General features: G+C 32.0%; 2 protein-coding genes across 2 annotated transcripts; both read left to right on the forward strand.

Moving 5' to 3' along the window:
• The first annotated feature begins 15050 nt into the window (after positions 1-15050).
• On the forward strand, positions 15051-49420 carry LOC133332862 (all trans-polyprenyl-diphosphate synthase PDSS2-like). The gene is made up of 5 exons (XM_061541232.1): positions 15051-15156; positions 45973-46141; positions 48559-48742; positions 48818-49343; positions 49416-49420. The coding sequence occupies exons 1-5, from the start codon at positions 15051-15053 to the stop codon at positions 49418-49420; spliced, it is 990 nt and encodes a 329-aa protein (XP_061397216.1).
• A 9688-nt stretch (positions 49421-59108) lies between these two features.
• On the forward strand, positions 59109-81087 carry LOC133332852 (protein spinster). The gene is made up of 7 exons (XM_061541221.1): positions 59109-59511; positions 73027-73384; positions 74397-74723; positions 75362-75623; positions 78626-78766; positions 79289-79430; positions 80830-81087. The coding sequence occupies exons 1-7, from the start codon at positions 59175-59177 to the stop codon at positions 80883-80885; spliced, it is 1623 nt and encodes a 540-aa protein (XP_061397205.1). The 5' UTR covers positions 59109-59174; the 3' UTR covers positions 80886-81087.
• The last annotated feature ends 33824 nt before the right edge of the window (positions 81088-114911 follow it).

Raw genomic sequence — 114911 nt, forward strand, 5'->3', positions numbered from 1 at the left:
ATTTTTAAATATATCTGAGTATTCCTTACTGGAACTGATACACAATTTTAAACTTTTTGGAGAAGAAAATTTTGAAGTTTGATATGAATTTGAGCAAAGCATAAGTAATTTCCAAATTGTTTAATGGAAATAGCTATTTTTTTAAAAACCTAATGCTGTTGGGTGGGTTGCCGACGTTTCTGACGTATGCATTATACGTCGGAAATGTATGTCATTTACATCACTGTTTCTAACGGACCATCTCTGATTTAAACTAATTATTTGAATTACGGAAAATTTCTATGGAGACAACACCAACACGCAAAAACAAAATAATGAATTATTTTAATAAAAAATGGGGCTACACCAAAAAGTGGTCGAATATTTTTCGATAGGAAAATTTTATTATCACATAATTACCTTGTGTGTTCAAAATCCTCAAAATATCGACATTTTGGGGATGTCGATATATATGAATTGGACCAATGTTTATAATTTTTGGCAGAAGATTTGATTCCCAATAAGGACCCGAAATACCTCATTGCAGCTATTTTGGTTGAAAACCATACTAAAAATTCCCCAAAATACCGAAAATTGTTGTGTATCGTAATATGGGGGATATTCCTAAATGTGGACCGACAAGTACTCACTGTGAATATCAAATGCCAGTCAAAATACCAAAAATTAGGGATATCGAGAAATAAAATCAATATTCATAGTTGTTGATTGGAAGATTTGGGGCTTAATGAATGCCCAGCTAATTCGGTGTAAAAAATTGACAAAAATCCTTAAAATATCGCAAATTTGGAGGTACAGTGAGGGTAACCGCAAATTTTTACCGATATAGCCCATCTTTAAACTTGACCTGACTGCAAACCAAAAACAACCCTATGCAAAATTTTAGCACCCTCTATATCTATTCATTCAGAAGATGTCTTAGAATTTTACCCGAATCAATAATATATGTACTTTATAGAGTCGCAAATGTTTATATCGATTAGTTAATGTTTAGAAATATATATTTCCGATCACTCGGTTTCAAAAATCACGATAGAGATCGAAATATTTTAGATAGATACATTTAACGAAACTGGCCCCAGATATTTTGATTTTTTGCCACATTTTATTTATTTTAATGACCCAGAGCACATTTCCTGTAATTTGGCTTTTCGGATTCTTGGTTCGATCCTATACAGATCCATGTTTTGGTATCAAAAAAAGGTCCCATCCCATGTTTGGAAGGTTCTAGCCCGATTTCCAATCTAAGTGTCTGCAATTTGGTTTCTCATTTTTACGGAGGAAAAACAATAATTTCTGGTAGGCAATTTGACAAAGGACCGTAGGCATTTCGAATGAATGGAGATTGTAAAAAGTTCGTTCTGACGTTTTTTACTCCACTCTACTACTTTCGATAACTATGTGACATTCGAAATTAATATGAAAACTATTATTTATGATATACATACACAAATAATTATGGGATGCATCCTTCTTAAACGAAGTAACAAACAATTTTTAAGGGTCAAGTCGTTGTTGTGCTGTCATTTATAAACTACATTGTATACAACATACGTTTATACATTGCAGTCATCAGCATATAAGCTACAGCTTGACATAATGCATTGCCGCTTTGGGGGACGACAACCATGACAGACACTCGAACTTTAACCGATTTGTTTGTTGTTAGTAAAACAAAGCTCATGAATGTCCGCCACATCAATTGTCATAATTCATTATTCAATAAAAATTTATAAAAGATAAAATCCAAAACGAAAATAACGAGTTTATTGACCACCTTTATTTGTGTTTTGTCTATTTGTCTCCCATGAATAGTGCGGAACACAATGTGAATCTCTTGAAGACATACATACTTACAAATAATACTTTTTTGCTCAACAACTTGTTTTAAATCTCCGTGTGAAGTCATATGTATGTATGTGCATATGTATTTCAAATTTCAGTTATTCCCTTCAATAATTTGTCAACGTCATTCATCATTACTCTCTGTCATCATCATCACCTGTCATTCACGATGACAATAGCGGGAATTTATATAACATAATACCAACGTCTGTCAATATTTATGTTAACAATTAATTCCATACATAAATAATAAAAATGTTTGGAAATGTTAGTAATTGGAGGTAATGCCTAATTTTTAAGCCAACTTCGAAGAAACTTTTTGTTCATCAAATCAATTTTTTGAGAGAAATAAAATATATAATGTCATGCTTAGGGCATCTGAATTGGCCCAACATATTTTTAAGAAGTCTATGTCAAGACCGAATCTGGAGCCTTTAGGACCATTTCTACTTCTATAACATTAAAAATAAAATCTCACATTAATCTATTGGAGTATTCGTTTCGATTCAAACTTTTCACGTTGTAACTTTTTAATCGAAACTAGACGAAGTTCAAAGGTTATTAAAATTTTAAAAATTATTCTTATATTATATTATTCTTATAAAGATGGACATTACTAAATCGATATAGAATTTTATTCTAATCAGGGATTTATATAAATTATTCTGATTGCAACAAATATCTCGATGGAAAATTTAATTTGTTTCAGACAACAGCAACTCCCTTAATATAATTTCAAGGGAAAATCAAATTAAATCCTGTTGCATATCCCCAAGGGAAACATTTTCTTCTATATATACAAAACCATAAAAAATCAGTGCACTACATAGTATAGATGTTTTTCTTCTCTAATGTTTTGGTTCCGTTTACTATTCCACACATTCACAATAATTTCGCTAATTTAAAATAACGGCAAAAAAATCTAAACCACAATGACTCCTCTATTACCGCATCTAATTTTTTGTTATGTGTTTTATTTTTTTCTCTCTTTTTTGGAGGCAGATTTGACCTTCGACGCAATGGGGCCAAGAAATTGCATTAATTTACTTACCCACTGTCCGAGTGTAGAATGTTAAGTAATTTATAACGCTTTGCTTTAATGTTTAATGGGTAAGACTTTGTCGTTCGTTTTGTTTTCCTATGGCCATCGTCAACTTAATTAACTTCATTTTAGACAAGGTCCACAACAAAAAAAATAAAATAATTAAAATTGGCCAGCAGTTTGTCATAGCCAAAATACAGACAGACATAACAAAAATAAATAACAAAAGTCGTAAAACAACAAGCTACAGAGCTATTTCATATAGCTTGCTCCCTTCAAAGACACCTTCGTTGCCTTCTAACGGCAAAGTAATGGTCCAAATGGCGATCATAAAACACCTGAAATGTGCACGTGTTTTTTGTATTTTGCTTTTTTTGCCACAATGTATTCAGCACTCAAATGTGGAAACAATGGAGCAATGCATTTGTATCCAAACTGCATACATGGATCTCTGAATATCAATTCCCTTCGATTGTAACGATAAACTGGTTTGCAAACGATCATTCAGGAGAAAATGGCAGCTATTAAAATAAGAAACGGAAATCTCAAATATTTGAAATAGTTTCGAAGCCCACAGTAAAGTAAATGACACAATGTTGCGATAGCAAATTATTGTGATTTCAGTTCAATTAAATATTTTTCTCAAAAGGCAATATTTTATATGAAAACAGATACCGGTCAAATTGTTGATCCCAAATATGTAGCTCAGTCGTGTGTGTATTTGTGAATTACACATTATTTCGACAATGTCGTGGCACTGACCTGGTGAAATGCACCCTTGTACCTCCATATATCAATCGTACTTCTAATTTCACTAAATTTATTACCACCTAGAACCACAAACCCTTTGGTACTTTATTTTTACTATGTGGGTCACATTCCAAATTTTAGATTTTCAGCTCTTTCCGTTACCCAAATCCAAATTGTTCCAGATTTAGTGTATTTAGTACTTATTGTACACATAAATTCGAATTTCTAAAGTTGTCTCTATACCTCAATCGTACACTTCAACAGCATTCTAAATAGGATAGGGTTGGAATCCCAAATTTGGAATTTAGATTACTGTTGAAATTTATGATTGAGGTATGGAGACAATTTTGGAAATTTGAATTTATGTGTAAAATTAGTACTAAATACACTAAATTTGGAACAATTTGGATTTGCAATGTGTACCAAATTCGGGCTTTAGTCGTTTCGATTTGGCAACAACGCTCTAGCTTTTATATATAGTACATAATCTCAATCTGAGCCGATGAATGTAAAGAACAAGATACAATAAAAGAGGCCTTTTAAACGTGAAGATGACAATTTTGTTCTTTTAATAAAAATTCTACAAATTTTACAAAAAAATGTAAGACACGATATCCTATCAACATTGTAATAATAACACCTATAAATTTGACTTTTGCAAGCGTTACAAAATTAAAGAAACGAAAACAAAGAGCTTAAAAACAACAATAAACCATAATAAATCCAGCAACAACAACAACATACTACACTACGATATTATAAAGTTAGACAATAGTCCACCATGAATGGGCTTAGGCGCTTTTCGACAACTTTAAGGTGGAAAAAAAATATTTCTTCAAAACGCAACGAAAACAACAACACCAACAAATAATACAAACAAATAAAAATCCCAAAACCAGTTGAACGGCATTCTTTTCAAAGACTCGTAGTGTACCCGAGTGCGCTGAAGTGAAGTTTAAATGGTTATGTTTTTCAAAATGAAAAAAAAACAACCGTTCGAAGTATGAGTCCGACCGTAGCATTGGAAGGTTGTTTGGTATGACAGTGAGTGTGGATATTTGGTGGTGTGGTGTAGTGTCTCTCCCTGCCTTCTCATTTGACAATTACAATTTTTTTAATGTCTCCTCACAACTTTATTTTACGACAACGCCAAAGAAACAGGTGTAGGTCCCTCCTCACACCTCGGAAATGATCGTATCGCATTACCGATACGAGAAAGTAAATGTTCTTAGCCACAAACGAAATCGTTCGCCACCATCGCAATTAATCTCTTGGCCACAAACGAAAACAAGCTGCAGCTATTTTAATTGGTGATAGGTCAGTTTACATGCCATGGAATGCCTGTTTTATTGGCTGGTCTAAGTTAGGTTTTTTTACTATTATTGTGCGCGAAAGTTGTTCTGGCCATTTGCGTATTAATTCGTGCTTAGAGGAGGAGAGGCAGGCACAAAAGCAGGAATACACAAAACTGTCGTTGTTGTTTTGTGAAGTCATACATTGTTGCATTTCTGGTAATAGTTTTGTTTTTCAATTAAATGTAAATGGGGTACTTCTTTTTGGCCAACCTTGTATGATAAATCTTCATGAATGCAAACAATTTATTTAGACACAATTCTGGTTTACAATTTATTTTCGAATTAACAAATTGTATACATAAATAGTTTAGCGAAAGGAACGAATTTAAATGATGAAATTAATGTAAAAAGGTACCAAAAATTTTGCCGTCATTTTATAGTAATTCTATAATAACTGTAACTTTAAAAAATAAACCAAAAATACTCTAGTAGACTAGAAGTGCTAAACGTACTCAGTACGATTTGACGTACTACCATGTGTTGTGTTGTTTACATTATCTTGAAAATCAGATAAAAAAAAAACGATTGGAGTTACATCGCATGTATATAAATATCATATGGTGTATACAGTCGCCCACACTTGTAGTACTTAGTTCATCAAATTTGTAAAACAAATTTTGAAATTAGTGGAGCAGAAAAAAAAAGTTTAAAAAAGGTTAGCTCTAATTGTTTTTATATTTGAGTGGTGAAATTGTGTTATTTAAGGAATAAAAAAAATTAGCTGCGGAGTCCTGCGGTCCTATGAGTTATTTAACTTTTTTGGTGACCATCTTATGAAAAAATATGGCATATTCACGAAATGGTTAGAAGCGAATAGTCCAATATGTTATGTATACAATTAAATGAGTTGTTGAGGGTCAAATAGGAAGGAGAAGATGGATTCAGAACATAGTAATAATACAATATTTTACATAAAATATGCAATTGAGTGGTAAACACGTTATTCGAAGCGGAGATATGGGAGAATTGGTTTTAAAATATAGCTTATAAATAAATTATTAGTCAGTTTGAAGATTATACTTATTTAGCAGATTATTTGAGACATAATCTTATAATCTAAATTTAGAGGTCACACATGAATTACCTTTGTGAAAAGTTCATACAGAAAAATATTTGTTCATGGCATGGGATATGCAAAGTGCAGTACAATACCTTTAGAGCGACTTTCACAAGATGCTAACAAGTCATGCGAACAAATAATTAGTAGCAGCCCGAACTTTTGTTAAAGCCGAGTTAAATAAGGATTTTATTTAGTATTTTATATTACAATCCGACCTTGTAATATCCTTAAACAGCCATAAAGTAAAGGCCCGAGATTATAATGTGGATGATACTAAATCGTACATTTGGGAAGACAATATATATATATATATCTGATGTGTGTTTTCAAAATGTTGTGAATGATAAAAAAGTAATTTATTAGTTATTAAAGGATATCAAATATTTGTTATATTATAATAAAAATAACAAAAATAAAACTACTATACTTAATTTAGCTGCATATAACGATTTTATAGTACAGAAAGTTAAATTTGTAGGGACTTTTGGTATGGTAGGTACCTGTAACAACTAAATTACAACACCTATTACTGTCTTCGCCTAAATTAGATGTAATTTGGACGAAGACATGAAAATTTTCCTGGAATTTGGATGAATATAAACTATATAGGTCCAAAAATCGGATTTTTCAAGACCCTTTGTATGGGAGGTATATCAAATCTTGGTCCAATCTACCCAGTTTTTGGTCCGTTGCTTTATAGGCATAAGTAAATGAAAATTGTCAATTTTCATTGAATTTGGTTGAATATTAAAGATTTTATAGCCCAAAATAGTAAAATTATCAAGACCCTTTGTATGGGAGGTATATCAAATCTTGGTCCGATCTACCCAGTTTTTGGTCAGTTGCTTTATAGGCCTGATTAAATGTAAATTGCCAATTTTCATTGAATTTGTTTGAATATTAAAGATTTTATAGCCCAAAAAGGGTGACATTCTCAAGACCCATTATATGGGAGGTATACCAAATCTTGGTCCGACCTATCCAATTTTTTGTCAGTTGCTCTTTAGGCCAATAATAAGCACATGTACCAAATTTCATTAACTTTCGATAACTCCTTCTATTTTTATTATTTGGCGTGAACATTTTTGCTATGTTTGTTTATATAAACTCGCGACATGAAATGAAACATTTGTGTGACGACAAAGCCAACGCTAGCTTAATGATGAAGGTCATCCAAAAAACCATTGGGCGTCAAAATATTGATGTCGTGCAAGGACTGATAAAGCGCCATGTAACATTTCGTGAAATATAAATGGACATATCTTCCACCGCCATACATTCTACATTGCAGGAACCCCTGTACATAAAAACACTTGTTTCATTGGAACACAAACTATTTAAGTCGCTAAACAGGCTCGTATCGAATTGTTCGAAAGACGTTTAAAAAAGGTGACGAATCAAGAACCATGTGTATATACTTCAAAACAAATGGAATTCATGGGCCATCCTTCGTAGAACCCTGAATCGCAACAGAACACTTCCTTCACCCTTCAGAATATTTATATTGCTGTAAAACTGTCAGGGGGTATCTCGTATCACAAGTAACCAATGCCGATCACAGTACGACGTCACTTATAGAAAAGTTTTACAGGGCATGCTATTCTGAATTGGCATATTTTTAGGGTGTTAGCGTATTTTTTCTGCACAATTGAAAAAAAACGCTTTTCCTCATCATGATATTAAAGTTATTACCAAACAAAACAATCGATTAGAAAGTTTGAATATTTTTGGACGAAACGTTAAAATGTGGTAGGGGGACTCGACGTGACAAGACATTAATATCAATTAAGATTTTTATCGTATGCGTATCAAATTAGCGCCTTGGCTATTGTGTAAATTATGGGCAAATAAATGAGACAAAAACAACAAGAAAAAACAATCATGCCAAAATAATCAACATTTCATTCATAAAAATTAACAAAACAAACACATACACATACAACACTGCTAATTTTAATGGCAACATGGTGGTCATCGTCGTACTGATGTAATATTTCGCTTTATTTATGTTTTGTATTTTTATTTTCATCATAGGCTAAATTTTCGAATAATTTTTGAAGCGACTACCGCCGACATTTGACGTTTCATTGCTTTTTGCATTCTTCTTTTGTCCATATACATATTCAAACACCAATATTGTTGTTAGATATGGGTGGGGTACACGAAACTGTAAAGGGGTGTCAAAGTGCTGAAACACCTATGCGGTCATTACATGCAGCATGAGTCGCGTTGATGAAAACGTTGACCACTGAAACAAAGACACCACCAAAAGCAAAATGCCAAAGAGGCGAACTCGACACAAACACCCAGCAAAGGCGCAATTACTGTCGAGTTCACATTTTGCAAGCAATGGCCATAACAAGTTGTTAACTCGAATGAAAATATGAGGTTTGCTACAATAAATTGGTTCTTCGCAATTATTTTAAGTACAAATAATATAACTTCGGGTAATGTGGACTATGGTCTAATGTGGACCACCCCCATATATAAGAAAATGCTTGAAATATGTCAATGTCGCCTTGATATATGTTTTCCTAATTAGTAAAATCAAACTTCTAACATGTTTTTAGTTAAGAGTCAAACAATTGGGTTTTCTCAATTATAAAGAAGTTATATAGAACTTTATTTTTTTTTAATAAAAATGTACGTTAAGCTGTAATTAAAATCGCTTATTTTTAATTTTTATTTATTCTTTAAGCCAACAATTTTTTTAAATAAGAAAAATGCAAAGTCGGGTAATGAGGTCCACTAAAAAAACGGGACATTTTCGTGGGGACAAGTTCCAAGCATGGCCCCATATTTAAAACACTTCTATGCGGAGGTATTCCATCCACTGAAAACTCGAAATGCGAAATTACAGCTGCTTCGGTTGGATATTGAAGCTAGGACCTTCTAAATACCGCAAATGGGGCGGTACCCTTAAATGGGGGCTATTCCAAAAAATATATGGGTTCATACCCCTATATTTTTGCATATAAGATTGCAATAAATTGAAATTTATCACAACCAATCCACAACCTACCTTTTTAACTTACTGGTCCACATACCCGGAAATATGTATTACATATACCAAATTTAGTATAGAGGTAGAATTCTGTAACGGTTTGAATTGGTCTATAGTGTTGCGATATGGAGGTACTATAACAGAACATAGGTACTAAATGGTACTAAAATTTTTATTATGCTCGGTATCGTTTTTACATAATTCCCACATTCGCTAACAAAGTGGCAGGCATATACTAGTATTTAGAATAAAATACGAATTTTTACAGCCTATTTTGGGTACTCGACGATAATCTGTATAATATCCAGTGAGGCTATATCAAAACTTGGGCCTATTTAGACAATGTGTTTTTTGCGCCAATATCACAGAAATTCCAAACTACTGCCACTAAATTGAAAAAAAACGATTAAAGCCTTCAAAATATTGACCAATGGGCGCTAACCCTAAATAAGGGTTATGCCAAAACATGGGCCTATACTGATCATTTAGTCTTTAAGAACCCTTTATAAAAATCGAAGAGAAAAAGCTGTTATAGCCTTCAAAATGCCAAATATTTGGGCGTACTGTTATATGGGGACTACCCCGAAACGTGGCCAAATGTTTATGTTTTGATAGTGAGATAATTTTCTTAAAGGGAATCCCTAATATCAAATTCGAAATTCAAAGCCCTCCATGAGAGCCATCCTAAAAAGTGTTTGTAAGAAGATTTTCAAATGACAGCTGATTAGCTTTAGAAACGTGTAAAATTCCAAAGCTCTATCTACAACGTTGCGAACTTCATACTCATTTCAATAGACGGAGGCCGATAGCCATGATATAGAATTTTTTTCTGATCAGGTGAATATTTCGAAGTGTTGCTAACTAAATGGCAAATTTTATTAAGGTGTAAATAACATCTGACTGACGAATTTTACTTACGATTTTGAACAGCGTAATTTCAACTTCTGGACTTACCTATAAAGAAATAAAAATACAAAATATATGATAGTCATCTTAGTATACCCTTATGTATTCTACAATTCAAAATCATTTGTGCACAAAATTAATATCCTAACCTCGTATATAATGAATGGTATGGTTTTGAAAACAAATCCACTTGCATAAGAATAACAAAACACTGAAAACTATTTATTGTGAACCAAAAAGAGTATTTTGTTTCAAGAATTTGCAACCATTTAAATTCTGGCTTGTTGTTGTTCTTTGCCGTCAAACCAGTTTTTAAGTTCCAAGAATTGCACCAAAGAGCCTGGTAATTTTTTTTCTTTCATATTGATATGTAGAAATTGTATAGACAATAATTTATATATTTTGTTATTAAATTTATATATGGCAATAAATTTAAAACAATAAAGAATTCAGAACAAGTTTATCGTAGAAGAATAACAAAAGACCAATATAAAAGAAAATAAATATTTGAGATCAGGTAAATCAAGCAAGGAATTAAGGAGAGGCGTAGAAAAGAAATCGATTAGCAAGAGTGAAATATTTACATTCGTTTCGAATGCATTTTTAATTAGAGACAATTTGCAAAATTGAAATATTTACCGTATGATACTAAGCTTATTACAAATTGGAGGATGTAAAAAGTATAAATTATCGAATGTCATACCATTTAAAGCTGAATGAAGCTTCCCGACATATATTTCCTATCCATACATTTTGTCGATGAAATAAAACCTATGACTGTGTCTGTCATACTTGTTTCTCTTGAAATCAAAAAAAAATCTCTCATTGCCGAAAAAATTCCATTCATAATTCCATTAGATTCATTATATTATAGCCAAACAAATGTCGAGCTAACTCAAACAAAAAATTAAAAATTGATTTTCAAAATATCATCAACAACAAAAACAAAACTATTTTGTGGGCTATTGCTAATATTTTACGCTTTCGTAATAAATAAACAATAAAATTATTTACGAATATTTTGTTGCGGTATGGTAGGGTATGATACGGTGCGGTTTGTTTTCAGGCAATTGCAGCAATAAAACGTGATACCACTAAAAGAAGGCAAACACTTTGGCTATTTTGTGATAATACGACCAGCAAATATTCGTGCGCCTGACGATTGAGCAAATAGACAGATTTGGAAACGCCAAGACCTCTTGACGCTTATGGAGTTTTAATTGTAAGCTTACGGATTCGATACTCTTCGTGTGTGTGTGTGTGTGTGTGTGAGAGCGTATGAGTGTGTGCATATTTTTCATTTATAGATTTTCACACTTCCACTTTCAACAGATTTCAAATGAAAAAAATAAAAAAAGATGAAAAGTATTTTTCATAATAAAAAATTCCTAAACATTGTGGCTTTCATCAATGATGTTGGTCATCATCATCATCAGCCTCATCATTGGTTGGATTTGTTTGTTAATTATTTATAAACAACAACGTTAAACAGCATCGATACAACAAAAACGAAAAGTGGATAGATCGTCTTATTGGAAAACAATAACAAATCGACAACTATAATTTCAAGAGGCATGGAATCGAATTCCACAAAGCTATCCACAGTGTGTGTAGAGTCTACGACAGGTTGCTGGTGTTGTTGTTGGCAATACTTCCATATAAATAAGAACACCGTTGCCACATTACAACAATGGTATGTTCAACATTATCAACCACCCATACCACCAACCAACCAGACAACCAACTATCAACGACCTATAATTAGTAATTTATTAAATCGAAAAATGAAGGAGAAGAAAAAACAAATATTTGGATTGATAGGCACACACACACAACACATGAATGTGTGTATCAACAGTAATATGTTTTTGGCCTAATACTATCTTTAATAGCCTGCCCGCCTGCTTTTAGTAACTAAGTGAAGAAGCGGCCAACAAAAGCCACATTCAAAAATACCGCCCGACCAACCTATCCATGTTTTTGGTATCAAGTGAAAGTCATTGCCTTTACTTGGCATAGATTTTCAGTTGATTCGTTCGATTTCGTTAAATTACCACCTTTTTGGAGTCCACATTTGATACGGCTGTGATGATAGCAGCGGCTCCAACCAAATATCGTGCGTGAATTTATTCAACGAATTTCTTCACAGCCGCCATACGAATGAATGAATGGGTGCGTGTCCGTTGATTATGTTAATGCGTCTATTGACTTGACTTTACTGTTAAAACGTTTAAAAATTTGTGTTAATCGTTGCCAAAAAATGGGGTGTCATTTTTTTGGCAACAATTAATTATTGACAGCAGCATAATGTTTTAAATGAAAGCATTTTATGGTTGATTGATAGATTGATGTGTGCATGTATTTTCAATTGGACGAAATTATGGAGGAGGTTTTGATAAGGAAAAAATGTTTCTCTATCAGCTGGGTTTTAGTGGAACAAAAGGGTTTCATATGGCAACCAGACGCATTCCTAGGTTTTGGCAAAAAACGATTGATAATTGTTTATCGAAATCTAGGGGAACTTGTTCAAGACCTTTTTATAACAGATTAATCTTCTATTACGAACATTGTATTCCCTTGGAACAAAATTAGTTATAGAATTGTTCTCTCAAACCAAAACAAAAAAACCCAATGAAGAAATGTTTACCGCACTCATATGAGCCGAGCACCTCCCTTTAAGAATCACGCAAATGAGATTTATCTTGAATCCTTTGGCTAAAAGAGGCAAAATGAATTCGAACATGGGAAAGATAAGCAAAGAAAGGAATCATTCAGTCCACCGTCCAAACAAATATTTTAATTATACCCTCCACTAAAAGATGGAGTGTATATTAAATATGTCATTCCGTTTGCAATCCCTTGAAATATACAAATATTCACCTAAGAAAGTATTATTTTGTGGAAAAAGAAATCCATTAGGCCGGTTGTCGAAAATGTCGTTAAAATCGGAGAAATGATAGAAGTTGACCGGCATGTAAGCAGTCGTAACGTCACTCAGAAGCTAAAAATCAATCATAAAACTGATTTAAACCATTTACACAAACCTGGATTCAAAACGAAACTCGATGTTTGGGTGCCACACCAATTAACAGAAAAAATAGAATGGATTGAATTTCCATCTGCGAAGCCTTGGCCAAAGGGAATGAGATAGACCCATTCCTGGTAACTGGAGATGTGAAATGAATCACAATGAATAACTCTATGCGAAAACGATCGTGGTCAAAGAGCGGTGAAGCACCTCAAACGACCAAACCAGGACTAACGGCCAGGAAGGTTCTTCTATGCATTTGGTGAGACTGGAAGGGGATTATTTATTATGAGTTGCTTCCATATGGCCAAACGCTGAATTCTGATCTCTACTGTCAACAACTGGGCCGTTTGAAGATGGCAATTGACCAGAAACGGCCAGAATTGGCCAACAGGAGATGTGTCGTGTTCCACAAAGACAACGATAGGGAGCTAAGACAACGATATCGGGAGCTTGGTTGGGAAGTTTCTTGCATTGCAAAAGGATTGTGAAAATAGAATATTAGAGTTTTTTTGCAATAGAGAGTAGGACTTCAATGAGAGAAGCATTATGAATCAAATCATACAACAAACGGTCCCAAAACGGACGGATCCGAAGCATGTTAAATAAATTCCTATAGTTCATATAAAAATAATGGATTTCTTTTTCCCCAACCTAATATATATTCTTGATCAGAATGAAATTCTTTGTCGATCGCAGTATTTAATATAGAGATTTTGCTACGATGTTTAGTATTATATCGGTCAACGTTTTGGTGTAGGCCCATATAACGGTAACCCACAATATTCGTAATTTTCTATTTTGAATTGATTGTAATATTCGGTATTTTGGGAATATAAGACTCGTTTTAAACCGAATTGGCTGTAATTATTATTTTGGGCTATACTTGTATAGTTCTTGTCCGTACCAAAAATTATTAATATTGGCATAAGTTACCGGTTAGCCCCCATTTAACGGTAGTCCCAATATTCGGTATTTTGTAAACGTTTTTCAACCGAATTGACAGTAGCTTAGTATTTCTGGTTCTAATTGTATAGCACATCCTGTGCTAATAATTATGTCACTACAAAAAAGAATCAATATTGATACCTGTTTTGGTATAAGTAATAAACTTTTTCTCACGTTTTTGTGGTATATCCAAGGTCCTATCACAACATCAGTTTTCTCCTAGAATAATATTCTGAAGAAAAAGGTTTGTCATTTCTCAATTAAAATAAAAAAACTAACCTAATTTGTAAAAAGTCGCAGTTAAGAAATTAAAAAAAAAAATAATTAAAATTAAAAATGTAGAAATAATGCCAAAACGAAGACAAAAAAGATTTGAGTCAAATTGTGTGGATACATGGGGTGCATCTAATCGGACAGTAGCATAACATATTTTTAATATCAATATGTAGGTATTTGTAATCATTAATTTAAAAAAGATAAAATAATTCTCAGCAGTAACCCTTGGAAGAGTAATTCAGTGTGACGTTCGTGTCTTAAGTCTTTAGTTTAAAATTCTTACACAATATATGTCGATGCTACAAATTGTGAGGAAATCTAATTTGCTCATCACTTCAAAACATAAATGCTAGAAGGAATCATTTTCAATTGTATTACATTTACTTCTATCTATATTACTCTATTTTTAGAACTATTTATACTTTAGATACCATTATCTACAATTATAATGTTTTATTTATTTTTCTCTTTCAAACCTTTCAACGCATTTTTCTGTAATAATAAAAAAACCTAATTAAATATTACAACATCTTTGCTATTATTTTCAAATCAAAACCATTGTATTCATAATTTTATTCCCTCGCATTAACACTTGCACACACACACACTCACACCTGCACGCACACCTAAAGCAGCGCGCTACAGCAGACAGTTGATATTGCCTGTCAGTAAATCATCCATGTAGCTGACTAGCTACGTAGTCAGCATTTATATTAACCGACATACGAACGTACCTTTATGCATACATAAATATGTATATTTAAATTAATCTGTAAATATATAATTTCAAAATAGTTTGCCATCATTCATGCGTATGTACAAAATGTATGTATATCCACATGACTGTCGGCCTTATACCGCTACACATTCACAATCGCCATCGCATCAGTGTCTTGGCCATTTTACACAGTCACAGCTACAGTGACCAGCCTGATTATGGTTACGGTCTTGTGAATCTGATTGAAACTTAAAGGAAGGTAGTCAAGTCAAAATCAAACTCTCAAATGACTTTGATCAAGTTATGGAAATACAAAAACAACAATTACAACAACAAATATTCAATGATAGCATTAGATGATGTTGTTGCTAGTGTTTTTTTTAACGTCTATGTTTGTGTGTGTGTATGCTAATACACAATATTTACATATATTGATTTATATGGGAGTCTCTGGATGTGTGTGTGTGTGTGCGTGTGTAAGTGTTTCTGTTGGGTATGTAAATAAACTTGAAATACTATTTGATAAGCCTCCAAGCAGATGCTGTCAAGCGTTTCTTAATTTTCTATTTAACTTTTTAAAACGAATTGAATGACCTTAGATCGCTCTTTGAATTATTTATTCAAACATGAAATATTAATTCCCTATCGATAGACGTCTAAAAAAAAAAGAACATGTGTAGGCAGTTGGGCATGTCTGTGCCGTTGTGGTTTGTTCACAACTAGTTGTGGCGAAAATAAAAATACCAAACATAAATGGATATGTTTTCCGAACAGCCTAATAACTATTTATCCGAAACTAATTATGAATCAATACGTTAATGTTGTTATGCCGATAAAAAATGTGTAATTGATAATTAATAGGGGTCCATAGCAGTCTTTAAGAGGCAAGTGTTTGAATAAAGTAAAATAAATGATAAAAAATATCGTGATTGAAGGTATCATCAATACATGTGGTATGAGTGTTGTGTTGTTACCAACACTATGATTTAGCAGAGCTAAATGATAATACTTATCACATTTTTATTTATATAAATACTTAACTATATATATTTATGCGAACCGTTTCATCCAACCAACGTTGTTATTCATTCCTTTAGATTTTTTATTCACGTGTTAAATAATTGTTTATTTGCTGATTGTTAAAATTTTGTTATTAAATTTGGGCGTGTTAACAAGTCAGATATTTTTTTGCAAAATTAATATATATTTTTTATAGTTGATGAGCTATGAATTATTATTATTATTTTTAACACCAACTGAATATTTAATATTTTCCATTTAAAAGGTAACTTTATTCTTCCACCCTATCAAGGAATTTCAAAGAATTTTCAATATTAGGTTTCTACGGCCCAACAGAACTCCATGGTCCTTTTTTTATTAGGGGATAATTAAATTTGTATATATACTTTGGAAGCTTACATTTTAACACAATGGGGTTAGGACGGACCCGACGGAAAAAACATGTCTTTCCTTTGAGAAACTGAAGCACTTGCGCATTAGTTGAATTAAAAAATGTGAAATTATATTTTTGTAAGATTTTTAGATTTAGGTAATATTTTTCTATGTTGAATACATTTTTATATAGAGTTGTTCACCATAACCCAAATGTATTTGCCAGAGCAAACCGATCCTGATTTAACCTAATAAATTCAAGTCCTAACGGATGTTCAACCCCACAGAAAATATATATAGGTTCACTTTCAATTTCGTCCCTTCAGAACTCTTGGTCAATTTCATTAAGGTATTTTAAAGACATAACAGATATCCTTCTATACACAAGAAACAAGTTATACCTTCTCAAGTTACACCCTCCACCAAGAGGATGACATTCAAAAAATGTGAAATTAATGGGGGCTCCCTGTTGTGATAGGACTTTGAATACACTGAAAAAGGCGTGAGAAAAATATGAAAAATATACAATGAGAACCCAAAATACTACAAAATATTGCCAATTCGGTTGAAAAACGCGTCACAAATCCCCATAATACCGAATATTGGAGGTTACCTTTATATGGGTGCTAATTGAGTAAATATTAATATCATTTTTGGTACGGGTATGTGCTATACCATGATGACTCAAAATACAAAATCTAAAATTTCCAAAATCCCCAGAATACCTAATATGGGGGTATCGTTATACGGTGGATACCCCGAAACTTGGGGTCAATATTAATAATAACCAAATTTTAGCACGGAGTGTAATGTACACAACATAAGTTAGTTGTAGATGCAAATTTTTCTATAAAAGTTCAAGGCATCTAGGAACCTGAAGCATCTGCTGTACAATAAGAACCCATAAAACCAAATTATAGTCCAAATTCCCCAAAATACAAAATACTGGGGGGGAGGGGTGGTTGAATGTGGTCTACACCTAAATGTGGATCGATATATCCCTTTGCAATACAAAATACCAAAATTTAGGAGCTCTGTCTTTACTATTGCGATATCTATCATGATTTTAACAGACGTACAGATACACGGACAAGCATAAAACGACATAGAATTTTATTCCGATCAAGAATATACATACATACATTATTGGGTTTCCGGTAAATATTTCGATATGTTACAAATGGAATGACAAATTTAATATACACTCCACCTTATGGTGGAGGGTATAAAAAGTGTTGGTTTCCACTAACATCTCTGAATAGCAACTTCTCTTATAGCTAGTCCATAATCTTAAGCGTGTTATCAAAACATGTGTTATAAACCGAACTAAACCTGATTATAGACCTACTAATCATAAATGAATCGAATAATTTAAATTGTTATTATTTCAATAAAAAAAGTTTTACGACATTTGCGATTTCTTGTTTGTTTTCGATAAAGTTTTTGTCTTGAATTGAAAACATTTTAAATGATTAAAATCTACGTAGCGTAAAATATCGAAACACACACACACATTTGGCTCTAAAAATAGATAATGCATTGACTAAAAATAAAATGCAAATCGATTTTATGTAAATGATATGTATTTTGTTAGTTTTTTTTTTCAAATAACTGGCCATCATCTATCTGTCATTGACTGTGATGATGTTGTTTGTATACATGTTTGTTTCTTAAGTCTTTTGTTTTCTTATGAATTTCATCATGAAACAAACATTTACATTGGTTAGATTAATAACATGCAGTATATGTTAAATATTATTAATTTAAAAGTTAAACATTTTTCACACCAGAAAATATTATGTCAATATTAAACAAATATATATATATATATATAAAGAAAATTATAAATACATGAGTATTATTTCTTGTTTGTCAAACATCAAAACTCTTTTGATTCGTTTAACCTTGAGCAGCATCTGCTAAGATATTTGAAATTATTCATATTAGTCCCACATGTGAGCGTTTATTTCTATTTATTATGTACATTGGAGTGGTCTTCACGTTTAGAAATATTTCAAAAATGCAGCTGCTTTGCAACTTTAAAAGCAATAAAATTTTGTTTTGATTTATTGATTTTCTATGCAAGCTAAACGAAATCACTTGCCATCAAGTTAAACAGCCAACATCACTGCACAGCTCAAGATTAAATGATGCCAGCAGAAAACTTTGCTACATACTCACTTTGAGAGAGTGAGTGTGTATCGCTGTGTAGCATTTCAATATCATTCACAAGTTTGTTTTTATTTTGTTATCTGTTTATTTGTCTTCTTTATTTTTTATTCGACAGAATTTATTGGCAATCAAAACAAATCGTTAGGCCCCTCTTCTACCTTCAAGAGTGTAGAAGGCCAACACACCAATACCCAATGTATAGTTTTAATTTTTGGTTTTTTGCATTTTTGTCACGAAGCAGTTGTGGTTGAGACACGGCTACAGTAGAAAACAAAAGTTTATTTCAAAACAACGTTTAGCTATTAGTAATTGAACAATTATTTTGTGTTATTTCAAACACGTATGTAGTTCTTCTTTTATTATTCAACTGACCTTGAAGAGTAACGATCTGATGTGCATCAATTAAAAAGACACAACTTGTGAAATATATTATCGAAATAGTGCGATGTATTCCAAAGATGACAAACAAGGATAAATTTCAAAATTATATGAACATTTATTTTCATTTAAAAACAAGAGTCTTACATTTGTCATATTCCAGAATTTAAAACGGATAGCCCTTTTAAAGAATTGCTATTTATTTAATGTTTTACACTGATGTCTACTTATTTTGCTCAGCACTGTAACTATACGCTCACATTGTCTGTCCCCTGTCAGCTTACACCCTATCATTGCCGCTAATAACTTGAGCACTTACAAAAAACAAAATACAAATTCTCAAAAAGTCAATAGCCCCACAATAACAATAGAAACATCAACTGATATGTCAAAATTGTCTTTGTTGTTGTTGCTGTTACTTCCATTTTTGAACGTACGAGTATACCACGCATTAAAATCTCTCATATTGGCTGAACAAAAACAATATTTGAGGGCAGGTATTTTAAGGGGGGATAGACATATTGTTGCTGTTGATGTTGGTCCATAAGCTAACAAATAAACGAGAAAAAAACAAATCTGAAAAAAAGCCTTGAGGCACATCTTGACTCTTTTATTATTGAAAAAAAAAAAAAAACACAAACAAAATGTGTCTTACACATCCCATGTCAATGTAATAATAAAACAGCATTGCAAAGGTAGTTCTATTCATATGGGGCATGAAACTCATTTGGGCAACAAAAAGTGAGATGACCCTAGACTCTGTAACTTGGATTCATGGATTTGTTAAAAAAAAAGTTTAATACAGTTCCATGTTTAGTCATATCCTCCATATAAGGGTCCGGATCAAATTTTGATATGTTGAATGCACACGGTGCCACGATCGCGGCCAAAAATGGTCAAAATCAAGTACTTCGGAGGAATACTTCGATGCGAATCCAATGAGAATAAATATGAAAAAATGATATTGCGATAACCCGTTTGCACAAAATCAAAAAGTCGCTGTTGTAAACATAAATTTACTGTGAAAAAATTTCACTCCGGGGGGCCGAGCCGAGACCGAGGTTGAAAACATTACATTTGGAGAGATATTTTCTCAAGATTCTATCAAGTCATGTCACAAAATAATTAGGAGCAACCCGAACTTTTGGTAAAGCCGAGCCAGTATTTTATATTACACACCGGCTTTATTATGTTGCCAATAAAAATTTCCAATTTTCATTGAATTTGAATGAATATTAAAGATTATATAGACCAAAAGTGTGAAATTTTTATGACCCATTATATGGAAGGTATATCAAATCTTTGTCCGATCTATATGTAGATGTAAATTGCTAAATTTCATTGAATTTGATTGATTATTAACGATTTTATAGGCGATAGGTGTGAAATTTTCAAGACCCATTATATAGGAGATATACCAAATCTAGGCCATTTTTTGTCAGTTGCTTTATAGACCTATGTAGATGTAAATTGTTAAATTGCATTGAATTTTCTTGAATATTAACGATTTTATAGGCCAAAAAGTGCGACATTCTCAAGGATGTATACCAAATTTTGGTCCGCTCCATCCAATTTTTTGTCACTAGCTCTCTAGGCCAATAATAAGCACTTGTATCAAATTTCATCCACGATAACTCCTTCCAATTTTGGCCGCTGTTAATATGACATGTCATGGCGAGTAAACAAAGTTCGTCCCGGCTGAGCCTAACGACGTCTGTTACCGGAAGAAATAGTGAGAGGAAGTCACCGCTACAGGCAAAAAGCTATTAGAAGAGTGTAGTTTTAGAACCAACGGAGTGGGATAATCTCGAACCCACCTTCGAACACAAACTCCGTACCGGATAATAAAAAACGTACAGTGGGGGTATGATAACAAGGATAATCCTGACTTTCCTTTCTCGAGAGACGATTAGTTCTCCGGAAGACCAGACAAATGCTAGCAAATGTTTATCATCGTCTGATACGACCAGAAAGTAATTCAGAGGAGAATGACAAAATAATCCTCTGACAGAGGGCGACAAAGCTGGTTCCAGTGTCAAGAAAACGCAGCCTCTGAATAGGACCAGTCAAAAATAAGATCTTGCGGAAGCTAACATTGGTTTGCCAAATGAGCAAATTAAACTCAAATTGGCGGGGAAGAAGATATTCCTCGAAACAGAACTTATGCTAGAGATCTTCGGTCAGAAAAATAACGCACTATTATTGAAAACAGGGAAGTCTTCCACGACTGCCTGTACATATCCTAACGCAGCTTACGATAATTCGGCATTTTGAAATATATGTTAGATCGTTTTATGCAAATATTCTCAAAATATTTCTATACTGTCATTTGGAATCGCATTTATTGCTTTTACGACTTTAAAAGTCAATTCTTTACATTCCACGAATCATATTTGCCATAATATTGGATTTGTGTAAAAATGACTCACGTATGCAGAGTATTCTTTAACAGGGCATTTCTTAATGGCTAACACACACATTTTAACGATTAATCAAGATAATGCATATTTTGTTTTCGAAACCCAACTTCTATTTGTCAATATTTCAATCAGAATCATAATTATAAAAATCTACATGCATTCATTTCAAAAAAAAAAAAAAATAAATAAATAAATAAATAACAAAAACTAGTTTCTTGTCATTAATAATTTGAAAGGAATTCACTTGTCGTAGCATTTATTGCTAACAGCAAAATAAAAAAAAACGCAACAAAAATATTTCTGCTAGTTTTGTAGAGATCCAAAACTTGAAACGACGTAATCCGATCTATTCATATACTGTATACTGGTCGCTCAATGTGTGGGTATTTTTTGTGTTTAATTGTTTCGATCAGCTGCAACGTTTCCTGACACATTACGATGGCGATTCATAACAAGGTTTAAGGTGTTTTTTTATTGTCGACCACGTCTCTTTGTCCGCATCTTGTATGTGTGTGTGTGTTGGCGTGGACAAATGTCAATTACTGTTTGCTTGTTTGTTTTGTTTTTTGTTCTTCGATTCTGATGTTTGCAATTATTTTCTAATAAAATTTCTGATTTCTAATGAGATTTTTTGTTCTGCGAATGTCTACTCCCGATGACCGACCGATTACCAAGTGGCATTTATTTATTATATTGCAATTTATTTTGGTATTCACACAAAGACTTTTTGTTGTTGTTGTTTTTTCTTTTGTGATTTTAAATTCATAAATAATTACCTTGTTTATTTTTATTTACTTGAATATTTATTTTGTGAGATTTTTTTTTGTTGTGGTGGTAAATATGACGTTTGAGTAGAGAATATTATAAGCGGAAATATTAACATTTTTTATTTTTTAATTTCATCACATTCGTATTTCAGTAATTTTTAGTCGAAATACCAGCTGTGAGACCCATTAAATTTAGGGGTACCTTAAGGGAACCGATCCGAAAATTCCAACGGTGTTAGAAAGTGTACATGTCTGGTTCTCGTATGAACTATTCGCACAAAAATTAACAAAATGGCGGAGCTTCGATTTTTTTTTTTTTTTTTTTTTTTTTTTTGAAAATCGCCTATTTTTGACCACAAACTAATTTAAAAAATAAGGAAGATCTTCACCGATTGGCTTTATCCCAGTTCATACGAGAGCTATACACTCCCAGAGAATCGTGTCAAAATTTGGAACCGATTGGATTATTAGTTTTCGGGTTATCGTGGCCGCCATTCGTAAAACACTGCTTCGAGAAAAATGTGTTTAAAGTTTGAGAGTTACTCTTCATAATGCTGACACAATAAACTGTCTATATATTCAAGAGTTCTTGAGATTTTCACTTGAAATTTTGTAGGGACATTCTATTACTAGAGTAGACTCGAATTAAATCAAAAAAAATTTGACACCGAGAATGGGGGGTCCCCTTAATTCCGGATTTTATTTTTAATTTTCCAAGTACCCTGCGACTTTTATTATAAAATCCACTATAGGGTGCAGGGTCATTCCTTTTGCAACACCTCTAAATATTCACCTGAGACCCCATTCTATGTCGATTTAGGCATGTCTATTCTTCCGTCGGTTGAAATTACGATACAGATCGCAAATTTTCCTATGGGGCATTCCATTTCTATATTTTAAATCTTTTCCAACACAATTGATTCTAAATTGATATTAGGGATTCTCATTGATCTGAAAATCTCCCTATCAAAAATAATGTAATAACATTGTCTTCAATGGTGGAGGATATAAAAAGTTAGGCCCGGTCGAACTTAACGACGTTTTTGCTTGTTTCAATGTGAAAACACTTTCTAACAATTCTTTTATTACCAATCAAACCTGTGTTGACTCAATATAAATGGACTTCCTGAATTACAGACGTCGCATGCCATTCGAACAATGTCATTATTTTGCGATCTAAAATATGAAAAATAATTTTCTACTGATCAAAGAAGAACAGAAAAAAAACTCACCACTTTGTTATCGGTTCTAATCAAAGGCGAACAAAAGCATAACAGAAATGGCGAAAATGAAAAGAAAGAAAGTCATCAACTTCGGCATGTCTGAAAGCGCAGGGGCATTCACACAGGTTGCTGTCTTAAGTCTTTTGTTTGAGTATTGACCCCAATCTGTGAAAGTATCGATTTGGGTTAATATTCATGTCAGATAGGAAAGTCTATAACAAAACTATTTTAGGTGTTTGTTGTTCTTTGTTCAGTTTGGGGCGTAAAATTATAACAGCTTTGCCAAAAACTAATTAATTTATTTAAAAAAGAAAATGATAAATGGCCCGTGGCTGGTAGCTAGGCATATTATGGCCATTTATTGGGAATTTATGTTTGTTTCGCCACTGATTGTGAATGAATGTAAATCAATCAAAAGTGTGTTTAAACAGCCACAATGTTATGACATAAACTTTCATCATTCATAATTTATTTCGGACATAAACGTCTTGATTTGTTTCGAATTCATTTTTAGTATTTTTATCTATTTTTTTTTCTTGGACAATTGCAAGCACGAACAATTGAACATTTCAATGAATGGCCACGTCAAAGCAAAAATCAATGTCAAATGCATAAAACTTTTGTTTTCTAGGCTAATCTAAACATTTAAATGCAGTTTGAATCGTCGAATGTTACATAAACTCACCAATTTTAATATGAAATAGACGAATGTGGATGCCATTTCGAAACTAGTCGCACAGCCGAATATCTTTGAATTGTTTGTAATACCAATGTCAACGGCATGTTTACAATATTGAATATGTGTGTGTGTGGAATAGGGGGTTCAGGAGCGGTTGGAATATGTACAGTGAGTGTAATAAGTATTTTGCCTCAATACAAATTAGACAAAATTCCAATATATACGTCTTAAGCCAGCATACTAATGACGTAAAATGAATTATGTGTGATGGAATATGTTTGTGTACATATTTAGATCGTATGTCTGCAAGAATCATTGCGATAGACCTATTGGCCTCGAAGATATCGGCCGAAATCTATAACAACCCAAAAATGTTTATCACAAAAAAGTATTTTGCTTTTTATTATTATTTTAGAAAAAATGTTACATAAAACACGTTTGGTATTTTTATAGTTACAATTGCGGTTAACCACATACTATAAGCGATTTGTCGACGATGCCTATACATCACGGCATTTTTTCGTGGGTATTTTCTCACATTTACATTCAATACATTACCCATCAGTATTTCATTTAATATTTTGTATTTTCTCGTCCTAATCTTAAGATAAGAGTATTAAACATAGTCATTGCGGCTTCAAAACATCCCAAATATGTTTAGAATAATAAAAAGGAGTTTTTTCACGATATAACGCGAGGACAGAACCTTAAAAACTATTAAAACCAAAATTCGACAAACAAGTTACTTAAAAAAAATCGCGAAACCCAATTTTTCTGACTTCGAAATTTGTATGGTCCAGTAATATTGATCTAGTAACCAATATATGCAATGGAAATACCAATAAGGGGGTCAGATTCAAAGATATGAACAGTTCTAAAGCAATAGTAATAAAAAACATTACATGAAGTTTGGAGAAAACATCATTATTCGTTAAATCCTATTGTCTTTTGAAAAACTGTGGTTGCTGGTGGCGAATACGCATTCTATATTTTATCTCCGATTAACACCATCAGTTGCGAATAAAATGCAGTAGGGAATAAACGGGTCGATCAATTTATTTTCGAAGTATGATGTATTTCTATTGCCAGAAAACCGTCCACATCTTTGAATCTGACCTCCTTATTGCTATTTTCATAGTATATTTTGGTTCCTAGATCAGTAATAATGAACCATAAAGTTTTCGAAGTTAAAAAAATGGGGTTTCGCGATATTTTTTAAAATAATTTGTTTGTCGGATATATTTTGTAAAACCTCTTTTTTATTATTTTTAACATATTTGGGATGTTCTGAAGCCGCGACGACTATATTTAATACTCTGATTTTGAAATTCGGACGAGAAATTACCAAATATTAAATGAAATATTGCTGGAGAATGTATTGAACGTAGATGTGAGAAAATACTCGCGAAAAAAATGCCGTGGTTTATTGGAATCGTTGCCAAATCACTTATAGTATGTCGTTACCCCCAATGGTAACTATAAGAAGACCAAACGTGTTCTATGTAATAATTTTTTTCTAAAATAATAATAAAAATCAAAATACTTTTTTGTGATAAAAATGTTTGGGTTGTTATAGATTTCGGCCGATATCTTCGAGACCAATAATTCTATCGCAATGATTCTTGCAGAAATACGATCTAAATATGTCCACAAACATATTCCATCACACATAATTCATTTTACGTCTTTAGTATGCTGGCTTTAGGCGTATATATTGGAATTTTTTCAATTTTTTATTGAGGCAAAATACTTATAACACTCACTGTATTTCCATTATGCTGTTAAAGGTTTACAACAATTTTTTTATTATGTTGTAATAAATAAATCGCAAGTGAAATATATATAGGAGGACTGCTATATATATTTCTGGTCTAATAATTAAAATGTGAATATTTATCATATACAAGAATATTTATCATAAAATTGCCAAATCACCAGGCTCGTCGAAGACAGGTGACCATCTGATTCGAAGTACTTCCTACCCCAATAAGTTTCTTGGATTCGACTCATCTTCGAATACCCACATGGTCGATGGCTGTTTTTCGGGCTTATATCGCATCTGTTCCCATTGTCACTATTAACTGCTGCATATTCCACAAACCTGATCTCATGCGGATGATTGGTTTCAAAAATTGAATGATGGCATATTTTTATACGCTTTATATTTTATTATTTTCTACTTTTCAATTTAACTATTCTCTCTCTCACTTGTTATTATTCATTTTATTTGCCAAACAACAATTTCATCTAACCAGCAACGTAATCAATGCCAACAGCAGTTATTCATTTAGTAGAGAACAAAAACAAAAAAACCATCATCTAGCCATAATCACCTGCTGGGTTGTCATATATTTATCACCCCTTACTTTAACAGTAATTTACTATGCAAAACATTTTACTTGATAATCATCAGCATCACATTTTTTTTCATTTCAATAAATAAATTATTTGAAATAATGTTTGTTGTTGGTGTTTTGTTCGTAAATGCCAAATATAACTGCATGACATCATTTATTTATTTACTAATTCTAGCTATTCGTTGGTGCCCGGGGTGTAGGAGCATCCCTCTGACCATTAAATATCGTATTCAGGTATGTGCGGAACTTGGAGAATGCTTCAAGTCAGCAAAACAATCTTCTACTGATGTAACCAGAAACCCATCATCATCATCGCCACAACAACAATTACAAATCACCTACCAACCAACATTGTATTTTCAATCATTAATGAAGCGATTCGCATTTCATTCGGTTCTTAAAGATTTCTACTATTGTTGGTGTGTCAGAATATTTGTATGGCGGCCAACGTTATTTATACAGTTGTATATTTTATTTTTGTTTTTTTCCCAAAAGCTCTAAATCTTAGTTTTGTTGGCATTATTCTTCTTCATTGTTTTTTGTTCTTTTTTCAATTTCGGCTGAATCACAGGCTTGGTTCAGATTCTTCTTTTTTAGCAAAACACATGGAATAAATTCTTGTTTTGTTTTCTTTTTCCGTTCCGTTGGCGGTGTAACCCAATACGTTACTGACTCATTTCTTGACATTTGACAAAAGGAATACCACATTGTGGACTATGGCGATTTTATTTAAAACAAACATACATATGTATATTGTGAAGATTTATAACCTTGATAATTAAGATATTTTTGTTTAATCATTTCTTTAAAAACTTTCAAATTGGTTATTTTATAAGAATAGAAATCGAAAATTCCGCACAGCACACTTTAGATAAACATTTGAACCAAACTTTGCCCTGTAATAATAATAATATTTCAAGCAACCCTGTATAATATTGGAGGATGGAACTTATCGGTCTTCTGCCTGTAGCACCTCCCCCACAAAGGATCAATATTTTGGAAACATCTAAATCTCGTATGTAATGAACGCAATATCAAATTTCATGCATACTTTGCACATTACAATATTTTTAACAAACCAATATCAAATCCAGAGATGGGACTCATTGGTCCACTCCATATGATAACCCTCAACAAATTGTTGGCATTTTTTAATCCAATATCAAGGGAATGAAACGTGCGATTTAATCCAAACTTTTTCAAATCGTAATACTTTTACCAAACCTAGAAAAAATCCGAAGATGGAACCCATCTCTTTTTGGTACCTTCTCACAGAGGGCCTACATCTTTTACTCATGTTATTCAAAACATATCAAATGTAATTGGAGAATATTGGAATTTGCAATTGGATAATTCAGTTTGCAATTCATAACATTTGAGTTGTTATTCGAGAATTTCATTTGTAATTCATAGAATACCCCTCGAAATTCATAGAATTCCATTTGTTATTCAAAAGATTGCATCTGAAATTCATAACATTTAATTTAAAATACATAATATTTCATTCGTTATTCATAACATTTAATTTTAAATTCGAAAACTATTTTTTTATCCAATTAAATTTTTAAATATCAAATGTATTCTCTTTAATTTAACATATGAAAAGTTTAAAACTATCAGTTTTATTGAGTTTTCGAATTACAAATGAAATTTCACTAATTGCAATTGAAATATTTTGAATAACATTTGAAAAAGCTGTAGATATATCTATAGTAATTCCGCAGATCTTTGCAAACGTTGAGTGTATACATACGCGGAAACTCCAACTGACATTTTTTAATTTATTCATTTGTAATTCAAAACATTTCAGTTGTAATTTCAATAATTTCATTTATAATTCGAAAATTCCATTTGTAATTCACAACATTTCAGTTTAAATTCGAGAATTACATTTGTAACTTATAAAATTTAATTTGAAATTGAAATTCTTAACATTTATTTTACAAAATATTTTATTATGTTTTGAATCACAGTTGAAATGATATGAATTTCAAATGAAATTTATGAATTTGAAATGGAATTCCCAAACCACTTTGGGTACCAAATTTCACTCAATTCGGATCACAAAAGCGGACAGAGGGAGAGAGTGATTCTGTGGATATTCTCAAAAGTAACTGTAGATCTATATCCTCATATTCAAAACCAACAATATAAAAGTTCTTCGCTTCCGGAAGCATAATTCGAATGTTCCTTTATCGATCGGATCCCAATCGGATTCGGATACAGCTTTGGCATGAACTAGAAACTTTGAGCTGGAAACACCATGAAATGAGTCGTTTATTTTGAAAGTTGTTTAAGTAATTCTTTTCATAAATTGAAATATTTAAAGGTTTGGGTTTGATTTGTTTCAGAGATATTGTTAAGTGGTATTAATTTTGTTTCTGGCTTTGTGTCCTTAAACATAATAGAATATATAAAATAATATGTTTTGTAAACTTTTTAGAAAACCAAGATTTGTATCAGAAACTAAAATGGACATAAACCATTTTCAAAATAAACGACTCGAATATTGATCCAACACGCATCGTTTAGATCTAGCTATGTATGTCCGTTCGTCAGCATCGCCATTATAAAAAAATTATTTCAAAATTTTTTTCTGCCATATTAAAACTACATACATTAAGGATTATTTGTTGTTGAATTGGTGCAGTGTTACATGTCTACATTATATGGCCAGTGTTAAATTCAGATGCAAGTTCAAGGTCATAATTCAAAATAGCTGCCCCTCATTTGCAACGTAATCTAATTCCGACTAATTACTTTGCGTTTATTATACGCAATTATATCTTTTTAAATATATTATTTTGCTATTTTTAATTAGTTCATATTCAAGCCCACGTTGAATATTCTCTATAATGGCACTGCAATTACTCTCGGTCTAACTCAGTGATTTAACAAATGATTTAATTTCGCAATAATAAATGTTACAAAATGAAACATTTTTATCTTTAGTATAGGTAGTTTTGGAATAGTTGCAAAGTTAAGGCTATGAACTTGGGCGTTAGAAACCCTAAAGAAGGTAATGCATTGATAAAAACAGAGATGATCATTAGATTCTGTTTTTATGAGGGAAAATGTCTACACAAAATCTCCCGAAATTGTAATTACGCGATTATATGCGAAAACAGACTCAAACATAATTACTTCATACTAAAAAAAACATAATGGACATGTGTATTTTCACTTTTCATACAAATAAAGCATCGAACATAATTGTCAAAATACCAGCGGATATATTGCAACAAACTTAACTATGAATTCCTGGAGAATTTCCAAAAACAAATAGGCAAATAATTAATTATAAATTCCAAACACACACTGCGATGTAGGCATTCTTTAGCGATTACTTTGTTGATGGTGACTGATTGACGAGTTTTTTTTTAATTTACTGTGTTTTGTTTTTGTATTTTTATTGCCAAAAATAGTCGTTACTGTCAAACCGCCAATATTTGGCAAGTTGTTTGTATACGCCAAATACAGGTTTGGTATTTGGTGTCTAAACCTTTTGGTTTGTGAAAATATCAACACGTGTGGCTGTGTGTATAAAGGTACATATATGTATGAAGGAATGGAAAGAAGCAGGGAAAAGTGGTTAAAAACGAACTAGGTGCTGTCCAAAAGCTTATAATCTATATCCGGCAGTATAAATAAAATGTCATTACAATTTCTATCAAGTATCCGCAATAAGCGTGCCCAACTGTTATTCAAAAAACAAGCGTGTTTGGTAATATGTACAGCAACAACAACAAAGCCAAAGTTATTAAATATTAAAGTCCTAATCATAATTTTATGACAGACAAAAAGAAAAACACCCTTGTATAAAATATCTTTTTTTTTGTCTTTGGGTAACATTGGGTTTATAATTTATTTATTTTATCGTTGTATCTTTTATGTAACGCGTTATATAAATTATAATTTATATATGTTTGTTTGATTTTTCATGTATTTATGTACGAAGAATCTTTTGTGCGTGCCTGTTTCATACCACACCTCATGCAAAGGAAGACGGTAATTGTGAATGTGTGTGGGCAGACATTTAAATACTTCATTGTAGAATTGAAAGCATTGTCCCATTAATATTAGGTGTGTTCGAACATTTTGCAGTAATGTGACACGTTGAGTTATCAATAGGTATAATCTTTATTTAATATCATCGTACAACTATTTTGAATTAGCTAAAATATATTAAATATATAACCTAAAATATACATAACAACTGCATTTGAAATTCATAAAATTCCATTTGAAATTACTAAAATTCTATTTGAAATTCATAGAATTCAAATTGAAATTCATAATATTCCATTTGAAATACGTAAAACATCATTTGTTATTCATAACATTTAATTTTAAATTCGAAAAATATTATTGGTAACACAAGTATAAGTATGAATTTAAAATGAATTGTTACGGATTACGAATTACAACTGAAATATTATGAATTACAAGTGAAATGTTATGAATATTTGAATTATTTCAATTTTGAACAAAGTTCTTTTTAAATGAAACTTTTTGGAATTACACATGAAAAGTTTAAAATAACAAATGAAATGTTCTAAATTACCAATTACATTCTCAAATTACAAATGAAATGTTATGAATTGATAATGGAGTTTTCGAATTACAAATAAAATTCTTGAATTACAATTGAAATGTTTTGAAGAACTCATAAACGAGGTGTACACCTTTTTCAAATGTAATTCAAAACATTTTAATTGCAATTCGAGAATTTCATTTGTAATTCGAGAACTCAATTTGCAATTCATAACATTTCACTTCTATTTCGAGTATGTAATTGGTAATTCACAACATTTTATTTGCAATTTTAAACTTTTCATATGAAATTCAACAAATTAAAAAAATTCATTTGTAATTGGTATATTTCCATTTCAAATTTGTAGAGTTTCATTTGAAAATGAAAGAAATTCGTTTAAAATTCAAAGTATTCAACTTAAAATTTATAACATATCACTTGTAATTCAAAATATTTCAGTTGTAAGTCGTAACAATTCATATCAAATTAATACATATTCCTTGTGTGTTACCATTAATATTTTTCAAATTTAAATGTTATAAAAAACAAATGAAATGTTATGTATTTCAAATCAAATGTTAAGAATTTCATATGGAATTATTTAAATTTCAAATGGAATTTTATGAATTTCAAATGCAATATTGGAATTTCAAATGGAAGTTTATGAATTTCAAATGGAATTTTATGAATTTCGAAATGTATTCTATTAATTACTAATGAAATTCTCGAATTGCAAATTGTTTGTTGTGAACTACAAATGAAATTTTCGAATTACAATTTAAATGTTTTGAAGAACTCCTAAAAAAGGTGTAGTCTAAAATGTTAGGATTTTAGCAAATAAGCCGAGATAAAAAACTTACAATGTGAGACGGTGTTGTCGACGGTCATTGCCCTCGGCCTATGGCTTGAAAAAGTATACGAAATTACTATTTAGTATCGAGGTGGAGGATTTTTAACTTCTTATTTTTTCATAATTGTGACAGTTTGTGGAACCACAGAAGATGAACCCATAAAATTTGTTTAAATATTAAGGACTTCCATTTTTTTCCTTTATGGAACATATGTGGAATGGTAACAGAAAGGGTGGACCGATGGCTCCCATTGTCCGACTTAATCTGGGTTTGTTAGAAAGATTACAATGTGTAACGTTTGAATAAAATTCGATGTTAGCTTCGCTTTAAATGAGATTTACATGTTTTTAAAATATTGGCCCTTTATGTGGAGAGGTACTAGAAGGAGTGGACCGATAAGATAAAACTTTATACAGGTTGGGTTAAAATATTTGGTTGTGCAAAGTTCAAATCGGATAGCCCTTTCGCGTGATATTACAACATTTATTTTCAGCAGAAATTGTACCCATTTTGTGGTGGATGAACTGGAAAGGGTGTACTGATATTCCCAAATTTCACGATGTGCAAAATTTGTATGAAATTTGTTACTCCCTTAGAGAGTTATCGTGGCCACAAGCCACGGACGGACGGACCTTTATATATCGGATGTAAATAGTCTGAAACGGATTTGGTCCAAAGAAACTTGGGAGTCTAAAACCATAAAGCTGAGATTATAAAAATGCAAACATTTAGCTCATTCCTTAAATTTCGAATTTGTTATAGAGATTTTTGAAAGGGAAGGGTTTCCTTACTCCGAAAATTAGCAAAAGTTGTAACCAAACTTAAGAGGGTGGAAATGCAAATGAGTTTCTCTTCTCCGATTATCTGCTAATTCTTAATTTTAACATATCTAAACATAAAACCAAAAGAAGAATCCTCCGCAATAATAAAACGAAAAAACACAGACTTTTGTAATACAGTGTTATTTATTTGTACTTGCGCACCTAGAACATTAACATGCCGGCAATTGCAGATCGATGGCAGAAAATGAATGGATGACACAACATGCGACAAGACAATCTATAATTGTAGGAGAACCTAACAACAGAACAGCTACATAATGTCTTTCCATATATTCCGGTGTGTGTGTGTGTCTGTTTGCATCTACGTATGTACGTGCGGATGACAGTACGTACCAATGTGCCGTCGTTGGCGTCGTCACCACTGCATGTTAACGTAATAACCATTGCTGTCGACGACGTCTTTGTCGTCCGTCGATCGTAACATCGTAGCAATTCTTGAAAGCTGTTTGAAATTTCAAACACGCAAACGGATGCATATATTTCAAGGTATTTGAGAGGCTCCGCTCGTATGAGTGTGTATGTAAGATTGTTTGGTTTAATGTTGTTGTTTTCTAATTCGAAATTCTAAAAATGCACTCTGAACTGACTAACTCGCTAAATCCACATGCATGGATACGGAATGTGTTACATGCGTATGTGTGCAACGAAGTGTATGTGTGTGAGTGTTGGCGTAGGTGTGAGTATCGGGGGTGGGGGGAATTTCCAACACAATTGCATGCATATCTGTGAATGATGTTGGTTAAATGGATGCATGGATGGATACTTGTTATGTATGAAAAAGGTAAACAACAACAATAACAGCAACAAAAAAATGCATTTCAAATGAATACCTTGCTGTGCTAAGACAGACGGAGGGTGGGGGCTGATGTCGGCTCTGTACTTACATTACAATTCACTTTTTGTTGTTTGTTGAGATGATTGCAAAATATTCTTGCGCGAATTGTTTCTCTCTCCTTTTGCTTTCGGTTGTTATTTGCTGGTCTGTTGTTGTTGTTTTTGTTGCATTCCTAATGATCGTGAGCGCGAGCTAATTATCTCACTTTGTTTTTTATTTGGCTCGCTTTGCAATGATTCGATGTTATTTTCTGTTAATTTTTGGTTTTTGTTATTTGATTGCTAAATCATTGATGTGTTTTGGTTTTTTGTTTTCATTAATCACTTTTTTTTTTCGTATTCAAAGTATTTTTTGGAACACGTTTTTCATTATTCACAGGAATTCACTTTGTAAATGGCAAAACAGCTTATGTTGAATTTTTTCGATTTCAAGACAAATTCCACGCCACTCGAAAATCAATAACACGGTCTTAATCGGTCTTTCTATTGAATACGATCGATCGTCGTATATTCAGAAATTATTGTTATTGTTGTTTTTAATAATATCCACCTGAGTACACAGATTCAGTTGTCGCAAATAAAGAAAAAAACAGAAGTAGAAGAGAATGAAAAAACGAAACACAAAACTTCAAAACAGCTTCGACTTGCACCAAACAAAAAAAAAAAACAAAAAAACTCTCGTTGGCACAAGTTTTATTAATTCTTTATTTCTTCTTTTCCGTTCCTTCTCCTACGTCTTTTTACTTTCTATTGGTCTCGCTGCTTACGACACTTAGCGGTCATTCGAAAAGACACAACTTAACAGTCTAACATCTCAAACCCGACTGAACGGTTGGCTCGATTGGTAATTCTCTCTGTGGCTAAAACGTGTCGATATATGGTGATGTGTTTTTCTGTCGCTCTCAAGCTTTACTCCGTTCAAGTCACTGTGTGAGAGTTTTAGCCATGGCTTGTTTGGCAAACAAAAATCAATGTCATATTACTGAAGCTTTCGGTTAGTTGCATTGGTAAGGTACTCTCCCTCCATGCAGTAGGTTCGATATCAAACCATTCATCGCTACTCTTGACAGACTATGTTACAGTCAACCATTCTCCGCATGTTGATGTTGAAATGGACATTGAATCAAGTAGAATTTAAATTGGCAATGTGGAGAGAGACATTTGAATTCTGATCCTGTTAGAATATATTTTATAGATGATTTAATATACCTCGCGTGAATCGTGTTATTTACTTATTACTTATTTTTCAAAATATTTGATGCAATGTCCTTGCATTTGTACACATTTGTTTTTCAAATGAAAAAATTGTTTTACAAAAAATTCAGATGACAGCTGGCCTTACTGGATAATGTAATGGCCCCACACACTATACTGCCGTATTGCTACAAAAATTACAAAAATTGTTTTTAATATCACAAAAAAATCTATTTTGAATAAAATTTTTGTTTATAATATTTTATTTTATACACTTTTAATTTTAAATATTTTTTTGTATATAATTTTGAAAATTAACAAATTTCATTGAATTGAAAGGGATTCATTTTCAAAATCAAAACTATTTTGATTTTCATACTGCATGTGACTGCATTCTCAAAGTGTCTCTAATGCCATGTACAGACGAGCGTTGTTCGCTCTCTCATTCGTTGTTCGACCCTTAATTATGAAGTAATAATACAAAATCTGAGCGATCACCGACTTTTGTACATTGTTCAATTCGAATCACTCTCTGAATAACCATGGTACAATAATACAAGGTAGGGCAGCTTGAGGTGAATAACAAAAAAGGAACTATGCACGTGTGGCTTCTTCTGCCAAAAATAAAATAAATATACGCAACAAGTGTTTGTGTTTATTTGAAATTTTTTCAATACAAAACTAAAAACGCGAAAAATGAATGAAAGGTTATGATTTCTTCCCAAAATCCAGCAGGGAATACCATCAAATGTTTGTTTCATCCATAACAAAGTAATTACTTCCAGACGAACATGTTAAAAACATAATTTTCATTTCAATTAAACTTTAATATATTTCAATTTATTTTGAATTTATTTGACATAGTATTCAAAACATTACACACACATACACAAAATATGTATTTTGATTTGATTAAACAAGCCACCTTGAAAAAAAATTGTAATCAGTTGGTAGCTGTGCCCTACCATGTAATAATTATACCATGTGAATAACCAAGAAATTTGTCCCATCCCTAACAATTTAGAACATTTATCAAAAATAAATTAATTTTGACAACTTGAAAATATTTATAAAATTTTCAAACTCTTTTCGAAAAATTGAAAATGATGAATGAAAAGTAAAAAAATTTTCCAGTTTTTATATATGCAGCAGAATGTAAATTTTGTTATCTACATAATGCAATATGAATTTCTTTTCCCTTTGTTCTAATTAGCGTACAAAACAAGAAACACATTTTAAGGAAACTCAAACAAAAAATTCTCCAAATTTTTATATGTGACATTTGAATTTAGAAAATATCAAGGTGTATTTAATAAGGTGTATGCATCAGCTACAAAAACAACATTCTTGTTATAGTACTACCCGAAAATCGGCTTCGATAGCTGCCCTTCCAAATATAAAATTGAGGTAATTGCCGGCTCTTGGGGACAACTTCACTTGGAACCTACCCATATAAATATAAAATTGAGGTGGTTGGCCGGATCTCGGCAAATAATTTCACCATCGACAGATTTTAATGCAAGATATGCAACGGAATTTCTTATACAATCAAAATTACTTCCACATAAATCTTTCTAAACCTGAAGAAATAGAAGTAGGTGGCAAACATTCGCTGCAATTTAAGATTTTCGCCTACGCAACCAATGTGCCTTGAGCTAAATATCCCAAATTCATGCTATAGCCAATGAACAAAATATATATCCTTTTGTAAGTGTTTGAAATGATCCGCGACAGGGTTTTAAATTTGGTTCTTTGGTAAGCTAAGAAATGATCCCTTTGTTCCAAAAACTATTTATCTTCGCATTTGTTTATAAAGTTTTAAAATTAAAAAAAAAAAAATATTTTAAAAATGTGTTTGACAATTAGATTCAAAAACAAAAAAGAAAAAAACTTTGAAACCATGTGATTGTCACTCACACCTTATTTAATACATCTTGGAAAATATAAAAATGTATGATATGAAAGGGTTAATTCATGTACGTAATTCTTAGAGCGAACTACGTTGTTCGAATGGTCGTCAGAACATGACATAAAAATAGGTATTTCCAAATTATCTGAAAGAAATTTTGTCCACCATTTACAAAAAAGGGGACTAAAGTATATATGGGAGCTATATCTATATCAATCTATATCATATATCAATCTAAACCTACTTCAGTACTCTGTGCAAAAATTTGTCTCAATCGGAACTATATATGGGAGCTTTATCTAAATCTGAACCGATTCTCAATAGGGTTCGCCCTTGGTCCAAATTATAGGCTCCGTAAGTATTTTGGTAAGAGCTTATATTTTAAAATATATTCCGACCAATTTATAACATTATTTGTTTCCTCTTTCAGAATAGGCGAACACAAATAGGAGGACAAACAAGAAGTACAATGCCTTGTAACTCCAAAGGCTTATGAAAGATGGCGGATCCTAAACCTAGCTTGAGCTCAACCTAAGTTCAAAACGGATTCTAAGGTAACCACTAATAATATTTGTTGGTTTAATAAACACCCTTGTTCACGCTTCTGTTTAAATTTCTTTTCTTGTTTCCTCTTCGGCGGAATTTATTAAAGTATGTCCGACCGGGTATTCAGTGACACATGTCGCTTTGGCAAGATACCTGGGCATGCCGGTACGGTCATGCCATAAAGTGCTGATTCTCCCTCGTTGGATTGGATGCGCGATACTGTGGCTGCTGATGTGTTTAATTTTAAGCAAAATGGTTTTACAAATGTTTAAGATGTTCATGCCCCTTCAGTTCGTATTTGTGTATTTAGTATTGTTGTTTTGTGTTGTCATTCAAATCCAAAATCCATATTTCAAAATAAAAAGGGATAAGATTTGAAATTTGAAAAAAATGTATTTTCTTCACTCTAATCAGAGCCACACAACCAATCTTCATCGAACTCGAATTAAAAAAGAAGGATTTTCTTCATTTCCCCTCGCAGGAAAACTTTTTATTTCTATTTTGTCCTGTTTATCTTCATTTCTCCCCACTTCCAATTGACAATATTGGTATACTGGCTACGTAACACAATCTTCATTATTTTGTGGTCTTTGAGCGGCGATTTATGGCACAAAACTTTTCCACTGAGAAGGGCTGATTTGGAAGCCACAATTAAATATATTTATATAGGAGCCACGGGCAGGATGTAGTAAATTTTCAACAAAAAAAGATTTCAATTCCTTATAGATTATTTGTTGACAAAAAATGAAAACAAACAAATATTTGTTTTTGTTCATTTTTGACAAAAACTAATTGTCAGCATGACAATTTAATTTCTATAACTACAATGTTAGTTCCGTTCCAGAACCTAAAAGAATCTACTCTTTTTACATGTTTTGCAACTTTTTACTCGAAAGCCGTTCCTCAACCCACAAAACTGATAAAACACTGACTCAAATTTAAGAGAGCACAAAACAAAATGGCGTTCTCTTTGAAAACTTTTACTCGAGAAATTTGGTCGAGTAAAAATGGTAAACAGGAATGCCTACTTCTGATTGGCTGTCATGTTGATTTTGAAGTATTGCCATCTAATTTTGGCACATTTACTAGATTTGCGTTCCCGAACTTTTCAAATTATTTTGTACTCTAAGAGCAATTTTGAAATGTTTCCCTTTCACTAGATTTACTATTAAAAAAGTACTGGAACAAACCAGTTGTTTTTGTAAAATATTTGTTGTTGTATCTGATGCATACACCTTATTAAATACACCTTGATTTCACTGTTATACCAAAATTACATTAGGCAATTTTACTTGCGGCAATTATTAGTTTGTGGGCGAGAGGTGAAACGTTGTCGTTTCCACCAACTCTCTCACCTACAAAATACTAAAATGAGACAATTAAAATTGCCTAATGTAAATACGAACATATGGAATATACATGATATAACAAATAAGCAACCTCATGCTCATATGACTATTTTTTTTATTTTTACAACCCTTCATAGTCAAAATTGTATTGACAAACCTTATAATGCCATGTACAGACGAGTGTTGTTCGCTCTCTCATTCGTTGTTCGACCCTTAATAATGAAGTAATTACTTAGTTCCCCATACAAAATTTTCTGAGCGAACACCGATTTTTGTACGTAGTTCAATTTGAATCACTCTCTGAATAACAAAGAAATTTGTCCCATCCCTAACAATTGAGAGCATTTATCGAAAATAAATTAATTTTGAAAGCTTGAAAATATTTATAAAATTTTCAAACTTTTTTAGTAAAATTGAAAATGATGAATGAAAAGTAAAAAATTGTCTAGTTTTTATATATGCAGCAGGATGTAAATTTTGTTATCTACAATGCAATATGAATTTCTTTCCTCTTGGTTCTAATTAGCGTACAAAACAAGAAACAAATTTGGAGAAACTCAAACAAAAAATTCTCCAAATTTTTATATGCGACATTTGAATTTAGAAAAGATAAAAAATTTTTGAAAACAACAATATTTTCAGAAAAAATGGAAATTATGAATTAAAAGTAAATAGATATGGGTTCATACTATAGTCAGGAGAAAGAGAATTAATTTTTCTATTTAGATCCATATGTGATTAGGTTCATACTATAGTCAGGAGAAAGAGAATTAATTTTTCTATTTAGATCCATATGTGATTGGGTTCATACTATAGTCAGGGGAAAGAGAATTAATTTTTCTATTTAGATCCATATGTGATTCATGCAAATATGTTAGAATTTTGGTATAAAATAAGAAACAAAAAGTTTGAAATAAAAAACTCTGATGACATGAATTAAGAATAGTGTTGTATGAACGGGTTAATTCATGTACGTAATTCTGAGAGCGAACTACATTGTTCGAATGCCCGTCAGAAAATGGCATAAGTGTGAATAATACACACGTACAAACCTATGTCAATTACAGAAAAAAAACACATATTGATTACTTGAAAACCAAATTGTAAACAAATTTTTAATATTTAAATATTGAACTAATTACGTGCCTGAAAAATAACTGTTGAAAGAAAAGAAGGAATCCTTAAAATTAGGTATAGGAAAGAATGGGCGTTTTAAAACATGCAACAAAATTTTGTTTTAAAAAAGATACTCTCGGGAATTAATAGTAGTTTTCTTGACTATAGAGCAGCTGACGGCTGACAGCTAATAGATAAATGCGTCGCAGAAATTTTCATACTAGAAGAGATTAAAGCCATTTTTGAGAATTTGGCAATAAAATAGAAAAATAGAGGAGCTAAAGGTTTTCTCATAGATAAACTTTAGGCCTTCTTATAGATGAGCTGAAGGACTTCTTCTAAACTATCCTATTCTTCTAGAAGAGATGAAGCTCTTCTTCTTCTAGAAGAGATGAGGGGATTACTATGTTAACCCTACGGTCAATAACCAAAAAAGTATACGTAGATCAATAACCGTGGTACATTTGTACCCATCCAAATTGGACTATCGTGAGGTTTTTTTGTTTTAAATTAGTCTATACGGGTCTGATCTAAATGTAGGAACTCAAAATTATATATACATTAAAATAATATATATTTAAATCCATGCTTAAATGATAATCTATGTAAAACAATCATAGTAAATTCGTTATAGCTTTCGAATGGGTTAAGCTTTTTTAGTTATTTTTTTTAATGGGATCTTATTTAGGTGTTCCTCAACCCCTCTGCAAATTTTTGTGGCCCTAGACAACATGGGGTCATCAGGTCGACTCGTGGAAATCAGAAACTACCTTGATTTTCCTTAGGTATACAGGGACTAACTAAAAAAGCTTAACCCATTCGAAAGCTATAACGAATTTACTATGATTGTTTTACATAGATTATCATTTAAGCATGGATTTAAATATATATTATTTTAATGTATTTATAATTTTGAGTTCCTGCATTTAGATCAGATCCGTATAGACTAATTTAAAACAAAAACCTCACGATAGTCCAATTTTTTAATGAGTTCCAGAGCTATCTTTGGATGGGTACAAATGTACCACGGTTATTGATCTACGTAGGTAATAACTTTAAAAAATTGTAAAAATTATATATATGGAAAATATTTATAATTTTTTTCTTCGATTATGTGTGAAAATACCTCAAGAATGATTCCTCAAAATTTGATCCAAATATCTCCATTATTAAAAGTTTTACAGCATTTGTATTCGAAAAAAGGTACAAATGTACCCGGTTATTGACCGTAGGGTTAAAATAGCTGAGGGTTTTCCTTTTGGATTTACACTCCTGACCATCAATTTCAATTTCAGATAATCATTTTAAATTGTGTACCATATGTATTCTTATTCTGAATACAACGTTATTTTTTTGCGGATGTCAATACTTGTGCCTCCAAAGTTCCATTGGGACCATGTGTTTTCATGGTTTTAAACACATAAATTTGATGGGCTTTAGATCCAGATTACGTCAATATATATCACTTTGGATCTCCTTATAAAAAAAGTGTTACACACTTTGAAATCTATGACATATACCACAAAACCGCTTCAAAACGAAAAGAAAATATATTGGCCCATGGGAACTTTGGATGCCAATATATCAGATACCACGGATTCCGTCAGAAAAGCATGTGTCGTTGAACCAGGGGCTCCAGCTATTGTGAATTTTAAATTATTCGATCGGTCCTTAAACTTGAATTCGTGATATTCAAAATTAAATGAAAAGAGGCAATATTGCGGCCGACTGTTCCTGAAGCAAGGGAACTACATGACGTCAGGCAATTGAATTTGGATATTAGTCTTCGATGATATGAAGGTTGTGGAAACGTAACGAGATCCTACGGAATTATGTGCAAGTCGTAATGGCCAGTAGGGTAAAGGAATCATGTTAAAATGACAAGACATTTTTTAATTAACTAATTTCCAATGCAGCATTAAGGGATATTATATATCTTGTATAAAGTTTTCGTTCGTTTTTCATTACATCGGAATTTTTAACCACACTTTACAAAATCATTTCGAGATATGTCCATAGTTAACTTTGAAGATACGCATAGAATCACTTTCTGTGTCGATTTTTTGCGTCTTTGTATTATGTACGACTGTAAACAAAGTACGGGTTGCATTTATGATTTGGTTAAAGAAAACCCGCGTTGAAAATGGTGCAAATCGTTTCAGATTTAGATATAGCTTCATATATAGTTTCGTCCGATTTTATATAAAAGGTTCACAAACGTCATATGAATCTAGAATGACGTGTATTGAGTTTTATATATATATATATATATATATATATGCAGAATAACGAATTGTGAGTGTCAAGTTTGCTTTAAATCGTCGGGTTATAATACGGTTAATATCAAAATATTTTGCACACACAATCACAATTATTATACATGACACCTGCTTGTTATGCTTGATGTATATAAATGTCAGTGTAGATTACAATAAAACTTTTATATGTATAAGCGACCTCTACCTTCGGCCAATAAACTATCATAGGCTTAGTGTGGTTACATGGTATGTAGATGGCGCTAATGAATCCACATTGATTTTAGTACAAGTGTTGACATATTTTGTATATAAACATTTATTCATGTTGCTAGATAGATTACAAATGGAAACATTTTTCTGAACCAATGCTGTGTACCAGAAATTTTTACTCGTCAACATAGGCGTTGGTCTCTGTTCGTTCTGTTGTGACTGATATATTTTTTGATTAAATATATTCTGCACTACTCGAACAATCGATTTGTCATTTATTATGACTATATCAATCGATATTTCATCACATACTGCAAAAATATTCCGGCCTTCTTCAATAAAGGATATTGAAATTGAATCGTTCCTTCAAATATTTATTTATTGTAGCAACATCTGGTGTATTCGGACCTTTATTTTCTATAATAAGGATGATTTTCTGAATGTTGGGTGTACTGCACAAATTTTTGGCAAGTTTGATCAATTTTACATATTTTTTTCAAAAAACAAAATATTTGTAAATGATTTTATCGATGATTAGTTTACATAATTTAACTAATTTAAAGAGGGCTGATCAAAAAATGTTTACAACATTAAATGTTTTAATTGCGCGACCATCACTGTATATATACACAATTGTATTTAATTACAAAATAATGCATTTTTAGTTCTGCACCACATGCCACAGATCTAGCCTTCTCTGCGAGGATATAAAAAACATCGAAGAAATTAACAGTTATTATAGAAGTGTTTATTTTGGTTACTGTGGATGTTACAAACTAGTATTCGACGTTGTTTGTATGTATATAGAGATCATATGGTATATACAGTTGTTCACACCTGTAGGACTTAGTTCATCTAATTTGTAAAACAAATAATTTAAATTAGTGGAGTAGAAAAAATAGTTTCAAAAAATGTCGCTCTATTTTTTATTTGAGTGGTGAAAAGTTTGTTCTTTAACGTATAAAAAATCAGCTGCGGAGGTTTGCGGTCCCAAGAGTTATTTAACTTGTTTGGTGACCATCTTAAAAAAAAAACTATCACATATCCATGAAATAGTTACATACCAATATGGTATGTATACGAATAAAGAGGTTATTGAGGGCGAAATAGTAATCATAAAATATTTTACATAAAATTTGCAATTATTTGGTTAAAACGTTATCCGAAGCGGAGATATGGGAGAATTGGTTTTAAAATCTTGTTTTTAATACATTTTTGTCAATTTGAAGATTATACTTATTTATCACATGATTTTTTGAGACATCTTTAGGAATGTTATTATCTAAATTTAGAGGACGCACGCGGATTACCTTTGTGGAAAGTTCTTACAGAAAAATTTTAATTCATGGCATGGGGCCAGGGGGACCCTAAGTATAGTTTTGAAAAATTTTAATTCTAATAGTACGTTTACTTTTAACCGGATTTTGTTAACCCAGTGGGTTTCAATTGTCAATTCCTTTGCATATATGTCACATAAATCCTCAAAAAGTTGGTTAACCCGGTAAAAAGTTCTAATGTATATGCCGTTCAATAGAATTACCCAAATTTTTACATACACAAGAGGAATATAAAAAAAAAATTTTAGACAAAACAAATTTAATGTTAAAGACGAGTATAAATAGTGGATAAAATATTAATAATGGATATTGAAAGAACAAAAGTATAATGTTAAATTGACCATTGAGACAATTTTATTGTGTGAAAGGGAAGACATCGCCTTGAGGGAAATTAAAGCCTCCTGAATACTGTCGTTAGACGTAAACTTAGAAAAGGAGTTCCAGAATACTGAACAAGTAAATATAACTAAATGATAAATACAAGCAGAAGACTATTGTTGTTAAAGAAGTGAAAACTGTTATACATATACTATACATATATAGTCTTATACGCTTTTTGACAAGGTATCTAAACAAGTAAAGGAATGTTTCCTTTGATACGTGAAATTTGAAGGATAAACTGAAAAAAAAATTTTACCGTCATAATAAACACAGTAATCAGTTTGGGTTTGGATAAAAAAATTAAGAGGTCAATTTTGGACATTTACACATTATTTAGGAAATCCAAAAGGGTCTGCTACATTATGTAGAATATTTTGAGAAGCAAGTAAATCTTTCAAACGACTACATTCATATTATGAAACACGATGGGTTGAGCAGCATGATTGTGTACAAATATTTAAGGAATCTATAGAAGAAATAGGGGAAAATGGTAAGATTTAATTTGGATTTATTTCTAAGAAGTTGAAGTTTCAGTGCCAAGAAGGGTTGGTACGCAAAAGTAGAGGTCAAATGTAATGAGTAGGAACTCCGAGTATTTTTATATAACTACGTAATTTGGACAAACTAATTGTAAATATGACAAGCAGATTTCTGCAAAATGAAAACAATAGTTAAGCCATTATCAAGAATTATAATATTTTTATGTAAAGAATTTTTTAAATTTTATGAAAAATATCTGAAAGTGGATCTGTGTATCACTAAGTGGAAAGCGAAAGAAAGGTTTTCTACCCCATGTCGAGTAAAACAGTAGCTGAAAATCAAATACAAAGCCCATGTTATTCTATCTGTGAATAAATCTGTAGTAAATACTGATCACATAACTAGAGAAGTTAAAGTGCTGCAAGTCTTCTAAAAATATACATTATTTTATTTTTAAAATGCAACAAATTTAATCATATACTCATCTCATATTTAAGGAAGGCAAAAATTGACTTTTTTCATTTCGCTCCCTCGGGCCAACTGAAAAAGCTATCCAAAGTTGCTTACGTTACTAGAGATAAGTATTGCCAAAAAAATTGGCTGAGGATCGGAAAATGTTAAACCGAAATTTTATGAGCGCTGTTCAAAGATACCGCCCTTGAAAGGAACCCCTCTCCCCTACATAAAATGTAGGATATATTTGCCATTGAGTTGTTTTTTTTTCTGATTGTCCTACACTAAGTCAATTCTTTTCACAATATAGCAAGAATTCTTTTAATTACAACTGAATTTGAAAATATTTCAATTTTGTTTATATTTTTATTAAGACATTACAAACACTTTAACAAATTTAGTAATTGTTTTGACAGAACAGGGGCACACAACAACGTTACCTATATTCCGACGAGGCGTATAAAAATATTCCACTTATCCACTATGGCACAATGCTTTGTACGGCGTTATTACCTAAATACGTCGAATCCATATCTCTTAGCGAACTGAAAAAACGTCGAAGGACTTGGTCGAAATTTAGGTAGTGCTCCAAAATAAAAAAATGTAATAAGAGGTATATTAACCTACCTTTTGCTTTGTCTATAAATATACATGATAACTAACGATGGCGATCCCCACAAAAGTTTATTTTTTACACTACGTCCCGAACATCACCGACTATCTCGGTCCGACTATAATTATATACACACTTTGTAAATCACTGACAGTCACTTTAATATTTGCCTCAATAAACCTAATCAATAAAAAAAGATAACTAATTATCTCATTATTAGTTAAACATCTGTAATTATAGAATATTTTCATTAATGCAGTAAAATCGAATGTTATTAGATCTAATTCATATTCTTTAGTTAACTATCAATTCTAGACCAGTGAAGATCGACGTTCTCCGTAGAGAAACTTGAATATAGCAATAAAAAAATAACATAAATAAAATATAAATGACAAGACAATTGTACAACAGCCTTTGATTCGTGAATCGTGTTATCCTAATCCTACTAAATCGTGTTATCCTAATCCTACTAAATTTTGTTATGATATGACAATTGTTAAAAAATAAGTGTCAAAGTGTCAAGTCTGTGATAACTGATAACTTTTGTTTAGAAACAAAAGTAAAACTCTGCATTTACATAACAATATATACTGCATTTTTAAAAACAACTAATTCGATAAAATGTTGAATGCAACGAAGAGAAACTTTGTTTCTAAATATAGAATTTATCAAAAGTCCCTAATAGGGCACAAGGATCTACAACAAATAAAATCGTTTAAACGATCTGCACATTCTCAACAATGGTTAGAACCTCTGATGAATGAAAATAATGAATGGAACCAAGCCATAAATGAAGGAAAGCGAGTTGTGGGTTATTCAACAACCGACTTGAGTTTGAAATGGATTCGTGACGATGACGCCGTAACGCTGATGAATAAAATCCCGAAAAGTCAGCACCCTATGTTAAAAAATATGAAGTGAGTAAAATTTCAAGTTAATTTGTATTAATGCCCTGAAGGGACAAATATAGATGGTGAAAATGTTCGAAAGAACAATATTCCACATTCGTTTCATTCGATTATTTTAACTCGACATTTATTTGTATGAATAACTTCTCACAATTAGGCGTAGAGCTACTTAGATGTTTCGCCATTAAAGTTAAATTCGTCATCGAACATGCAGCATCTGTAATAGTATTTGTGCATTTTTTCCAGAATAAAATTCAAAATGCAAATCATATGTGTACATATATGTAACGAAATAAATTAAATTTAAAAAAATCAATTCAAAATTAAATTTTTGTAAAGGAAAAAACAACTTTTGTAAATTTGATTTGCACGACTGACGTGATCCGACTGTGGTACCCAACGTTTTTTATTGTCTGTTCCCGTACTGCCATAGCACAATTATGGAAGGTAGTCTCATTTGAGAAATTAATAATGGCAATTTTTTTAATTTGAAATTTATATATCAATTTCAAATAAAATGAAAAATAAATTCCATAAAATTAAGTGTATGTTGATTGACATATTTTTAATAAATTAAAAATTTATATTTTATTAACTTGCACATTGTTCTCAAGATGTGAATATGGATGTTACAATTTATATCGCAAGGGTTTTAAGGCAGGGAACATAGAAATATTAATAAATATAAATAATAGTTCCGTTCCAGAACCTAAAAGAATCTACTAATTGTACAAGTTTTGCAACTTTTTACGCGAAACCCGTTCCTGAACTCACAAAACTGGTAAGACGAAATGGCGCTCTCTTTGTAAACTTTTTACTCGAAAAATTTGTCCGAGTAAAAATGGTAAAAATTGATTATCAACTTCTGATTAACTGTTATGTTGATTTTGAAGTATGTATTGCCATATTTCATTCATTCCGTAATGTCACCACTCACCAGCAATCCGTAATGTCAAAACACTTCAGGGTTCAAAATAACGAAAATGGAAGAGTCCTCCTTTAAATGGGGGCAATGATTATTTCATCGTTTATTGGTTGAAATTCGTTCTGAAATTCTCTCACGAATGAAAACAAACATTCCTAAATTCTCGCGAATGTTCAAAACGCAACAACAATAACAACAAACGTTCGTGAACTCAATAGTTGTTGGACATGTGTTTTGTTATTCCACACACTTTCTGCTACATATACATTCTTTCATTGTTTGTGTTTTTACTTTTTTATGATATTTTTGTTTGTTGTTGTTTTTAACAGTGCTCGCGAGCATTCGCGAATATTTCTTTTTTGAGCTTTTCAAAAGAATGAATCGACGACGCTTGCAGCGAAATTTTATCGTTCGTGAATATTTCCCTCAATGCGAACATTCGCGAGAGATTGCAAATGCTCGTTCATTCATTGTAACTTTATCATTCGCGATAAATTGAAAACATTCGAATTCTCGCCTGTGAGCATTCGTGAGAAAGAGCGTATTTTAATCATCCTTTGCACCCTGGTATTGAATACACAAATATTTGTACAAATTATCCAGTAAAAGAGAATGAATTGAGAGAGAGAGCAGATGTGACAGTTGGGTTACTGAGTAAAAATTTTCCAGTAACATCAGTTGTTTTATGATCAAATTTTAAAATTACAAGAATTGGTTGTAGATTTTCAATAGTACACACCACATTGCAAATTGAATTAACTAACAACAATTATAGTCCAAACCGCTTAACTGCATGTTAGTAATACTATTTTAGAGAATTTAAACACTGTATTTATGCCAGCAAACACTGTATTTCAGCCAATAGATCTGGATTTCATTCGATCTTTAAAAAATCACAACAACTTCTACTTTTAGAATGTAGTTTTCTTTGTTGAAAAAAGATTTGCTGAGGGAGCCGAAATTTGTGAATGGGATAACATGGAGGCAGAAACAATTCCCAAAATTTTCAAAAAAGCTGAATTTACTTATTCCTGGTATTACAATACATACCAGATTTATTGAACTTCGAACATGAGTTAAATGACACATATATCATATTATTAAACATATGTTTTTAATGGTCTGTTACCGAAATCAAAAAATGTTAAAATTTCCAAATTTAAAAAGAAAATATCAAAAACAATTTTCATTAATTAAAGATTCCTGAAATTTTTGGAGCAGAGGAAAGGTTATACTAAGGCATTTTCATATCCGTTTCTTCTTGTAGAAACACATTCATATATGGCCAATTTTGATAATTGAAGATTTTTTCATATATTTACTCCTACAAATATTTACATAAAAATGAACACATTATTATAGTTTTTAAATTTGTTTTAAGCACGAATTTTCGTGAAATATATTGGTCAATTTTATTAATTGGGCAATTATATATTTGATATATATTTTAGGTAGCTCAAAATTAAAAATACCAACTTAACGATTGTCTTTAATGTTGCAGATATTTATTGAAAAATGACGAAAGCGCTGTTCATATCTGGGGTTTGATCATACTGTTATTATCAAAAGCAGCTGCAGCTGGTCAAAGATGTATCTTCACAAAATGCAGTGGTGACATCTTGCCCACCCAAAGGGATTTGGCCGAAATCACACAACTTATTCATAAATCACAAATAATACACTGCGTAAGTTTAGCTATATCGGTAATATTATAAGCCCAATTTAAAAGATTTTTTCTATAGAATTTAGTTAATCTGCAGAAAACGACAAGGGCAGGCCAAGATGTGGAAAATTTTAAGGATATGCTAGTAGGCAATAAAATAGCCTTATTGTTTGGAGATTTGTTATTGGGTGGATCTATACTTGAAATTTCCAAATTAAGAAATCAGGAAATTCTGAGTTTAATTATGGCCGGCATTAGAAATATGGCGGATGGTGAATTTTTTGGAATCAGAGATGAACAAAATTGTCCTTTGCCATGGAAGAAGCAATCGCCGGAAATATTGAAAAGTAATTCAAGCGCCATCAAAACCTTTGTTGATAACGGAGACACTGTTGCTCCGCATAATATCGCTGAAGTCAAAGGTAACACAGAGATGGAATGGGAACTTCGAAATATTTTTAATGGCGGTAGTTTATTGGGAAATGCCTGTAAATCGGCTATGATATTGGCTAAGCACTCTGGCGAGATTCAAAAATATGCCTATTTATTTGGCAAACACTTTCATCTGGCTTGGCAATCATCGCGGGAGCTCAAGGCGTTTCTACTACCCATAAACGAAAAAGGTACGAAGCCTATTTCCCTCCCTTGATTTGGTCCTATAACGCTATTAATAATTGTTTAGATGTTCCTTTCAGCTTAGTTTCTGCTCCAGTTTTATATCATTTGGAAAATGATCCGACATTGTATGATGAAATTGAAAATGGCAAAGAAAATGTGAAAAATGTGAACTACCAGAAAATACGTAAACTAATTTTAAAGGGTCCTGGTTTATATCAAACGGAACAATTACATCGGAAACATCAAGAAGCTGCATTATATCATCTTTCCAATTTTAAAAATAATGATGCCCGAAATGCAATTAAAAATATCCTTCAATGTTTAAATGTTAAAACGGCGTTTTAAGGTGTAATATTTTAGTTAAAAAAAAGTCCAAAGTAATACTCGTATCAATATGAATATTACAAATTGTATTTTTAAAAATGACCCAACAGAAAAATTGGTTACGCATATAGTTTATTGGAGTTATTGATGAATTAAAACACAGCGGTTATAATAACAACCATTAATAACTATTTTATTTAATATTAGTTCAAAAGACAATAAATAGGAGTTCAATTTCAATGATGTCGATTTGCCACAACTGTGGTGTTGAAGATTTCGCGAGCAACTAACTTCTGCTTTCTTCTTTGTTGTCTCTTGTCAGAGTTGCCATCTCTCGCATTGTTTGTTAACGGCGGTAACGGAGATGCCACAACCACTCCCCCTCCAGTGACACAGTCACGATCATCCTGGAAAGATATGTACCTAGCTGATGGAGTAGGTGCGGTTGAATTTTCAGAAGGAGATTGCGGCGTATTTTGACTGTCATTTGATGAAGTGTTTTGAGTAGATGTCGCAGTCTGGTTATGATTTGATGTGATGTTTGGATTCGAATCGTCGAAGTCGAAAACTGGTTTGAGACGATCGACTGTAAATGTAGATTGGAGTCCAAGTAAAACTGTTGGTAAAATATCAACCCAGGAAACTGTCGGATGACACATTAATGCTGCTTTGAAAGTACGATGCCACCTCTCAACCATGCCGTTGGATTGAGGATGGTACGCTGTTGTACGGGCTCGTTGTGCTCCGGTTAGTGCTGCTAAGGATTTAAAAAGACTTGATTCAAATTGAGTGCCTTGGTCAGTTGTTATTGTTTTTGGGCAACCAAATCTAGAAATCCATGTTGACCAAAATGCACTAGCGACAGTTTGAGCGGACATGTTTTTGAGTGGAACAGCTTCAGGCCATCTGGAGAATCGATCAATCGTTGTGAGACAGTATCTGAAGTCCTGAACATGTGGCATAACAACGATGTCTAAATGCACATAATCAAATCGATTATCTGGAACATCGATTTTATTCGGAGTTAAACGAGAATGTCTGGTAATCTTCGCTTTTTGACAATGAAGACAGCGACGACAATAATTGATGATATGTTTTTTCATTCCGGGCCAGATGTACCTTGTTCGAATTTGCTGTAGAGTTGAACGACCACTAGGGTTTTAAAGTCCGTGTACAGCGTTGAAAATTTCTTTCCGCAATGCTTCTGGAATGTATGGACGGACATGTCCCATTGAGATGTCACAATATATTGATGTATTTCCGAAGTGAATTATTTGCAGCTTCAAAGAATTGTTACCTTCAATTATAGTTTTTAACTCTTCGTCGGATTCTTGAGATTTTTTAATGTCTTCGTGTGAGACGCTTGACGGCATTGAGATTTCGTTGAGTCTTGAAAAAGCATCTGCAACTGTATTACTAGGTTCAGAAAGATATACTATATCTGTAGTGAACTGAGATATAAAATCTAAATTTCGGAGTTGTCTGGGCGATGCTTTCTCAGGTCGTTGAGAAAATGCATATATGAGCGGTTTATGATCGGTTTTGATGACGAAATGTCGTGCTTCCAGCATGTGTCGAAAATATTCCACTGCTTTGTAAATGGCGAGCAATTCTCGATCGTATGTGCTGTACGCTCTTTCGGATTTTAGTAACTTACTCGAGTAAAATCCCAGAGGTCTCCATATACCGTTGAAGTTTTGTTCTAAAACAGCACCGACGGCAGTGTCTGATGCATCCGTTACCAATGCTAGTTCTAGGTCTGGAGCTGGATGTGCAAGCATTGTGGCTTCACAAAGACTTTTGCAGGTCTCAAAAGCGGTTTCTAATTCCGGTGTCCGTTTGTTTGTCGTTTTTCTTGGAATTCCCAACGAGTTCGTTTAAGGGTGCTTGTTGATGTGCTGCGTGGGGTATAAAACGTCTGTAGTAGTTTATGACGCCAATAAAACGACGAAGTTCGCAGATAGTTTCTGGCTTCTTGTAATTTTTGATAGCCTCAATACGATCTGTAGGCGGAGAACAACCATTTGCGTTAATTACGTAGCCAAGAAATCTCACCTCAGGTACACCAAAATGACGTTTGTTCGGATTAATGGTGAGTCCATATCGGCGTAAAATTTCGAAGACTGTACGAAGATGTTCTCGATGTTGTTGTGGAGATTCTGACATAATGATGATGTCATCAATATAACAAAAAACGAAGTCAATCCCTCTAAACACGTTGTCTATGAAACGTTGGAAAGTTTGTGTGGCGTTCCTTAAACCAAAAGGCATGTACAAAAATTCTAGAAGTCCGAACGGTGTACATACTGCTGTTTTTGCGATGTCTTCTTCAGCCATTGGTATTTGGTAATAGGCCCGGGTAAGGTGAAGGGTAGTAAAAATTGACTTACCATAAAGGTTTTCAGAAAAATCGTGTATGTGTGCCACGGGGTATCGGTCTGGGACTGTTTGTGAGTTGAGTTTACGATAGTCACCGCAGACGCGCCAACCACCAGTTTTCTTCGCGACCATATGTATAGGACTACTCCAAGCACTTTTTGACGGACGACAAATACCTTGTTCGACTAGATAATCCATTTCGGCTTTAGCTGCTTTTAATTTATCACCTGAAAGACGGCGTGGACGATCAGCAACTGGAGTTCCTGTTGTTTCGATGTGATGAACGACGACCAATTCATCTGTTGGCTTCCGAAGCGTTGTCGTTTTTGTAATGTCTTCAAACTCCTTTAGCAGGTCTGTGAAGGGTGATGCGGAATTCAATGTCGAAATTCCAAACTCTTTGGTTTGTAAAATGTTACCACGAGTGGATAATTTGGTTTTGTTGTCAATGAGACGTTTTTGTTTGAGATCAATAAGTAAATCAAAATTGACTAGAAAATCGGCACCTATTATTGGGGTGTGTACTTCAGTTATCACAAACAACCATTTGAATTCTCGTCGAAGTCCGAGGTCAAGTTTCAATACACAATCACCAAAAGTTTTGATTTCGCTTTGGTTAGCAGCCAAAAGCGCAAGTTTGGATGGCTTGAGTTTCTGCTTTATCATAGAAGGAGGTATAACTGATACCGCCGATCCAGAATCTATGAGAAATCGGGTATTTGTTGATATGTCGTAAAGATGTAGACGTCTTTCACATGTGTTGTTGCTGCTGTCGCCAACCGATTTGACTGACGACAGCCGATATAGTTTTCCGGCTGGAATTTTGCACAATCAGGTTTACATTTTCTTGCGTTGTCGCCAAATTTTTGATGGAAGTAGCATAAATTCCGTTGGTTTGAATTATGTCCACTTGTTGAACGATTTCGGGATTTGGAACGATGTCGTGTGTTCTTACCAATTTGTTGTTGAATTTTGTCGACATTCTCCGAAAGTTCCCTTATTCTTTGGCACATATCGGTGAAAGACATTCGTTGGTTAATGGCATCAACAACTGGTTGTTGCAATGTAGAAAGAGAATTAACACAATTGTTGTTGTTGGCTTCAAACATTTTATCAGCGGTCTTCGCCAATTTTTCGAGGTCTTCTTCCTCCCAGGCGGTAAGAAAAGGTCTCATGTTTTCAGGCATTTGTTCAAGAAACAGTGTTCGGATTATTGCCTCATTTCCTTTCCCTGGTGCAAGTCGTTTCATATGTGCCAAAATTGACGTTGGCTTCATGCCGTTTGTTTCACCACCTTGTATTAAACGTCGCAGTTTTGATTCGGGAGATTCGGCAAATTTGTAAATAATTCTGTCCTTAATTGCAGAATATTTGCTTGAGTTCGGTGAATTTGTAATAAGGTCTTCAACTGCCAGCAATACTTCGTCTTCAAGACGGACACTCACTAGGTCGAATTTGTCGTTATCCGATGTTATGCTGCACAAAGCAAATGAACGTTCAACTTGTGCAAATTCCTCGAATGTTGCCGCAATTAGTTTGTTGCAAATTTTGTTTTTGTTTGGTCACCACTATAGTGGTCACCACTATAGTGGTGACCTCGTCTATTGGAGTTGTTGATGAATTAAAACACAGCGGTTATAATAACAACCATTAATAACTATTTTATTTAATATTAGTTCAAAAGACAATAAATAGGAGTTCAATTTCAATGATGTCGATTTGCCACAACTGTGGTGTTGAAGATTTCGCGAGCAACTAACTTTTGCTTTCTTCTTTGTTGTCTCTTGTCAGAGTTGCCATCTCTCGTATTGTTTGTTAACGGCGGTAACGGAGATGCCACACGCATATAATTTGAAAATGTCCTTTATTAAATGCCCTACCGTATTCAATTAACGCAATCCGCCTGCTGGGAACGTTTGAGAAAGCAAATATTTCTTCATAGAATAACTCGCAATTGACAGTGGCTCAATTAGAGGAAAGATGTGGAAGCGATAGAAATATAAATTTGATAGATTTTCATTCGTGTTTTTTAATTTTATTTTAAGGATTTATTTCTAAAACAAATGACTTTGACACTAGTATTACGTACAACAACAAATTTGCATCGTTTGTTGTACAACAACACTTTCTGTTACCTTATATCATTATTATATCATCCATCCATGACTTGAAATTTAAAAGGTACATTCTTGAATTAGTACAGGTTCGAATTAAATAAAAAAACAAAGCTTAAATTATTTTTAAAAACTGAGAATGCGGTGTCACTTTACTTTGAATGTAATAATTGATCTAATTCGTTGCTTTGTTGCATTTTTTAAAAATAATTTGTCATATCGAATATGACACTTATATTACATTGGAATCGAGTTAACTGGGTTTTGCAATTACCTTGGATAATTGTACCATGGATACAGTGAAAGAATATACAATTCTACGTCATTGCCGAATATATCAAAGTCATATGTTATTTACTTTTCCATTTACCATGTGGTGAAGTTTTCGAGAACAGGTGTAAAAATTTTAATTTTGTTGATTTTAAAGCTTAATAAGTACCTATATTATTTTTTTATTACTAATCCAAAGTGATAATTATATTACGGAACATTTGGGGTCGAGTAGTTGTCAGTATTTAAAAAATCAATAAAATTGTATATTTTCGAATATACAATTGATCAGAAACAATCATGGTACAATGATATGAGGTAAAATAAAACCGAATGTTTTTGAGAATTTATTTGGCATATGTAGGGTAAATGTACCAATCGTTTTCCGCCATTCTGCGTGCATTTTTTCCATTATAATGTATTAGGGCTCATTTGTTTCGAAATTTTGTTTACTTCCCGATGGCCTAAACAAATTTTTAATTACTTCGTATGAAAGTTGAGCAAATTGACAATAGTCGGCACGAGTTTCCAATTGTCGGCATGTCATTTTCCAATATTCGGCATGTCGTATTGTAATTGAAGAAAAATTTTATATTTGACTGATTTTCTTATTATTTTCTTAAATAAATGGTTATTAAAATACTTTACTTTCTTTATTGCGCAAAACAATTAAATTATTGATTTATTTTCTAAAAATATTACAATTATAAATTCAATACTCGGCATTGCTTATACACTTACTTTATAGGTTAAAATTGTTTGAGACTAAGACCTTGCTAATTTTGTGTAAACCCACTCAAAATTGATTCTTTTATAAATGAATCGGCTTTTAGAATATTTCAGTAGTGTTGGCGGGTTATTTGGGATACCATTTGTATTTTGTTTTTGCAAAATAGTCAGGCTTAATCCCAGTTTGTTGTTTTTATAAAAAACAACTATTTATTAGTGGGGAATGTATGGCAAAAATGAAGCTATAGTTTTCTCGCCACTGATCCTCATCAGTTCCCTTAGTTTTTTGTTGGGATATTCTCCCCAGAAGCTATTAATAGCTTCTTTACAAAAAACCTTTCAAACCCAAATGTCTCTTGTGACAAATCGAAGTTCTTACGTTACCAGCGATACGACCCCAATGAGAAATGGTATCCCAAATAACCCGCCAACACTACTGAAGTTGTAGACGAGGCACGGTCATACTGTTTGGTTTATTGCTTTAACTAGCAATACCATCAACAACGTTATGTTTTCACAAAGTGACGACACATAGCAGTGGGAAATGTATTGTAATTGTCTGTAAATGTGTTGACCACGAAGTCAGGCGCCAACGAAACGAACTTCTCATTGGGGTCGTATCGCTGGTAACAATTCGATTTGTCACAAGAGACATATATAAGGTTTTTTGTAATAAAGCTATTAATAGCTTCTGGGGAGAATATCCCAACAAAAAACTAAGGGAACTGATGAGGATCAGTGGCGAGATCCGAAACTTACCCCTCGGCGGACAATGCCATACATTCCCCACTAATAAATAGTTGTTTTTTATAAAAACAACAAACTGGGATTAAGCCTGGCTTTTAGAATATTTATTTAACATTTTTCCCAATATTGAGCCAAAACGATCAAAAATGTGCTTATTTTTCACCCATATGCCGACTATAGGAAAATCGTAAATTTTTTTGTTCCTAAGGGCGGCATCCATAAAAATATAATAATTACAAATGCTTCTTAATAATTTTAAATTCTAAAGTGTTCCTCTGAATGTTCCTTACAATTATGAAAGATATATAATTTTAATAAAGTTACGAGTCTTGTAAAATCGGCATGCTCACTATTTTTTTCTTAAGAAACATACACTGTCCCTAGTGGTGAAACAACCACATTGAGAACAACCTTAATTACTGCCTAATAAAAGAAATTAGATTGATGATGGAACATAGATAGATTTTACACAAAGACTTTACATGTCGACTTTAGGAGCACTTACCCTATATGTAATGAAATTGACAATTAAAAACCACTGTAAATCAGTACAAAAATCGTAAATTTTAACGCTACAACCCGAATACCATTTTATTTTCACTTATGGTATCCCATTCCTGTCGAAACAATAACTGAATTTGTATGTGAGTATATGTCTTGAATATACGTTTATTTTTTCACTTTTCAAATTTAGCTTTAATCAAAATTCAACATTACACAACTCTTGAGTAAAATCTTTCGGCGTTTGATGGAAGAAGATTTATGTTAATCACAAGTGTAACCAGATATTGTGAAAAATCAAAACACTTCATTAATTTCTTGGTAATTAATCTTATATAAAAAAAATTGTAAAAAAAGTTATAAGGTATATGACATATATCCCATTTCTTATATAACGAAACCACTCTATTTTTGTTTAGCTAAAGGACGGCTATCTAAAAAAATTACCTAATTCTTAAATTGATCGTAAAAAGAAATCGGACTGCGTAACCATACATGCTGCTGTCTACAAGTAAAAATCTCAAGAACTCCATCAACTTAAAATAATCGTACGGGGAATCCTATTTTGCATTTAAAATTAATCTGTAAAGGGCCCCATACACTATAAATCATGCCGTCATGCCGATGAACCCCTTTTTGTATATGTGAGATTGACTTGTATGTGTCAAACTCTTCAATCATTAGCTCTGTCTGTTTACTCGATATTTGGTAACAATTGTTACCAAATGTTGTCTGTTTACCCAAAAATCCAGTAAAAGAGAGTCAAGTGAGAGAGCAAGTTTGACTGTTCAACAATAACAAACCAACTGGAGTTTACTGAAAGAATTTTATGCAGTAAGATTTTGCAAACTCAGCCATTTTTGGATCAGCTGTTTTATGGCCAAACACAAAACTTATTCAAAACATTTTTTTAATTTGCAAAGCTCAATTTGAAGTTAAGTTGTATAAAAACTACAGAAAATGGAAGAAAATTCGTAAGTAATGCAAAGTTTCATTAAATTAGAAACTAATTCCTTATATATTTTTAGGCAAATTCCAGATAGAGGGCAATGTATTGATGCAGTGAGCTCAAATGTTCCCGCGGAACATACCAGATCAATTTTTCTTTTATTATTCATTTTATTTTTAATATTAAATGCAATACAAATAATTGTGTTCGTCCTTTTTTAGTTGTTTATTTTGGCGCAAATAAAATGTTTTCTTCAATCAGCTGTTTATTTGCTAAATCTTACTAAATGTGGTCTGTTTACTTTTCTCAGTATTATCCCAAAAGAGAGTAAAAAAAGCTTACTCTCTGAACTAGAACTTACTGAATAAATGTTACTGGAAAAGTAACCAGACACACCTATTATTGCAAAAAAAAATTATTTTTGCCAAAAAAAAAAAAATCACATTTTGAGTCGTAATGTATGTATACTCAAAATTATTTACTGTCAACTTTGAAAATGAATAAAATTCACAAGATTGAAAGGGTTTCATTTTCAAAATCAAAACTATATTGATTTTCTTCTTGCATTGTGTGTGTCACACATACATAAATAAACTTTCAAACAATAACACATACTATGATAAATGCTGTACGGCATGATCCCAGCAAGCATTTTCTTAAGTATATCTGATTTTTATTCGATGACAAATATTTATAGAACGACAGTTAAATTACAAAGCTATCAAATTTCCATCTTCTTTCATTTAACTAAGTAGTTACTACAGACGATCGAAATTGGATAACAATTCATTTGCCCATATCTCGGGAAGTAAGGACATCCTCCACATAAAATATATATCACTGTAATCGGCAAGTACATACGGTATAATTGTATCCCCTAAACTTGACTTTTTCTTAATATGAATAAAATTTGTATTATTGTATCATGGCGTAGATAAATATTCGAAACATTTTGTCTGAAGAGAGTGTGTTATGTAACCACCACTCTATGTGATATTTCAGGAAACCGCCTCAGTACATTTGTAATGGTACATAAAGTACTGACGGAAAAGGATGTCGTTCTAATAGATAACATTTCAAATTTCGTGTCCTCAAATCGAAATAAACTTGATATCGTCCACAGGGATTCACTGAAAAGTGATAACATGTCTAGTAGTCACTGAAAAGTAGTAACACACAGCAGCCATCTGCCTGTCATCACTCTTCAGTGATTGGCGGACGTGTAATCATTCTGCTGTGAATGCCGTGAGCGATAATTTCAATTTTTCGATTTCATTTGTCAGTTGATATTTGTCACTTGTCGCGTTTAGTCATTTATTCGGCTGTTCGTTCCGATTGTGAACTAAAATTGCAATTTTGTTTTTTGTAATTCTTATATAAATTGGCAAAGTGCGCGAATAATTGCTTCAAATTACTGCAGTCAAGCAAGTGGCAAAGAACAACAAGAAAAAAATCTTTAAATATTTGTTGCGCTTCGATGTTATGCAAACAACAACAAAATATTAATAAAAAAATAATTTAGTTTGAGAACAAAAAAAAAATTGCAAACAAGAGAAAGTTGAAAGAAATAGTGACAAACAGCCAGCAAAGGAATTTTTACGTCATTTGTTGCTGTTTTTGTTTTGTGGTGCAAATTCGTGTGCATTATTGTGTTGTTTTGTGCACTCTCACACAGGCACACACACTCGCTGGATCGCAATATTCGCAAATACAGCGACGATTCGTGCAATTATTTGAAAGGAAAGCAAAAGAAAACAAGAAAAAAAAAAGAACTTTGAAGGAAATAAACTTTAATCGCCGCTTAACTGGTCTCTTCCACGTGAATGTCTAACAAATCACAGTATCCAACGTATCAGCCGATACCCACAACCACAGTCACCATGGACAATCCGGCCATGACCCGTAGTACCAGCAGTGCTGACGATGGCGACCAGACCGGTGCTGGTGCCCTACCCTCCACATATTCATCACAACAGCTAATGCCGCCGTCCGATAGTGACAGTGTCGATGACACAGAAAGGCAGAGACAGCGGCAAAATAGTGCCACCATTGATTGTGCTCCTGGTGCCCGCCGCTGTGTTACCCGTAGCCAATGGTTTACAGTGGGTGTACTATGTTTTGTAAATTTAATCAATTATATGGATCGTTTTACAATAGCAGGTAAGAAGAAGAGGAAGAAGTTGTTTGATGATAAAACCCCCTCAATAGTCTTTAATATTGCGCAAGCAGCTGATTGTTTCATATGAACATCCGATATTTTATAACGGATAAAATTAGTCATTGCTTCTTTGCCAACACAACACAGCTCGCTACAGCTATTTCAACTGTTTTATAGCAACACTGATGTTGTTGTTATTGTTATTCTTCTTGTGTTAGTATAAAAGTAGAAAATATAATTTTGTTCTCAATCTTTTGTAGAATTGTTGTTGATGGTTTTTTCATGACTTGTTTTGCATAAGGAAGTAAGAATTATATTTGAAAACGGATATTGTTTTGAAAAATCGTTCAATCTTTTCAAAATACTTAAGTATATCTGAACTAAATATTATTTTCAAGTAATATATAATAAAGTTTATATGATATAGATTCGATACCGAAGTATATTTTTTTCTGTAGAATATTTTCATTTAAAAATATTCCTAGGATTGTCTTATGAGATATATTTTTCTTGAAGTTAAAATATTCGGCATTTAAGAGGTGTCATTTGAAGTCACACGATTCTTGCCCCAAAATCAGTATATAAATCATATAAATTCAACTAAATTGGCGTACTTATTGATAAACTCACTGATTGCCTTATTTGTTTTGTTTTTTCAATGGGATTTTCTTATCTACATCATGATTACTACTAATAAACAAATCAGTATATTTATAACAATGGGTTTGAAGAAATATATTAACAATTTGCAATTTACGATTGGAAATTTAGTTTTTTAATCATAAATCTGTCTAGTCCACTGTCTCTTTTATAATCCAATCGTAAGGTTTTCGTATATAATTATTATCGAAACGTGCCATTCTAAATTACACCGTACTCCCCTTATAGTTTGATAATATACGACTAAGTCAGGAGTCGAAGGAATTGTGTTTGCGTACATTTGGAATGAACCTCTAAAACTACCATACCGCTTGTTAACAGACAATTTAGTATGATACCCAATTTAAGACAAGCTCTTAAATCGGTATCACATAACATGGGAAACTATTAAGATATTATTAAAAAACCATAAATTAATATAAAATCTAGTAAAATAAATTATTTATAATTTGTATGAAAGAAATAAAGTCTGGTTTTGCCTTTTTTAATTTAATTTTTCTACATGAAGAATTCGAAGTATTTTCAACAAAACCCTAAATGCAAACGCGTGCGCTTAATCAACGTTGATAGTCGCCAGTAAAATTTCTACCACATACATATGTGACCCGCATTAAATTTAATTACAAATTTGGCTTGATGCTGCCTTTTGTTTCTTAAGTTCATTCATTAAGGTTAAGAGATGTCAACACAAATTTAACAAATAATAATTCTTCCCCAAAGATCAAAATAAGATTCTGTCCCAAGTCTCTTTTTTTTTTTGAAATTGTGTTTGTTGAAGAAAATGTATTTTTAATTTAATTTCTAAACATTTCCTGAATCTTGAAATAGCTTCCGTTCAGGCACTCCTCTCTATGTACCTATTTTGAGTATTAGTCATTCTAAACGTGGTAATTGATGCGAGAAATATTTTATGACAGTATTCAATTCTACAATTTTGTCACGTTCTATTTGTGGGAGTAATGTGAATGCATTTGATATTTTATATTCTTAATAACACCAGGCGACAAAATTTAATTAAAAACAATTATATTTGGTCGACTGGTAATAAGATTTACATTAGAAACACATTTGTATAGACATATAAATAAATTCTAAAAATGTGCAGCATTGTGTAGATAACGGATTCGAAAAATAATTTGTTAAATTTTTATTTTAAACAATTTTGCATTGATACTATTAAAATACATTGTTAGATATCTATGTCATTGTAGTTGTGACATTGTTTTGGTTTCTAAGTTCCATTTTTAATATTTATAATTTTTGCTCATCTTCTTCTTTTTTTTTTTGTTATACATGTTTTTTGTTTGTTTATGTTTTCAGCTTCAGATTCTGCTGTGCTCTACCTTGAAATTGGCAAGCATTCGTTTTTGAAAAAAATAAGCAAATATAAAGTCTAACCTTGAAATGGTCATAAGTTCGTTGTGCTTATCACCATTAATGGCGGTAGTACTGTTGTTGCTGATTTTATTTTTGCAAACTTACCTACATACTTGTCATTGATTTTCGGGTGGGGGCATATCTTCCATTCCTACGCAGTCTTATCTCTAGTTTTTCCCCATTATTATTATTAATATTTGTTTTTAAATCGAATAATTCCACCAAATGAAATTGGAGAATCTTTAAAATTCATCAAATTCCAATTAACAGTAATCGATCAGAGTGACAAAAATCACCGGACAAGCCTCAGTCAGTCATATGCTGGCGAGTTGGTGGTTAGTTGAATGGTATTTGATCATTTGTATTACATGTTGCCAATGAATGTGTTAACACAATTCCCCTCAGTTTAGTTTAGTTGTTGGACAAATCTATCATCTATACATCACGCCACCATCGCCACCAACACTTATATCAGCAAGTTGCTATTAGCGTTGCGTCAGTATTTACTGCTGCTGCTCAGTTCTCTTATCAGCTTGCCAGCTAGCAAGCTAATACCATATGCCCAGTTATAATAAAGAATGTCTGCGCCAAGTATAAAGTCTCGTGACATAGAATTCCCCACAAAAATATTTTGCAATTTATGTGCGATTGTTATGGATTCAAGACGAGTACAAACACACTAACGAAAATGCCATTACTTGGCCTACCAGCATTTCATTCATAGAAGTTGTAGTATTTTTTTCAATTTCAAATTTGTATTATGCTCTTAGATTATTGCTATATGACTACTTAATCTGGTTTGAAAAATCATGATTATACGTCATCGCGGGACGATACCGCTACCGCCGAACCGTTAGACATTTGCCTGATAAGGCCATCAGTTTTGTTTTGCTACTAGTAGGGTGGATTGTTTTGGTAAACAATAATAACCGAATCAAAATTGTTTTTACAAGCGCTTTCTCCTCCTCTTCCCACAATATGATTGAAAAAGTATTGAAAATATTTTTGAGTTTTGTTATTTTCCGTTTTGTCGGATGATGCTTTAGCTGACTCATGGGAGTATTTTGTGTTTTTGACCAGTCATAATGGAATTTAATTAGTACTATACATTTATCTTACCATGTGTATATGGATGAATGGGACATATGTACATACATTCGGCAAGTATATCTGATGAGAAAAAATAATAAAAAGACAAAGTTGAAAGTGGCGTGATATTTTCTGTTTGGTGGATTGGTAACTTTTTGTTTGTTTTTTAAATGTAAAAGTAGAGTCAATGTTGAATGGCATTTATCTCTCACATGTGATGATGACACATTTTGTTATTTTCAAATATTATGTACATACATATGTATGTATGTTCTGTAACGTCATTTAGGTATATTTTTTTCAATTGAATATTGAAAATACATATTACAAATAAATACAATTTTCTGAAATACATTTTCGCCACAACAAACCCTTTGACACTAAATGTTTATAACGACAACTAATGCCAATGCCGTCCAAAAGTGATAGTGTCGATGACACAGAAAGGCAAAGACAACGACAAAATAGTACCACCATTGATTGTGCTCCTTGTGTTCACCGTTGTTTTGCCCGTAGCCAATTGTTTACAGTGGCCGTACTATGTTTTGCAAATGTAATCAATTATATGGATCGTTTTACAATAGCTGGTAAGAAGAGGAAAAATATTTTTTATGTTTAAAATATCCCTAAATTAAAAAAAACAAAAAAAAAAACAGTATAACTCACACGAGTTTGTAAAATACATTCCTCTTTCTGGTTCTGTAGTGTGTCGATTGTATTCGTAATCTTTTCAAAGAACCTTTCTAACACGTTTATCCAATAAGAAAATTGTTTTTGATTCAAGGCCAAGAAATACACGTTGAATGGATGGAATCTGCCACTACAAAAAACTGTATCAAGACATGATAAATAAAATAACAATAACAAAGTAAACAAACATGGAAACAGACGACAATATTTGCCAAAAATACTTTTTCATTCCTTCTGATATATATTTTAGCCAATAATAATTCCATTCATAAAAATATGGCAAAATGAACATGGATACACATACTAGCATATACACTATAGATTTTGCTTGCCTATTTGTCTAGAGGTTTGCTTCAATATGCTTTTAATATGGGTCAAGGTTGAAATTAAAAAAAAAAAAAACAAATAATAACAAACTTTGACATGGGTGTAATGATGGTCATGATAAAAAATCGTAGTCTGCAAATAATACCAGTTTCTTAGTTGTCAGAAACAAACATTATGTAAAACCCCAATCGATGTGCTTGGTGTGTACGTATGTATATTTCTACATAGCCATATATTTCTCAGATAACCCAAACAGCGACAACAATTAAAAATCAAAATCATACGATATTTTATCGTTTACGATAATTAAACATTCTCAAATATTCCATAACGTCATTTTCTACAGGTAAATGCTCTAATTTACATTTGTGGTGAATATGAATCAGATATTTACGCAAATAAAAAATAAATATTCCCAAAATTAAATTTGCATTCAAGTAGTCGTATATGAGGATTGCTCTTTTTCACCTTAACAAATTTCAGAATGTCAATGTGGCACAACGGCGTCACAAATTTAAAATTTCCTAAAATTAAGGCGATTTTAGATAGCGTAAATTGCCATGTCTGTATTATAATTTATTTCCGTTTTGAAACATATTTTCTTTGTATTTTTTTACTATTCTTCTATTGTGCATAAGCATATATCTCATTTAATTTTTTGTTTCTATATGATATACCACCAATAAACGAATTTTTATGAACTTTGAACGAAAAGAAGAATAGAAGGCGCAAAATAATATTTGGCTGTTGTGAAAAATGACGATAAATATTTAGTATGCCAAGAAATAAATATATGGATATACAGTGAATTCTCCCACACAAAATTAAGTGAATTTTCCTTCTGTGATACTTAATAGAAATATTGTGGCAGTTTCAATAGTATTAGGTTTTACTGTATTTCATATTATAGGTATTTCATATAGATGTTTTTAGAAATAAGTAGCCAAGAAGATTGTATTAAGGAAAATGCTCGAAATTCAAATTTTTATTCGAATTTATTGTTATTCACCTGAACTTTTTTGTAGGAAGAATATATCAGCAATTCTTATTTTGCCATTTTTAATGTTTTTAAATTGAATGCCAGATATCATTATTTTGTAATGTATAATATTGACTCAATTTTAAATGCCCGTTTTAATATTTACAGTTGATATAAAATTTTCTGTACGGTTTTCCTGCTGATTATTTCCTGCATCACAACAACATGTGATTGACACATTTTCAAAAGTGAATCACGAACAAAACTTTGCAACAGAGATATCTGTTTTCCCCATATTCGCCGTTTCCTCACTACATGTATCGGTAAAATGCTATATAAAAATTTAAAAAAAAAACTCTCTGGCTATTTATCTTTCGAAATGGCAATTTTGTAAAAAAAAGCGGCGCGGAGAAGTAATAAATTCTGAAAAGTTTCTTCTTCTCCTTACATCAATTTAATATAATGTTCCCTTCGAAGATGCTTCTCGCTTCAGTAGAACCTTTTCTTTAAATGATGAATCCTATCAGAGGGTATAAAATTTAAAAAAACAACTAACCGAGTTCGGAATATGTAATCCTTATATCTGAAAATGTTGTAGGAATGAATATTTAATAAATTAATAATTTAAAAAATTTAATAAATAATTCGTTATAGTACAAGATACTCGTATTTTATGACTTGTTATTTTATCTAAAGGAAATGTTCATTTAGAAAAATAAATTCCAAAATTTGTTTGGAAAATGTTTTACATTTTTTCAAAGATTTTCTCTTACATCAATGACACTAAAAGTACCCCAATGAATAATAGCTAACCAAAAATATTTTTCGTTAAAGAAATCCATTATATCTAGAAAAAAATGCAAATTAAATTAAAAATGCCATGCATTTTTTAGATAAAATATTTTAATATTTTGCGCAATCCCCTTGAGTCTTATTTTCAAATCAATGTCTTGTGAAAAATATTATTTTTCAATTAAATTGCTACAATTTGTGAAAAAAAGTACCCGAGCGGACATTACATTTTTGTCACAAACAAAAATTGAAAATAAATTATAATCATCCAATTACAAATTGAGATAACGTAGAAATTCTATGAATGAGTGAATGAATCATGAAACGTCTTATCACTTCTCCCGATTTAGATAAAAACAGAACTACTATATAATGAATGAAAAATTTTGTTTACATTCTGATAAACAATTAGTAAATGATGTGTGATTGCAAAATAAATTTAAAAAAACTGATTTAGGAATTAATTAAAGTAATAAAAATAGGTATTTTAATTATAGTCAGGGACATGTATTAGAGGAATCAAGCACAATTCCAATGAAAAATATTGCAAATGGACATACAAAAAATATTGATTGCTGTAAGAATAGATATATATTTCTAGTCATTTCAAAATGTTAATAATTAGTCATTATTTACAATTTCATAGACAAATATTTCAATAAATATATACTTCTAGATATTTCAAAATGTTTAAACATCACGCAACAATTTACACCTATTTTGTTGTTGACGTTTGTCCTTCAACTTGTCATTTTATAGCTTAAAAGTTTTTTTATTGTATGTGCTAATTTGTTCTAATATATATTTACTATAAATTGTTCATTCATTCAGTATTTTTTATTTTTGTTCAAAGTGTTAAAATTCAAAGTTGTTTTGTAAAAAAAAAATAAATAAAAAATTAAGATTTAGTATTGCATCTGTGTGTGAGGTAAAATGGGTGTTTTTAATGTTTTGCCCTAAATATTGTTTTTACATCCACAATAGTTTCTGGAACATACTGTTACGATTCAAATAATAATAGTTGGGAAACGAAAAAAGAGATTGCAATATCTTGCAAAACAAATGGTCAAAATAAAATCATCCATTCATATGCGAACGCAACTCAGTTTTTGTGTGGAATGTAAAACAAAAGAAAATGATTCAGGTTGCTAGCAACAGTTATTGTAATTATATTTCCTAAATTTTTTATTGTCTCCATGTTTGGTAGTTATATTTTTATTTGAAACTATTTTTGGTTGTGTACCCATTTTGCCTGTTTGTTTGGTTTGTTTGGCATGTGAAAATTGACTATTGAAAATGTTGTTGTCGGACGGACCGGATAGACTATTACTTTCTATTTATTTTTGAGGAAAAATTACTGCACCACTCACTCAGTCACTGCTCTTTTACTCTTAGTTTCTCAGTTTTGGTTTTTTGCTTCCGATTTCTTCACGGTTATTTATTTTTGTTTAATTTAGTATGTTGTAGCTTTACATCAACTACTAAAAGAAAGTCCTTAAAGACATGGAAAGAAAATAAAAAGTAAGGTGACGAAGCAATGTGTTTTAATAATCAAAGTAATAAATATGATTGTGAAGGGTCAGTGATCTAGAGAAAGGTAATTCAAAAGTGTGCACGTGTTAATATTTTGTATTAAAACAAAGCATAACATAACCGACAATGCAAAATAAGCGAAATAATAAAAATCTTATCACTATAAATTAGCAGTGCAATGATTTATAAACAATTATTTTCTTCGTTAGCTTATCAGCATTATAATTGAAAAAAAAAATATCCTGATATTTTTGTCTAAGATGCCACAATGTGTTAATAATTTATTTGTCTTTAATTTATTAAACATCACAAACAAATTTTAATTTAATATTATATATTAAAAAAATACTTCCTTTCTGTGCATACATAGATTTCTCTTTCAAGTTTTTCTAAGCCAATGACCGCATTTATTTTGTATTTTAAAGTTTACGACATTTGTTGTTGTATATTTTTTTATTGTTGCTTCTTGGTACAAAATGTAGTGTGGCAAATTTCAATTTACCACAAAATATAATACAATACTACAAACACATGATACATATGCATACATGCTCAATTTCAAAATCGTTCAAAGTTTGTTCCCAATCGATTTGTCTGTCTGTCTGTCTGTCCGCCAGTCTATCAGTGATTCTATCGATTTCGTGTCAGCTCGCTGTGTACTCCCATATAGGCATTTGAAGTTATGTCTACCATTGCAGTGATGTGTGCTTTGTAACCGCATACCTATACAACAGTGGCATACAATTTTTATAAAAGTGTGTGAATGGAAAACAAAAAACTAGAAGAAAAAAATCTTCAATTGCTGCTACAGGGCATTGCATTTTGCGGTGTTGTGGCATTAGAATATTATTTATTATATGTATATAAAAAGTTCTTTTTTTATAACCGAAAAGGGCAAAAAGTGTGTAGATAAAAGTTTGTGCACATCGCTCTATAACAGACCAATTATATATCATATTGTCTGTATATCGGCTTTTTATGTTATTTATTAATTTATGATGCCCTCACAGAATAATATGCCAATATAAAGCTTTGAAAACCGAATTTTAATTACATTCAGAAAGAATATTTTGCATACAACAAATCGTTTGGTAATTTAGCACATAGAAATAATATTCTCATTCAGAAAAATGGTTTCAAAAGTTTACTTTTTTCTTGATACCAAATATAGGAAACTCGTGTATAATTTGATTAAAATCCAAATTATATATATTTATATGATTTACAGTGACGAGCAGAAACGAAGACAACTTTTACGACATAATAATTAAAGATAATAAGCAAATTTAAAAATGTTGGATTTATTTTATAACGTATTTCGTACTTAACAAAAATACTTAAAGTTAAAAATGAAGAAAAGAAAATAAAGAAAATTAAATCAACTCCAATGTACTCACTTTTGCACGTTTGAACAAATTTGCAGAACATTTTTATTACTTATACCGTAGTTTTATATTTTTATTGCGTAATTTATGCAATTTGGCATACGTTCTATCAGTTTTAGTACAATTTTATTTGAAATATTCTTCCAATTACATCAGAATCGCTGCCAAATTTCGTCTGAATTATTAGTTGCTGATTGGTATTGTTCCACCTCTTTCTTTAAGATTGGTCCCAAATTATCCTTCGGATTTGTGTCGAAACTTTGTGCTGACCACTGCGTTAATTGAAAATTTTGCTCACGAAGATATTCAATCACGAATTTGGACGAGGTGTCTTTGATAGTAATTATTAACAAGATAATAATTACTTATCCTCTCTACCAAGACTAGTTGATATGACTCTACAATGCTCTCAATAGACTTCTTTCATTATTATATTGTCAATTTTTTTACATCGCTCCAGGACCCACATGTTAAAGCCTATCCATACCATGGCAATTCCTCATTCGTGCTTCACATTGGGCCTTTGAATTAATTTCCATCACCAATAATGTTTATCGTCGGATTGAAAACGGTGGAATTTGGTTTCGTCGGACTTCATCACACGTTTCCAGTTGACCACAGCTCAACGATTGGTCTAGTTGAAAAGTCCTTATTCTGATTTTCAAAATTTGTCCTATAATACAGGTTTTTAGTTTTTTTTTTTTTTTTACAGTTGCTATATGCAATATCGGGAAGGGCTCTTCACGCCGTTCAATGGCTAACATGTTTGGCGAGTACTTACGAAGGATATTTTGGTGATAAAACTTATCAAATTACATTTCCCTCATCATTAGACAGACGTGGGCCCACACAACATATAAACGGTGTACGACCTCTAATTTGAGGTTTGGGAATAACGGGACATCGTTTTTGTACCCATATGACCACTGATTGGCACAATTGAAGTCCCTTTGCAATTTCCAAGTTAGAAAAGCTTCTTTCACTCAAGACCCGAATGTCCTCTTCAGTGGTTATTAAATATTTCTTCATGATTTATTATTATTAGTTATTTATTACTTTTTGTTCAAAACTTTGCACAATTTTTTTTAATTAGCTTTTTTAGTTTTATTTTTTTTCCATAATGTAAACATGTACCCGTTTCTGCACGCCACTGTATATATTTAGTATCCTTCAAAAAATACAATTCCAATATTATTTGGATTCATATACAATCAGAAAAACAGATTTTTCCCAATTGTTATCTATGACAATAATAACAATTCATAAATGTAATTACAATCAGAATTTTGGTTTTTAATCGGATATCATGATGATAAGATATACAAGCCTACGTTTATTTATTTGGTTAACTATATCGCTTCACTTTCTAATAAATTGCCAAAAAGAGAAAAAACACAAAAACAAGAAATCGCTTAGAAACAGAAACTATTAACAACCGATGTATAAAGATATACATTTTTCTGAACGTTCTAGATATAAAAACAAAAACAGTCAGTGCTGTATTGCTGTTGCTGGTTTTCAACATTCCGCACAATCTCAGATGATTCTATATTTTTTTCTACTTTTCGCTTTGGCGTTTTCGTTTTATTCTCCATTTTCTACAATGTGCCAAATATTTCAACCGGCTTTTTTTATTAAACTTTATAATCGCCAGTGACTAAAGACTGGTTTTTAAGGAACTTTTCATTTTTGTTCTTCTTGATTTGCAATTATATTGCTTTTATGTCTGTCACTAAGTCTGGTTCGTTCGTTGGTTGCGATGGTGGCGGCTATCGCAACGGAACAAAATCGCATGACTTGGTAACTGGTTTTGTTAGCAGCTCATCTGATTATAGGAAACGTACGAATGAACGTCTGAAGTCCAAGGTGGTATTATTGGAGGCGCAATAATCTCTCTAGCGCATTCATTAGTAGCATCTATTTTGCAGCTTTTATGGAATATCTCGATCTTTCTTTTTTGTGAAAATGCAAACAAAAATATTTATGCATTTTGTCGATACTCACTTCAAATGTGTGCATTTTTTCTCTCTCTCTCTCTCTCACTATGTTTCTCTTTTGTTTTGCTACACACTTGGTATGGGACTTAGGCAAATGTGAATCTTTTCTTGTTGGAATATTTTGCAACGTTGGCAATATCAGACATACATATACATTTTGACGTAGCCATGCGAGTGCCAAGCCTTCGCCCAATGCCACAACCAGACAGCCACGTTTTGTTTATTATTTTATATATCGCATGTTCATTGTTTTTGCTTTAGCGTCATATTCGCTTTCGCGTTCTTCTCATTCGTTTTACAAACTGTGCCGGCAAACTGTGCAAAGTTTATCGCAAGTCTGCCAGCAGATATCGCCAGCCAAGTATGCGAATGAGTGGCGCTGTGCTTAGCAGCGAACGAGTTGTTGATAGTTTTGTTGTTGTTTGCTGGCGTTTTTGTATACAATTCAAAATTTTATTTTACCATTTCGGCTTTCTACTGACATTTGGTGTTAATATTGGCTACGTAAACATGTACATTCGCGTTTACGTACGACGCTTCATCGTTCGGTTGTTTGTGTGGTATCGTTACGTCATTTTTAGCAATCGCATCGAGCTCTGATTGGCTAAAAAAATATCGTACGATAAAATGTTTTCATTGAAAAGCAAAAGAAGCCCACATCATATTCAATTGCAGGCTATAGCTAGCTGGCTGGCTGAATTATTGTTGTTTTGCAGCTAAATGGCTTGTTGGTAGTAGGTACTGCGGCACCAGAAACGCTCACTAACCAAAATAAATAATAAATACCCAAGAATGAATCAACTCTTTGCAAAAAAAACTTATTCACCTTGTCTTTTGGTACTCTCTGTTTTATAGCGGCGACCACCCCGCTTAACTAGTTTGTCAGCAGAGCGGGCACGTCATAGTCGATGGATCATCTGTTAATAATTCGTTTGCCTCCTCGTCCCGCCTACTTTGTACTAATGATTGCATTGATGTCACCACCACCCCTTGGCGTGCTAATGCAAAATAGGAACACTTTTATAAATATCCACTGAATATAAAATACAAAACCAACAACAACAAAAACAACAGTACGAAGCTTCAACTTGTTGCTTGACTGCTGTTCTCGTTTTCTGATGGTGGTGTGATGATGGTGGCGAAACCTCTTTTTAGCCAAACAAAAAATAAATACAAATTCTCATATTGTGTTTTATGTTTTCGCTTTTCCTCCTTACTATCAATTTGGCTAGTCCATCACCTCATACTTTGCAATGTTTAACATAGACATACAAAGAGATAGATATAGTAGTGGTAGTTGCCAATGGGGGGTTTCAGTATATTTTGGCCAAATTAGATGTGCGTTTTTTTGCTTTGCTTTATTTATTCATTTTATTTTTTTTTAATTTTACCTACATGTTTGAGGGGCAACTGTTCTGTTTATTTCCTTTGAATGACGACTTATAATTACTGAAGGTTATAAATGTTGGGATTTTTTAAATAATTCGCAAATATGTGGTATTCTACGTGCGTATTCGCCATAGCTGCATTTTAGTTAATATGCACGTTTTAATGTCCAAGTAGGCTTTCAATTTTACGAAAATTTTATTGACAGCTAAGTGTCATGTTCGACTACAATATACACCCAACACTATATATTCCAATTTGTTGTAAAATGCTAGTTTTTAATGAAATACAAGATGACTGCGGAAATATACATTATTCAAGCACGCAAGCAAGAATTTTGCTCTAATCAGTTCTTACATAATAATATATTTGAAATAAAAAACAAAAAGTAAGCGCCATATAAAAATTCGTTAGAAATTACAAAATATATGCAATGGAAAATATTGGTCCTTCAAATCTGCTTCCTTGAATTCTGACATTATTGTTCAGACACACATTGACATCGATTATTAAACGTCTTTTTTTCAATATTCATAAATTTTTGCATATTTATTTAGTATTTCCATGTTATTCTATTCGGGTCAAGTAGTCTTTCGAATTTGCAATTGTTACAAATTTATAAAAATTGAATTGAAAATGCTGAAATGCTTTCTCACTTAATTTAATTTATGTTTACTTGATTTTCTATATACAAATGCGAGCATCATAATCATCATAATCAAATCATTTACATATTATGTAAATGATTTGTCATAAAGATATATATTTTTTACAATTCTATATTTCAGATACACAATTGTGAAATGTAAATCTTATGGAGATTCAAAATACGATTTAAATTGTTCATTTAAATATAAACAAAAATTTTCATATACTCAAACAAAAAAGGCTTGGCGATTAGATACATTAGATATTAGATTTGATATATGATATATATTGTTGACAATTACAATTAACAAGTTAAAATATTCTATTTGGCTACGGGAAATTGTGAATTGTTGTGTTATTGCTTCAGTCAAGGTTAAGAATTTGGACTCAAATATATATATATATATATATATGTGTTAAGAATTTGGACTCAAATATATATATATATATATATATATATGTGTGTATACAACGATTTTAAAGAATGGCGTAGATTTTGTTTATTCTAAATATAATCTTATATTTGTGCATGTGTAATTGTTGGTAAAGTTCCAAAACAAAAAGTAAAACATTGAGTTCATTCATATACTAGTTAAAATTCCAAATCCCGCATATAAATATAAAATAATTAATATTTTTTTATTTTCATTACAGGTGTCCTGGAGGATATACAAAAAGATTTTCAAATGCCTGACGATGATGCAGGCCTGTTACAAACTGTTTTTGTGCTATCCTATATGGTGTGTGCGCCAATATTTGGTTATTTGGGTGATCGATATTCGAGACGTTGGATAATGGCTATTGGCGTTCTATTATGGTCCACAACAACGCTGCTGGGCTCATTTATGACAGGTTCCGGCTGGTTTATGACATTCCGTGCCTTGGTGGGCATTGGCGAGGCATCTTACAGTACCATAGCCCCGACAATAATATCAGATCTATTTGTACATGATTTACGTTCGAAAATGCTGGCCGTTTTTTATTTTGCCATACCAGTTGGTTCTGGTTTTGGGTAAGTTATGCAGTGTTATTTATACACAAATACACCTATGTCTGTATGTATGTATATACAAATTGTTGTATATTTACTTGCTTTGATTTATTGCCATTTTTATTTGGCAAAATTTCATCAAGTTCAAGTTCAGCAAAAAACAAATGAAAAAATCCCACAATGTACATACTGAAATTTTATCTCTTGACAACTAGCTTTAAATGTCAATTGAAATTCAAATGAAAGAATTGTTGTTTTCCTCTCAGAGTTCAATAACAAATAATGATCGCTAAATTTAAATATAAGAAGAATATGTTAAAATATCGCGTGTTTTCATTTGGAAAGCGTTCAATTTACAAAATTGGACTATTGTCGATACACCACCATCGCCACCATAATAACATATTGAGATAAAAATACATTATTTGTCAATCTAACAATTGACCCTTATGTACAAATTATGAAACTCATTGTGTGCGTGCGTGTCTTTATTTTTTTCTCCAAATGTCAAATTAAGGTTGCTCTAATTGATATTTGTCTGGATAATTAAATTATCATAAAAAATCAATTGAATTTTTATCATCGGGCTGTGTACAGTTATTTACTTACTGATTTTTTTAGTTTATTTAAATTAGTTACTGTTTTTCAACCTTTTCACCCGAATAATTTCCAATTGAAAAACATTTGTTTATATTAAATGAAAACTGGGCGGACGGCTGGCATTTCTCATATAATGCGTCTATTATAGATGATGCAGAAAGATTTCAGGAATTATAGCAAAAGTATTGTTGTGCTAAACCAAAAACAAACAAAAAATTAAATTTTGCATTTCAAATTGTTTATGTTATTAATTAGACTGAATTAGGATTGAATATACAGTGGGTTTGATTGTCCACATTTTTATTAAATGGATTTAAAAAAAATGTCCAAAATTCGAAATTTTGTATAAAAAATAGAATATTTCTTACAAATTTCATTATAAAATAATTATAATTATAAAATAATATGTATCCCATCTTTTCCCTTTTTACAGTTACATTGTTGGATCTGAAACAGCTCACTTGGCTGGAAATTGGCGCTGGGCGCTACGTGTCACACCCATATTGGGTATTGCTGCTGTCGCTTTAATTTTGCTCATTAAAGATCCTGAACGTGGTGAAAGTGAGGGTTCTCACAATCTCTCAACAACCACATATACTGAAGACATCAAATATTTGGTTAAGAATCGTTCATTTATGCTGTCCACCGCTGGTTTCACATGTGTTGCCTTTGTGGCCGGAGCTCTGGCTTGGTGGGGACCAAAATTCATTTATCTTGGCTTGAAAATGCAGCCTGGCAATGAAAATCTAATTCAGAATGAGTAAGTATTTTCGAAAACACGAACATAAAATGAATTATATATTGTTGTATATACTCAACACACACACCCATACAAACATAACACTATATAACTATGTAATTAGCGTATCGTACAAGTTTGGAATGATAACTATGATTGCTGGCCTAATTGGTGTACCCTTGGGTTCTATAATGGCAACGCGCTTTAGACATCAAGTCGAGAATTGTGATCCGTATATTTGTGCGGCTGGTTTACTAAGCTCAGCTCCAATGGTTTATTTAGCATTGTATTTGTCGCGAACCAGTGCTACATGGTGTTTTCTATTTATATTTGGAGCTCAATTGGCACTGAATCTATGCTGGTCCATTGTGGCAGATATACTGTTGGTAAGATAACTTTTTATTTGAATTTCATTATAGATTATTAAGAATTTGTAACAGCTATAATGCAACCACCTCGTCAACGAGAACAACGTCTCCATCAGAACCATCTTCAGAATAACCCACTTGTACGAACGCTAAACAAAGTTTTTTTCTTTAACGGATTTTCTTCTTAAAATATTTTGACAAATTTCTAAATTATATTAAATCGTTTCTTATTCTTTTTTCTTACACTTTGCATTGTAATGTTGTTCGTACAAAAACATAACAAAACAACAGCGTATCTTTCAAATTTGGTGCCATAACAATGATTGCCGGAATTATAGGTGTACCTTTAGGTTCATTTTTGTCCACCAAATTGGCTAAAAGTTTCCCCACTGCCGATCCCTTGATCTGCGCCTTTGGATTAATATTGAGTGTGCCCCTAATGACGGGAGCCATGATAATTGTCTCTGACAATACTGTTGCTACATATATTCTAATATTTTTCGGCCAACTGTCATTGAATATGAATTGGGCAATTGTTGCTGATATTTTGCTGGTAAGATATTTCTCTATTCGTATCCCCCTTCTTCTTTTGCGAACATTGTATAAAATATTCATGTAAATGTTGTTTAATTTTTATTATTTTTTGTTTTAATATTTACTGTTATAATTAACATATATATTGTTATTGTAATTGGAAAATTGAGAATTGTTATCTTCTTAATTTCTAGTGAATAATTACAATTTAGATAATATTATTGTTTTTTTTTTTTTTTTTAATTTTCACACAAGTCTAATAATCTAACAACAAACACAATTCAAAAGTAAACTTTTTTGGGAATCGAATTTGAAATATTGTTTATTCACATATATTTTAAAGCAACAAAATGATTATTCCCATGGGAATTATTAGTTATTCACGTTCTCCGTGTTCGATTATTTTAAAAGTTCTTGAATTGTGTTTGCTCTGGTGTTGGTAATTTTATTTTTGACTAATTTCCTTTTTTTACCTCACTTATATTACTGCACATATTGCCACATAAATACTACACTCGTTTTTATTTTCAATCGTACAAACCACACACACAAAACACTTCTACACGGTGGCAAACAGAATATTGTTGCACACAAAAGCTTTTACACACCCTCCCAATAAGATGGTTAACGCCATTATTGTAGTTGTGAATATTATTCACAATATACACACATATATGCTACGTCATAGCGCCCACACACACACACACATTGCAAACAAACCTCTTTTTCAAATGAAATATAAAATCATTTATGCCTCTTGTTTTTGGGCCACCTGCCCCTGTCCCCATATACAAAAAGGCCTGACCCATACTGTTGTGTTGTAGTATTTAGAATTTTTGCATTATTTAAGCATAGAACACACCCCCTTTTATATTTGACTATTTATAAAAATGTTCTATTTTGTAAAAGTGGTTTACAATTACTCCCCCAGGATTTTGTCAAACAAACAGGTTTCAGCGCAATATTGTTTCGCCGCGTGAAAGGTGGGGAGGGGAGTGTAATAAAATTGTTAGTAGATGGGTGGAACACCCCCCATTGTATGAGTTGTTTATTTTGTTTGGGGACGAAAAAGAAATGGCAATTTGCCGGCTGGACTCATCCCACAAAAAATGACACTTACAGAATAAAACATAATGATATCTAAATGATGATACATTATGCAGGCATTTATCAGGAATAAATTACCAATTTCATTTTTACCCCCCATGTTCATTACGTAGTAAAGGAGAAGAATTTATTTTACACACTCCCCTTTTCATATAACTTTTTGTATGGAATATTAAAAGTTTTGAAAATACCCATAACAACCCTATAAATATTTATAGGTCTTGTGTGGAACTTCCTTTTCTAAACGACATCGGCAATTCCTATATTAAAGTAATTTGTACCTTTCAATAATTAGATTTACAAAATTCCACAATTTGTTGTGATTACTTTACGTCAGCAATTTGTTGTAGAACTAATCATTTCTATAGGTTAGATGTTGTTTTTGTGTCTATTTTTATATTATAGATTAATTTTTGTTTTTGTGTTTTTTTTTTCGTTGCTTCTTTATCTCTGACATCCAAACAAGTAGGTGCTAATTTTTATGACGTATATGATCTGACTGGCATCATCACAATTCGTTCGTTTTTTTTTCTTTCCTTCTCCACAGACGACAATTTTACCTCGTCGTCTCTTATTGTTTATATAAATAATTATAATTATTTAATGTGTTATGTAGACATGAAATTATTTAACATGGTCTGCAATTTTATCTCCCTACATATTTTGTTGATAACCGTTATCAACATGGCAGTGAATTCACTGAAGTACTTTTATATTATATATATATTATATATTCAAAAAAAATTGTCTTTTAGTAAATTTTAAAAAATATGTTTTAGAGTAGCGCACTATGGTAGTAATGGGTGCGTAGGTATGGAGAAAGGTGATATGATATCTCATTTAGATATGTGGACCAACACAGTCATTTGCACACTTCCTAGTTTAGACAAAGCAACGTTTTTTCGTAACAATAGTAAATTTCTGTACAAATAAAAAATAACTTTCTATTGGGTAAAGGCATAATTGTTTTTTAAGAATATCGCCTTGATGAGCATAAACTTTAAACATTTAAAAACGTTCTTCAAAAAAATTATTTCTATTCAACAGAACAAAAAAAAAATGTTCTCATTTTACATTAGGAATATCTCTCAGATAGGTCGTCCATTATTCTCTTTTAATATAACGCCACTCCGTTATTAGTTATTGTTTACAAAATTGTTGTAAAATTTCAAAATTATTCTTTATATTATTAAAGATATATTCTTTATATTCGTTTTTAAATTCATTATTTATTTTCCATAAACACTTTTCATCACAACTTTTAAATAACAAACCAACACCATTTTGTGTCTGCACCTCCTTTACAATTTTATAACAGTAAAATTGAACAAAAAAATACCCACGATTTAAACAACACTTACATGGAAAGGACATAATGTTCGTACATTAAGTATCACATTCATTAGAAGCGTTTTTGTTTTTTTTTTTTTTTATTTTTTAACTCGGTGGAAAAAAAGAAAAGCAAGAGCAAAAGAAAACAACAGCAATTGGCAATTCATAAACAATACAATGAAGCCTGAAAATATGCAGTACATTTATGCTGTAGTTAATATATTAATGTACAGTACTTTTTCGTCCATGAAGATTGTTCTGGTGTTGGCGTTTTAGAAACTGTACTGTTTTAAATTGTTCTCACACGTCACTGTCTGCTTTTTGTGGTGGTGTAGTGTGGGAACAGATTCTGTTGTTTCGTGCTCGAGTGGCTCCATCTTTTGTTCACTTTTGTTACTAACGTTTAGACTTTTATTTGTTGTTGGTTATTTGGTGCATGTATTCGATAATGTTCTAAAGCTTTCTGTTAATTAAATTTCACATTGGTGGTTGTTGCACAGTAGTTTGTAGTATATATTCGTGAATATTGTAAAATATCAATATTTTATATAATTAAGAATAAAAATATATTTTTTTTTACAGTATGTCGTTGTTCCAACACGCAGATCAACAGCTGAAGCATTCCAAATATTGATATCACATGCTTTAGGTGATGCCGGTAGTCCCTACCTAGTTGGAGTGGTAAGTAGTTATTATATATATAAGTATTGTATAGTTTCAAGCGTCCACTACAAGTACAAAGAAATATTTCCGTTGATTTTCCAAGTTACATGAAATGAGGAAATGTCACGGAATTATTATTGGGTAAAATCTTGAAATATTCAATTATTTTTTTTTAATATTTATAGGAAAATTATTGTTTTATAATTTAGATCCACCATCATATTTTCTTTTCATATTATTTATTTATTTTTATTTATTTTTTTTTGCCATTTCAGCTATCAGAAGCTATTAAGAAACATTTACGCACAAATGTCCACAGAGTTTCAGAATTTGTTAGCAGTGGTGGCCTGGAAAGCCTATCTCTAACAGTGGTTGAGACTGTAAATTCAACAATAGCAAACGCAACAAACGCACTAATGCCGAGTACAAGCACAACAGTGCCAACAACAACTACAACCTCTGTACCAATAATCTCAGGCTTTAATCACAACGAGGTATATAAATATATATATATATATATATATAAACAAATGCAATGAATTCATTTTCTACAATAATTCTTACTTCATCATTTCTTTATAGGACACCGATCTAACCAAATTTGAAGCTCTACAGTATGCATTATTCTCAACCTGCTTCGTGGAAGTGTTGGGTGGTATATTCTTTTTAATAACGGCTGCCTTTATTATTAGTGATAAACGTAAAGCTAGTCAAGCTATTCGTGGTAAGTTCTAATTTTAATAACACAAACTGAACTAAAATAAAAACAGAATCATCATGAAATTTCACTCTGACAATAAAAATTGCGATTGTTGCTTTAAGCTTTATAAAAAAAATAATTGTTATACATTTTAACTATACTTCATATTTGTTTTTAAGTGAAAATGTCTTTGTGTACTATTTCGTTATGATTTTTTCTGTATTTTCTATTTTATTATTTCGTCAACAAAATATTTTTTATTTATCACCACTTATTAGTAAATATTTCCTCTTTAGTTTTCGAACTCACAGACTTTACGGACTGCAATAAGAATGATGATACAGACGATTCAAATTGTTCCAAAAATATCGACATTTAAAAAAACAACAAAATTATATTTAGAATATTTCCAAAATTTTAGGTGGGTTTTGAGTTTTTTCATGTTTGTTGTTTTTTTGATTCCCTTTTTGGTTTAATTCAACTAACAATTCTGCCCACTTACTTGCCACTTTTACTGCTCTGCATTGTTAATACCATTTTTGGATTTTTATAATAATGCCTAGGCTTTGGACAATAATGCTTAATATTAAAATTAATTTAAACAACTTTTATGCATCAGTTGTATATAACTAAATTTGGAAAGAAGTTTTGTTTCAACTATTATGTTTAAAATAGTCTTATATATTGCAATGTAAACAAATATTAATCTGTACGAAGGGGAAATTATTTTGTAGGTAAAAATTATATTTTGTTTAGTCAAATATCTTAAAGTATAGTTATTGCTAAATAAACAAAAAAATCAAACTTCTAAGTTATTGGAAATAAAAATAAATTATAAAAATTAAAATATAAAATAAATTATCCATAAAATCACGATCTTTCAAACAAAAGAAGACCTAGGGTTGTTAGAAACGGATTAAGATGGACGAGTTGAACAAGGGTTAAATCCGATATCGTGTGATAATGTTAATCGTTTGATAGCAAGTTGTTTTATTTATTTTATTTGTATGTTTTATAGCAAAGCTTTCAAATGACTTTTGTCTTTTAAGTAAAATCACTATTTCACATATGGTAATATTGCCCAGTATTTTAATAGATTTTTCGTTCTTTGATTTCCACATGTATTAACGAATATCCTTGTTGAATAAATTTAAGAAATCGAAAGTTTTGGTTCGTAACAAAAGACCCTTAATTTTCCATTGCATAAAAGAATACCACATAATGTAGCGATTAAAGAAATATGTACTTTAAATACCTATATAACAACTTTTCCTAACTAAATTTGTCTTTTTTCGTTACACATTTTTATTTTTGTATGTGTTTGTTTATTTCCTAACGAGCTTTATTATGTTTTGAAAATAACAATATTTTTCTGTCCTTTACAATATGTAAATAAAAACACTTCTTTCTTTTTTACTTACAGATGGCCATCAAGCTGTGCCAAATCATGCCCCTGTCGATATTGATGAAATTTCATAAATTTTATCTCAAGCGCGCAATGCTGCAACAACCAAAATTAAAACCATTTTTTATGAGTTTTGTCATTTTCAATCATACTGCCATTGAAGTCATTACAAAAGTATGTTTGAATTGATGCTGCTACAGACTGATGAACATAGAATACAAAAACAATCATTACTACTCTTCATTATAAGTTAAGTTTTAATTTAGCCTGCAACGTTTAGAGATTTATTTTCCTGTTCACGACGAACTGCAGAATCTCTATCTCCCGCAATATGTGAGATAGAAACAGCGAATAACGTTTGCATGTAAAATGTACCACATCCTATTTCACTGAGGTACAGGATGTTCCTACAATCACGGCAAGACAAAAACGACGATAATGCGCTACAACGCCGATAATCACTTCAAATAATATCTCTAAAAAAACTAATTTATCTCAATTTTCAATTTTATCCTAAAATTATTTAAGTATTTTTTTTATTATTATTTTAAAATTGTTATCAATTGAAATTTCTTGCTATGTATTTTGTTTTATTTTGTAGTGCGGAAAGGAAAACAAAAACAATTTAGTATTAGTTGTTTTTATTACTATTATTATTAAATTATAAATATTAGATTCACTTCCTTCATTACATATACACATTTTTAATCTGAATTCTCAATCTATCCATTAAAAATCATAACTCATCACATTAGTCGTTAATTACCTTGAATATGTAAATGACATATATATACATGAACTCTCTGGCTGGCACCTTCCATTGACTACTAGCATAATAATGTATTTATTATTGTAAAAGATGGACGCACACATGTGTCCATTAGGGAAAGTTCATTCATTTCATTTTGTAAATATTAGTTTAGTAGAGAAAAAAATCATCTTAAATTAAGTATGGACTCTGTGTAGCCTAGAATTTGTATAATCCAATAGTTAGTTGTTTTTTTTTTTTTATTTTATTTTGAAGACAACATCTATGTGTATATGAAGTGCAAGAAACTAAAGCAATTTTTTAAACAACATTTATGCTCACTCATATCACCACACCCATTGTGTCCATGAAGAAAAGAACTCATTGTGTTTTACTTACAAAATTGTACAATTGGTCCAATGCATAAAATGAAAAGTCAGTAGTTGCTAAGGTTGTTTCCACATGTATTATTAAAGAGAAGAAGAATCAAAATTTTATATATGTTTGGGATCATTCGGAATTTTATGTTAAACAAAAACATATTTATATTTACAAGTCGGTAATAGTAGACAAATTAAGAAATCCAAAAAGACTGTAATCTTTTGAAAATTGTTATAAGAAGAAACAAAATATGTGAATTGATTGAATACAAAAAAAAGTAAAACACGATTTCCCAGGTTTATTTTTATCCATTATGAAATAAAACTAATTCTACAATGAAAACATTAAATGTGTCTTATTTTGTGATATAAAACTGATTAAAATAAAAAAGTAGGATTGTTTAATCTGTGATGAACATATAACTAGACCTCGGATTTTTGCATATTTTTTATGCTTTATCCGATTGGACTCAAATTTTGTATTTAGGCGTTTCATGCTTTAATTGATCGATATTTGGGGTCATGTCAAAAATATGCAAAAAATATGCAAAATATATGCAAAAAATATGCAAAATATATGCAAAAAATATATATGCAAAAAATATGCAAAATATGCAAAAAATATGCAAAATATGCAAAAAATATGCAAAAATATGCAAAAAATATGCACGGTATGCTAGGTCGATATGCGATAAATATATGCAAAAAATATACAAAATATGCATTGTCGATATGCTAAATATGCAAAAATATGCAAAATATGAAAAATATGCAATAATATGCAAAATATGCAAAAATATGCAAAATATGCAAAAATATGCTAAAATATGCAAAAATATGCAAAATATGCAAAAATATTCAAAATATATTCAAAATATATGCAAAATATGCAAACATATGCAAAATATATGCAAAATATGCAAACATATGCAAAATATGCAAAAATATGCAAAATATGCAATCATATGCAAAATATGCAAAATATGCAGAAATATGCAAAATATATGCAAAATATGCAAACATATGCAAAATATGCAAAATATATACACGGTATGCTAGGTCGATATGCGATAAATATATGCAAAAAATATACAAAATATGCATTGTCGATATGCAAAATATGCAAAAATATGCAAAATATGCAAAAAATATGCAAAATATGCAAAAAATATGCAAAATATGCAAACATATGCAAAATATATGCACGGTATGTTAGGTCGCAATATTAAAGATAGAACTTTGAAATTTTGCACATATATTATTATTACTCCTAGGATGTTTGGTATTGGAAATGGGATATATAGGTCCACGTTTAAGTATATCGCCATATAACGGTTATATATGTTTGCATGTTTTATACATATATTTAGCAAATTTTTCATAATGCCCCAAAAATCTAACAGTTGAACCATGAAACGCATACATACACAATTAGATTTCTATAGGTTAAAAATAAAGAAAGCACACAAATTCGAAAACTACCCTGAAATTTTTTTTTTTTTTGATTAAAATGATTGCATATGTGAAATATGTTGCTCATATTTGCACATATTTTGCATATTTTTGCCTATATTTTTCATATTTTTTGCATATTTCTCGCATATCGACCTAGCATACCGTGCATATTTTTTTGTATATTTTGCATATGTTTGCATATTTTGCATACTTTGCATATATTTTGCATACTTTGCATATGTTTGCATATTTTGCATATATTTTGCATATTTTTGCATATTTTGCATATTTTTGCATATTTTGCATATATTTTGCATATTTTTGCATATTTTGCATATGTTTGCATATTTTGCATATTTTTGCATATTTTGCATATGTTTGCATATTTTGCATATGTTTGCATATATTTTGCATATTTTTGCATATTTTGCATATTTTTGCATATTTTGCATATGTTTGCATATTTTTGCATATTTTTGCATATTTTGCATATGTTTGCATATATTTTGCATATTTTTGCATATTTTGCATATTTTTTGCATTTTTTGCATATATTTGCATATTTTTCCATATTTTGCATAGTTTTGCATATTCTGCATATTCTTGCATATTTTGCATATTTATAGCATATCGACCTAGCATACCGTGCATATTTTTTGCATATTTATCGCATATCGACCTAGCATACCGTGCATATTTTTTGCATATTTTGCATATTTTTGCATATTTTGCATATTTTTGCATATTTTATGCATATATTTTGCATATTTATTGCATATCGACCTAGCATATTTTGCATATCTCGTGCATATGCAAAATATGCAAAAAATTAAAAAATATGAACCCTTCAAATAATTCTAAATTCTTTGAAACGAATTTGTGTCCAATCAGAATTTCGATATCTTCATTATTAAAAAATATGCAAATATGCAAAATCCGAGGTCTACATATAACAAAGAATGCGTATACCTTACAGTGTAAATTTTTGCATGAATAACGCTAAATATGTTTAGTCCTATAACAGTCAGTAAGTACCTTTTTGAAGAGTTTTCAATTCGTCGATTAGGAATAAAAAAAAAACAAAAAAATACACGTATTGACTGATATCGATATTTAAATATCTTACATATTCGGAACAAATTATCACCTAAAAATATACAACGCTGAATCTATCTTACATAACGCTAAATAGCTTACATATTCGGAACAAATTATCACCTAAAAATATTTAACGCTAAATCTACAATAGACAATCAGGGTGCGGAGAATAAGTAAAATACGCTCTTTCTCACGAATGCTCACGGCGAGAATCCAAATGTATTCAATTTATCGCGAATGATAAAGTTACAATGAATGAGCAATCATTTGCAATTTTTCGCGAATGTTAGCATTGTACGAAAAATTAACGAACGATAAAATCGTCGTCGATTCGTTCTTTCGCGAGCATTTGCTGCGAAAGAACATTCAAACATCTCAAAAATACAAATGTTCGCGGATGCTCGGGAGCTCTGTTAACAACAACATCAAACAAAAATATCAACTTACTGAGTAAATGTTACTTGAAAAGTAACCAGACACAGCTATATTCAGCCTTATTTTGGATATAAGCTCCCTGTGATATATTCATGCTATAATATATTTTATATTGCTCAACATTTCCAAAAAGTTTAAATATGCAGATTATTAATTATATATATACTTACTTAGCTGTCTTGTTACGGAACGGTTGTTCCATAAGCCTAAAAGCTTAAAAAAGATTTCCAGAAAACCCACGTTCCAAGATGTTGGTCTGGCGGGAGGTTTTCTAATCTGCTTACTTAGACCATAGTAGCATCTGTTGGCCAACACTATTCTTCTTCTAATTTCAAAACCGATGTCATTAGTTTTATTTATTTTGGTATCAAGGTATATAAAATATTTTACTACTGTAATTCTCAAGTTCCACGTTGGTCCGAGTCTACTGGACGTCTTGCGCGTTGATACCATCAACTGCTAGGACCACTTTGGGAGACTACTTCACAATTTGTTCAAAGGTGGCTGTTTTCGCTCGCAATGTTCGACTCATTATATCGATGTCATATATATCGAGGGCGAATACCATGTGTTGTTTGGTGTACATTTCTGTTCACCCTTTACCAGAATGATGTTAAAAATATCAGACGACAAACTGTCACCTTGTCTGAATCCTGGTTCGGTATTAAACGGCTCCGATAGGTCTTTTCCGAATTTAACTGCTGACCTTGTGCCAATTAAAATTGTCCTGCATAACCGTATTAATTTTGGAGGAATACGGAATACAGAAATGACTTTTAACACCTCTGAAGTGATAAGGCGAAAAGGTGTCGATGTGTTTTTCGTGGGTGTTTTCCAGGATTGGGGCAGAGTGAAAATCTGGTCAAAGGTGGATTTGCCAGGATGAAGCCGCATTGGTATGGTCCATGGTACAATGAATAGGTAGTCCATTTAGCGCAGCTGATGTCTTGATTAACTGTCAAAGTGGGTAATTTCTACTTGAATTCGTTGTGCAGTGTTGCCAACCATTTGAAATATTATATGGAAAAATTTGACTGATGTTCGAGACAAAAACAACGGTTTTTGTTTTGATACATCGCCTTATTATTGCATCATGGTATGGTCCAATAATATCATTGACCATTGGCTTCAGTTCAATACTAAGGTTTGTGTTGCATTGTCAAAAACGACTAATTTGAAATGAGATCGTGCAATATAGGGTTACCAAATGTTTCTCTTAAATCAATCAAAAAATTAATGATATTACAGAGTTTTTCATTTTGCATGGCAAAATAATACAGGTAATCTCATTTCAAAACTATGGGATTTGTGTACTTGAGCCCGTCAAATGCTTTTTTGTTGTTCTTAAATGTCAGCAATGACAAAATATATTGTTTGTTTACCTTTTGTATATTTGTTCAAAAAAAGAAAAAGGAACGTCTTAAAGATTTGTTGATCGATATGAAATTTAGTATAAGAAGAACTGGAATACAATGATATATTTTTCACTTAGGTTGTTTTAGCGTCTTGCCATAGGGAAATGTGTTAAATTCCCGCCACCCAATATCTTCATGTCTTCTATAAGAACGCCACCAGTTCTTCCATATATAAGAAGACCACTATACATTCTAAAATAATTGGATTATAAAAGATCATCGGATTCAGCTGGTCAGACCATTTTCGGTTGGTCTATAAAACAATGTTCACCAGGTCCATACCTTTAGGTGTCCTAAAATACTGTATTTCTCCTATAGTTCTTTAATAAATCGTCCTCAAGATCTCCTATATGCAGATCTCTCGTTATTTTGCAAGAATACCTCCAGGTCTATAAAGATCTCCGTAAACTAAAATTACTGCTAGCTCATAATGTTATTTATTAACTTCAAAAGTGCTCCATGATGTCCACCATTTATTTAATATTAGCATAATCAACAACTTCGATTTAGGGTCTATGTTTGCTGTCAGGCTCACAGATGGACTTTATAAATACCAAAGCCACATATTAATTTTCCGGTTTTGATCTTTTAAAAATGTTCACATTATGAGAAGTTTATTATTTTGCCATCACCAGGAGGAAATAAAAATTATAATTTTTGGCAATGAAGCATGGCACAATGAATCAATGAATTATTAACTGTCAAAGTGGGTAATTTATATTTGAATTCGATGTGCAGTGTTGCCAACCATTTGAAATATTATATGGAAAATGTTGACAGATAATCGAGATAAAAGGTTCGTTCGTTTACTTTCCCAGTAATATTTACTCAGTAAGAATTTGCAGAGAGTAAATACGAATTTTTCCTTCTCAAGAGAGAAAACTGCAAAAAGTAAACGAACAACATCCAGTAAAAAGATTGTTTCGACACAGCTGATTAAAACAACAAACAAATTGGCGCAAACTAAAAAACATCATTTTTATTAGAAAAATGGGTAACAAGCGGAAAATTGATGTTGTTTGTTCCCCACAAACATTTAAAAGGGTTGTGACCGGTAAGTTTTAACTATTTATTTGGAAATATATTGATGTTGATTGATGTTTACAGACATGTTCCAGACATGTTAGGGATGCACACTTTTTTGTTTGGATTTGGAACCTAAAAAATAGTTCGCCAATTACTCTTGTATTACCTTATTTTTAAATACTTGCGTTTTCTTCATCCATTTTGGTATTTAATGATACAAAATCAAAATAAAATTCACAAAACAATCAATTTTCTTGAGAAAAATTTTTTGTTTGTTTACAAAACATAACAAAACAGCTGATGGTACAAGAAAATTCTTACTGAGTAAATTTTCCTTGTTAGAATTTGCAAATACTCAGTAACACAACTGTCAATTCTGCTCTCTCGATTCTCTCTCTTTTACTGGACTTTTGGGTAAACGAACAGCATTTTGTAAGTCTGCTTTTCCACAGGCAGATTTTTATTTGGCAAATACTGAGTTTGTAGGCGAGAGGGGTGCGAGGAAGAAAAACAAAAATTTGCCTGTTCAGAATTTGCCGTACACGCAAATTCTGCTTTGCTCTGTTCGTTGAAAACAATTTTGTTGACATTTCCTTTTGAACCTATTCGCTTTACTGACACACAGCCGGCTTTTGTTTACAAACCTTGTTGCGAGGCCCTCGAAATGCCCAAGTCCAAAATCAAAATAAAATTCACAAAACAATCAATTTTCTTGAGAAAAATTTTTTGTTTGTTTACAAAACATAACAAAACAGCTGATGGTACAAGAAAATTCTTACTGAGTAAATTTTCCTTGTTAGAATTTGCAAATACTCAGTAACACAACTGTCAATTCTGCTCTCTCGATTCTCTCTCTTTTACTGGACTTTTGGGTAAACGAACAGCATTTTGTAAGTCTGCTTTTCCACAGGCAGATTTTTATTTGGCAAATACTGAGTTTGTAGGCGAGAGGGGTGCGAGGAAGAAAAACAAAAATTTGCCTGTTCAGAATTTGCCGTACACGCAAATTCTGCTTTGCTCTGTTCGTTGAAAACAATTTTGTTGACATTTCCTTTTGAACCTATTCGCTTTACTGACACACAGCCGGCTTTTGTTTACAAACCTTGTTGCGAGGCCCTCGAAATGCCCAAGTCCGCACCTGGACACCCAAAAAAAATTTTGCGTGGAGGGTTTTTTAGGGGAGACCATTTTTGCCTTCGTGGCGGTCTCAAAACCACGGGTGAATTAAATTATTCCTAGCTTCCGATGTGCCGTTAAAGATGGGGAAGCTAGGAAGGTCTAGATGTTAGTAAGGGGGTTAATATTTTTGGTTTTGGTAGGCACTTGCTGCGGGTAACACTTTTCATTGTTAGCCATGCCTTGTTAGTAATGTTAGAATTGTTTTTGGTAGACAGGCTATTAAAATGCCTGTGATTTTGGTTGGTGGCAGGCAAAATATATGAGGCCACGTTTAATTTTCTTTGGGGGTCGTCGTGTTTTGTATTGCCTGGGAATGGTGGCCAGGACTTATATTTCAGCAAAATTGCGACAGGAGGGAGAGTGCCGGGGCAGCCAAAATTCTTGCATTGAACTCATATTACCTTCCTTGGAAAGTGATGGGTGTTCACCAGAAATATGGCCAGCTCAGACACTCCGCCACCAGAAAAGCCGCTAAAAAGAAAATAAGATATAATTAATAAATATAAAAGGGTTTAATGTTAGAAATATAAAAATAAATTGGAACGACGCAAGCTTATACTACCACCGCCAAATACGAATGCCAAAAACAATGAAAGTTGTCAGATGGCTATGAATGACATTCACTACGAAGTGATATCCCAAATGAAACTGGTATCATAAGGGAACTAAGCAAAGTAGAGTGGTGTTGCCGATATGGAGATAAATACTCTTAGATAGCAGTCGCGAGAAAAATTTTGACTCTTAAATTTTTTGGGCGAATATGAGTATGAAAGTTTCACTAGAAAGGGACCATTTATTTAATTTAGATAAGGATAACTGGTGTCTAATGAACAAAATGTCGATCAGTGGAAAGCTACAACTGCGCACTGAAAAGGTTATAAAAGAGAGTAGCCTATGAAGAGAGGTTAATAGTTAGAAAATTGGTGCTGGACGAGAAAAAACGTTCATGTGAAAAATTGAAGTTCAGAGAAAATATTCATGATTATTAAGATATTAAATTGAAATAAGAACGACAAATTTAAATAAAATTAAAATAAAAGGTGATAATTATGTGAAAATTAGTGAAAAATGGAAAAAAATCATTACCAATTCTTTAAAAATTAGGTTTGCTTGGCGGATTGTGTGATTTTCTTGGTTTTTACTGTGAACCCAGTGGATAAATTAATTAATAAGTGTGAGGCGAAAGCCATTGAGGTAATTATTAAAGTGGCTAAATTCTTTTAAGCCAAATATTAAAATCATTATTTCTTGGATAGGCCAGCCACGTTTACACACGACAGCGCAACAACAAAAATTAGCGCTATCTCTTGGGTGACGACCAAACCGATCACAGACATTATCCCGGTATTGCGTAAGGTAGGAAAATATAATTTCCCAACTTTTTATAACACCAGTATATCTGTCCCACCGCCATCTACGGGACAGTGGCTATACAAGCATTCCACGTGATCTCGGTTCAGCACCACTTTATTCCTATAAAGAAGAAATTGACTGTGCTAATGATCCAAGACACAATAGGATCCACTCATATATCGACAAACTGTCCTAATTTTACTGTGTTTCCAAGGTGGAAAATTTATGCTATTACCACGATTGGTGCAAAAAAAGAGAACAAGCCTGGAAACAAAATTCTAAGTGGCGCAAATAATAATATCAATAAAAAAGAAGCCGGCGTCACTAGTCATATCTAAAATTCTCATTTTTAACAATCTTAATTGACCTATTATTAATTTTTTTTTATATTTAAAATCTAATATTTTGATTATTATTTATGCTCATTTCTTTGTATTGACGTATTTTATTAGAATTATTATTTATGTTTATTTGTTTATTACATGTCTAAAGTTTCTTTTTTTTCAGCATTCTCAAAGCTTAGGTTTCAATATAGTTTTTTTTTTATTTTTTTCCCCATTAAATTTCTTCGCAACAGAGCTCTTTTGTCGAGGTTATTAGGGTGGGTTTGAAGTGTTAAAATTATATAGTTAAAAACCACGTTCATTGTGGAGTCGAAAAAATCGCTTTGCGAGTGTAATTTTATGTTCTTGTCAATGTTCATGAAATTAGACATGAAATAAACCTTTTCTTGAGGTAAAAGATTTATGGTCAAAAGACCCTTCGTTATTTGATTTGGCGAATAGCCGTTAAAATTTAAAAGTTCCTAACAACCAGTTAGAGGAGATAAAACAACCATTTTACATTTTTATTTGATAATTTTTTTTTTTTATATTTATTGTATTTTTATTGTTGTAAGTTTTTTTTATTAAGTATAAACGATTTTTTTGTTAGAATTAGTAATTGTTTTAAATAATAATAAATATGATTTGAATGTTGGTCAAGATAATAATGATGATGTGTTGAGTTAGCTAAAGAGGAATTAAGGACGAGGTAAGTGATGTATGTGGGCGGTTTGTGGGGTCAGTAAGGTAAAGAAGAGGAGGTACTGATCATGGTTGGGTGGGCATGATATTGGTCATCGGTTGGGGGTCCATTATAGGAGGTGATGCATCGTTGTGTTAATGTAGTATTCAGTGTTGTGTCTTTATTTTAATTGCTGCATGTCAGGAGTAGGGGTGACGGGTTGGGACCACACCCAGAGAGGCGACCAAGCTAGTCGGAGCCCATATGGACATGACCCCCCTACTACAGCGCATGTAACAACCTGTTGTTTTAATTTGTGCAAGTGAAATTTAATTTTTAATATTTGCAATTTATATAATGAAATAAAAAAAATTATATAATGAAAATAAATAAAATATTAAAAAAATCTTTAAAATGCAAACACTTTTGACGTTTTTTTCTTTCTTTTGTACTTTGATTCGCAAATTTGGCAAAGAAAAATTTGGTAATGGAAAAGCAAGCGAAAATTTCAAAAGAGAAAACAAAAAATTTGCCAAATAAAAATCTGCCTGTGGAAAAGCAGACTAATAATTTGTACAAATTCGTACAAATTATTGAGTAAAGGAACGAACCTAAAACAAAGGTTTTTGTTTTGTTACATCACCTTATTAGGTGTGTCTGATTACTTTTCCAGTAACATTTATTCAGTAAGTTCTATTTCAGAGAGTAAGCCTTTTTCTCTCTCTTTTGTATTGCATTTAATATTAAAAATAAAATGAACAATAAAAGAAAAATTGATTCGGTATGTTCCCCGGGAACCCTCTATCAGGAACTTGCCTAAAAATATATAAGGAATTAGTTTCTAATTTAATGAAACTTTGCATTACTTACGAATTTTCTTCCATTTTCTGTAATTTTTATACAACTTCAAATTGAACTTTGCAAATTAAAAAAAATTTTTTGAATAATTTATGTGCTTGGTCATAAAACAGCTGATCTCAAAATGGCTTAGTTTGCTAAATCTTACTGAATAAAATTCTTTCAGTAAACTCCAGCAAGTTTGTTGTTGTTGAACTGTCAAACTTGCTCTCTCACTTGACTCTCTTTTACTGGATTTTTGGGTAAACAGACAACATTTTGTAACAATTGTTACCAAATATACAGTAAACAGACAAAGCTATTATTGCATCATGGCAATGAAGGTACAGTAACTAAAAAATTTTAACATATGAGTGCATGAGACTACCTTCCTTATTATACCATGGAATAAAATATTAAAAAATTTTGTTTTTGCAAAATAATCAGGCTTAATCTCAGTTTGTTGTTTTTATAAAAACAACTATTTATTAGTGGGGAATGTATGGCATTGTCCGCCGAGGGGTATGGCAGGGAAGACTATAGTTTCGGATCTCGCCACTGATCCTCATCAGTTCCCTTAGTTTTTTGTTGGGATATTCTCAACGAAACGAACTTCTCATTGGGGTCGTATCGCTGGTAACGTAAGAACTTCGAATTGTCACAAGAGACATTTGGGTTTGAAAGGTTTTTTGTAAAGAAGCTATTAATAGCTTCTGGGGAGAATATCCCAACAAAAAACTAGGGAACTGATGAGGATCAGTGGCGAGATCCGAAACTATAGTCTTCCCTGCCTTACACCTCGGCGGACAATGCCATACATTCCCCACTAATAAATAGTTGTTTTTTATAAAAACAACAAACTGGGATTAAGCCTGACTATTTTGCAAAAACAAAATACAAATGGTATACCAAATAACCCGCCAAACACTACTGAATATTAAAAACTAATAATTTAATTATCGTCAGAATTACCGAAATTACAAAAAGTAACAGAAACAATGTTAATATAATTTATATAGTATGGCAACACTATTTCTGCAAAATACCATGTTGACGTTTATTTTTGCTTTTGTTGTGCAGAAGTTCGAAAATTTCAATTCACGTGTGAAGAAGAGCAGGAGATAACTTATGAGGGGAAGTATATGTTTTGAAAACTTCGAATTCGCCTCCCTGTTAACCTTATGAATAAACCTTGGTCTTGACCAACCGAAACGTTTCTTTTCATTATAATTTGACGTTACAATCTTATATTTTTGTATTTAAATTTCAAATTATTTTTTACTTTCCATTAAATTTTTCACGTTTTCAAATTTTCCTTTTGACATCTGGCTACGTCGCTGCTTCAGAGTATGTGCAGATTACTCGGAAAATAATCGGGAAACATTTGTATAAAATTTGGAAAAATCTGATATAGGAGCCCTTGGCATATGGGATGTTCCATAAGTATGAATGTATTAACTTGCAATTGCTAATCAAATAATGATGGAGAGAAATAAAACATTCTATAAAACTTATTATACATTTTCCTATTAAAATCAATCTTTATTATTAGAAACAATTGCATATAAAATCACCACCGCAATGGCCAGAGGTATGGCCTAGGTTTTTACAGTATAGTATACAATTCAAATGGTTTCCAATTTCGTCACAATACACCAGGACTGGCTTCGTTCTTCCCTGCATTTTGGAGTTGTCATCGAATTCATTTTGTTGTCCTACACAGATTGGAAATGGGAACCAAACAACGACAACATTTCAATTCAAACATAATTACACAAACAAACATACATATTAATTATCTGATTTGTTCAAATGATGTTGCGATGTATGCAAATGCTAGTTACCAAGTATGGGCACGGCTTGTCCAAAATTGCTATGATGCGTCATTATAGTCAACACAACAAGGAAGATTGTGACCAAGTTAAGACGTCGCTGCAACATCATCGCCTTTTTTATCGGATTTCGAATTTGGCAAATCAATAATATTGTCACGTTCAAAGAAACCGCTGACGACTTTCAATTTCGTTCTTTCGATAGTTCTGAACAATGCACCGCGAAGCGAGTGAATGGAGCTGTGGTGTTGACACTTTGAGTAATCTTTTCCAACTGATTGAGGGACGCAGTCAACGCGCGTAGCCCACAGAACAATTAACAAATTTTTGTTTTATTTCGAAATTGTTTGATTGCGCTTTTTCTGCGTCGTTGGTGATCTGCGCTCAAACGAACAGAATTCTGTGAGGGTTTTGGCTTTTAATTGAATTTCATGAATATGATGCGATTGAACGATGTGGATTGAACGGCTTGAGATTGATTGATAACGGCAAGAAAACGAAACAAAAACAATGTCTGGAACACCACATTTGTTTGTAAATATGAATATGGACGTTGTTCACATCTCATCATTCCCACAGAATGGGGGGCAGATGTTTATTATTTGTATACATACTATCTGTGTATGCGGATAGACGGATGGATGGTTGATGCACCCTGATTACGGAAATGTAATAGAATTGAACTTGAACTTACGCAAGAGTAAACAAATATCGTTTATAATTCATTACATATGTACATAGTTATGATCAAATGCAATAACAATTAAATTTATTTTTATATAAAGAAGTAACAACATTATTAGAAAACCAAGAATTATGTTTGATGGTGATTCGCCTGCTTTTTTTTATTATTTTTCCAATATTTCGATTGTCATCGACAATCATCTTCAGGGATCTGTTACAAAGAATACAAACATACTTACAATTTGATAAACGAACATTTTAAATCCACGAATCTTACATTAATATTATTGTAGAAGAAAAGTGTCTTCATTAGGGTAACTTCGGGTAATGTGGACTATGTGTTTAATGTGGACCACCTCCATATCTTTGAAAATGCTTGAAATATGACAGTGCCACCTTGATATATGTTTTCGTAATTAGTAAAAACAAACATCTAACATGCTTTTTAGTACATAATTGCAATGTTGAAAATTTAGTTAAGCTTTTATTGAAATCTGGGATTTGAAACATTTTTTATCACAAGTGTATAACAATTTGTTTTTCTCAAATATAAAAAAGTTATGTAGAACTTCATTTTCCACAGTAAAATTATTATTTTTTAAGCCGATTTTTTTAATAAAAAAAAATCAAAGTCGGGTAATGTGGACCATTATAAAAAGGGGTCAATTTCATGGGCACTAATTGAAATAAATTGAAATTTATAACAACCAATCTACAACCTGCCTTTTAACTTCCTGGTCCACATTACCCGCACATACTGGTCTACATCAATCCCACGGCGGCTGATTATTTGTACCGGATTGACTCAGAGATGGACTTCGACCAGAGGATGCCATCTCAACAAATACATGTTCGTGTGCGTCATTTTTGTCACGGGAGCGGTATTATATCCCGGAATGCCTGCTCCGAACCCTACTGGTTCATGGCGGGATTGAAAGTAACTCCGGACCTTTGTTCTGTAGTGTTTGCAGAAACCGGATCCACAATAAATCAATCTCGGTGAGATGCGATGGATGCATTTTCGAGGTTGCTCTGGACTGAACCGGATCCAGGAGTACTGCGAAGTGAGTTATGTCGCTTCATGCTGCGCCAGTCTGCCAGTGTGTCTCAGGAGTCGTCGTCTGATTCGCCATGTGAATCGTCGGAGTACGAGACATCCTCGCAGTCGCCTCAGCAGCAAAACCCCCAGCATTTAACACCGTATATTGCTGTTCCCCGCCTAGAAAATGCATCGTTCTTGCAGTTCAACTGCGATGCAGTTCAAAACCACCGGACGGCATAGAGATCGTAATGTATGCGGATGATTGTACGATCATGGCGTCGGGACCCATTATTGATGGCATATGTGAGAGGTTAAACTTCTACATCGATCTTGTAAATAATATGAAAATAGCCGCCACAAAATCAACAGCTACACTGTTCACCACATGGAAGGCTGAAATGAAGCTCCCACTGAACATAATGGTCGATGGAGAACTGATTCCGACCACCAACTACCCCAAGATACTGGGAGTAACGTTCGACAGCCTTTTCAAGTCGTCTGCGCAAGCCACTGCTTTATGTGATAAGCTGAGAAATAGGAGAAGTCAGAAGTCAGTTTAATTATTTTTTCCGTCGGTACATTTAGGATGTGTAACATTTCTAATGTGCATCGTCTTCTGTAATTATTACCTTGTGCTACAATGTCAATATCTTTGAAGTTTGGTCTGTGTCCAGTCAAAGTGCAATGTATGTGCAGGGATGTAAGTTAAATTTTATACGCTTTTTCTTTCTCTTCTTCAAGTTTTTATTCTGCTTTGCATGTTTCAATAGGTAGAGAGGGGCAAGGGGAATAGAAATGGAAAAATATTGCTCGTACCGACAATTTTCTGGCAATTCGTTTTGTGTATTTCGTATTCGTTGACATTTTATATTTATATAAATGTGAAAAAACTATTGACATCAAATGAAAAAAAGAAATATTTTCGAAACCGAATTGCCTTGTACAGACGCATGAAGCAAGTTCAAAAGGGAACGATAATAATTGCCGCAAGTAAACTCGCCTAATATAAATCAGGACTTATATTGAAAACTCTATGTATAAAATTTGTTGCCGTATTTATCTTCACTCTACGGGGTGATTAGAATAAGTCGTCCAGATGCTGTTGGTTTTTGGTACCAATCTAGTTTAAGTTTCTTGTCTCGTTTGATTATTATTGCATTTAGATATGTCATTTTCCTCTATTTTATTGTTTGTATTTTCGACTTCCGTTTTCTTCACTATACAAAATAAATCGTCAATGTTTTTTGTTAGTATCCTCGGTTGCATCGACATCTTTTCTATAGAAGTCACCAATATTTCCTCCATTATTACGTCAGCTATAATCGGTGACGCCCATTGGAAGTCCTTTCCGTTGTTCGTAGACCTTGTCTTGAAATATACAAAAAATCAGTATTTCTATAAATAAATCATTTGGCATTTTGGTCTAGTCTTTCAATATATTCCATTTTCGGCGATAGTCTTAAATGCTAAGTTTATTGGAAAGAATTATAAAATAATAAAATATATTTTATTTTAGAAAAAATACTAATAAAGGAATATCAAATTACTTTCGGGAAAGGCGGTTCTCCACTTCTATATCTATTATGCTGGAATAGAGTTTGAGTAAAATAAAAATGAACTCGTCTTCATATCCGGATTTCGTTAACCCTGTGTCAAATAAATTCTCATAAAGTAGGTTAACCAGGTAAAAAGTTCTAGTGTATATCCTTAGCTAAAATGCAAAAAGGCGTAACTAACAAAAGCATAATTGTGTAGGAGAAGCATCTTTTGTTTTTTTTTTTAATAGAAGTTCCTTTTTTGACCGCAGACGTGAAAAACTTTGTCAACACATGTAGTTTATTGACATTCACAATATTCATTCAAAAAGTCAATTTTCAATATTTTGTTAGTTACGCCTTTTTGCATTTTAGCTGACGATATGCCGTTTTATTTTTTTTTTAATTCGTAGTCAATAGCAAACTTCTTTATATAATGATATTGGTTGTGTTTGCACAATAATACATACAACAGATATAATAGACATATTATATATTGGAGGGCAATTGAAAAAATCGGACAAAATTAAAATTGTGATCCATTTATGAATCTATTTCCATCAATCCATACATATGTAATTCTGTATGAAATCATAGAAAAATTTTGACAGTTCAACAACAACAAACTTACTGGAGTTTACTGAAAGAATTTTATGCAGTAAGATTTTCAAACTCGGCCATTTATGATCAGCTGTTTTATGGCCAAACACAAAAATTTTTAAAAACATTTTTTTGATTTGCAAAGTTCAATTTGAAGTTAAGTTGTATAAAAATCACAGAAAATGGAAGAAAATTCGTAAGTAATGCAAAGTTTCATTAAATTAGAAACTAATTCCTTATATATTCTTAGGCAATTTCCACATAGAGGGCAATGTATTGATGCAGGAAGCTTAAATGTTCCCGGGGAACATATCAAATCAATTTTTCTTTTATATTGTTCATTTTATTTTTAATGTTAAATGCAATACAAATAATTGTTTGTCCGTTGTTTGTTTCTTTATTTTGGCGCAAATAAAAATGTATCCTCGAATCAGATGTTTATTTGCTGAATCTTACTAAATGTTGTCTGTTTACATTCTTACTCTCTGAACTAGAACTTACTGAATAAATGTTATTGGAAAGGTAACCAGACACACCTATAGTTATAGACTCAATAGGATAAAAATAGGGAGTTCAGTGCATCATTTGCATCAAATCGGACTATTTTATATCTTAACCGACTCTGAAAAAGATTCTATACATATTCTCAAAAGGAACCATGAGTCTATCTCGTATCATTTTGCCTGTCACAAACATATGCACAAAATCATAATACCCTGTACCACGGTATGGTGAAGGGTACAATTATAATTAATTCGGACTGATTTAAAGAAAGCTTGACACACGTCATTTGGTATGATGCAGAACAGCGCGCTGTGCAAAATTTCATACTAAGCGGACAAACGTCGTGTATTTATTAGAATATTTTTTGTTCAAACCGAATTATTATATGTTAATCCGATTTGAACAAAATTGTATATACTTTATTCTAGACTCAAAACGTTTGGTACTTAGTGCGCCATTTAGATAAAATCGGTGGAAAATATTAGGTTGGGGAAAAGGATACCCATTGTTATTTTTTAATTTTTTAAAACAGTTATGGTCGATTTTTAGCACCTGGTCGATGTTACGACTGCTACAGCCGATCATTTCTCCGATTTTATCGACAATTTTGACGACCGGCCTACCTGTGCGAGGTGCATCTTTAACATCAATAATTCCTGAACGGAATCTACGAAACCAAAATTGCACATAATTGGCTGTTACAGTATCGGAACCATAAATAACATTCACAATTTTAGCGGCATTATCAAAGAAATACGGTAAGATGTACCGAATTTTCTCTTTTTTCACTTCCATTTTTAACACCCTGCTCCAAACAAAAACCAACAAAATATTTTTTTTACTGGGAAATATTACTCTTCCAACGAGCATAAATCTGAAATTGTTTGATCGATTTACGAGTAATCGATCAGTACAGCGATCTGCCAAAAAAATAATAGATTTCTTTTTCCCAAACGTAATATATATATATATATGAGAGCTATCTATAAATTTGAGCCGATTTAAGCAAAGCTCAATACACGCCATTCTTAGCTCAAGCGTTGGGTCTTTTGCACGATATATCTAAGTCTAATTCCGTCGGCCAACCAAATAAATGAACTGTGTCAAAATTAAGATGTTCCGTTATATCTTGCAAATACTACCTAGGTTATAATTTTCTTTAGGTATTTCTGAATATTTTCCCACTACTCAACATGTCGAAGACGTTTCTGACGATTGTATTAAGAAAATTAAAACACCTTATAGTAGCATACTTTTTGGCTTCTATATGAATTTTGAAAACTATCAAAAAGTCGTAATTTAAAAAAAAAAAAAAAACACTTCAAAATTATTGCAACGAACAATATTGGATATAACTTAAGGAAGTTAACTAAACAGTTTTTAAGAAATTCTGAAGAAAACGTAATTTAAAAATTTTTTAAAATTAATTTTTAGTGTTCAAAATTCGACCGATCCATGCCAGGATGAAAAAAATGTCTCAAATAAATTGTTCAAGGAAATATGATGAGCAGAGGATAAGAAAAGATGGCGGACTTCTCATTCCTTTAGGATATAAACTATGAAAAAGTTACTTTCTAAAAATTGATTAAAAGGGTCATATCAAAAAAATATCGGTTGTTATATCAAGTGTTTAGTATTATATTTTAAATATTAATTATTTAATTGGGTTCAAATTACAAAATTTCAATTCCTTTGAAAATCTACACGCGGGGTCGATTTTGTATTACTTCCCAGTAGTTCGAGTAACTGGTGATGAACTAGATATTTTACTAATTACCCGTAAGTACCACTAGTTACCACTTCATGCCCTAGACTGGTGAATTTAACATGGGTATGTCATTAGGGAAGTCAATTGTCCCCTGCCTCCGTTACCAGTATACAGTCATTTCGATAGCCGATTCATTACCCTTTGCATTACCAGTAACTACTGAATTGGTATGATGTGCGTAGACAACTTTTTCAATTGACAAAAAAATCCAACAGTAAATTTGGAGTATGAAGTAACTAAATCACCAAGTAACTAGCAATATAACTATATAATAGCAGACAATTGATATTTTTTGAACAACTGGGTTACTACTCTAATCGTTTTCAGCCATTTGCTGTATATAAGAAAACCAATGGGAATGTCTGGGGAAGAATTAACTTTTTCGCTATATGCGTGTCTATTATATCCGGTTTATACTATGGAAATCAAAGTTTTCTCTCTCTCTCTCTCTTGTACATATAAATAAGGTGACCATACGTACTTTTTTTAGAGCACAATCATCTTTTTTATAATCTGTTATCTTTAGTCACCTACATTTTTAAAACGTTGATTAATATTTATATAGAAAATTTTGCGGTGCTTGTACTGTTCAAACTTTTACTAAACTCAAAAATTGTTCACACATTTTCTTATAACCAACTTTATGACTACGTGGTTATCACAAAAAAACATTTCGATTTTTAGTATCAGAACCTATAAGTAAATCTTAATGTATGTTTTTATATAAATATATTATTTTCTTGTATTAAAAAAGTGTTTTAAATGTATAAAGGGAAAATCGAAATCAATTGTGATTAGTCCCAAATTAGATTAGGAGAGATTCTTGCATGAACCTGCAAGAATCTTGAACTGCAAAATCGGAACAGAGCAATAAACTCTCAGAAATAATATTTTCGTTGTGATTGAAAATGTATAATTATTTCTGAGAGAAAGGTTACACAAGATGCTAAAACGACTCATTAGCGAATCCACATATATATATATATATATATATATATACTAGCATAGGCCCGCTACGTCGTTAGCGGATCTTTTTATATTTAAAATAAAAACATTAATTTAGCTACAAAATACACTTTTGGATTAAGTATAAATATTTAAAATATTTCTAATAATGATAGGTCCTATATTTGTAATTTAATACTAATGGTAAAATACGAAGTACGTTTTTGTACTTTTGTACCCTTATAGTACGAATTCCTAATATAATATTTTGCACAGCTCATTATTTATTATGCAGAGACATGCCTTTAGAGGAAAGATTTCCATTAAAATTTCAGAAATTTAGTATTTCTGATGCGTTACTGTTGGAGAAACATAAACTAAATTGTTTATTGGGAAAACATATTATGTTTTAAATTTTGAATTGAATTTCTGTTACCATGCAAAAATACATTGTTCAGCAATTCATATTGTTATCCTTTTATATTTCGTTTCTTTTGTTATTGTAATTTGTATTTGAATTTATTTGTTCTCTTCATTAATTTTATAATTTAACGAAATGTATTATTTTTGAAATAGTAGGCTTTTCAATTTTGTTTTTTCCATATTGGAATTAAGAAAATTTTTCATTCAGTCCTTTGTGATACATAGTGAAGACAAGTTGTATAATAATAAAATATTTGAATTGCGGAATAAAAGAAAAACTGTATTATTTATAAAGCTGAAAATCTAATAGGTTATGGGCCCAGATTACGCCCAATAAAATTAAAATGGATAAAGTGAAAAGAAATATAAAACCATTTGATGGCGAAAGATATTCGGTTTGGAAGTTTAGAGTACGAGCACTCTTGGAAGAAATTGATGCATTAAAAGTTATTGATTGTGAGATTCCAAAAGAAACAGAAGATTGGAAAAGAAGTGAACGGAATGCAAAGAGTATAATCATCGAATATCTAGGTGACTCCTTTCTTGGTTTTGCGAATACTGAAAGTACGGCAAAACAAATTTTCAAAGACTTGGATGCAATATATGAGCGGAAAAGCTTGGCTTCACAATTGGCTGTACGGAAAAGGCTATTGTCTTTGAAGTTAAAAGGTGATACGGTATTAATAAACCATTTTATAATATTCGACGATCTTATTACTGAGCTGTTGGCTTCTGGAGCTAAAATAGAAGAAATGGACAAGGTATCACATTTGCTGCTGACATTACCTTCAGCTTATGATGGCGTTATAACAGCTATAGAGACACTATCTGAAGATAATTTAACATTGGCATTTGTGAAAACTCGATTACTGGATCACGAAATAAAATTAAGGAATGATACAAGCTGTGGTTAGCAATCAAAGAAACACTTACAAAGATTTTTCACATAAATTTAAAAATAAAAGCAAATTTAAATCGTATAAAAATGATTTTAAAACCACAGCTAAATGTCATTATTGTGGTAAAAAAGGACATATTAAAAAGGATTGCTATGGTTACAAAAAACTATTGAGTGAGAAAAATCGAGATAATGGTAAAACGGTCCAAACTGCAACGGCCGAGGCAGAAAAAGGATTCGCATTCATGATAAGGCAACACACTAACACCACATCAACAGGAAATATTTCATTTCTTTTGGACTCTGGTGCCTCAGATCACATAATAAATGATTCCAGTCTGTTTACGGATTGTATTTCCATGGAGACTCCCATCAAGATTGGAATTGCCAAACAGGGAGTATTTATATATGCAACCAAGAAGGGTATAGTAAAACTGCGGAGCAATAACCAAGAACATATCACTTTAGAAGACGTCTTATATTGCAAAGATGTGCCTCAAAATTTACTGTCCGTGAAAAGAATGCAAGATGCTGGATTAACTGTTGAATTTAATCCAGGGGGTGTTGTGGTCACAAAAAGTGGACATGTTGTTATGGATGGTAAATATAACAATAATATACCAACTGTAAATTTTGATATTGTTGCAAGTGTATATACGTCCAGAACTTTAAAAAATTGTGATTATCGTTTGTGGCATGAGAGATTAGGGCATATAAGCAGAGGAAAATTTTTAGAAATAAAACTGAAGGATTTATTTAGTGACACTAGTCTCATAGAAAATATACACCCTGATAGTGACTTATGTGAAGCATGTATAAATGGCAAACAAAGTAGACTATCATTTAATAAATGTAAAGATAAACAGCATATAAGAAGGCCTTTATTTATTGTCCACTCGGATGTTTGTGGTCCAATAACGCCTTCGACAATTGATGGAAGGAATTACTATGTCATTTTTGTTGACCAATATACACATTACTGTGTGACATATTTATTGACACATAAATCAGATGTATTTTCATATCCTTGTTGGATATGAACCAAATGGATATAAGGTGTTGGATGTTGAAACTGGAACTTTTTTGATAGCAAGAGATGTTACTGTGGATGAGATAAATATGGTAAATTCCAGAAATTCCGCTAAAAAAATAATTGAACGAAATAACCTCAGAAGTGAGCTAAATATCCCGAATGATAGTAGGGAAATGATGAGAGCCTTCCCGAACGATAGTACGGAAATGATAAGAACTTTCCCGAATGATAGTACGGAAAGAGAATACAACATGAATGATAAGATAACTAATGTCGATCTTAATACTAATGGTGACATTGTATTTGAAAATACAAAGGAACACAACAGTCAGTTGTCCGATTTGGAACCTACAACTGAAATCAGAAGAAGTAAGAGATTAAGAGAAAAGCCACCAGTTTCATACCAAGAAAGTGAAGATCCATTTCATGAATGTATGATGGGTGTCCAAACTAATACTGATATACCAAGCACTTTTGACGAAATTAAAAATAGGAGCGATAGGATACAATGGGAAGAAGCGATTAATGATGAGCTTAGATCGCATTTTGAGAACGAGACTTGGTCTGTTGTAGCAAAACCTGTTGGTAAGAACATAGTTGACAGTAAGTGGGTTTTTTCATTGAAACATAATGAAATGGGTAACCCAGTTAGATACAAAGCTAGACTAGTTGCTCGTGGTTTCACCCAAGAGTACTTGGTTGATTACGATGAAACTTTTGCTCCAGTGGCTAGAATTTCTAGTTTTCGGATTTTGTTAGCTTTTTCTAACCAATACAATTTAAAGGTTCACCATATGGATGTTAAGACGGCGTTTTTAAATGGAACATTAAAAGAGGAGATTTATATGAAAATTCCTCAGGGCTTGGTATGTGAGACCGATCAAGTGTGTAAATTAAATAAGTCCATTTAAGGACTGAAGCAGTCGGCAAGGTGTTGGTTTGAAGTATTTGATCAAGCATTGAAAGATATAGGGTTTGTTAATTCGTCAGTGGATCGCTGCATATATATTCTTGACAAAGGCGATATACTAGAAAGTGTGTATGTGTTATTGTATGTTGATGATTTGGTAATTGCCACATATAATTCAAAAACTATTACTAATTTTAAGAAATACTTAATGAACAGATTCAAAATGACAGATTTGCTTGAGATCAAATATTTCATTGGGATAAATATAGAAAGAAAGGATGATACAATATTTTTGAATCAGTCAGCATATATCAGAAATATTCTAAAAAGATTTAAAATGGATGACTGTAGACCAGTAAGTACTCCCATGCCCACTAAACCAAATTATGAAGAACTTAACTCTGATAAAAAGTATGATGCACCATGTCGCAACTTAATCGGTTGCTTAATGTATGTTATGTTGTGCACACGTCCAGATTTGAGTACTGCAATTAATATACTGAGTCGCTATAGCAATAAAAATAACATAGAGTTATGGCAATGTCTTAAACGAGTGTTGAGGTATCTTATGCCATGTACAGACGAGCGTTGTTCGCTCTCTCATTCGTTGTTCGACCCCTAATTATGAAGTAATTACATAGTTCCCCATACAAAATTGTCTGAGCGAACACCGACTTTTGTACGTTGTTCAATTCGAATCACTCTCTGAATCACCAAAAATTTTGTCCCATCTCTAACAATTGGGAGAATTTATCGAAAATAAATTAATTTTGACAGCATGAAAAAATTTTTAAATTTTTCAAAATTTTTCAGTAAAATTGAAAATGATGAATGAAAAGTAACCCAAATTCTAGTTTTTATATATGCAGAAGGATGTAAATTTTGTTGTCTACGTAATGCAATATGCATTTCTTTCCCCTTGGTTCTAATTAGCGTACAAAACGAGAAACAAAAGTGGGGAAACCCAAACAAAAATTCTCCAATTTTTTAAATGTGACATTTGAGTTGAGAAAATATAAAAATGTATTGAAAACAACAATATTTTCAGAAAAAAATGGAAAACATGAATTAAAAGTAAAGAGATAGGGGTTGATATTATAGTCAGGAGAAAGAGAATTATTTTTTCTATTTAGATCCATATGTGATTCACGCAAATATGTTACAATTTTGGTGTAAAACAAGAAACAAAATGTTTGAAATAAAAAAACTCTGATGACATGAATTAAGAATGGTGTTGTATGAACGGGTTAATTCATGTACGTAATTCTGAGAGAGAACTACGTTGTTCGAATGCCCGTCAGAACATGGCATTAAAGGTACTATTAATTTAAAACTGGTGTACAAAAGGAATTCTAGTTATAGTGACATGATTATTGGATATGTGGACCCTGATTGGGGTGGAAGTGAGCTTGATAGGAAAAGTACAACAGGATTCCTATTTAAAATGTTCGAAACTTCTCTAGTTTGTTGGAATACAAGGAAGCAGAATTCTGTTGCAGCTTCGTCCACAGAAGCTGAATATATGGCTTTGTTTGAAGCAGTAAGGGAAGCAATATGGTTGAAATCATTATTGAGTAGTATCAAAACAGAGTTAGAAGCACCAATTAAATTATATGAAGATAATCAAGGCTGTATAAGCATAGCTAAAAATCCATCAAGCCACAAACGATCTAAACATATTGACGTTAAATATCATTTTTCCCGAGAACAGGTGGAAAATAAACTAATTACCATTGAGTATATTCCTACAGATAAACAGATAGCTGATGTTCTGACGAAACCCCTGCCAACTGCTAAATTTCTGGATTTTAGATGTCAACTCGGTTTAAATGCTGATAAATAATTTTTTTTTTTTTTTGTTTTATTCGGTCTGATTAGGTTTTACTGGGTTTTCCTAATCCTTGCAACAAATGTTGGACTATATTTTTGTTTTTCCCCAGATATAACAACTTGTCACATCATGTAGTAATTTTTATGATACCACTATTTAATATAACTTAATATGTATATTACTTGTAATGACCAATGTATTTTTGAGGGGGTGTGTTGGAGAAACATAAACTAAAATGTTTATTGGGAAAACATATTATGTTTTAAATTTTGAATTGAATTTCTGTTACCATGCAAAAATACATTGTTCAGCAATTCATATTGTTATCCTTTTATATTTCGTTTCTTTTGTTATTGTAATTTGTATTTGAATTTATTTGTTCTCTTCATTAATTTTATAATTTAACGAAATGTATTATTTTTGAAATAGTAGGCTTTTCAATTTTGTTTTTTCCATATTGGAATTAAGAAAATTTTTCATTCAGTCCTTTGTGATACATAGTGAAGACAAGTTGTATAATAATAAAATATTTGAATTGCGGAATAAAAGAAAAACTGTTTTATTTATAAAGCTGAAAATCTAATAGTTACGTGTTACAAAATCCCCATTGTAAAAAATTGTCAGTATTTTTAGTATAAACGCGACATAAAGATCCATATTCATTACATCGGAAGTAGCTGTAGTATAATATATTTCCAGTGTGGTTGGAAACATCATTGGAAATTAATATCAGTACTGTTATTGTAGAAAATTAGAACCATTTGCTTTTAACAGTGCCAACAATATAGTACTTGTGGTGTTCACTGGCTTGTTTGCATGGTTGCACCGGAAGTTTAAACCAAAATTCACATAATCATTTGCTGTAGACCCATGTGGGATTGAAAACTATATTTCATATATTTCAGCAATTTTAGTAAAATTATTTGAAAAATATTTCCATAAATCATTTTATTTGCCATTGTCAAAGATAATTACTAAAATTCGGATATCTTTACTATTTAGTGCTTTTTGTACAAATTAAAAAAAAAACTTTTTAATTTGTTATAGCTAAATATACGTATTGTTTTTTCATAGAAAAAACCTTGTACCAAAATCTGTAGCCCCCGTACCGTCGTATACAATGTGTTGTTCTTTTTAGTAAATTTTAGAACTTATTTCTGGAAAATATTTATGTATAAATGTTTATTGTTGTAGATAAGTTTTTAATAACAGGTTCTTATCTTTATCTGGTCTACCGTACACAATATTTAGTACTGGTTCGTACTGTAAGTACAATTTTCTAACTTTTTGACGTATTTCATTTGTTTTTAGTATACATAGCTACATACCGAATTTTAGAATTATACTTTTTCCCACACGGTGCAATATTTTGTATTTTTGGTGCCAATTAGTACGAATTTCCAATAAATAAACCCTCTTATTTGTACTAATTTTCAGATTTCAATCTCTAACTTTTCCGTAATAATTTAATATTATGTACTATTTTAGTATTAATTTCAAAAATTAGTACTGAAATGGTATTTGTAATAATAAATCTACGTATCGTTTCTATTATACTACAGTATTTAGTACATTTTAGTAGTAATTTCAAAAGAATTATGCATAACATTCTATTCGTAATAGAGTAAGCTACAAATTTCAGATTTCAAATTCTACCAGTTCTATTGTATTTTATTATTTAATACTTTTTAGCACCACTTTTCTACTAATTTCCAATAAAATGTTATGTATAGTATTATATTTATAATAGTTAAAGCTATATGCGAAGTTTCACTTTTCTATATCTATCTATATTTATATTATAAAATTTTTAGTACTTTTTAGTGCTGATTTCCAAAATTTGTTCACACTTTCTGATTTACTTATCATTGACAAAGCTGTATAACAAATTTTAGAGTTATATTTCCAAAGGTTCCACAAGTTCCACAAGTTTTAGTACTATTAAGTACCATTTTAGTACTAATTTCCAAACAAATATTTTTGCACATTATTCTTTTTGTAATATCTTAAAATAAATACCAAGTTTCACAAATGTATATCTACCGATGCCATTCAAATATAAGATTTAGTACTTTTTAGTACCTCTTTAGTACTAAATTCCAAAATTTTTCACACATACCACTTCGCTCGTCATAGACAAAGCTATGTGCCAAATTTCTAAGTTCTACTTCTAACCGTTCCGCTGTATTACAGTTTTAGTACTTTTTAGTACAATTTTAATACTAATTTTCAAAAATATTTGTGCACATCATTCTCTTTGTAATAGCTTAAACTACATACCAAGTTTCAGATATGTATATCTACCGATTCCATTCAAATATAATATTTAGTACTTTTTAGCACCTTTTAGTACTAAATTCAAAAACGTTTTCACACATACCACTTCACTCGTCATAGGCAAAGCAACGTGCCAAATTTCAGACTTCTACATCTAACCGTTCCCGCGCAATACAGTTTTACTTTTTTTTTAGTACCTTAACTTTTTAGTACCTTTTAGTACGAATGTCCAAAAACCCCGCCTTATCACACGCCTACGCACCAAACCCAACTTCATGCCAAATTTCAAGTTTCTGGCTTTAGCCGTTTCGCCTGGGCGTTGATGATCAATCAGTCACTTATAACGCAACTCTTTTATAGATATAGATATATATATATATATATGGGCAATATTGCCAATTTTTTAATATTCCATTTTCAAAAAATCAGCTTTTTTGTTTTTGTGGCACATCAATGATTTTTGGTACACATATAGAGAAAAATGTTCTGACTCCGAAACCGTTCGCGATCAAATTTTTGGTTGATGCGCGCAAAAGTTATCGAGGTTTTAATTTTGGGCATAAGAAAAAAATCTTAAAATTACGCCGTTTATTTTATTGACCAAAAACGTCCTCCGTAAAGTAAGAATATGAATATATTATAATAATCAGGATAAAGTTGCACATATTCGCGAAATATGAGAAAAATAAAAAAAATTATAGCAGATTACATCAATATTTTCATTATATTAATGACATACACACACCTAAAAAATAATTTAAAAATATCTACATAATCTAAACACCATGATGAATCAAATGATATCAAAATCACACAAGTCCGTGTAGCGGTTTCTAAATCACAGCGACAACAAAACAAGATATTGAGGAAAAATATTTGTTTTTGGTTCGAAAAAATAATGTCATCATATTAATTTTTTTAATTGTATACAAGAAATTTCAGAAAAAAATGTTGGGGTTATTCTGCTATTTTACCCGAATTTCGCCGAAAAATTTACATATATAATAATCACTTTTTGTGTATAAGTATGCGCCTTGCGGATTATATCAAGACCCTTCCGATAAATCTTAGAATTCTATAAATAGGAATAAATCTTAAAATAAAATAATATTATGAAATTTACATTTTAAATTGTGTCCAAATCGCGTAATTCTCAAAATCATTTCATGCGCATGCGGTTTCCAGGAAGTACTGAAGTTTATCTTCCAATCCATATATATTTTGCGAAATTTCATTTGACGGCTAAGATGTGCCACACGTTACACTGAAGTACCCAAAAAATCGTAAAACGCGAATAATTTCCAAAAACTCCATATGCCATTAACGCGCATCCGATTTCTGGGTGCACCCTAAAAAATACATCGATCAATACCGATTTCAATGTGGTCCATTAAGAACCATGGATGTGCCAGCTCACACTATTTTTGAGATAAATAACGTCTAAATCGCGTAATTCTCAAAATCATTTGATGCGCATGCGGTTTCCAAGAAGTACTGAAGTTTATCTTCCAATCCATGTATATTTTGCGAAATTTCATTTGACGGCTAAGATGTGCCGCACGTTACATTGAAGTACCCAAAAAATCGTAAAACGCGAATAATTTCCGAAAACTCCATATGCCATTAACGCGCATCCGATTTCGGTGTGCACCTTAAAAAAATACATCGATCTATACCATTTCAATGTGGTCCATTAAGAACCATGGATGTGCCAGCTCACACTATTTTTGAGATAAATTGGGTACATCTCTCTTTCGGCTGAAGTTTTTAAAGTTCTCTTTTCGAAAAAGATCAAAATCCGTATGAGGTCATTTATTGAAGCGGAAATGATACACAGAAAACGCAAATAAATCCGCGATATTTTCAAAAACATTTTTTGCCAAATTTCGTGTTTTTGGAAGGCCAGTTCCCGCCGTTCTAGTAGATGGATTTTGATGAAGAAGATTTTATATCATCCGAAACGTAAAAAACTTTATTGATCGCGGGTACCCATGTCATTCAGTTGACAGATCTAAACATTTGGCCCGAAAAATAGGTTTTTTAGAAATTTGATCGCACAAAATTCGCACCTTCGGATGAGTATTACTCTGAAGCTGTGCATACTACATACACAAAATACATATAAAATTACGCAAATTGGCGATTACAATAATCTTATAATCGATTTTTATAAATTCCTGTTTGCGTATTAAAGCTAGAAGTAAAATTAAAAAAACACTCAAAATCGAGCTTCAAAATGTCAGCATCATTCAAAGGTAGATGCAGTGAAAATTTTGAAAAATGATACATAAGGGGCGTAGTCCATATTTTGTTGGCTTCTAGTTTTATTTTGACACGAAGACCGTGCAATGAGTGGCTTAGTCACAAATCGATAGCGAACATAAAAAAACTGGTTCGCCTCAACGTGTTTTTACACATTTTTTTAGATTAAAGTAGACACAGCTTCCACCAAAATAAAGTTTGGAGGTCAATATCATGAACAGTTTGCAACTACAGATCAATTAACCCAAAACTATTCACTTTTGTTCATATACTTAACTAGTACCTGAGTTATAAAGGGTACAGGCATTCATGATCGGACTGTATAAAGAAAATATATAATAACAAATTTATGATCCGTAAAATAAGGCTACCAGATTTTAAAATAGAATAGATGACGAAAAGAAAAAAGTGTATTTATAATAAAAGTAATACTATGTGTATAAAACGTTGAAATCTATCAGTCTCATACTATTACAAGGATGTAATAAAGAGGAGTGAACAGATTTCAACGGCTATTACCCTTCAAATCAAAGGCTAACTATTTAACTATTTTAAATAGCAATTCTTGCTTAAACATTTGCCGCCTCCCTTGAAACATCCATATGTTTTAACAAATACAATAAATTATAAAAAAGGCATAGTGCATGGTGAGCAAAAACTTTTACATTTTTTCAAATATATTTTCCAATTTTTTTTTACTTTTTTCAAATAACAATCTTACTTGCTAACGAAAGGGCCATTAGAGACCCCGCGGTTATATGAGGCCAGAAAGGACCTGCGGTACGAAAGGGCCATTAGGGACCCCGCGAACGATAGAGCCATGAAGGACCCCGCGAAACGAAAGAGCCATTAGGGACCCCGCGAAACGAAAGGGCCATTAGGGACCCCGCGATATGTGAGCCAAATTGTGTTAGGTTTGTTGAGGGTCGCCTTACAACGATTTAGTACGATATACGAAAACAATTTATGTTATAGGACCAGTAATTATCCAGCCAAATTTAGTATTTTGAGCGAGCAGCGATCCAGACGAAAGTCGAAAACTATGATTTTTTACGATTTGTGGATATAAGTCTGCTCCTATCAAAATATCTACTGGGCGAGATTCAAGGAAATCGGGATCTGCCAAAACTATATTTGACAAATCCGATTTAAGATCCGAAGTAATCGAATGCAATGCTGACGTTTCCAAACTGTGAGACCTATTACGACAACTATCCAGTTTAAATGAACATATTTTTCGACAAGTTGTGGCAACAGTGCTATTTACTCCACGAATTGTCGAAATTGTGGGTTTAACCGGCGATTTCAATTTCTTCTGAAGTCGTTCGGGAATGAAAGACGACTCAGAAGCCGGATCTATTAACGTCCGAGCAGGAAAACAAGCACCATGGTGAACAATATTGACCATGGCTGTCCCCAATAGAACTGCTTTGTTCTGCGTGGCGTGAAAGGTCTGTCGAATAGCAGTGACCGCCGATGCGGGTGGACCGATCACAGTGGAAGAGGATGAATGACTACCATTAACATTTAAATTGCGTCGTCGAAAAGCTGGTGCCGAAGACGATAAATTGGAATTTGTGGGAGTCATCATCTGACTCGGAGTGCTCACCATACAGCTATCTCTGTGCAATAGAGTGTGATGTCTCTGATTGCACTTTCTACAACAACGACTATTACAATTTTTGACTTCGTGTCCCCTACGAAGACAATTAACACACAAACGATGCTTTTTGACCAATTTAAATCTATCGACAGGTGTACAATTTACAAACCGATAGCAATAATGTATTGTATGTCGACGAACGAGAATTGGAAGCTATACATTTACGAAATACGGAACTCTTTCTATTATTTGTGTTTGACACAGTATTACCATTTCTCATCTCATGCAAACACAGAAGAGTACGAATTCTCTCTGTCAAGAATGTATCTAACTCTTTCCAAGATGAAAGAGACGGTTTGGATTTTACACTTTGCTCCCATAAAGCGTGTGTCAATTTGGGTAATTTTTGCAAACAAATAAATACCACGATCGGATCCCAATTATCCGTAGGTATGTCATAGATTGCCATTGCGGAAAGACAACTATTAATTCCGCGTTGAATTGCATTCCACGCAGGTTCAAAACTCCGATGAGTCAAAGGAAATTTCGAGACGATTTCTCGAGCCTCACCACTAGTTTTACTCACCAGATGACATAGACGCTCAATGTCTGTCAATTGGGAGTTATTAATATATACCGCACTAAACAAATCTCTGAATGTGGGCCAATTAAGAATATCTCCACTGAAAATGTCGATATTGCAGGGAGGAATCGCAAGATTATGAAGGTTATCTGTGTTTGGAGGATCTACGGTAAAGCTTTGGGCTATTCTAGAATTCCCAATATTCAAAATTGTGGAGCTAGATGCCTGCGTTCCCACATCACAAGAAGTTTGGGACGACGAGCTCACGGTTTTAACGGTGGGATCAACTGAGAGAGTTCCCGGAAGAATATTGTCGGGATGCTCCGTTACCGACACTACTGAACTGCTCGAAGAAGAATTCAGGGATGATTTATTAGAACCTCTGATGTTAGATAACAATCGATTTATAACTGATGAACAATGCATATATTCTTTTGACGAGACCGCATACTGGCTATACAATGAATCGAGATCTTCAGGATTTTCTACGTGGGAGAGACAATTATTAAAATTTTCCTCGACCGATTTCCACAGTTTTTTGATTTCATCACTCCTAACCTCAAGATCATAAATATCTAATTCGTCTTCCTTGAAGTGTGCGGCGAATCTCACCATAGAGTTGGACTGGTGCATATTCCTATAAACGCACTCTACTTTTTTTATAAAAAGTGAAAAAAATAAATAAGAAAATTATTAGAGGGCTACAAAATTGTTTATTAAATTAATTAAATAAATAAATTTATAATAATTAAATAAATTAATTAAATAGCCCAATATGCCTGATGAGCCGCTTAACCAACGGCGAAACGCGTCGCATAATGGTGGGTACGTAATTCCAAAATTTAGATCATCAAGCTCGACTCGAAAGAGTATAAATAATCACTTAAAATCACTTTTCAAATGATCACAAAAATTCAAATAACAAAAATTACGGCTTCTCTTAAAATAATATTAACAAAAAATAATTCATTTGTACTTTATTTATGTTTTTAGTTAATTTTGAAATTTAACATCCATTTTTAAGGGCATTTTCCTATAAACGCACTTCACTTTATGGGCCACTGTGGCAATATTAATAATGTGTGGATGATCCTTTGTTGTGGATTGTTTCAAAAATACGGTCTGGCATTGATTCCACTAATTTTTGAAGGAAACCTGCATCAATTTCCTCCCATACTTGCTTAATTCGTAGTTTTAACTCTGTAACGGTCATTATGATTACATTCTGGGCATTGTGTGCGTAAACTTTACGGGCCATATATCTCCATTGGGTTTAAATCCGGACTACAAGCCGGCCAGTCCAAAAGCTGAATGTTATGTTCATCAAACCAAGATTTCGATTGCTTAGAGACATGAATTGCAGCATTATCTTGTTGGAATATGCAATCTTCATCCATTTTTTCATCCATAAATGAGAGAAGAGCATCTTCCAACAGTTCGTTATAAATTGTACTATTCATTTTTGTAGGAACGAAACAGATTTTCGACTTGCCAACTGCCGAAAACGCTGCCAAACCATAACACTGCCACCACCGAAATTACGTTTTGACATTCGAACTTCGTTTGATCTCAAGTCGTGCCAATAGCATGAGTATGAGTCAGGACCATCTAAATTAAATTTCTTTTCGTCAGAAAAAATTACTTTTTTTCCACTCATCTGTCCATTTCATGTACTTTCTTGCAAATTTAAGACGATCTTCTTTATGGCGTTTTTTTAGCATTGGTTTACATTTCGGTTTTTTCCATTTTATGTTTTCATCTTGCCGTAAAATGTGTGCAACGTGTTTGGATGTTACAGGAAGGTCTAATTTTTTCTTTATTTGCGTGGAATTCAATTTGTTTCGGGTTGCTTCTTGTTTTATTCGATTTAATTGTCTTCTTGTTAGTTTTTTATTTCCCTTTGTAGGTTTGCGAACTCCATAATTTTGGCCTTTCTTTAAGAAATTTCGCACAACGCATTCTGAACGATCGATTTTACGTCCAATCTCTCTATTGGAACATCCTTCGTCGTGGAAAAATTTTATTTGAATCTTTTCTTGGTCGGACAAAAAAGTTCCCTTGGGTATCTTTAAAAGTGATTAAAATTTACAGATTTAAATAAAAAAAGTTTTACTAAATTGAATTGATTTTATTAGAAACGTACCTCCAGTTGAAAACAAACTAAAATTAATAATTTTTTACTTTTAGAAAAAATTTTAATAGAAAATTTCGCGTCTGCGTTTATAGGAATCTTCTACTCAAAATGGAACCAAAAACATTATAACGCATAAACAATGTAAACAAGAAGAAGAAGAAAACAAAATTGTACATTAAAAAAGTACCGTTATGCTTCCTCTTATTAATAATAAAGTTCAATTTTGCTTTTGAATGCGAACAAGAATAATATAACAAAAATAAGGAAGAAAATGAAGTGCGTTTATAGGAATGTGCATCAGTGTA

The sequence above is a fragment of the Musca vetustissima genome, unplaced genomic scaffold, assembly GCF_032173495.1.
Source record: "Musca vetustissima isolate MV318-11 ecotype Yass unplaced genomic scaffold, APGP_CSIRO_Mvet_v1 utg11625, whole genome shotgun sequence".
Classification (NCBI taxonomy): Eukaryota; Metazoa; Arthropoda; class Insecta; order Diptera; family Muscidae; genus Musca; species Musca vetustissima.

Excerpts from the sequence above, each read along its gene's own strand:
- LOC133332862 (XM_061541232.1), top strand. The coding sequence starts at position 15,051 with ATGACTGTCGGCCTTATACCGCTACACATTCACAATCGCCATCGCATC. Across the intron at positions 15,157-45,972 it reads CCAGCCTGATTATGGTTACG|AACCTCTGATGAATGAAAAT; the intron begins GTCTTGTGAATC and ends AACAATGGTTAG. Across the intron at positions 46,142-48,558 it reads CCTATGTTAAAAAATATGAA|ATATTTATTGAAAAATGACG; the intron begins GTGAGTAAAATT and ends TTAATGTTGCAG.
- LOC133332852 (XM_061541221.1), top strand. The coding sequence starts at position 59,175 with ATGTCTAACAAATCACAGTATCCAACGTATCAGCCGATACCCACAACC. Across the intron at positions 73,385-74,396 it reads CCAGTTGGTTCTGGTTTTGG|TTACATTGTTGGATCTGAAA; the intron begins GTAAGTTATGCA and ends CCCTTTTTACAG. Across the intron at positions 79,431-80,829 it reads AGCTAGTCAAGCTATTCGTG|ATGGCCATCAAGCTGTGCCA; the intron begins GTAAGTTCTAAT and ends TTTTACTTACAG.